At 41.1% G+C, this 144,179-nt stretch overlaps 1 protein-coding gene across 1 annotated transcript; it reads right to left on the bottom strand.

Annotated features, from left to right (window-relative positions):
* Positions 1 to 41,610: 41,610 nt before the first annotated feature.
* Positions 41,611 to 128,353, bottom strand: ASB4 (ankyrin repeat and SOCS box containing 4). Its single transcript, XM_055420459.2, has 5 exons — positions 128,103 to 128,353; positions 116,785 to 117,084; positions 69,928 to 70,418; positions 47,757 to 47,870; positions 41,611 to 46,564 (listed from the first exon to the last, which is right to left on the bottom strand). The coding sequence occupies exons 1-5, from the start codon at positions 128,287 to 128,289 to the stop codon at positions 46,376 to 46,378; spliced, it is 1,281 nt and encodes a 426-aa protein (XP_055276434.1). The 5' UTR covers positions 128,290 to 128,353; the 3' UTR covers positions 41,611 to 46,375.
* Between the last annotated feature and the right edge of the window lie 15,826 nt (positions 128,354 to 144,179).

Raw genomic sequence — 144,179 nt, 5'->3', positions numbered from 1 at the left:
AATCAATTCCACTAAAACTATACCTTTTAATATGTTTCTAGCCCCCAAAATGTACTTTGATATTTGGTAGAATTACCCTTAACTCAGTCTTTTTTTTAAATTCACTTTTAAGAACAACAAAATATGTTTGAAATTATAAATTTGTGACCTAAAAGTGAATTAAAAATTTGAATACAAAAATGAAAATTTTATACCATGTTCTTAGGCTATTGTTGTTATTTATTTGAGTCCCAGTTTTCTCCTCTACCTGTATGAAATAATAATGAATTCTAGTTGCTTAAGGAAGACACTTCTAATTCTAGAGTTTTGAGTCTATTCTTGTAACCAGAAAAAACACTTTTTGCTGCTTCTTTAATTGCATTTATATGAGATGATGGATATTCAGTCAATTTATCATGGTAATTATTTCATGATCTGAATAGATAAAATCATTATGTTGTACACCTTAAACATATACAGTTCAGTACAGTTCAGTTCAGTTCAGTTCAGTCGCTCAGTTGTGTCCGACTCTACGCGACCCCATGAATCACAGCACACGAGGCCTCCCTGTCCATCACCAACTCCCGGAGTTCACTCAAACTCATGTCCACAGAGTCGGTGATGCCATCCAGCCATCTCATTCTCCATCGTCCCCTTCTCCTCCCGCCCCCAACCTTTCCCAGCATCAGAGTCTTTTCCAGTGAGTCAACTCGTCGCATGAGGTGGCCAAAGTATTGCAGTTTCAGCTTTAGCATCAGTCCTTCCAATGAACACCCAGGATTGATCAATTATATATCAATAAAACTGGAAGGGAAAGAACTCTCACATAAGTGAATGAATGAATAATAAAGTTTAAAAGATACATTAATAGTGATGAATTTTATTCTTAATTTTTATCTTAGAATATAATTGATTTACAACATTATGTTAGTTTTCAGTGTACAGCAAAGTAAGTCAATTATATATATACATATAGCTATTTTTTTCAGATTCTTTTCCATATAGGTTGTTACAGAATATTGAGAATTCCCTGTGGTACACAATAGGTCCTTGTTGATTATCTATTTTATAAGCAAAGAGTTGGACACGACTGAGGGACTTCACTTTTACTTTCATGCATCGGAGAAGGAAATGGCAACCCACTCCAGTGTTCTTGCCTGGAGAATCCCAGGGACAGAGGAGCCTGGTGGGCTGCCGTCTATGAGGTCACACAGGGTTGGACTCGACTGAAGCAATTTAGCAGCAGCAGCAGTATGCATATGCTAATCCCAAACTCCTAATATCCCCATCCCTTTCCTTTTTGGTAACAATAAGCTTGTTTTCTAAATCTGTGGGTCTGTTTCTGTTTTATAAATAAGTTCATTTGTATCATTTAAAAAATTCCACATATAAATGATTTACTTCACTTAATAAGATAATCTCTAGGTCCATGAGTGAATGAAGTTTTTGAATCTACCTTTTCTAATAATTCTTTACTGAACAGCCTGCCTCCAATTTCTCTTCAGTTCAAAATAGGCTTCTCATAATACTACTGTCAAGCTCAGAATCTTTTGCTACCTTCAAGTGCCTAAGAATCAGATATCTATAATTTTCTATAATCCAACCTATATAACCAATCTTACAGTTTATATATTGTTAATGAACTGTTTAGTATATTGTCTTCTAAATATGAAACAAACATTTTCCTTTTGATCACTGTAAATGCCCTTCTTTTTTCTCTGCCTTTTCTCTAAATACTACTCAACCTTCTAGACCCAACTCATACCCCTCTTCATGGACTGAGCATCACAGTCCAAAGTGCCTTCTCTCCCAACTTACTCCCTTAAGCTCTCACATGGGCAGGACCATTTCAGTATTTATTATTTCATTCCTAAATGTTATAGAGAGGTATAAAATTCAGGAACCCAATTAGATTGTGTTTTCCCTGCAATCCAGGACCATGTATAACACACACCTGTATAAAAGCCATGATGTGAAGCCTGTCTCCTGTATTGTAGATATCAAAAATATTTCTTGATTAATATATTTTTGATGTGTTGGGAAGACAGAGAAAATCAATGAAACAATTCCTGATTGAGCAGATTATTCTACTGATCTAGAACCAAAGCCACCCATCTTAATATCAAGGGCCCTCAGCATTTCTTCTCAACCTGAGAAGGATCCATGTTTATTTCCAGATGGATCATGGCTGTAATATATACATACAAACTAACTTAAACGTTTTATTTCAGGCTTAAAACTAGGTCTGTTTCCCCAGGGAGCTTAGAGTCCTATTACAGAGTTACAGAGACACAAAACATGGGAACGTGAATCATGACCAGAGATTTTACTAACAGTTCAAGTCAATAAGAGAGGAGACACCATAATTCCCAACATACATAGCCAGGAATATTCATTAATTACTATAGAAATTTAAAGAAGGAAAGATGATTTCAGGCTAAAGTGACTAGGTGCAAAGAGGACACTCTTAGGGGGAGGAAGTGGGAAGAAGGGACTTCCCTGATGGCTCAGACGGTAAAGAATCTGCCTGCAATGCAGGAGGCCAAGGTTCAATCCCTGGGTCTGGAAGATCTGCTCAAGGAGGAAATGGCAACCCAATCCAGTCTTCTTGCCTGGAGAATTCCATGGATAGAGAAGCCTGGCAGGCTATAGTCCATGGGATTGCAAAGAGTCAGATATGACTGAATGACACTGAATAACACACACATTGAGAAGACCATGAAAAAAAAAAAATCCAGGGAGAAGATAGGAAATGTATTGATATATTGGTGCTCAAGTGAATATAGTTTGAATGTCTAGATGTGGTACCTGGGGCATCAAGGAACCATTTACCAGGACAGTAAAATGATCAAAACAGTGCTGTTGACTGAAATCTTAAGATCATACATCTCACTGTCAGTTTATTTACAAAATAACAATGCAGTTATACATGAAATCTAGAAAAATGGTATTGATGAACCTATTTGCAGGGCTGGAACAGAGATGCAGACATAGAGAATGGGCTTGTGGACACAGCATGGAAAGGAAAGGGAGGGGGGAATTGAGACGGTAGCATTGGCATATATACACTGCTGCTACTGCTAAATCACTTCAGTCGTGTCTGACTCTGTGTGACCCCATAGACGGAAGCCCACCAGGCTCCCCTGTCCCTGGGATTCTCCAGGCAAGAACACTGGAGTGGGTTGCCATTTCCTTCTCCAGTGTGTGAAAGTGAAAAGTGAAAGCGAAGTCACTCAGTTGTGTCTGACCCTTAGCGACCCCACGGACTGCAGCCTACCAGGCTCCTCCATCCATGGGATTTTCTAGGCAAGAGTACTGGAGTGGCTTGCCATTGCCTTCTCCGATATATACACTACAGTGCGTCAAACAGGTAGCTCCTGGGAATCATCTGTACAGTACATGGAGCTCAGCTCTGTGCTCTGTGAGGAACTAGGATGGGTGGGAGGGAGGGGGACTCAAGAGGAAGGGGATACATGTATACTTACAGCTGATTCCTTTCAAGGAGCAGCATTTTTTAATTTCATGGCTGCAGTCACCGTCTGCAGTGACTTTGGAGCCCCCCAAAATAAAATCTGACACTGTTTCCACTGTTTCCCCATCTATTTGCCATGAAGTGATGGGACTGGATGCCACGATCTTAGTTTTCTGAATGTTGAGCTTTAAGCCATCTTTTTCACTCTCCTCTTTCACTTTCATCAAGAGGTTTTTTAGTTCCTCTTCACTTTCTGACATAAGGGTGGTGTCATCTGCATATCTGAGGTTATTGAGATTTCTCTCGGCAGTCTTGATTCCAGCTTGTGCCTCTTCCAGCCCAGCGTTCCTCATGATGTACTCTGCATATAAGTTAAATAAGCAGGGTGACAATATACAGCCTTGACGTACTCCTTTTCCTATTTGGAACCAGTCTGTTGTTCCATGTCCAGTTCTAACTGTTGCTTCCTGACCTGCATATAGGTTTCTCAAGAGGCAGGTCAGGTGGTCTGGGATTCCCATCTCTTTCAGAATTTTCCAGTTTATTGTGATCCACACGGTCAAAGGCTTTGACATAGTCAATAAAGCAGAAGTAGACGTTTTTCTGGAACTCTCTTGCTTATTTGATGATCCAGCGGATGTTGGCAATTTGATCTCTGGTTCCTCTGCCTTTTCTAAAACCAGCTTGAACATCCTTGGAAGGAAAGTTATGACCAACCTAGATAGCATATTAAAAAGCAGAGACATTACTTTGCCAACAAAGGGCCATCTAGTCAAGGCTATGGTTTTTCCAATGGTCATGAATGGATGTGAGAGTTGGACTGTGAAGAAAGCTGAGCACTGAAGAATTGATACTTTTGAACTGCAGTGCTGGAAAAGCTTCTTGCGAGTCCCTTGGACTGCAAGGAGATCAAATCAGTCCATCCTAAAGGAGATCAGTCCTGGGTGTTCATTGGAAGGACTGATGCTGAGGCTGAAACTGCAATACTTTGGCCACCTCATGCGAAGAGTTGACTCATTGTATGAGTCAACAACCTGCAGCCTGGCATGCTGCAGGTCCATAGGGTTGCAAATAGTCAGACACAAGTGAGCGACTGAACTGAACTGAACTGAACATGCTGCCATGCACTGCTGCTGCTGCTGCTAGGTCACTTCAGTCGTGTCTGACTCTGTGTGACCCCACAGACGGAAGCCCACCAGGCACCCCCTTCCCTGGTATTCTCCAGGCAAGAACAATGGAGTGGGTTGCCATTTCCTTCTCCAATGTGTGAAAGTGAAAAGTGAAAGTGAAGTCGCTCAGTCATGTCTGACTCATAGCGACCCCATGGACTGCAGCCTACCAGGCTCCGCCATCCATGGGATTTTCTAGGCAAGAGTACTGGAGTGGCTTGCCATTGCCTTCTCCAGCCATGCACTGGGAATACTGTAATACATCACGGTAATCCCTATGCTCAAGGATATTATAGTCTATTTGTGAACACAGAAATTAGGCTTGTAAATATTGATGTGTTTTAATATTTTTATTGTCTATATTATCCTGAGAGTTAGATTCAAGATTTCTGGGGCAGGACAAATTATACATATTTATAGTAAAAACTGGGCTTCCCTAATGGCTCAGTGGCAAATAATCTGCCTGCCACTGCAGGAGATGCAGGCTGAAGATCTCTTGGAGATGGAAATAACAACCCACTCCTGTATTCTTGCCTGGGAAATCCCCATGGACCGAGGGGCCTGGTGGGCTACGACCATGGGTCGCAAAGAGTCAGACACAACTTAGCAACTAAAAACACAGTAAAAACTGTATCAGCTACCCTGGCCACAGCCTCTCTCCCTTCTAAGGTGATTCAGTGAGAGCCAGCTGTCACCTCATACTAACTGGGATCTGTACTATAGATGAAGAACCCAAGGAATGTTGAGTTTATTGAGAAGAGGCATAGCTGTCCCCGCCATCCTCCCTTTGTGAGACAGTGAGAAAAATTTTTTCTCCCTAATGTACACAAACTCTCCTTCAGGCAAGAATAGGAAGGATCCTGGGTTCTTACCTTCGGAAGGTAAATAGATACCTCTGAGGAAGATATGACAAGTTTCGTCCCAGCAAAGCGCACTAACAATTCCTGGGAAATGAAAATAGGGTCTGGATGATAAAGTCTGACCTTTTTTTTTCTTTCCTCTGTGCTTCATCCACTTTCACTTACTCATGTGGGGCTGGGGGCAGAGGTCTCCCCCCTGAGACTGTGCACAGCTCCACAACTGCAGATGGCAGCAGCTGGCTGCGTGCAGAGACCATGCACCTGGCCCGCTATCTGGAGCCACAACCAACCTGCCAGAACTCCATACCCTCCCCTCTGTTGTGAACCCTATAGAGTAGCCCCACTCCTGACCTGTCCAGGAGAGTATGTGCTCGAGAGTGAGAGCTGGCCCCTCTCCATTCTTTGATCAAACAACAAAGCTTTCCTTTGCTTCTGAATAGAATTCAGTCTCATTCTGTTGACTCGAATGATACCAGGCAGCAGGACCCATTGTTGGGGAAGTTTCTCGGGAGTGGATTCAGTGTAAGTGTCTTATTCCAGAACAACTCCTGGAATGTCTCCAGACCCAGCTTTGATCAGATGCCTTTTTCAGAATCAACTTCTGTAAATATGGAGTTGAAATGTTCTAAGCGTCCAAGGTTCAATCACGTGCCTATCTATGGGGCTAGAGGAAGAGGGGTGTGGTGATAATTATTCCAATTTAAGTCATAGATCGGCTTCCCTAATGGCTCAGACAGTAAAAAATCTGCCTGTAATGCAGAAGACCCAGCTTCTATCTCTGGGTTGGGAAGATGCCCTGAAGAAGGGAATGGTTACCCACTCCAGTATTCTTGCCTGGAGAATTCCATGGACAGAGGACCCTAGCAGGTTATAGTCCATGGGGTCAAAAAGAGTTGGACATAGCTGAGCAACTAACACTTCCACTTTTCAAGCCATATAGACTGGGAAAGATAACACAAAATGGGTAGAGATGTTTCCCCAAAGGAAAGGATGGCAGAAACAAAAGGCATATGTCCACCATAGCAAGAAAGGATGAGTCAGAGCACTGGTGGCAAAACTTTTACTAGCTAGGGGGACAAATGTGTCCTCTATTACAAGAGGAAACCATGTGAGTTGTGGATAGGTCATGTTTTGGTTGCTAAAGTGGGCCAGGTAGCAAATATTTTAGGCTTTGTGCACTACATACGGTCTCTTTCATATATTTTTCTTGGCTTTTTAAACAAATATTCAGACATGAAATTTTTTTCTTAACACCTTGAACAGGCTGTAGTTTTCTGATTCCCATGCAGGTAGGGAAAACAGGGAGAGTTACATTCATCTATGGTAGTGAGTTCATCCCATAGGTAAAATAAAAATAAAGAGGCAATGAAAGCTTGGGGTGTTTGTGAATAAATGACTGAAATCTAGTCCTCTAGATGCTGAAGTCACAAGTAATGCATTATTTATAGATAAATTCGATGAACGCATATCTGTCTTAGGAGACCTTCAGAAGAAGTGATTTGGAAAAAGTCCAGTCTGTATGAATGTAATGAAGTAAAGAAATGTCCAGTGTGCAGGACTGAGTTCCAGAAGACATAACAAGAGTTTGGAAAAGAAGTGATATTGTCAAAGGAGGTGAGTTCTACAAAGGTGAGCACACAAGAGATAATAAATTGAGGGTGTTGCCTCAAAGGATGACAAAGAACAATAGAGATTTGAAGAACTGCTATTTTAGTTTTGATTATTCCATGAGACTGAGTCTCACAGAATTCAGACTTGGAGACAGGGGAAGTAGATACAACATTGGGGAGGGCCATTTCTACTCTTTTTGACCCACAGAGATGGTGATGGCAATGGTGGCTGCCAGTGGCCTAGTTGCCTTTGCCTACCCAAGAGAAGAGGGTTGGTGGGTATTTTGGCAGGTAAGACTCTCATATATGGGTTCTTTGCATCGGGTCACAGCTGTAGCTCTCTATAGAGAGGTAAAAAGAGAGCTGTTGAAATTGGATATATGCTCCATCATTGTTCAGGACTGTGAAAGATGCAAAGGAAGCTTAAAAATTATAGCAGCTTGTATGTTCACAACAAAAATTAGAAAGCACTCTGTAGTAGCATTTAACCAAGCACCAGACAGCATCAATCTAAATCAGAAGCAAGTATAAGAAAATGGATGTCCAAATGTAAATAATTATTATCCAAAATCATTGAATAAAGAAAATATCCTTTTTCAACAACACAAGAGATGACTTTACACATGGACATCACCAAATGGTCAATACAGAAATCAAATTGATTATATTCTTTATAGCCAAAGATGGAGAAGCTGTACACAGTCAGCAAAAACAAGACCTGGAGCTGACTGTAGCTCAGGTCATCAGCTTCTCATAGAAAAATTCAGGCTTGAACTAAAGAAAGCAGGTAAAACCACTAGGCCTGCCAGGTACAACTTAAATCAAATCCCCTATTAATATGCAGTGGAGGTAATGAATAGAGTCAAGGGATTAGAACTTGTAAATAGTGTGCCTGAAGAACTATGGATGGAGGTCCATAATATTATACAGGAGACAGTGAACAAAACCATCCCAAAGAAAAAGAAAAGGAAGAAGGCAAAGTGGTTATTTGAGGAGCCCTTACAAATAGCCAAAGAAAGAAGAGAAGCAAAAAGCAAGGGAGAAAGGGAAAGGTATAACCAACTAAATGCAGATTTCCAAAGAACAGCACAGAGAGATAGGCCTTCTTCGATGAACAAAATGAAAAGAAAACAACAGAAGGGGAAGGACTAGTGATCTCTTCAGGAAAATTGGAGAGATCAAGGGAACATTTTGCCCAAAGATGGGCACAATAAAGGACAGAAACAGTAGAGACCTAGCAGATGCTGAAGAGATCAAGAAGAGGTGGAAAGAATACATGGAAGAGCTGCGCAAAAAAGATCTTAATGAACTGGATTACTATGATGGTGTGGTCAGCCACGCAGAGCCAGACATTCTGGAGAGCAAGGTCAAGGGAGCCTTAGGAAGCACTGCTGTTAATAAAGCTAGTGTATGAGATGGAATTCCAGTAGAACTATTCAAAACACTAAAGGATGATGCCATCAAGGTGTTGCATTCAATATGTTAGCAAATCTGGAAGACCTAGCAGTGGTCACAGGACTGGAAAACGTCAATCCTCATCTCAATTCCCAAGAGGGGTAGTACTAAAGAATGTGCTAACCATCAGAAAATTGCACTCATCTGCCATGCTAGTAAGGTCATGCTTAAAATCTGGCATGCTAGGCTTCAGCATTGTGCGAACCAAGAAATTCCAAATGTCCAAGCTGGGGTTAGAAAAGGAATAGGAACCAGAGATCAAATTGCTGGATCAAAGAGAAAGCTAGGGAATTCCAGAGAAACATCTATTGCTATTTCATCGACGATGTCAAAGCCTTTGACTGTGTGGATCATAATAAATTGTGGAAAGCTCTTAAAGGGATGTAAATACCACACCATCTTACCTGTCTCTTAAGAAACATGTACTGTCAAGAAGCAACAATTAGAACCCTGTATGGAACAACTGACTGGTTTGAGATTGAGAAAGGTGGACGACTGGGCTATCTGCTGTCACTCTGTTTGCTTAATCTATACGCTGAGCAAATCATGAGAAATGCCATGGTTGGATGAGTTTCAAGCTGGAATCAAGACAGGCAGGAGAAACATCAACAACCTCAGATGTGCAGATGATACCATTCTAATAGCAGAAAGCAAAGAGGAACTAAAGAGCCTCTTGATGAGGGTGAAGAAGAGTGAAAAAGCTGGCCTAAAACTCAAAATTTTAAAAACTAAGATCACTGTATCTGACCCCATTACTTCATGGCAAATAGAAAGGGAAAAGGTGGAAGTAGTGACAGATTTCCTCTCCTTCGGCTCTAAAATCTTTGAGGATGGTGACTGCAGCCAAGAAATCAGAAGGCGGTTGCTTTTTGGCAGGAAAGCTATGATAAACCTAAACAGAAGAGGTTGAAAAGAAGATGCATTACTCTGCCGACAAAGGTCTGTACAGTCAAGGCTGTGGGCTTCCCTGTGGTCACAATAGGTTGTGAGAGCTGGATAGTAAAGAAGGAGGAGCACTGAAGAATTGATGCCTACGAACTGTGGTGTTGGAGAAGACTCCTGAAAATTACTTGGACAGTGAGGAGTTCAAACCAGTCAATCTTAAGGGAAATCAATCCTGAATACTTGTCAGAAGGACTGATGCTGAAGCTGAAACTCCAGTATTTTGGTCATCTGATGCAAACAGCTGACACCGGAAAAGTCCCTGATGCTGGGAAAGACTGAGGGCAGAAGGAGAAGAGGGTATCAGAGGATGAGATGGCCGGATGGCATCACAGAAGTAACGGACATGAACTTGGGCAAACTTTGGGAGATGGTGACGGATAGCGAGGCCTGGCGTGCTGAAGTCCATGGGGTTACAAAGAGCTGGACACAACTGGGTGACTGAACAAGAACAACAATGCAGATAAAGGTCATAAGAGGCGCTTCCTCGAAGGAAATGGAGCTTTTAAAGAAACGTAGGCTCCAGCGAGGAGAGAAAGATACAAGCAGACAGCAGAAAAGAGGAAAAGTGTAAGCAAAAGTCTAAGGACCAGAATATACATGGAGCACAGGCGGGTTGTGTGTACCTTGTTTATAAACCCATATGTGTTGGAGTTGACAGAGGGAGAGAAAGGCCATAAAACAAAGGTGATAAACTGCACGGTGGGGTAAAACGAAATAAAGATGGGTATACATTATCAAAGATCTTGAAAAGTATAAGACATGATCTGAAAAATAGTAGGGAGCCATAATCAATTTGACCAAGGAACTGAATGATCAAAGTAGCATTTTATAAAATTTTGCGCTGCCTTTGCTTACAGGATAATCTGGAGAGGAGACAGGCAGTTTTACAGCCCTGTAAAAGTGCCTTTGAAAGTCACAACATTTTTAAGTCTTTGTAGAGCTAAATTGAAGAACTCCCAACAAAACATTTTCTTTCTTTCCTCTCAAAGGAATGCTGACATGGCAAGAAAAACCGTTTTACCATGTGTTCGTACTTTCTTTTTACAAGGAGTATTAAAGAATTGCTATACTCTTTTAATCTGAGGAGCTCAGCCTACAGAAACTTTAACTTCTATCTAGAAATTTTATTGTGGGAAGCTTTCAGCTCAACCTGCATACTAGATACTTTTCTTGATGACTTAATAATTCATCTCCAGTTTGGTGATTTTTATCTTAACATGGAGAAATTGATGAGAGCTCCCTCCCATAAGAATTCAAATAACTAAAAGTTGAAAGGTAAAATCTTTTAAGATTAGAGGAACAATGGTTATTTAGTGAAGACTAGAGAATAATTTAAAACTTTCCCCCTCGGTGGACATAGTTTTATCATATTACATAGCTTTTCATCTCTTACTAAGGATAATGCAAGAATAAACACATTTATTTTGAAATATGGTTTCAAGAGGAGCCCAGGAAGAATTTTTTATACAGTGGAGCAGATATTAAGGAATGTTATAGACTTTCCTAGAAGAGTTTTGCTAAGGTTGTGAAGGTCCAATCTGAGTTTAGGCAAGACCCAAACATGTTAAAGGCAGAGATGGCAGAGGTCTCGGGAATTGGGATCAAAGAAATATTAAAATAAAATACCTTTTGACTTTTACATTTAAAAGAGAAACAAATTTCAGGGAATGAATGGCAGTCTAAGAAGGTGGACATTATAAAAACATGTTCTGCAGGGTTAAATCCGGGTGTAATAAGCCAGTTAATGAGTATGGAACCTCCATAAAGAAAGATGCGATTATGAAATTTTGAGTATAGGATGTTTTCCTTCGCTCAGATTTGTTTTCTAGCTCAGTTCCCACCCATATTAAAACTTTTATTAGAACTATATTTTTATTCCTAAATAAATTAGAAATATATTTTTAAAAGATAATTGTTAAAAAAAAATACTACAAGTGCTTTGACTTTAACTTTTTTTAAGCACTGGGTTCCATGTTGCACTGCTCTGGAACTCCTCTATCAGAACAGTGAAGGTCCTCCCCTACTCTATGAGTTTCCAGGGTCAGCTATAAGAAAAGACAACAATCTGGGTGGCTTAAGCAATAAAAATTGATTGTCTCACAGATCTGAAGGCTGGAAGTTCAAAATCAAGGTGTCAGAAAAGTTGGTTCTTTCTGAGGAACATGAGCGGAAATCTGTTCCATGCCTCAGTCCTAGCTTCTCGTAGCCTTGGGGGTTTCTTGGCTTATAGATGGCATGATCGCTGTATCTTCATATTATCTTCCTTCTGTCTCTATGTTCACATTTCCCCTTTGTATAAGGATACAGTCATATTGGATTAGAACCCACCCTAATTACTTTATATTAACCTGATCATCAACAAAGACCTTATTTCCAAGTAAGGGGGAATTCACAAATGCTAGGGTTAGAACATCAACATCTTTTATGGGAGCACTATTCAATCCATAACACCCACCAGCACTGACCTCACCATTCACTCTAATGCAACTTTGGCACCAAGAGAGTGCCAGTGCTTCTGAGGTGGAGCAAATCTAAGTGTAGGAGAAGTGTAAGGTGCAGCAGAAACAGAGGAGTTGCTGACAACAAACTCAAATTTTTTAAAGCATTCAGTTCAGTTCAGTTCAGTTCAGTCGCTCAGTCATGTCCAACTCTTTGCGACCCCATGAATCACAGCACGCCAGGCCTCCCTGTCCATCACCAGCTCCCGGAGTTCACCCAAACTCATGTCCACAGAGTTAGTGATGCCATCCAGCCATCTCATTCTCTGTCGTCCTCGTCTCCTCCTGCCCCCAATCCTTCCCAGAATCAGACTCTTTTCCAGTGAGTCAACTCGTCGCAAGAGGTGGCCAAAATATTGGAGTTTCAGCTTTAGCACCATTTTGTGTCTATCTAGGGACTATCAAAGCTTACCAGTTTGAAAATTCTGTAGCAAATTTTACCTAAAATCTACCAGACATAAAAGACATGGAATGCTAATCTGGTACTTTTCTCAAAATGTTCCTATTTTCCTAACAGGACCTAGATGTGACTTTTTACATCCTGTATTTAAAACATGATATGAGGAAATAGGTCTTGAGTTACCATTAACAGTTTGTTTACCTTAGAAAAGAGGGCTATAGCTTTAAAAGAAAATCTTCCTAAAGTTTTACTTTTTTCTTTCATCGCCCAAAGAAAATCACTATGTTCATAAAAACACGCTAATGGAAAGATACTGTAATTAAGCCTAAGTTTCAGGAAACAACGAATAACAAGGAAAACATCTGACTCTCTGGAAAGCTTTATACAACCTCATACATTTACATAAAAATAATCTCCAGAACTTAACCAATTTTCTTTTCCTTGAGTTTTTTCCTTTTCTTTTGCTAGAAAAGAAAGCACTGGGAGTTGACACTCACATTGTAAATAGTAGAGCCAAAGTTTCTGTAAAGCAAGGCTGCAATTTCTCACAGCTAAAAGGGGTAGAGGCCAATAGCAGAATCTAGCTCTTCTAATCCCCTGTGTTGCCTCCCTACATAGTGCCATAAGCCATAGAGGGCAAAACCATTTGCCCTTACAGTGTAATTCTCTGACTATAGCGCCTGCATGAGTGCTAAGTTGTTTCTGTCATATACGACTCTGTGTGACCCCACGGACTGTAGTCCACCAGGCTCCTTTGTCCATGGGATTCTCCAGGAAAGAAATCTGGACTGGGTTGGCCTGCCCTCCCCCAGGGGATCTTCCTGATTCAGGGATCTAACCCACATCTCCTATGTCTCTAGAATTGGTAGGTGGGTTCTTTACCACTAGAACCACCTGGGAAGCCCAGTAACTATAGTAAGCCCTCCTTATCTGTACCAGTTAGGAATATTTTCAATAGCAAATAACAACAAAAGAGACTAACCACATCTTAAGCAGATGGGGCTTGGAGGCAGGAGTAGGTTTTGTTTTGTTTTTCCCTAACCCACACCCTGAAATTGAGTCCAGGACATGAATGTTGATTCAATCTTGTCAAGAGGAATTAGGCTCTTTCTACTCTTCCTCTCTACCATTCTCAGTTCAGTTCAGTTCAGTTCAGTCGCTCAGTCGTGTCCGACTCTTTGCAACCCCATGAATCACAGCACGCCAGGCCTCCCTGTCCATAACCAACTCCCGGAGTTCACTCAAACTCATGTCCATCAAGTCGGTGATGCCATCCAGCCATCTCATTCTCTGTCGTCCCCTTCTCCTCCCACCACCAATCCCTCCCAGCATCAGAGTCTTTTCCAGTGAGTCAACTCGTCACATGAGGTGACCAAAGTATTGGAGTTTCAGCTTTAGCATCAGTCCTTCCAATGAACACCCAGGATTGATCTTCTTTAGAATGGACTGGTTGGATCTCCTTGCAGGCCAAGGGACTCTCAAGAGTCTTCTTCAGCACCACAGTTCAAAAGCATCAATTCTTTGGCGATCAGCTTTCTTCACAGTCCGACTCTCATATCCATACATGACCACTGGAAAAACCATAGGCTTGTCTAGATGGACGTTTGTTGGCAAAGTAATGTCTCTGCTTTTTGTGATTCATGGGGTCGCAAAGAGTCGGTCACGACTGAGCAACCGAACTGAACTGAACTGAAGGCTGGTCATAACTTTCCTTCCAAGGAGTAAGAGTCTTTTAATTTCATGGCTGCAACCAGCATCCGCAGTGATTTTGGAGCCCCCCAAAATAAAGTCTGACACTGTTTCCACTGTTTTCCCATCGATTTCCCATGAAGTGATGGGACCAGATGGCATGATCTTTGTTTTCTGAATGTAGAGCTTCAAGCCAAACTTTTCACTCTCCTCTTTCACTTTCATCAAGGATTTTTAGTTCCTCTTCACTTTCTGTCATAAGGGTGGTGTCATCTGCATATCTGAGATTATTGATATTTCTCCCAGCAATCTTGATTCCTGCCTCTGCCTCTTCAAGCCCAGCGTTCCTCATGATGTACTCTGCATAGAAGTTAAATAAGCAGGGTGACAATATACACCCTTGACGTACTCCTTTTCCTATTTGGAACCAGTCTGTTGCTCCATGTCCAGTTTTAACTGTTGCTTCCTGACCTGCATACAGGTTTCTCAAGAGGCAGGTCAGGTGGTCTGGGATTCCCATCTCTTTCAGAAATTTCCACAGTGTATTGTGATCCACACAGTCAAAGGCTTTGGCATAGTCAATGAATCAGAAATAGATGTTTTTCTGGAACTCTCTTGCTTTCTCCATGATCCAGCGGATGTTGGCAATTTGATCTCTGGTGCCTCTGCCTTTTCTAAAACCTGCTTGAACATCTGGGAGTTCACGTTTCACATACTTCTGAAGCCTGGCTTGGAGAATTTTAAGCATGACTTTACTAGTGTGTGAGTTGAGTGCAATTGTGTGGTAGTTTGAGCATTCTTTGGCATTGCCTTTCTTTGGGATTGGAATGAAGACTGACCTTCTCCAGTCCTGTGGTCACTGCTGAGTTTTCCAAATTTGCTGGCATATTGAGTGCAGCACTTTCACAGCATCAACTTTCAGGATTTGAAATAGCTCAACTGGAATTCCATCACCTCCACTAGCTTTGTTCGTAGTGATGCTTTCTAAGGCCCACTTAACTTCACATTCCAAGAGATCTGGCTCTAGATGAGTGATCACGCCATCGTGGTTATCTTGGTCGTGAAGATCTTTTTTGTACAGTTCTTCTGTGTATTCTTGCCACCTATTCTGCCATATCTTCTGCTTCTGTTAGGTCCATACCATTTCTGTCCTTTATAGAGCCTATCTGTGCATGAAATGTTCCCTTGGTATCTCTAATTTTCTTGAAGAGATCTCTTGTTTTTCCTATTCTGTTGTTTTCCTCTATTTCTTTGCATTGATCACTGAGGAAGGCTTTCTTATCTCTCCTAGCTATTCTTTGGAACTCTGCATTCAGATGCTTATATCTTTCCTTTTCTCCTCGCTTCTCTTCTTTTCACAGCTATTTGTAAGGCCTCCTCAGATAGCCATTTTGCTTTTTTGCATTTCTTTTCCATGGGGATGGTCTTGGTCCCTGTCTCCTGTACAATGTCACGAACCTCTGTCCAGAGTTCATCAGGCACTCTATCTATCAGATCTAGTCCCTTAAATCTATTTCTCACTTCCACTGCATAATCATAAGGGATTTGATTTAGGTCAGACCTGAATGGTCTAGTGGTTTTCCCTCCTTTCTTTAATTTCAGTCTGAATTTGGCAATATGGAGTTCATGATCTGAGCCACAGTCAGCTCCTGGTCTTGTTTTTGCTAACTGTATACAGCTTCTCCATCTTTGGCTGCGAAGAATATAATCAATCTGATTTCGGTGTTGACCATCTGGTGATGTCCATGTGTAGAGTCTTCTCTTGTGTTGTTGGAAGAGGGTGTTTGCTATGACCAGTGTGTTCTCTTGGCAAAACTCTATTAGCCTTTGCCCTGCTTCATTCCGTGCTCCAAGGCCAAATTTGCCTGTTACTCCAGGTGTTTCTTGACTTCCTACTTTTGCATTCCAGTCCCCTTTAATGAAAGGACATCTTTTTTTGGGTGTTAGTTCTAAAAGGTCTTGTAGGTCTTCATAGAACCGTTCAACTTCGGTTTCTTCATCATTACTGGTTGGGGCATAGGCTTGGATTACTTTAATATTGAATGGTTTGCCTTGGAAACAAACAGAAATCATTCTGTCGTTTTTGAGATTGCATCCAAATACGGCATTTTGGACCATGATGGCTACTCCATTTCTTCTAAGGGATTCCTGCCCACAGTAGTAGATATAATGGTCATCTGAGTTAAAATCACCCATTCCAGTCCATTTTAGTTCACTGATTCCTAGAATGTCTACGTTCATTCTTGCCATCTCCTGTTTGACCACTTCCAATTTGCCTTGATTCATGGACCTAACATTCCAGGTTCCTATGCAATATTGCTCTTTACAGCATCAGACCTTTACAACGCAGACGTGAGACGCTGGCTCCAGCACAACCAACCATGCGCAGATGCATGGCCGAGAAGAGCTACCCCACGCCCGAAGTCAGGGCCGGCCGCTGAGAGGAGCCACCCCAAGTCCAAGAGGTGGTGGCTGCGTGGGCGCAGGAGGGCCGAGAGGAGCTACTCCACGTTCAAGGTCAGGAGGAGCGGCCTTGAGGAGATACCCCTTTTCCAAGGTAAGGTGCAATGGCTGTGCTTTGCTGGAGCAGCTGTGAAGGATATCCCACGACCAATTAAGAGAAACCCAAATAAGACGGTAGGTATTACAAGGGGGCATTAGAGGGCAGACACACGGAAATCATAATCACAGAAAACTAGTTGATCTGATCACATGGACCACAGCCTTGTCTAACTCAATGAAACTAAGCCATGCCATGTGGGGCCACCCAAGTCGGGTGGGTCATGGTGGAGATGTCTGACAGAATGTGGTCCACTGGAGAAGGGAATGGCAAACCACTTCAGTATACTTGCCTTGAGAACCCCATGAACAGCATCAAAAGGCGAAATGATAGGATACTGAAGGAGGAATTCCCCAGGTCGGTAGGTGCCCAGTATGCTACTGGAGATCAGTGGAGAAATAACTCTAGAAAGAATGAAGGGATGGAGCCAAAGCAAAACCAATACCCAGTTGTGGATGTGATTGGTGATAGAAGCAAGGTCCGGTGCTGTAAAGAGCAATATTGCATAGGAACCATTCTCAGCAAGTCTTATTTTTATCACATCATGGTTTCAAGATGACACTCACAGCACTAGGCATCTTGTCTTTTAGGTTAAAAGAAGCAATTACAGGGTCCAGCAAGCTACCTTTTCACCTTTGTTGTTTTTATTCGGGAATAAGGCTTTCCCATAAGCTTCCAACTTCTCCCTTTTTGGTCAGGTCTCAGTCACTTTAGTTATAAAAAATGATGGGAAATTCAGAATATGGTAAAGGGACACAAGACCATCATGATTTGCTTAGATTTGGGCTAAAAATATCATGACACTGAAGCAAATCATGGTTCTATAAGCAAGAAGGAACAGAGACAATGCCTCTGGGTCTGCCACAACAAACTTGAGGGCATTTGGTAAGACTTTTGGGAATCTTTAAATGATAATCCATCATTGGAAACTGAAAGAACAACAAAAAAATGATAAAAACAATTAGCTACAAGAATAAGTTAAAAAAAAAAAAAGGACTGTTTCTCACTTTAAGAAGCTCAAGAAATACCAGTGAATAAAACAGAGGTCCTTGTGATAACAAAAGTTGACTAAATTAATAATCCACATACAATAGCAATGACAGGGACACAAATAAAATATTTGCTGATCGTTAATGGACATTTATGGTTTCCCTAGTAGCTCAGACAGTAAAGAATCTGCCTGCAGTGCAGGAGACCAGGGTTTGCTCCCTGGGTCAGGAAGATCCCCTGGAGTAGGAAACGGCAACCCACTCCAGTATTCTTGCCTGGAGAGTCCCATGGAAAGAGGAGCCTGGCGGGCTATAGTTTATGGGGTCATAAAGAGTCAGACACAGTGGAGCGACTTTCACTTCACTTCACTTCAATGGACATTTGCCATTTGAGACATTGGACATATTTAAATGCTAAATGGAATAATTTCAACAACTGGCCTTATGAACAATTCTGCAATATCAAAAATGGGGCTTTGAAAACTCTAATGTGCTTACAAATCACATGGGAATATTGTTAAAATGTAGATTCTAATTCAGTAGGCCTGGAAGGGGCCAGAGACTGAATTTCTAACAATTCCCAGATGATGTTAATGGTTCTGGCCCATGGGCCATACTTTGATTGGTAAGGATCTAGAAAACAATGCCTATCTTTTAAATTACTTCAGCATGATATGATAATTTTAATTTGGTGGCTGTTGTTGTGCAGTCACTCAATTGTGTCAGTTGAGATTTTTGCAAATTATCATTCTTGCTTTGAATGAGAAAGTTTTTGTGAGGAAAACATTTTCTGGAATGTTATTAAAAACCATTTTGAATAATTAGTTACATACATCACTTTTGCTTCTTGTACATTGCTTCAGTCTCAAACAAGTACTAGTCTCAAATGCTTTTTCCTCTCAATATTATTGGGAAAAAACATTTTCTTTGACCACATGGCATGCAGAATCTTAGTTCCCCAGCCAGGGATTGAATTCACGCCCCCTGGCAGGCTAGAGTCCATGGGGCTGCAAAGAGTCGAACACGACTGAAGCAATTTAGCATGCATGCAAATAGCTAATACCCATGAAGAAACACAGAACCTTGGTCATCATCACACATTAGAAGAACCTTAACAAAATGTGCAACAACTTCTCCCTAATTTTATCTGGAAGGTGTGCTGAAGGTAACAGACCCAGAAGCATTAAATAATTGACCTACATCTAAAGGGCTTTTGGCTATAATCTTAAAGTCAGGCTTATCAAAATGTTCACAGGACAAAGAGGGCATCTGAGTCCATTTCTAAGGCTATGCAGAAGAACTATACGAAAAAGATCTTCGTGACCCAGATAATCACGATGTTATGATCACTCACCTAGAGCCAGACATCCTGGAACGCAAAGTCAAGTGGACCTTAGGAAGCATCACTACTAACAAAGCTAGTGGAGGTGATAGAATTCCAGTTGAGCTATTTTAAATAAATCCTAAAAGATGATGCTGTGAAAGTGCTGCACTCAATATGCCAGCAAATTTGGAAAACTCAGCAGTGGCCACAGGACTGGAAAAGCTCAGTTTTCATTCCAGTCCCAAAGAAAGAATGCTCAAACTACTGTACGATTGCATTCATCTCACATTCTAGCAAAGTAATGCTCAAAATTCTCCAAGCCAGGCTTCAGCAATACATGAACCATGAACTTCCAAATGTTCAAGCTGGATTTAGAAAAGGCAGAGGAACCAGAGATCAGATTGCCAACATCCACTGGATCATCAAAAAAGCAAGAGACTTCCAAAAAATAATCTACTTCTACTTTATTGACTATGCCAAAGCCTTTGACTGTGTGGATCACAACAAACTGTGGAAAATTCTGAAAGAGATGGGAATACCAGACCACCTGACCTGCCTCCTGAGAAATCTGTGTGAGGTCAGGAAGCAACAGTTAGAACTGGTCATGGAACAACAGATTGGTTCCAAATAGGAAAAGGAGTACGTCAAGGCTGTATATTGTCACCCTGCTTATTTAACTTATATGCAGAGTACATCATGAGAAACACTGGGCTGGAAGAAGTACAAGCTGGAATCAAGACTGCCAGGAGAAATATCAATAACCTCAGATATGCAGATGACACCACCCTTATGGCAGAAAATGAAGAAGAATTAAAGAGCCTCTTGATGAAAGTGAAAGAAGAGAGTGAAAAAGTTGACTTAAAGCTCAACATTCAGAAAACTAAGATCATGGCATCTGGTCCCATCACTTCATGGCAAATAGATGGGGAAGCAATGGAAACAGTGACAGACTTTTATTTTGGGAGGCTTCAAAATCACTGCAGATGGAGACTGCAGCCATGAAATTAAAAGACACTTGCTCCTTGGAAGAAAAGTTATGACCAAACTAGACAGCATATTAAAAAGCAGAAACATTACTTTGTAACAAAGGTCTGTCTAGTCAAAGCTGTGGTTTATCCAGTAGTCATGTATGGATATGAGATTTGGACTATAAAGAAAGCTAAGCACTGAAGAACTGATGCTTTTGAACTGTGGTGTTGCAGAAGACTCTTGAGAGGACCTTGGACATCAAGGAGATCCAACCAGTCCATCCTAAAGGAAATCAGTCCTGAATATTCATTGGAAGGACTGATGCTGAGGCTGAAACTCCAATACTTTGGCCACCTGATGTGAAGAACTGAATCATTGGGAAAGACCTCTGATGCTGGGAAAGATTGAAGGCAGGGGGAGAAGGGGCAACAGAGGATGAGATGGTTGGATGGCATCACCGACTCAATGGACATGAGTTTGAGTAAACTCCAGGAGTTGGTGATGGACAGGGAGGCCTGGTGTGCTACAGTCCATGGGGTCACAAAGAGTAGGACACGACTGAGTGACTGAACTGAACTGAATTCTAAAAGGCATTTGGGTTTATAATAAAAATGGTTTGGGAACTTCTTGGTAGTCCAGTGGGTAAGAGAGGAAGAACTTCTCCGACAAACCTTTAAAAAATATTATGAGTGTATCAACCTTCATTTCCTTAGATTAGTACCCCCTTTAAGTGATTTAAGCAAAAAAGGTTTTAATAGTGCATTAAAATGCTTATAATTTAAATTAGAGAGAAACAGTCTCAGTTTGAGCATCCAGGAGAAATTTCCAAAGCTACACCACACAATCGAGCCAGCTGGAAGTCTTAGGCAGGGCCATGATAGGAAGTCTGATCCTGGCTCCTGTCTATGCACTCAGTCCCTGCTACAAGTACATCATAAATACTTTTGTTCCCATCCTCTTCAGTTCTGAATTCAAGTGCTTCATGAGTGCATCTTTTTGATGCAACCTGAATCATCTCCAGAACTCCAGCTGCATCAGAATCTGAAAAGTGTTACTTTTACCTTTCCAGCCTCTGAAGTTTAGGAAGGAAGTTGAAACTACTGAGTAGTTAAAACCATACTATCAATCATAGTAGGCAAAACAAAGTGGGCAAATTTCAAACTCAGATCAACTTATAAATCCTAACTTCCTGAAATGTCACCCAAAGAATGCCATAAATCACCCATTAGCCTGGGACCTATTTCCCTACACATGCTTATTTTTTCACCATCCATTTTCATCCCTGTACCAGACCAACCTCCTAAGTCTCCTCACATCCACAAGGCCTGGAGCTACACATGGACTGTAGCCCACCAGGCTGCTCTGTCCATGGGATTCTCCAGGCAAGAACACTGGAGTGGGTTGCCATGCCCTCCTCCAGGGAATCTTCCCGACCCAGGGATCAAACCTGAGTCTCCTGAGTCTCCTGCATTACTGGCAAACTCTTTATCAGTGGGCCACCGCAAAAGCCCCCCACAAAGCGTCATCTGTCCCCAACTCCAGTGCTGCTTGATCTGACTCCTGGTTAAGAGTAGGCCAGAATGGCTGACTGGCTCATGCCACTGCAAAGGTTATAAAACCTTGAGGACTCATCATTTAACCCTGGTTATCTCAGCCTCACTGCAAATCCTGGAGAGAAAAACCCAGACTCTGATATAGCCTCCATCACTCCAATCATGGCAGAAACCACAACAGCATCAGTGACTGCATCTAATCCCACCAGCTGTCTGGTGGGAAGACAGGAAAGTTAACACTCTGGCAAACCAGAGCTGAGAAATAGGAGGCCTCAGAAAGGAGTCCGTAATAGACTGTTCACCCTCCTCTCCTCCTTTTCTGAGATGCTGTGAATTCATGATGCAACACACTCTCTGGAGGTGTTCTGCATAACTGAGCAACCATTTGAATGTTCTATAACTAAATCTCCCTGCCATTATTTTTTAATTTATTTTTAGCCTTCCTTTCTGTCTCACTCTTGCTTCTCTGGGATTGCATTCCAAACGAAAGCGAACGCTCATAAGATTAACTTCATACCCTGTCTCAGGATCCCAAGCTACGATAACACCTCCGTATATACCAGTCCCTCAGTGTAGAAAGGCATTTTCTTTCTGCCGACAACATTCAAGTTTTCAAAACCCGGCTCAAAATATTCCCCTTTAAAGAAACCCATACTTCACTAATCACTTTGTTACTTTTTAACCCAACCTCATTTATTCTTAATTTTTTCCTAAATACTTTCTGATTATATAAATTTGTATGTTTCTTCACTCGTGCACGCCCACTGCGGTCCCAGGGAAAAAATAAGATGGCAACTAGGTGCTAAAATAAGGTGTAACCTCTCTCTTGCGCTTCATCTAGTTTCACATGCACAGGTCTCAAACTTGGCGCTTTGGACCCAGAGATCCTGGTGAGAAGCGGCCTCGGGGACACCTCAGTACCTGCGTGGCTCAGGTGCAGACCGCTGTGCAAGACCCTGATACTCAAGTTGGCAGCAGCGGGCCTGCGCAGAGATGCCGCTCCAGGCGCTGCGTCTGGATCCGAGCCGCACACCTGTGCCCACTGCTGGAGAACTGTCCCCGCCCCCGCCGGCTGGCTCCCTGCAACGCAGCCCCGCCCACTGCGCCCTGTCCGGGCCGGCGTGCGTTCCCGAGGCGAGCTGCGCCTCTCGGTTCTTTGATCAGAGTATAGCTTTCATCTGTTCCTGATACGAACTGGGGCTTGTTCTGTTGGCCCCAGTGACACAGAGCAGGAGGACTTCTGTTGGAGACTGCCTTGGGAGGATCAATAACAATATTAGGTCTGATTTTCTCCCTTCCTCAAGCTGTTAGAAGCCTGGACTGTCACTTTTTAAAGATATATTTTCTCGGCCACACTTAATACAGGGGCTTTGCAGCAAACTGTGCCCAGTGTAAACGCGGTGGAGGAGAGGTGTCTGGACACCCTCTGACCCTTCCCTGCCTGCATCAGCATTTCTCCCAAGCCCACTTGGTCTTCCCGAGGCAGCCCCAGGCTTTCTAGAGCCGATCTACCGCCCCTCCCTCCTGGGTCTGACCCTCTAATCATAATTCTCTTCCTCCTGCCTGCAGTTCTCTATCCACTGCTCAGCTTTGAAAAACAGCAGACTTGGTTTGCATCCCTCTCGTTAACGACTAGAGTGAGGACACCTGGTTGTGTTCAGGCGCCCAGTCGTGTTTGACTCTCATTCCTGAAGTTTGCCCAAGTTCATGTCCATTGCATTGGACTTGCAATGGACGTCTTAGGTGTATTCATGTATTTAAATAGACCCTGTAAACATCTGCCTTAAATCGATGTGGACTTACTCTAAAATGGAATTTAGACACTTAGCTTAATGAAGGAAAATTTTCTGAGCAAGATGATTGAAATTAGTGACCGCAATGTTGGATTGCAATATTTTAGAACTCCAGTATATCATGCTACTGATCGTCAAGTATCAAAGAACCAATCTTTTTGTTGGTGTGACACCGTTATTTTTATATTTTAAAAATCTGAAATCTGAATTATTTATGTCTTGAGAAGTACCTAAAGAGTTAAACCCAGCATTTAAAAGGAGGCTTTATGATCTCTCAAGGCATTTGGACTTGTAAGTGAAAAAGAGTATAACTTTTAGCACAGATTTTCCCAGATCAAATTCTCTCTAGGTCTACTTCTTGAAAGAGGTATTTTTTAGAATTTATTTTTAGCATTAATATGAATATATAAAGAAGGAGAGCTTCCCTAAAAGAGAATTATAAAGAACAAAGAATTGTCTTACCCTCAAGATATCTACACTTCGAATGGGGCCAGGTTGATAGCAAAAACAATCAGTGTTCAGTGATGGAAACTCCTTATCTGTTTGATTGATTTGTTTTGTTTGTTTGAACAAAGGCTGTTTGTTTCATAGCAGAAACTAAGAACCAGGGATCTTGCAAATCGACTGCTGGGCCTTAGAAAGAAAAACTACAGCTCACTGTTAATAAAAATATTGAAGTCTTTAATAAAAGTAAAAAGTTTTAAAAGATTAGCACACAGAAATAAGATTGTATGTGTGTGCTATGTCACTTCAGTCATATTTGACTACGACCCTATGGACTGTAGCCTTCCAGGCTCCTCTGTCCATGGGATTCTCCAGGCAAGAATACTGGAGTGGATTGCCATGCCCTCCTCCAGGGGATCTTTCCAACCTAGGAATCGAACCAGAATCTCTTATGTCTCCTGCATTAGCAGGGCAGTTCTTTACCCCTACCACTACCTGAGAAGTCCAGGAAATAAGATTACTTGTATGTAAAGGATGTTGAGAAAGAAGTTTGGATTTAGTTTATATTTATCTCTTAACTATTTCTCCAGCTAGTATAAAATATGAAAAAGCTTTTCTAGTGGCTAGAAAAATTTGCCCCCAAATTTGGCTCAGCATCAAAGATGATACCATTGATACACATGGTTCTTAAGATCAGACCTGCAAAAAAGTCAAATAACTCATTGTTAATTTTCAGGACTTATTTTCTTCAATTTGTATAATATTAGTTTATTTAGTATAAGTATTTTTATTGTTTCTCTTGCTATTAATTCAAATTAGAATGATAATGTATGTTTAATATTTAATTTTTGAAATCTAATTCGTTATATGTTATACATTTTATAGGTGAAATCTACCAAATATTTAGTTTTAATGATTTTTGAAAATTTTGCTGAATTCTGAACATTGTTTTTGAGTAAGCAACAGATATTAATACCAGGATATCAATATATTATGAAATAAATATGAAAATACCAGTATGTCATTCTACTTCAATAGTGTCACTATGATATTCTGTGGTTTCTCTTAATAATGGCACTTAAGTACCAGCTCTAGTCGACTGTGCAAGTGAATATTTAGTGATTTTTCCTGATACTCCCCTTCCCAATGCCTCTCTCTCTGAAAAACTCATTATTTCTTCTTCCCAGGGATGTCTTCTGAACCAGCAACTGCAGAAAGGGGGAAACAGCTACTTCTTGAGCCTCAGCTGTGTTCCTAGCACTGTGTTCCATGCTTTACATAATCATCTCACTTAATCATCATGATGATTCAGTGTGGTCCTTGTCTCAACCCCCATTTTATAGCTGAGGAAATGGGTGCCAAGGAGGATTGTTAGCACATGAACTGTAACATTGCTGGAGTCTTCAGGCTCCTCTGTGCCTAGTAAGCCCAGTGTCCTCTTCTTTCTGCTTCACTACATCAGGACTTTTGATTTCCTCATTGTGTGCTAAGTCTGCAGAAATTGCTTTATTGCACAAGATACTTCATTTTCAAGAACTTGAAGTATCTTTCTAATAATAGTATTTTATCTTCACTAAGTTTGGAGGTGTGAATAGATGACCTTTATGATCCTCTCATTCCCTGAGACGGTCTATGAAATATAAAGGCAAATGCCTAAAATAGCAAAAGGAATGTGGTGAACCAATTCAGAAAACATCCTGAGAAGAACTTCATGAGGAAAGCAGAAGACATCATGAACATATTTCTCTTAAAGCAAAAATACAAACTGAGCATCTTACTTGCTCTTTGATATTGAAACACATAGACATTTTCTGAGTATTTATTCTCTTTAGGTGACTAGGAGTAATGATATCTTTCATTTGTGAAGCAGTGACTGCTTGCTAAGCACTTCACATTTGTCAGCAGTTTATTGAATACTGTGAACTCAGCAGGGTTCAAACTTCATAGGGCTTTATTTTTTTTCAATCACTGCTTTAAAACATGCTCCATTGGATCCACCTTTCCCAAGATTTTATGGCATCTCCAGCAGATGCCACTTTTCTGATCTTTTCAGATTATAAAAGACATATCCTAGAACTTTCCACTTCCATTTTCATCCAATTCAAATGTCCATCTCCGCGCTAGATCCAGGGACAACGCTGAGGCATGCCTGTGGGCAAGGAGAGGGGGCATCTCTTCCTGATCCCCGCCCCCTGTTCCTCACCCCCCCCACACCCCCATCTTCTGAGTCCTTTGCTGTGTTGAAGGCTGGGAGGCAGCATTCTCAAAGGGAAAAGAAACGTTTTTTTTAATACTTCAGTTCAGTTCAGTTGCTCAGTCGTGTCCGACTCTCCGCGACCCCATGAATCACAGCACGCCAGGCCTCCCTGTCCATCACCAACTCCCGGAGTTCACTCAAACTCATGTCCACAGAGTTGGTAATGCCATCCAGCCATCTCATTCTCTGTCGTCCCCTTCTCCTCCCGCCCCCAACCTTTCCTAGCATCAGAGTCTTTTCCAGTGAGTCAACTCGTCACATGAGGTGGCCAAAGTATTGCAGTTTTAGCTTTAGCATCAGTCCTTCCAATGAATACTGGGTGCCATGGTGAGTTCTGCCTTCCCCCAGGGCAGCCAACCAAATGCTGCACCTCTTGAGGGACACCTGATGACCCTTAGGAAGACCCTTTGGCAGCTCATCACTGAGAGGCCACCTCTCATGGGAAAATCAGCTCCAGGAGAACTTTTCCAATCTCTCTCAACTCCTGTCCCTGTATAATCCACCCTACAAACTTTTACTGTTGGTGTTTCTTCTCCTAGTCACACTTCAGGGTGTGGTTCCATCACAATAACTCAAGTTTTCCATGGTATCCACTTGACCTACAGAAGATTCGTGTGTCTTTTTCCTGCCAGATAATGAAAATGTGCCCTATTCCCCTACTGCCCATTTTCTTTACCCTGAGTTTTCCCCATAAACCTCTTTCCTATTGCTCAAATAGGCACAAAGTGCAGTTGAGCAAATCCATTCATTTCATAAATAGGTATCCAACTGAAAAATGAGATTCCAGGCTCAACTTCTTGTGGGCAACCCCCCTCCCCAGTATCTACAAATCATTCTCTTGAGGCACCCCATTGGCTTATTTTAGAAGGACCACCCTCCAAGGGAGGAAGGAAAAGACATGGAATTCTTTCGAAAGCTGAAGATTAACAATTCAATAGTTCTCTCAAGATGAGTGACTTGAGAGTGATACCGAGGGCAGCAGAATGGATTTGCCTCTTAGTAAATCCCAGTCATCTCTGTCCTCTAACTATCATCCATTTGTCCCCAACTTTGGAGCCAAGTTGCCAGTTAGAGACAAAAAGTCCCTCTTAGTATCTTATCATACATACAGTGCTATGTGTGAACTCCACACAGTTCTGAAAGATAGCTATTGTTATGCCTTAGGAGAGTGAAGCCCCCCAAATAATCAGTGTTACGTTGTAAAGGCAAGGAAATTTCCATCACCTCCCACCATGCTTGGCACATGTGTGTGTGCTCAGTTGCTTCAGTGGTGTCTGACTCTTTGTGACCCTATGGGCTGAAGACTGCCAGGTTCCTCTGTCCGTGGGCTTCTCCAGGCAAGAATACCAAAGTGGGTAGCCATGCCCTCCTCCAGGGGATCTTCCCCACCCAGGGACTGAACCTGCGTCTCCTGCGTCTTCTGCATTGCAGGCAGATTCTTTACCACTGAGCCACCACCGCTGGGGAAGCCCACTTGGCACATAATAGGGTTCAATGACTACTTACTGAATAAATAATTTGAAAAGCCAAGGTCACACTTAGGAAGTAGAGAAATAGCATTCAAAGTCAGTTCTTTTTGACCATCAATACCTCCCTAAATAAAGTGTCATCCTTCCACCAACCTTGATGAGAACCACAGCTCAGTGTCATAACAGCTCCTTCAGTCTGACTCAGATGTATCTTTCAGTGAATTACCTCATTTCTCTCCCCATATTGGAATCTAGCCCCAGGAGGGTCCTATGCACACACACGTGAAACCAATTAGCAGGTCCTAAGCACAGAATTCCAAAGCCTTTGACTGTGTGGATCACAATAAACTGTGGAACATTCTGAAAGAGATGGGAATCCCAGACCACCTGACCTGCCTCTTGAGAAACCTGTATGCAGGTCAGGAAGCAACAGTCAGAACTGGACATGGAACAACGGACTGGTTCCAAATAGGAAAAGGTGTACGTCAAGGTTGTATATTGTCACCTTGCTTATTTAACTTCTATGCAGAGTACATCATGAGGAACGCTGGGCTGGAAGAAGCACAAGCTGGAATCAAGATTGCCGGGAGAAATATCAATAACCTCAGATATGCAGATGACACCACCCTTATGGCAGAAAGTGAAGAGGAACTCAAAGGCCTCTTGATGAAAGTGAAAGAGGAGAGTGAAAAGGTTGGCTTGAAGCTCTACATTCAGAAAACAAAGATCATGGCATCTGGTCCCATCACTTCATGGGAAATAGATGGGAAAACAGTGGAAACAGTGTCAGACTTTGTTTTTTTGGGCTCCAAAATCACTGCAGATGCTGATTGCAGCCATGAAATTAAAAGACGCTTGCTCCTTGGAAGGAAAGTTATGACCAACCTTGATAGTATATTAAAAAGCAGAGACATTACTTTGCCAACCAAGGTCCGTCTAGTCAAGGCAATGGTTTTTCCCGTGGTCATGTATGGATGTGAGAGTTGGACTGTGAAGAAAGCTGATCGCCGAAGAATCGATGCTTTTGAACTGTGGTGTTGGAGAAGACTCTTGAGAGTCCCTTATACTGCAAGGAGATCCAACCAGTCCATTCTAAAGGAGATCAATCCTGGATGTTCATTGGAGGGACTGATGCTAAAGCTGAAACTCCAATACTTTGGCCACCTCATGCGACGAGTTGACTCACTGGAAAAGACTCTGATGCTGGGAAAGGTTGGGGGCGGGAGGAGAAGGGGACGACGGAGAATGAGATGGCTGGATGGCATCACCGACTCTCTGGACATGAGTTTGAGTGTACTCCGGGAGTTGGTGATGGACAGGGAGGCCTGGCGTGCTGTGATTCATGGGGTCGCGGAGAGTCGGACACGACTGAGCGACTGAACTGAACTGAACTGAACTGAAGCACAGAATGAACTTAGCCTGCCTGGGCTTGGCTTTCTATATTTTGCAGTTGCATATGGTTGGTGCAATCACTCCATGGCAGGATCTTTAACTCTCACACAGATCATTCTCTCCTGAGCTTTTCTATTTTAAGTTGCTTAATAAGCAATAAGGGTCTGTGTGACATTTATCACCTCTTAATTACTGTAGGTTCTCAACTTCAGTGCTAGAAAGGCTGATGAGTTCCTTATGGATCTTCAAACTCAAAAAGTAGAGTATGAGTGAATGAGTGGATGGATGGATGGATGGATGGGTGGGCGGGTGTGTGGATTGGGTAAATGCCAACATTTCAGGTAGTTGGTGCCATGCAGTTTTATCTTGATTAACCAGAATTCCATAGACCAAAAAGCAGTTGAATTTTTGAAACTTAGAGAACTCTGCAAGCAGATTTTAAACAAGAAGCTATACCCTTTACAAATACAGGGAATATATTAAAAAACTCACTTTAAAATATTTATTTTAAAATGGACACTTGCCTCTTCTAGGCACTTCATAGAGGAAAAAAGTTTTAAATATTTGACTATAGAGCTGAACCAAATGGAGACACTGAGAATTTAGGAAGACTCTGGGGAAGAGTACCTCTGAGAGAAGATAAATGTTTTTTCAACACTTTGTCTGCACTGGTTGAATTTCAAGTAACCTTTGTGTTCCTTGCCAGAACTACACAGCAGAGGGCTAGTGTGGGAGTGCAGTCTGCACCTGTTATGAAATGGAAAAGACGGTGGTTATTCTCCTCTGATGTTGCCTCTAAGGTTCATGGCCTGAGGCTAAGAGAAGCAAAACAAATGAAACAACAAGGAATATATTTGCATTTGGCTTTGAATAGCACGGCTACAGTGACCCAGAGATATGTACTGGTCTCTAGTAATTATTTAAAAACTACCCAAGGGGTTGAGAAGTGCAGAGAAACAGTCTGTAGGCTAGGTCTGGAAGGCTTGAGGAGCAGGGAGGGGGTGGTGGCCACCCAGCACCACACAGGGTCCCCTTCTGAGCGGGAGAAAGGCCTTGGTGTCTATTCTTGGCATTGAGCTAACTCTCTCATAAGTTTCTGGCAACCACCCAGAAAGAACAGTGTGTTCCTGCTGAGTGTATACAGGGCTTCAAAAACATGTTTGTGTGTGCAGCCCAGTAGGCACAGCCTGGCTTAGTCACTCCCTGTCAACCACTGCCTCTCTGGACTGTCAAGAGGAAGACTTCGGCTCAGACCTGCTGTGCAAGTCCTGGTGTTTCTGACATGCCCAAATATTCAGTGCAGAGATCAATTTTTAGGGAAACTAAATGAGCCTTGTAGCCCATGACCCAATAAATATTCTGTTGCCAGGAGCAAATATAAACTGACCTTCAGCTAACCTCCCATTAAGGTCACAAAGGCCTCCTTTACATACGTGCACCTGTTTTTCCAGGGTTAGATCTTCTGGCTTGGCATGATTACTTACCCTGTGGGAGCTAAGATAAGGCCAATTAAGCTCTATCCCTGGGCACTGCCAGCTTGAAGGGACTGACTCACTCCTTGCTCCTCAGATGGCCTTTTCAGGAGAGTGAAATCTGAGCAGAAGGAGAAATGAGTCAGCCTGACTTAACAGACACTTGAGGGGGTGTTTGAGGTTTCCAGTAAATAGAAAAGGGGTGCTCAGAATGGCTTTGAGCTGCTGGACCCTGTGGGCAGGTAACTCGGGTCCACATGTCTCAGACTCTAACAGCAAACAGCAGCCAAAATATTGTGGAATATCTTAGGGACAAAATATTGCAGATTATAAGACTTCATCATTATAGGCCTCTCGTTGTAGATAAGGCAGGTCCATAAAAAATGGGGGCCATGATAGAACTTTCTGGAATCAAACTGTTAGACTTTGTCCATCGTCAAATATATTCAGCACTTTCTCTAACCACTTCTAACACACCTTTCCTAGAATGGTCTTGCAGTTTACTGAACACACAGGCACAGGCTTACCACACTTTCCTCTCCGGTCCCCTGCCCCCATCTCTGTCAATAACTTTCTCCTAAGTGTTATAACTCTGTTGAACTTCTCTATCCTGCTGTTTCACTAACCCCTAAAATTCAACTTGTCCAGAATTATTCTTGTCATAAGAAACAGTAGAATATTATGGTTTAGAAGCACAACAAAACACCTGGGCATTGGTATGGGACCAACCAAGCCTGAATCCTGCCTGTACCTCTTAATTGGCTATGTGACCTTGGGTAATTGCATAACATCTCTGTGCTAGAGTTTCATTGTCTAAAATAAATATAATAGTACTTTCATAGTACAATCATAGGATTGTAGTGAGAATTAAATGAGTTCAGTATCAGTTCAGTCGTTCAGTTGTGTCTGATGCTTTGCGAGCCCATGGACTGCAGCATGCCAGGTTTCTCTGTCCATCACCTCCCAGAGTTTGCACAAACTCATATCCATTGAGTCAGTGATGCCATCCAACCATCTCATCCTCTGTCGTCCCCTTCTCCTCCTGCCCTCAATCTTTCCCAGCATCAGGGTCTTTTGTAATGAGTCAGTTCTTCACATCAAGTGGCCAAAGTATTGGAGTTTCAGCTTCAGCATCAGTCCTTCCAATGAATATTCAGGACTACTTTCCTTTAGGATGGACTGGTTGGATCTCTTTACAGTCCAAGGGACTCTCAAGAGTATTCTCCAATACCACAGTTCAAAAGCATCAATTCTTCGGCACACAGCTTTCTTTATAGTCCAACTCTCACATCCATACATGACTACTGGAAAAACCATAGCTTTGACTAGATGGACCTTTGTGTTGGCAAAGTAATGTCTCTGCTTTTTAATAGGCTGCCTGGGTTTGTCATAGCTCTTCTTCCAAGGAGCAAGCGTCTTTTAATTTCATGACTGCAGTCACCATCTTCAGTGGTTTTGGGGCCCCAAATCATTGTGTTTAAATGAGTTAAACACAAGTAAAATGATTAGCACCATTGTATTTGCAATAATAGATGTGCCATAAGTAACAGACAAGAGAAAAATGAAGTAACACATTTAACAGTGAATCCTATATTTAAATGACCAAGCTATTAATAACAAAAAATAAAAAAGTGAAATTACAGAACCCAAAGTTGAGTAGCGTTTTTGACAGTTAGTAACCAGGTAAACTGGGTTAAGTCACATAATCTTTCTGATCTCCAATTCCTCACAAAAAATAGGGATGGTATTAGTAGCTGACAAATGTTGACTGCTGCCTATGTATCAGGCATTACTGAAGCATTTTAGAAGCATTATAAATAACTGGACAAAGATTTAATAATCACTGCAGAATAATCACTGATAATAGAGGATATAACATTCTTCCATTCATTCATTCAATAGTTGTGTAACTCCCACTAAATGCTACCAGTTGAGACTCAAAAGGAACAAATCGCAAAATATTTGAACAGGCAGTCCACCAAAGAAGATAAACAAACACCCATAGGCACAAGAGAAGCTGTTTAACATGATTAGCTCTCAGAGAAATGCAAATTAAAAACTACAAATACGTATCAGTGCACACCCATTGAAACAGCTAAAATTAAAAAGGCTGACACCACTAAATGTTGATAAGAATGTGCAGCAACTAGAACTCTCATGTATTGCTGATGGGAGTGAAAAAATGTCCATAACTTTGGAAAACCGTTTGGCACTTTCTTATGAAGTTAAATATATGCCCACTGACTGACCTTTTGATTCCACTCCTAGATATTTACCCAAGGGAAATGGAAACATGTCCACAAAAAGACTTCAGCAAGAATGTTTATAGCAAGTTTGTCCATTGTGTTAGTCAAGGTTCCCCAGAGACACAGAACCACTAGGCTGTGTATATATATTCAGAGAGAGAAAGATTTATTTATTTGAAAGAATTGGCTTATGTGATTGTAGAAACTCTCATCTGAAATCTTCAGGGCAAGCTGGAAGCCTATATAAGAGTTCGTGCTTTAATTCTGAATCTGAAGGCCGTCTGGAAGCAGAAATCCTTCCTCTGAGGACCTCAGTCTTTTTCTTATAAGGTCTTAAGCTGACTGTATTATGGAGGACAATCTGCTTTCATAATATGGAGTATAATGAGTCTGAGTACACTCTAAGCCTGTTGATCACTTCTAAAAATATACCTTCACAGTTGCATCTAGATTGCTTTTTGACCAAACATCTGGGTATCACAGTCTAACCAAGTTGACACATAAAATTAACCATCATCCATTATTACCTCAGACCGGAAATAACCCAAATCTCTATCAAGAGGAGAATGGATAAACATATTGTGGTGTGTGTGTGTTTTAAGTCGCTTCAGTCATGTCCGACTCCGTGCGACCCCATAGACTGTACCTTGCCAGGCTTCTCTATCCATGGGATTCCCCAGGCAAGAACGCTAGAGTGGGTTGCCATACCCTGCTCCAGGGGATCTTCCTGACACAGGGATTGAACCCAGGTCTCTTCGGTCTCCTGCACTGGCAGGTGGGTTCTTTACCTCTAGTGCCACCTGGGAAGCCCAAACATATTGTGGTATTTTCATACAATGGAACAACTACTAGGCAATAAAGGGGTACAAACTACTGATATGCGGGAAAATCTGGATGAATCTCCAAAATACTATGTTGAGAGAAAGAAGTTAGACATTGAGGAGTACATACTATATAATTCTATTTCTATGAAATTCAAGAACAGGTAAATCTAGCATCTGGTAATAGAAATAACACGATGTTGCCTATGGGAGGTGAGGATTTACTAGGAAGAGGCAGAAAGGAACATTCCTGGATAATATGTGTTCTCTATCTTTATTAGAGTATTGATTACACAGCTATATATGTTTATAAAAATTCACCCAATTATCTAAAGGTTGTGCATATTGATGTATATAAATCTTACCTTAGTCTTTTGAAAAACAGAAGTTCTTTCCTTTAAGAAGGTTATAGCCTAGTTGGGGAGACAGTAGACAGACCGATGATGCAACACGATATGATGAGTGAGGCCCTTAACCTGCCTCTTATGTGCAATTAACCTAATTTGCTCATTAAGATTTTTTAAAGCGTTGGTGGGGAGTGTGCATTAGCATTTCTTAAAATGACCCCATGAGGTCTGGGACTTTGACTATCGTTATTTACCTCTGAATCCCCAGCACCTGCTACAGGGACCAGCTCAACAAACACTTGAAAAAATTCTGTACTTATACACACACACAGAGAGAAAACAAACAAAAAACGAAGACAAAAAATCTGTGCCAGTAATTATCACCTTCTTTCTATCTCTTCCAGCTTTTTATTTACATAATATATGACCATGAGTCTGTGAGAATCTTGAAAATAGAACCCAGAGATGACAAAAGTTTAACCTTGCCTGTCAACTGTGAGCACTGGCAGTGGCAGTCTACACATTGTGTTGAGGAGGATTCAGTGGCTGAGTCTGTGTTCAGCAGGATAGAGTATCTCAACTGGTTAGAACTGCCTGCTGCAGATGGGAAAAGGGACATGCCACCCATTTGCCATCTCAAGAGAGCTCAAATTTAAGCACCAGGTAGAGTGAAAAAGCTGGCTTAAAACTCAACATTCGGAAAACTAAGATCATGGCATCTGGTCCCATCACTTCATGGCAAATAGATGGGGAAACAATGGAAACAGTGACAGACTTTATTTTTTTGGGCTCCAAAATCACTGCAGATGATCACTGCAGCCATGAAATTAAAAGACACTTGCTCCTTGGAAGAAAAGTTATGACCAACCTATACAGCATATTAAAACACAGAGACATTACTTTACCAACAAATGTCTGTCTAGTCAAAGCTTTGGTTTTTCCAGTAGTCATGTATGGATGTGAGAGTTGGAGTATAAAGAAAGCTGAGCAATTTAGAATCGATGCTTTTGAATTGTGGTGTTGGAGAAGACTCTTGAGAGTCCCTTGGACTGCAAGGAGATCCAACAAGTCCATCCTAAAGGAGATCAGTCCTGAATACTCATTGGAAGAACTGATGCTGAAACTGAAACTCCAATACTTTGGCCACCTGATGCAAAGAACTGACTCATTAGAAACGACCCTGATGCTGGGAAAGATTGAAGGCGGGAGGAGAAGGAGACAACAGAGGACGAGGTGGTTGGATGGAATCACCAACTCAGTGGATATGAGTCTGAGCAAACTCCAGGAGCTGGTGATGGACAGGGAGGCCTGGTGCACTACAGTCCATGGGGTCGCAAAGAGTCAGACAAGACTGAGCAAATGAACTGAACTGAATATCTAAATAAGAAAGGTAAACTATACATATAGAGGCAGAACATGTTCAATGAGTTAGTCAGCCCTGTCCCAAGGCAGAAAAGAAAATGTAAGGATTATTGAAGACCATCTCAAATATCAACACATTGCGAGAGGACCTATAGATTTCTTTGGATGTGTCCTGTGTTTAGACATGGGCAGATTTCCTCCTGTGAACTGCAACACATACTGATGGCATATTCCTGAACAGATGTATCCACACATTCTACTCACCTGTTTGCTAGTATGTGTCTGTGTCTAAATGTTTCTAACATGCGTGGGGTCTACAAGTCACTTTGTTGTTGCTGTTTACTTGCTAAATCGTGCCTGACTCTTTGGACCCCATGGACTGTAACCTGCCAGGCTCCTCTCTCCATGGGATTTCCCAGGCAAGAATACTGGAGTGGGTTGCCATGTCCTTCTCCAGGGGATCTTCCTGACCCAGGGATCGAACCTGTGCATCCTGTATTGGCATGTGGATTCTTTACCACTAAGCCACCAGGGAAGTCCCACAAGTCATTTATAAACTTACAGAGTTCAGCTGGAAAAGACAAGCAGGATGGGACTATAATAATAATAATCACCACTTCATAAACGTTAACTATGTGCCTGGCGTTGTACTAAACACGCTCATTTTTATTTACCTTCCCATCAACTCCACAATGAGGCGATTACTGCCCCTACTTGCAAAGAGAGAAAATGTCTTAGAGGGAGTGGGTGGCAGAGAGGAATTCTAACCCAGGGTGGCTGACTTGCTTTGTTTATCCGTGTGGCCAGCTAGCTGCTAGATGATCTCGGGAAGCGACTCTTCTGCTCTTTCCGAAAGGAACTACCTCAAGACTTCACTAAAGAGTTGTCTGATGGTGCAGCAATATGTGGGTTTCCTGGGTGGTGCGAGTGGTAAAGAACTTTCCTGCCAATGCAGGAGAGGTAAGAGATGCGTGTCTGAGCTCCTGCCAATGCAGGAGACATAAGAGATTGGCAGAACTTGCCTGCCAACGCAGGAGACATAAGAGGTTGGGAAGATCCCCTGGAGGAGGGCATGGCAACCCACTCCAGTATTCTTGCCTGGAGAATCCCATGGACAGACGAGTCTGGCGGGCTGTGGTCCATAGGGTCACAAAGAGTCAGACACAACTGAAGCAACTTAGCAAGCACACACACAGCAGTAAGTGGGATGCTAAGAAACGAGACTGGGTGACCAGGCCTCTTCTCCGGCGCTGCCAAGGCAGACAGACCTGAATCACGCCGGTCTCATCTTGGAAACTTTTCTCATTACCTCTTTGGTAGTTTTTGCTTCAAGCTTGACCCTTATCTCTAACCTGTAATCTACTGCTAAGAAGAAAACAAATTCCTCCATAATTGTGGCTTTCAGACTGGGAACAAGGAATCAAAGAATTAGAAAGAAGCACAAAATGTCCCAGTTTCTGCATAACTTAAGTGTCACCTTCATGCATCCCGAAGCAAAGCTGCAGGAGACACTGGTCTCACCAATGACTGACGGTCACTAGGAATTCATCAGCATTGCCTCTGCATAGCCCACACTGAGCTCCTGGCCAAGCAGAGGCAACAAGGACACTAAAAAATGAGGATGAGAGACAAGAAGGGAAGGGAAACGGAGAGAGGGAGGGCGAGGGGGAAGCAGGGCAGAAAACAGAAGTCAAACGGACGGGGCCACTAATGAGACTGTCCATTTCCACGCCACACGGAGAGAAACTCACTGCAAGTCTCGTTTTCCTCTGGATGATGTGAAACAGGATAGAAAACTGTGGTTTTAAGACCTCTTATTCCCAGATCAAAGGGCAAAGCAGGTTTCTTTGAAACCGTAACCAGATTAATGAAACTTGCTGTGGATCTTTTTGTCTTCTTTGAGCTTTCCAGTTTGGTTTTCTTCAGAGATGCTTTTTAATTTTTTTAATTTTAACTTTTTAAATTGAAGTATGAGAAGGAAATGGCAACCCACTCCAGTGTTCTTGCCTGGAGAATCCCAGGGACGGTGGAGCCTGGTGGGCTGCCATCTATGGGGTCGCACAGAGTCGGACACGACTGAAGCGACTTAGCAGCAGCAGCAGCACCATAGTTGATTTACAATGTTGTGTTAGTTTCTGGTGTACAACAAAGTGATTCAGTTTTCAGATTTTTTTTTCCATTACAGTTTATTATAAGATACTGAAGATAGTTTCCCATGCTATACAGTAGGACATTGTTGTTTATATATTCTATATGTGTGTCTGCTAATTCCAAACTCCTAATTTATCCCTCCCCCTCCTTCCACTTTGGTAATAAGCTTGTCTTCTGCATCTGTAAGTCTATTTCTATTTTGTGACTATGTTCATTTGTAACGTATTTTTAAGATTCCACATGTGAGTGGTATCATATAGTATTTGCCTTTTTCTGTCTGACTGACTTCACTTGGTAATGGTAATGTCTAGGTCCATCCATTGTTGCTGAAAATGGCATTACTTCATTCTTTTATGGCTGAGTACTATTCCATTGTATATGTATAGCACGTCTTCTTTGTCCATTCATCTGTTGAGGAGCACGTAGGCTGCTTCCAGTCCTGGCTATTGTATATAGTGCTGCTCTGAACATTGGGGTTGCACGTATCCTTTTGAAATAAGAGTTTTCTCTGGGTATGTGTTCAGGAGCAGGATTGCTGGATCATATGATAACTCTATCTTTCCTTTTTTAAGGAACATCCATCCTGTTCTCCATCGTGGCTGTACCAGTTTACATTCCAAGCAACAGTATAGGAAGTTTCCCTTCTCTACACACCCTCTCCGGCATTTATTATTTGCAGACTTTTTGATGATGGCCATTCTGACTGGTGTGAAGTGACACCTCGTCATAGTTTTTATTTGCATTTCTTTAATAATTGGTGATGTTCAGCATCTTTTTATGTGCCTGTTGGTCATCTGTATATCTTCCTTGGGGAAATGTCTATTTAGGTCTTTTGCCCATTTTTTGACTGGGCATTTAAAAAAAAAAAATATATATATATATATATATAGAGAGAGAGAGAGCCGTTTACACTATCTGTATATTTTGGAAACTAAGCCCTTGTAGGTTGCATCATTTGTAAATATTTTCTCCCAGTTCATAGGTTGTCTTTTTGTTTTATTTATGGTTTCCTTTCCTGTGCAAAAGCTTATAAGTTTGATTAGGTCCCATTTGTTTATTTTTGCTTGTATTTCTTTTGCTTTGTGAGCCTGACCGAAGAAAACATTGCTGTGGTCTATGTCAGATAATGTTTGCCTAATGTTCTCTCCTAGGATTTTTATGGTGTCATATCTCATCTGTAAGTCTTCAGGTCATCCTGAGTTTCTCTTTAGAACTGAGACCTGATGGTAGCTCCAAAGCTCTGATTCACAGTAGGGAGAACACTCGCCTACACTGCCTCCTTCAGGTCAAACTGCCAACAGCAGAGAACCATTAAAAAAGTCGGCTTGGAACAGTTTGCTTCAGAGACTTGGTAGCACCAGAAAAAAATTGTTGCAGTTAAAATGCAATTAAAAAAAGAAAAAGCCCATGGTCCATGCCACGCATGTCTTAGAAGCTCTACATGTTCTCAGGTATACTCTACATAATGCCTCCCACCCAGTAGACTCATGCACCATCTGAGTGTTGATTAGGGTTCAGCTGAACACCAGACACTTGGGATGCTTTACATGCATCATTTCACGTAGTTCCCAGATCAGGTAGTTAATAACTAGTTTATCAAATAAAGAAATTGACCCATGGGCTAAGAAACTAGCCCAAGTTCACACAGTTATTAAGTAGCACAGTCAAGATTAAAACTCAACGACTGGATTCCAAAATTCAGATTTTTCCTCCCATGTCACCCTGTTTTGCTAATGCATGGGAACAAAGCTTTGCAGTTTCTTTGTATGCATCTTTATCATAGAATCAGACAAAGTTACTTAGAAACAATTCAGTGCTACCTGAGCTCTCCCTGATGGATCACCTTACAAAGAGGCCTTTTGTTGTTCCTTTGACTTCAGCAGTACTGGGAGATCTGGGGTTCCTGAAGGACTGTAATTATGTCAATGCTTCTGTAAACAATTTATCAGTTCAACACTGCTGTGGCAAGAGTTACAAGCAGTGCTCAAACTCCAAATTTTGTGTCTGTTCCTTTATCCTCTTTTGCACTAGAAGAAAATTTTCCCTTTTAAAAAAGGTTTCCCAATTTAAAAAAATTCTTTAGCTTTTTGATATTTAAAAAAATGCAAGGCTATCATTCTTTTCTGCTCCAGTAAAGTATTCCATTTGATTGGAGTGTTTTACGTGGGAGGAAAAGAGTTTATTAATCTCATATTTTATATTTTTTTCCACATCTAAATCTTCAGAATCGTAAACTTTTTTGGCATGGAAGAAGAGTTGAAGGTAATGGTAAAGGCAGTTATATTTATTAAGCATCATGAAGATGCTCTGAAAATCATAAAATATATGTTATGTAGTTGTATCATAATTATTATTACTGTTAAAGCCATAGGGGTGGAAAAGAGTAATTATGATAATAATAATATTCCATTGATTTCCCACAGTGCTTCCACATGGTTAAAGATATCTCGTGATTTGATCCCACCCAGCCCTGCCAACCTCATTCTCCACTCTCTACAAAAAATGTTCATCTTTTACTTGCACCAAGCTTGTCTAATTGATAGTAAATGCTTACTGTATGTTAGTTCTAACCCTTCACCGAGGCTACTCACCATAAACTCCAGCCCTTCCACTGTCCTATTCTGACTCAAATTATTACCCAACCCTCCCTTTCTTCAGGTCACAGATCAAGACCACTGGCCTGACCACTGGTCCCCAGTGACCCCTCTCTGCCCTCAACACTGACGGCACGTATCGTCTGGCCCACCAGCTGGGATCTCACTGACTATCACAGTCTTAAGCATGGTTTATGCATTTGCCAAAATCCCAACAAGAAATGAACTGCACACTCAAGGGTGACTGAATAGTAGCTTAGGAGAAGGGCTCATCATAGGAACTGTGGCCTTGAGGAAGGAATTCACCCAACATCAAGAGAAGGCCCAGCAGAGAAGGAGCCAGGAAGTGCCCCCATCTCCATCGCCTCCGGCTCTTCAGTCTCCTGGTGGTTTTTCCATTGCGTGAAACCACCGAGAAGACAGGGGAAAGGAGACTGGCTGATGCAGCCCCTTAAAGTCATCCTGCCAGACCCTGAACAGGGGAAAGAGAGAATTTGTGTTCTGAAAGGCAGCTGAGTTTGTCTTGCTTCCTAAATTAAATTGATTATAATCTCCATTAATTCCCACCTCTTCTCAATCAGAGACTTTCAGGTTCCCTGAAATCCAATATGGGGCAGTGAGTAAACATCTTCCCTTGTGACTCTGGGCAATGACTGGGCACTTGGAGCTTGAGAAGACCTCTGGTACTTAACTTCTACTTCAAAGCCACCCAAAACACCACGTGACGATAGTTCTGCTTTGTCAAATCTTCCGCACTTGATTAAGCACTAAGAGCGAATCCACTGGTGTCTTTAAGAAGTAAAAGGTAGCATCATTATTTTATTTCCTTGGCTGGATTAACATATATTTGCATAGTTGTTATACAATATCATTGAGGCATACCTCTGAGAAAATCAATTACTAAATAAGAAATTTCAGCACACCTAATTAACTTAGTGTCGCTAAAATTAAAAAAGAAGGAAAGAAAAAGAAAAAAAAAGAAAATAATCAACTGCTTCTTGGAGGTTGTTTTTTCATATTTCAAACACTGCTTCTCATTGGTGACAAGTGTAACCAAATATAGGAGGAAGGCAATTTGCCACTGAAATACAGGTTTTGAAAATCATTTCTAATCAACCATTTTATGGCAGGTTGACAGAAAAACAGCTCCATTAGATAGCATCTAACTTTTAAAAACCCACTGTATACCTTTTATTCTTCAGTTCAGTTCAGTTCAGTCGCTCAGTCGTGTCCGACTCTCCGCAACCCCATGAATCACAGCACGCCAGGCCTCCCTGTCCATCACCAACTCCCGGAGTTCACTCAAACTCATGTCCATCGAGTTGGTGATGCCATCCAGCCACCTCATTCCCTGTCGTCCCCTTCTCCTCCCGCCCCCAATCCCTCCTAGCATCAGACTCTTTTCCAGTGAGTCAACTCATCGCATGAGGTGGCCAAAGTATTGGAGTTTCAGCTTTAGCATCAGTCCTTCCAATGAACACCCAGGATTGATCTCCTTTAGAATGGACTGGTTGGATCTCCTTGCAGTCCAAGGGACTCTCAAGAGTCTTCTCCAACTCCACAGTTCAAAAGCATCAATTCTTCGGCGATCAGCTTTCTTCATAGACCAACTCTCACATCCATACATGACCACGGGAAAAACCATAACCTTGACTAGACGGACACTGGTTAGCAAAGTAATGTCTCTGCTTTTTAATATGCTCAAAAACAAAAAGACCAAAAAAAAAGAAAAGAAAACTTTGAGCTACTGAAAGTGAACCTTGCAGGAATTTGGTATCAACACTCCCTTCTTCTGTCCATATTTTACACAGAACCATACATGTATTAGCACTGAATAAACCCTTGAAAGTGAAAGAGTAATTAAATTAAATCCTCCAGCCCTTCCTGTGCATTCACTCTGACGTGCAGGAACCCTCACTGCTGGGAATCTGAATTGACAATCTATGTTCTTCCTGCTACCAGGATAATTTCTTCCTCTTCCCTCAGTGAAGATGGAAACAGCTGATTGACACTCTTTATCCACGTGATAAAGTGATTCCGCAGCCTTCAGGAAATGGTAAAAGGAGTTACTGCATCCTTGATAAACCCACTTAAAAAAAGGGCAAAATTTCACAAATTAATCAGTATGCCTGTTTGCTAATCCTCCACATCAGTGTTATTTCCATCTCTGGCCCCCAACTCAAAAAACCCCAAGAAGGTCAGGGACCTGGTTTGTCTGGTCATCCGTTGATTCCCAGCGGCCAGCAAAATGCCTGGTACATAGAAGACGCTCAACAAGTAGTTCCAAAAGTGAACAAATCTAGCAAATGTCACCTTCAGCTGCAGCTTCACTCTATGAAAATGTTACTCAGTGGTAGATAGCGCTCCCTAAATAATAATGAATATGACAGTAAAAAGGACAACAATAATATTAAAATCCTTGCTGAATGTCATACTCTGTTCCATGTTCTTTAATGTACTAAAGATTTAACCTTCTGGTGGGTTCTAGACACACCATTCCCATATGTGGCACCTGGGCATAGTGACTGTTTTAAACTGACAGAGTTAAAGAAAACGGCAAAAATAGGAAGATCACTCTGACCATCCCTGCCCCTTCTTCCCTGAAATAGGTCATAAAACCCTCCTGCAGGAGGTGTTCTCCCTAAATCTGGAGGAAAGGAGCACCGTTATCTTCTAAGACAAAGGGACATCAAGAAGACTCATGACAATGCAATACTACTCAGCCATAAAAAGGGAATGAAACTGGGTCATTTGCAGAGACCTGGATGGACCTAGAGACAGTCATACAGAGGGAAGTAAGTCAGAAAGACAACACCAGATGTCGTACATGAATGTATATAGAAACATGGAACATGTAAGGCAAAAAGAGAGACACGGGTGTAGAGAACAAATACACAGATACCAAGGGGGGAAAGTGGTGGTGGGAGAAATTGGGAGACTGGGATTGTCACACACACACTATTGATGCCATGCATAAAATAGGTAACTAAAGAAAAGCTGTCGTATAGCTCAGAGAGCTCTACTTAATGCACTGTAGGGACCCGAATGGGGAGCAAGTCCAAAAGGGAGGGGACATGTGTATACGTATGGCTGGTTCACTCTGCCGTACAGTGGAAACTAACTCAACACAGTAAAGCAACAATTAATTAAAAAAGAAGAATCCTAAAGAATGGTTAGGATTCCCAGGCTTCCCCTAGTTTACCACACTGACCTCATATTCCTTAATCTATCATATTTCTACACAACTACCCACTTATCATCAAACCTAGCATGAAGACACTCAAGGTTGTTTCTTCAGGGTCTTCATTTCCTTAGAAAGGCTTCCATGTCATGTGAAGCATATTAAGTAAATTTATGTGCTTTTCTCCTGTTAGTCTGTCTTTGTTAGTTTAATTTTCAGACCCAGTCAGGGACCCTAAGAGGGTCAAGTAAAACTTTTCCTTCCCTGCACTTCAAAGTGATCATATAAAACTTTTATGAGGTAGGTACCACTACCATTTGCAACTTTACAAATGAGGAAACTGAGGCATGGAGCAAGCATGTCATTTCCCCCAGATGACAGGTCAAATTAGGTTGAGAGTCAGGATAAAAACTTAGATAGACAGGCAACAGAGCCAAAACTCCTAACACTTCACTGTAGCGCCTCTGTTCATACCCCAAAGAAAATGACAATGCATTCCTTCCATCTACTGGATCTGGTGTCTGTGTTTCAAAAAAAATAAATCATTGGATTGTTCTAAAAAGTTTTGAAAGTGTGTAGTTGAAAACAATCAGCTGAGTAACAAAAATATAAGGCTCAGCTGTTTTTTTTTCCAACATTGATAAGCCACTGCAAATGGTTTGTTACTTTTTTCATCCTTAAACAGTTGGCTTTTGACTGCTGTATTTTTTATTGGAAACCACTGGGTTCTGGATGGAAGGACAAAGTGACAGTGTAACACTAGGTGATTTAAAAACAGAACTTGTGTGTCTAGCTTCTAAGAAGGGAGAAAACAGAAAGGGTGGTCTTCCCTCATCTCAAAGATTCTTTTTCACATGCGACTATTTACTATCTATATTCTTCCTCATCAAGTGACTATTTTCAGAAAGTTAACAAAGCTATCATGAGGATATAATTTCCTCTGTTGCTCCTGCTCATGGTTGCTTGAATGGTGAGAATGAAAAGAAATTAGAAATCCAAGAGGACAGAGAGGGTGACAGATAGAAGACTATGATTCAGCACAGTTTCTTTTTATTGTTAAAACACTTTTTGGTCTCAAAGCAATTGCCTGTGTTTTATTTGTGTTTACGCTTTACTTTCTTTAGAAACTATTATTTATTTACAGGCATATCTTCTCATTCTCTTTTTTTTCTCAATGTGGAAGAAAGCAATGAATCACGTAGAGTTCTTTAGTTTAACTGCTGAGAAGTCAGTTAGGAAAAAGTCTTATCAACAGATAACTCACAAAGACGAAAGGAAAGGGAAGAGCTTTATTTAAGTCCTCTAAATGAAGGTTCAAAGATGAGGAGAAACAACTTTAAATCTACAGATAAACCATCCAAAACAAGTTGTTCTGTATCAGACACTAGATTAACACAGATCGTCTAAGCACGGCAGGCAGCCTGAGAAACGTTATTTCCCCATGCAAGGGACATCCTCTCTCCTTTCGTGTCCTCAGCCTCAGCATTATCGCCCAAGTCAGCATCACAAGTGTTTCTCCAGAATACTCCTGAAACTGGGGGGGAGGGGCGGGCAACAACTCCACCTGGCATTCTAGAATGTGTTCTACACCACTTGCCGCAAGTAAACTGTTTTGTTTGTCTGTTTTAAGGATCATGTTTTATGACTAGTTCACACATACACAGTATTCTATTCCATAATACAGATCTCATTTTCGTACAAAATAGTCCTCCAAAAATATCTGAGTAGAACCAATGCTTTAGAAAGCATTGCATCCACATTATTTTTCCTACACAGCACCAGGAGGATGCAGATCCCAAGACGCAAAGCACAGTCTAGGTGGCAGGCTAGTGGAATATTTGATTTCATCTCTACTCAAAACTCAAGCCTCTAAACTTCACCAAGATGGAGAAACATACACATGTACATACATCCCACCCCCAGAAAAAAATCCTGCTCACAACTGGCAAATCGATTTGTGCTTAATTACTTCTGATCTAAACTCTAAAACGTAATGCTGGAAGTCTCTGAGCATATCAAAATGTATCTTGCTATTTGTGACTAGCAAGAACAAATACGTGAAGTGAAAAGGGGCCTCAAACCATGAAGTCCAAAGGTTAACCATCTACATGTCTCTTTCTGCAAACCATTAACAAACCTGATTAACGCACTAGCCTTTCCAAGTTTCTCAAACGTCTACTATTTTCAAAGTGTTTCTACGTGCTTCCTGCACCCAGCCATCACCAGCAAAATTCTCCTTATCTTCTAGCTAAAATGCTCTGAAATGTCAGTCTCTTACAGGAAAAGACTGAAGTAACCAACCTAAGTCCTTTTATACATTTCCTTGCACACATTTTCTAAAACTTCTTTGTCACATACATGGGAGCCATCGAGGGTGCAACATTTTCCCCAAGGAACCTGGGACAGTACAATGCAGCAAATGATACTAAAATAAAAATATCTAGGTGTGCCAGGAAACTGCAAGTGAGTCCTTCTACATGCACACTCACAGCAGCCAGAGATCCCCTCCACTTCACACTATCCCTTCATTCTTTATCATCAGGCTTCAAAGACAACCCCACTTCATATCAGAAACATGACTTTGAAAGGCAAGCACTGAGAATGAACCTGCATCTGTGCTCTTGCCCCTGCTACCTGCCACTGCACTTCCCAGCTTACATGTCTGGATCTCCTGCTAAATGAGGACGTCCTGGAGGGCTGGAGTCCTTGCCTGGGACTCACCTTTGCATCTCCGCCCCTGATCTCAGTGAGAGTGCGTTAACGTGTCTATTCTGATTTTCAAGTGGATAGATCTTTGTTTTTCACTTCTCATTTGCTTCTAAGATCTCCTTGTTTTGACTATGCTCACGCTTTCTTCACTGAAAGCAAGTTGAGGAGCTCAGTATGGGGAAAGGGGTTGGCAAAACTAGCAACTGTAATTTCTGCTAAGTGGGAGAGGGTGGAGGACACAAAGATGAAGAGGCCTATCACAAAGCCTTGCATGTTGGCAACTGAATGGTAATGTAAACTCATTACTGTTAAAGGAGAGAAAATGAGATTGGTTGTAAGAAAACCTGGGTCCCCTCTCAAATGAGATAACATATGAAAATTTTTTACAAAATTATAGCAGGTACCAAGTAAGTGCACTCTACACATTATTATTGTGACGTCAGTACCTTCTGAATATGCTCTTATTTTTGAGAATACCTTCACTTTACCTCTTGTGTATTTCCCCTCACCATGATACCCTAGGATTAATGACACAGTGTTTGCAAAGTGTTTTTACATCCCTGAAGTGTTATAATCAACCCAAGTACCATTTTATTTATGCAAACTGTGTCTACCCAGCGAGTCCACTTAAAGATCTAGGATTGGGAACTTCTGCCTCATAAGGCTTAATAAATGATTCCCTCTGGCTCTAAAAGCAAGTACTTTTTCAATGACAATGGGAGGGAAAGCAAAGGAATTACTCTGTGACATCTGCTGTGTAACGTTCTCCGAATGGCGCATCTTGATAAATGCATGAGCGTCCTTGGAGAGTTACTGCACACAGTGAAGAGAGAGTGGTAAAAATCCCAGTATCTCTGAAAAGGAAGGCAGGACACGTTAAAGTCAGAAAAGCCTCACAGCTCACATCAACAGAAATCAACAGTGATGTGTTTAGTCCCTGCTGCTGCTGCTGCTGCTCCCTACTTTATACCTAATGGCGGCTTTCCACAGTCTCTGATGGTGAGGCAAAATTAAACATGAATAATAAAGCTAAGACAGGTTAAGCAACTTTTCAAAGCTAAGGCAGCTAGTAAGTAGCAGAATAACATTGCATCTAAGCCACTGGCCTCTAAGCCCAATGAGCTCTGCACTCTGTGCCCAACACCTCTCCCATGTTGGGGACAGCTGTGGTGGCTAAAACCAAGAAGAGAAGGCTAGTGAAATAGCTGGATCACAAAGGCAGCAAAGTCCACGTGTGGCATGAGGACTCAGCTTTGCAGAGCTTTCTGCATGAGTCTTCACAAAGTTTTCTTTTTTTAATCTTATGTTGTGCACATTTTTACCACCATTTTATCCATCTATCTATCTCTTTATTTATTGATGGCTGTGTTGGGTCTTCTTTGTGACGTGTGGGTTTTCTCTGGTCACGGCTCAATAGCTTTGGCTTGATGGCTCTGGAACTGGGGCTCAGTTGTTGTGGGGCACAGGCTTAGTTGTCCGCAGCATGTAGGATCCTAGGGATCCATCCTAGACCAGGGATGGAACCCATGTCTCTTGCATTGGCAGATGGACTTTTAACCACTGGACTACCAGGGAAGTCCCACAGTTTTTAATATTGTTACCTGCTTACTAAAGACTTTAGGATATTTGAAAGTGAATGAAAATAATCTACACAAAGCAATTTATTAAAGTCAGTGACATAATCTATACAAAACAGTTTAATCTTTTGGTAAAAATGCTATATGAGCAATCCCAAATGTTGTTGTTGTTGCTATTAAATTCATCTAAATTGATGGGGAAGAAAGTAAAACTGTCAACTTTATATAATTGTTCAGCTTGTCCCTTGATGGAGAAATTCCCAAGATGCCCCCAAGTGTTACATACCTATTTATTTATCTATTCTCACACCTGCATTTTATAACCCTTTGTCTCATACTGGAGTGGCCTTCTCAAATTCTGAAAAGCATTCTCAAAACCCATTGTTTTAAAATTAGAATTTCCTGTCCTTCCATTGAGCTCTGGAAGTCCTGTGGAGTGGAAACCAGAGGAAGTGAAAGGATGCTTTACCTCCAAGTCATCATCGGGGATGGCTCTTTTCCACTTCACGTTCCACTTGATGTGTTCATAGGCGTTAACAACAACTTCAATTGCTTTGGGATATGAATGGCAGGCCTGTATCACCTACAGAGACACCGTAGAGTTTGATTTGTTCAGTGCACATATATGATTCATCCATTCCACTCACAGAGATATCAAGACTTCATGGACCTATAAGCCTCCTTTTAGCCCTGAAATGTTCTAAGTCTGAAACTTTTTGAGTATTTGGACATACTGCCAGCTCCCTTGGTAGATGGGAGGATTAAAAACATAAGACTAATTTCCTTCATCATTCAGGAGAAAGTAAAAAAGAGGTTGCTAACAAAGATGATGGAAGTCTGATGAAATGCATGCCCTGCCCATAACTGAAGCAATTTTGAGAGAGGCTGATCTCAAAATACACTTCCAACGGTCTGGGAAACTCTTCTAGTTCTATAGAAAGTTTTCTTAGCAAAAAGCTGAATATTCATAAACCAAGAACTTAAGCCTACAGGTGACTGCTGCTGCTGCTGCTAAGTCACTTCAGTCATGTTCAACTCTGTGCAACCCCATAGACGGCAGCCCACCAGGCTCTGCCGTCCCTGGGATTCTCCAGGCAAGAACACTGGAGTGGGTTGCCATTTCCTTCTCCAATGCAAGAAAGTGAAAAGTGAAAGTGAAGTTGCTCAGTCGTGTCCGACTCTGCGACCCCGTGGACAGCAGCCTACCAGGCAACTCCATCCATGGGATTTTCCAGGCAAGAGTACTGGAGTGGGGTGCCATCGCCTTCTCCCCTACTGGTGACTAAGAGGTAACAAAAACTATAGAATAGCATGAACGTTGATCAAAGGCATCTTCGGGAAGTCATATACCAAACTACACTCACTGCACTCACTTCATCAGCAGTAAAAGAAAGGCTGCATGAAGATGAGCTGTTTCATGAGCATGCTCTGTTCAACAGTTCATGGGGCAACCACCGCCACCATCAACAAAAAAACAGAGTCCAGGGAGCCAGTGTTTCCATCAGGAGACAGGAAGAGTTAGCTTTAGGTTTCAGACTAAACTGAATATGTAACCAACCTCTGATGTCACCGTGAAATCTGGACACATCTGACCAATCAATCATACAGCCTTTATTAAGTGACAATGGAGGGATATAGGAAACATATCCCCAGAGTAAAATATAGTGGTTTCTGGTGAAAGGCTTAGTATAATGAGAAGCAAAAACACACAAATGAAACAAGCAAAGATCAATGTGTGGGTTCACATATGTAAGTGTTAGGTTTGAAGAACAGGAATTATAGAAACTCCAAGAAGGAGAGCTGTGTGATTTGGGCTAACCAAGAAAGATTTCTTGGAGGAGATGAGTGCAACTGTAGAACTTAAATGGTAGAAAGGGGTGTATGCGTGTGTACGCAGTCATGCCTGTCTGCATGCCCTTAGAGACCTGTCTACATGTGTAGCATCAGCAAACATAACAGCTGTGTTGAAACAGAATCGCTCCAAAGGGTATAAAGAAAACACCACTTTATTATTTCCCCTTGTCCTGCCCACACTAACTCACTGCCTGGAACCTTTCTCCATTTCTCACATGACACCCTGGGCAGGACTCGCACCTGTTTCTACTTAACTTTTTCTAGACAGGAGAAAAATGTCATTTCAGTAATAAAAATGTTGATTTTACTTTAATAACTGAAACTCTAAATTTTTTTCAGAAGTTTCTCCTCTCCCATAGCCTAGGCTTATTTCAAGCTTCAGTTGGAAAGGGGGTCCTTGTGGATGTGGGATAATAGGAAATACATACTTGATCTTTGCTTCTGGTTCCTAAAACACAGAGCTCCTTAAATGGGGCTCCTTTACATCATTCAATTAAGCTAATGAAGTGACTCTTAATGGGGGCTCCTAGAGAGAATTTAAGATTTCTTAAATTCTGAAAGAGATAGGAATACCAGAACACCTGATCTGCCTTTTGAGAAATCTGTATGCAGATCAGGAAGCAACAGTTAGAACTGGACATGGAACAACTGACTGGTTCCAAATAGGAAAAGGAGTACGTCAAGGCTGTATATTGTCACCCTGCTTATTTAATTTATATGCAGAGTACATCATGAGAAACACTGGCTGGAAGAAGCACAAGCTGGAATCAAGACTGCCAGGAGAAATATCAATAACCTCAGACATGCAGATGACACCACCCTTATAGCGGAAAGCAAAGACGAACTAAATAGCCTCTTGATTAAAGTGAAAGAGGAGAGTGAAAAAGTTGGCTTAAAACTCAACATTCAGAAGACTAAGATCATGGCATCTGGTCCCATGACTTCATGGCAATGGGGAAACAACGGAAACAGTGATAGGCTTTATTTTGGGGGGCTCCAAAATCACTACAGATGGTGACTGCAGCCATGAAATTAAAAGACACTTGCTCCTTGGAAGAAAACTTATGCCCAAACTAGACAGCATATTAAAAAGCAGAGAGCTTTGAGATGTAGACTGGTTACTGGAAAGACCAATCCTTGATTAGAGGCTTGGAACTTTTACACAGCTTGCTTTCTACCACCAGGTAAAGACAGAGGGGCTGGAGATTGAGTTCAACCACCAGTGGCCAGTGATTTCATCAGTCATGCCTAATGAAACTCCCTAAACGATGGCATTCAGGCAGCTTCTAGGTGGGTGAGCACATCAAAGTGCTTGGAGGGTGATGTGTTCCAAAAGGGCATGAAAGCTCTGTGCACCCTCCCATGCCTTGCCGGATGTATCACCTCTAATTGTCTATTCCTGAGTTTTACCCTTTATGATAAACCAGTATGCCTACCATTAGAAAGTAGGCATGGCTCTGCACTTAAATAACTTTTTGAAGGAAATTTTCTTTCTAATTTCCTGGCCCTTCTGAACAAAGTCACAAAACTGGTTTTTCCTGCCTCCTTTACAAGTCCTTCTTAGGTGGGGTAGCTTTGCATTTTCAATGTGAGGTGGTAAGTACCCAATGTCTTGGGACTTCAAACAAAACTAAGATGGAAGGATGATTATTTTAATACCCAGTTGTGTGTGTGTGTTTACCAAGGTCACCTGACTAAAGGACCCATTTCAGGAAGATAAAGTTAAGAGCAGGTAAGATGGAGCCAGCTGACAGTATAACTAGAAGGTCAGCTTGAAGAGCTTGGACTGACCTAACAGGCATTAGGAAGCTACATATTTACATCTAGCTATGTAATCTAGAAAATTACATATTCCTAGAAAAGGAAATGGAAACCCCCTCCATTTTTTTTGCCTGGAGAATCCCATGGACAAAGGAGCCAGGCAGGCTACAGTCCTTGGGGTTGCAAAAGAGTCACACATGACTTAGTGGCTAAAACAAGCAACAACAAAAAACATACTCTTAATAAGAAAGGGTTATATTCAATCAATTCACCCTATCAGTTCAGTTCACTTCAGTCGCTCAGTCGTGTCCAACTCTTTGCGACCCCATGAATCACAGCACGCCAGGCCTCCCTGTCCATCACCAACTCCCGGAGTTCTCTCAGACTCACAGGGAAGCCTTTATTGAGTACTGGGTTAAGCACTGTGACAGTAATTCTGTTTATATCCTGCTTTTGTCTTCAAGGAGCGTACAGCCTAGTTGAAGAGAAAAAGACATAGATATTTTAAAGAGTTCAAGAGCAATGCATGTCAGCAAATGATAAAAGACTAGCTTATTAGTTAGAAGATCATCAGTGTCTCTTAAGCACCATGACCACAAAGGGAAAAACAAGGATATCAAGGGATGGGAGTGCACCAAACGGCCTGTCAGCCGGCTTCCCTGTTAGTCAGGACAAGGAAGGGTAACTGAGGCTGCGAGAAAGAATAAGCAGGCTTTAATGAATAATCAGATACAGACAGTATAGAATGCAGCTTTGAAGCCTGAGATCAAGTACAAGGAGGGTACCACCCATGGAAATGAGAAAACAGGAAGGGCATTCTAATCTGAGGATGGTCAGACAATGAACAGAAGGTATTTCCTATGTTACGTCCTAAGGTTGGTTTGAAATCTGCATGAATAGATACCCTAATGAGAAGGTCGAGATGGAGGAGGAGATTTGTGAATCACCAAAGAATGTGCTGGTTAGGCTCAGTTACATTCTGCTGCTGCTGCTGCTAAGTCGAGTCAGTCGTGTCCGACTCTGTGCAGCCCACCAGGCTCCCCCGTCCCTGGGATTTTCCAGGCAAGAGTACTGGAGTGGGGTGCCATTGCCTTCTCCCACTTACACTCTAAATGGATATAAACAGAAAAGGTAGAGGACTGTGGCCTGAAGCTTGATGAATCCTAATAGGCAGGAGAGAGGATGTAGGAAAAAAATTACAGCTACCATTTTTGAGAACTTACATGTGCCATGGCCTGTGTTAAATATATGCTGAATTTTCCAACAACCCTATGAAGTTAGCCCTATAATTATCTCTGCATGACAGACTTAAAATCAAAGGCAGAAAGAGTATAAACTCAAGCGCATTTAGCTAGTAAATGACAGAGATAGGATTCAAACTCAGGTCTGTGCGACTCCAGAAGTCAAAACTAAGTTGAATAAAAGTGGTGAGAGTGGCCATCCATGTCTTGTTCCTAATCTTAGAGGAAATGCTTTCAGCTTTTCACCATTGAACATGATGTTAGCTGTGGGTCTGTCATATGTGGCCTTTATTATATTGTGGCATATTCCCTCTATGCCTTCTTTCTGGAGCGCTTTTCTCAAAATTAATATTGAAATTTTATCAAAAGCTTTTTCTGCTTCACATGGTATGGTCTTAGGAAGCATGGCCTCACCTGAGGACTATGTCAGTCCCCACAAATAGACTAACCAGAAGGACCTCTACCAAGTAGAGGTTTAAGTCAGTTGTGTGCTAGAAAATGTTCAACAGGCATTTTGTTAAAAAAAAAAAAGTGTACACATATCTATATGTATATAAGTTTATGTTTTGCTAATATAAAGAATGTGAAGCCCACAATTTACAAATAATAAAATACCCAATATGATTTATTTTCTATTCCATAAGGCCAACTGGTGCTCTCAAAATCCTTTAACTTTTTTTATATCAATTTCGTATAGACGTAAGTTGTATTCAGAGCGAGTCTGTGTCTGCAACTGAGGAGTGCATGTAGTTCCTATGTTTACATCGGTTGATATTTTTATTACATTAAGTAGCAATTGCTTCACAAATGGGAAACAATGAAGACACATATTGGAAAGTCACTCATTCATCAATGACATAAGGACTTTTACGTGGAAGCATTTAATAGTTTTTTGAATACTGGAAGCAGATTTTCTCAATTTTTGCACTATTTACAATGTAAGAGCTACAGACGCCACACACTGCAAATTTTTAAGTTTAATCTTCATTAGTAACATTCTCTTCATTAATTTTGGAAATTTAGACATCAACAAAGAAATAAGTCAAGGTCTGAATGATAACACTTGCTGGTTTCTGTGGTGTAAATACTTGTATGATGACCTATGTAAAGTGACCAACATGAGGTCTCTGAATATATGGTAGGGAAGAGGTGTACAGTAGCATCATTATATGTTTTCATCAAACAGCTCCAATATATGCAAATAATATCAGGAGCACAGATATGCAGAGTAAAATGATCAGGAGGTATTAATACTACATTTTGAGTTTTTGTTTTTAATATGCTTTATTAGTTGTAGGTTGGTATGACTTGATTTTTAATAATGGTTGCATTTAACAACCAACTCACAAAACTCCTGGTAATTTACTAATCAGTTTTCACAAGCTACAGAAAGCCAGTTCTAGCACACAATTCCTTTCAACTGTCCCTGTATTTAAGAACTGCAGTCATAAACCAGTGCAGACTAAATGCGTATACCGAAGCTCCAAACCAGCTAAGGCATCAGAATCATCCTGCCCAGTGGTGAGGTCCAAATGTGCACAACACAAATACTAGTTTAATGAGAAGATCCATTCACATACATATTCTGGGTACAGTGCACCAAGTTGAGCTGCTGACAATATTTCAGCCAGGTCTACATAAAGGAAGAATAATCCTATATCATCAGCCCCTAAGGGTTGGAGTCAGACATCCATTGCTATGGGACCTCTGAAGAGTCAGCATTTCTGAGTCTATGAAAAATGTAATTAGAAGGCTTTCTCTATGGGTACATGGCTGTCAAGGTGAGGAGGTAATTCTTCCAGGACCTCGGTCTTGGGAAATTGAGGCAGACGTGGCCACTCTTTTTTCTGTAGTTGGGAAGAGAATGGCAGATATGCAGCTCTATGTAAAAGAGACAGACGAAACCTGAGGCTGACTGACTGCTCTGAACACTAGTTTATAAGCTACCAAAACAGTATCAGAGACCGTGAGGGTTGCAAAGGACCCTAGGGGTTATCTAACACCCTTAACTTGAAGATAAGGAAATTGAAGCCCAGAGAGGCACACAAAGGGAAAGCAAGGTTTTAGGCCTTCATCTGAGTTTAGTGCCCTTTCAAATGCAGTCTGATAACCTTATTTTAATCCGTAAGTAATGACCAGTGAAATGAATGGTTTAAGGACACAAATCCTATTGCACAGACATTTGGAACAAGAAATATTCTTTATTATAATCATTACAGTAACTATAGGCTGGATTTTGTTGAAATTTCAAAATAATTCCCTTTTTAATGCAAAGATATTAATAATAATAATGAAAATAGCATCAGTCAAGACTTCTATATACATCCTTCTCTAAAGACTCCCAGATACGTCCTTTCTGGAAGAATATACCATGGTGAAAAGTATGCAGGTAATCAGATGAGTAATCCAAAATGAAGATTTAAATTTGAGTTACCAGGACTAAGAAGCCAGCTGAAATCAATCCAAGGCCCAAGTCAAAAATATACTGTACAGAAATTCCAAAAACAAAGAGCTTGGGGAAGTCAGAAAGCTTGTAGTTCAGATGTCCATTCAGAACACTGACTTCTACGCTGCTTGAATTCCCAGGCTACACTCACTCTTCATGGAAACCACACTGGTTATGCTTAAAGACACAATGCTCACATACCCAGTACAGGTAATCTGGCTTTAGGAATTCCTTACCTCCCGCTTCATGCCAACACATTGAACACAAAGGAGGTGTGGCTAAAAGTTAATTCTCCTCTTGTAACACATTCTTTATTTCTCACCTGGGGTTTCCTGATTTAACAAATAATAATAATAATGTCAGGTGTTTTTAGGATAAATATGGCCTCAGTAATGCATGGGACATATTCATACTAAAAGTCACTTTTTACTGATGAATTTCAAATTTAATTGAGCACCCTATATTTTGTCCGGCAACCCTATTCCCAGCCTCTATTCAGAAACAGTTCAAACTAAGCTATGTATGCTGTGCTAAGTCACTTCAGTCATGTCCGACTCTTCGTGATCCTGCCAGGCTCCTCAGTCCATCGGACTCTCCAGGCAAGAGTACTGGAGTGGGTTGCTACGCCCCCCTCCAGGGGATCTTCCCAACCCAGGGATTCTAGGCCTTTTCTGTCTCCTGCACTGGAGGGTGGGTTCTTTACCACTAGCGCCACTTGTATACAGGAATACAACTCATTCATAGTTCAGGAGCCTAACTTTATACATTTGGTGCTTCAGTTTTCACCTGGCATACTCCCATATATCACACGGAGATAACTTACCTATCATTAGGATAAAACATTTCAGTTCAGTTCAGTCGCTCAGTCGTGTCCAACTCTTTGTGACCCCATGAATCACAGCACGCCAGGCCTCCCTGTCCATCACCAACTCCCAGAGTTCACAAAACCTCATGTCCATCGAGTTGGTGATGCCATCCAGCCATCTCATTCCCTGTCGTCCCCGTCTCCTCCCACCCCCAATCCCTCCCAGCATCAGAGTCTTTTCCAGTGAGTCAACTCGTCGCATGAGGTGGCCAAAGTATTGGAGTTTCAGCTTTAGCATCAGTCCTTCCAATGAACACCCAGGATTGATCTCCTTTAGAATGGACTGGTTGGATCTCCTTGCAGTCCAAGGGACTCTCAAGAGTCTTCTCCAGCACCACAGTTCAAAAGCATCAATTCTTCGGCGATCAGCTTTCTTCACAGTCCAACTCTCACATCCATACATGACCACGGGAAAAACCATAGCCTTGACTAGACGGACATTGGTTGGCAAAGTAATGTCTCTGCTTTTTAATATGCTATCTAGGTTGGTCATAACTTTCCTTCCAAGGATTGAGCATCTTTTAATTATCTGGCTGCAATCAGCATCTGCAGTGATTTTGGAGCCCCCAAAAATGAAGTCTGACACTGTTTCCACTGTTTCCCCATCTATTTCCCATGAAGTGATGGGACCAGATGCCATGATCTTCGTTTTCTGAATGTTGAGCTTCAAGCCAACCTTTTCACTCTCTTCTTTCACTTTCATCAAAAGGCTTTTTAGTTCCTCTTCACTTTCTGCCATAAGGGTGGTGTCATCTGCATATCTGAGGTTATTGAGATTTCTCCTGACAATCTTGATTCCAGCTTGTGCTTCTTCCAGCCCAGCGTTCCTCATGATGTACTCTGCATAGAAGTTAAATAAGCAGGGTGACAATATACAACCTTGACGTACTCCTTTTCCTATTTGGAACCAGTCTGTTGTTCCATGTCCAGTTCTAACTGTTGCTTCCTGACCTGCATACAGGTTTCTCAAGAGGCAGGTCAAGTGGTCTGGGATTCCTATCTCTTTCAGAATGTTCCACAGTTTATTGTGATCCACACAGTCAAAGGCTTTGGCATAGTCAACGAAGCAGAAATAGACGTTTTTCTGGAACTCTCTTGCTTTCTCCATGATCCAGTGGATGTTGGCAATTTGATCTCTGGTGCCTCTGCCTTTTCTAAACCTGCTTGAACATCTGGAAGTTCACGGTTCACATATTGCTGAAGCCTGGCTTGGAGAATTTTGAGCACAAGGTCAGGAGGGGCGGCCTTGAGGAGATACCCCTCGTCCAAGGTAAGGTACAGCGGCTGCACTTTGCTGGAGCAGCTGTGAAGAGATTTTCCATGACCAAGGTAAGAGAAACCCAAATAAGACGGTAGGTATTGCGAGGCAGCATCAGAGGGCAGACACATTGAAATCATAATCACAGAAAACTAGTTGATCTGATCATATGGACCACAGCCCTGTCTAACTCAATGAAACTAAGCCATGCCGTGTGGGGCCACCCAAGACGGACGGGTCATGGTGAAGAGGTCTGACAGAATGTGGTCCACTGAAGAAGGGAATGGCAAACCACTTCAGTATACTTGCCTTGAGAACCCCATGAACAGTATCAAAAGGCAAAATGATAGGATACTGAAGGAGGAATTCCCCAGGTCGGTAGGTGCCCAGTATGCTACTGGAGATCAGTGGAGAAATAACTCCAGAAAGAATGAAGGGATGGAGCCAAAGCAAAACCAATACCCAGTAGTGGATGTGACTGGTGATAGAAACAAGGTCCCATGCTGTAAAGAGCAATTTGCATAGGAACCTGGAATGTTAGGTCCATGAATCAAGGCAAATTGGAAGTGGTCAAACAGGAGATGACAAGAGTGAACATAGACATTCTAGGAATCAGTGAACTAAAATGGACTGGAATGGGTGAATTTAACTCAGATGACCATTATATCTACTACTGTGGGCAGGAATCCCTTAGAAGAAATGGGGTAGCCATCATGGTCAACAAAAGAGTCCGAAATGCAGTACTTGGATGCAATCTCAAAAACGACAGAATGATTTCTGTTTGTTTCCAAGGCAAACCATTCAATATTACAGTAATCCAAGTCTATGCCTCAACCAGTAATGCTGAAGAAGCCGAAGTTGAACGGTTCTATGAAGACCTACAAGACCTTTTAGAACTAACACCCAAAAAAAGATGTCCTTTTCATTAAAGGGGACTGGAATGCAAAAGTAGGAAGTCAAGAAACACCTGGAGTAACAGGCAAATTTGGCCTTGGAGCACGGAATGAAGCAGGGCAAGGGCTAATAGAGTTTTGCCAAGAGAATGCACTGGTCATAGCATACACCCTCCTTCAACAACACAAGAGAAGACTCTACACATGGACATCACCAGCTGGTCAACACCGAAATCAGATTGATTATATTCTTTGTAGCCAAAGATGGAGAAGCTGTATACAGTTAGAAAAAACAAGACCAGGAGCTGACTGTGGCTCAGATCATGAACTCCTTATTGCCAAATTCAGACTTAAATTGAAGAAAGTAGGGAAAACCACTAGACCATTCAGATATGACCTAAATCAAATCCCTTATGATTATACAGTGGAAGTAAGAAATAGATTTAAAGGACTAGATCTGATCGATAGAGTGCCTGATGAACTCTGGACGGAGGTTCGTGACATTGTACAGGAGACAGGGACCAAGACCATCCCCATGGAAAAGAAATGCAAAACCCAAAATGGCTGTCTGAGGAGCCCTTACAAATAGCTGTGAAAAGAAGAGAAGTGAGGAGAAAAGGAAAGATATAAGCATCTGAATGCAGAGTTCCAAAGAATAGCAAGGAGAGATAAGAAAGCCTTCCTCAGTGATCAATGCAAAGAAATAGAGGAAAACAACAGAACAGGAAAAACAAGAGATCTTTTCAAGAAAATTAAAGACATCAAGGGAACATTTCATGCAAAGATGGGCTCGATAAAGGAGAGAAATGGTATGGACCTAACAGAAGCAGAAGATATTAAGAAGAGGTGGCAAGAATACAGGAAGAACTGTACAAAAAAGATCTTCACGATGAAGATAATCACGATGGCGTGATCACTCAACTGGAGCCAGAAATCTTGGAATGTGAAGTCAAATGGGCCTTAGAGAGCATCACTACGAACAAAGCTGGTGGAGGTGATAGAATTCCAGTTGAGCTATTTCAAATCCTGAAAGATGATGCTGTGAAAGTGCTGCACTCAATATGCCAGCAAATTTGGAAAACTCAGCAGTGGCCACAGGACTGGAAGAGGTCAGTCTTCATTCCAATCCCAAAGAAAGGCAATGCCAAAGAATGCTCAAACTACTGCACAATTGCACTCAACTCACACGCTAGTAAAGTCATGCTCAAAACATTTCAAGTAGTCCTTAAACATCAGTCTTGAGACAAAGTCTAAAGCTCCCACTGCCTGCCACATTGGGTTTTGCTTACACTGACCAGTAAGTTTTCTGCTGACAGAAGATGGTTCTCACAGCAGGAAAGGCTCGTAGCCTGACAGCCTCCCAACTCTGTGAGCTGACACATCCAGCTTCTTTCAGAACCAAGACAGCTGGACACGCCTTCTTTAAGCCTCAGTAATCATTTCACAGGCAGCAACAAAAAAGAGATGCTTGAAAAACCAAACTCTAAATCATCACTCTACGGTGACTCCCAGGAGCCTTGGTCACCAAATGGGGAGGGACAGCTGTGGACCCAGAAGGCAGAAGCTTCCGCTTTCTCTTTGCAAACCTGGGGGACTTCACCTTTTGCATATCTCCGGGGTCTCTAGTCTCCCTTCTTAGAAGAAGAGTTGGACAAAAGGTGGAAACTGGAGAGACCTTAAGACCCTTCCCCTCATCATCTGACCCCTAAAAGCATAAATCAGAAAATAGATTCAAGATATAAATCTCCCTGCCACCCTTCCAATAAAAGTGCCACCTGTAAGCCACTTCAGCAGAGAAATTCTAAAGCTATGTCTACCCTTTTATATTAATATCTTTGTGTGCAGAAAGGTACTTGATGATCGAAGAGACTGCTTATATCCTGGGCTTCATATGCAGAACAGTTCATTGGCAGAAATCTTCTTTACCTCCCCCAAACTTTTTCATACTTTTTCCTTCCCCAGAAAATGTCTTTCTTGCCCTACAAAAAAACCCAGTCTTGGCTCCCTGGGGTATCACTTCCTTCTGAATTATGCTGAAGGAAAAAAAAAAAAAATCAAATGTCCTTTTGTACCCTGGAAAGCAATTGCAGATTCTATAATTCTTTTTTTTCCCCTTATGTAATTTATACATAAATTACATAAGGGTGGCTTTCAGTGAAATACACCCTCTACAAATTTGTTTTGTATTTGGAAGACAGCATCTTCAGCTCTGACCTTGTTCCTTGTAAGTAAGGAAACCGAATTCCCCATCCACAAGAGAACAAATCACTTTATCTTCTGGATAAATGAGTCAGTCATACTTGTCGTAAAGATGACTTTCTCTTTGGAAACTTGGGCTGTGGAGTAGTTGTTCTAAATCACTTTGAAGCAGCTGCATAGTAAATTGAATAGTTTTTCTTTAGTTTTCCTTTGGAAAGGGGCCAGTTCTCTTATTTGGTCTATTGGGTAGCAACAAAAATGTTTAAAATACCAACCATCTACCAGTAGCCAACTGAATCCTTAAATCTCTTTAGCATATGGCCAAACTAGAGGAACTCAGAGGAGCAAAGCAGAACTGAATAGGGTGGCAATCACAGAGTGTGTTCCCTGGAACATGTAAAGGTATATCATTCTACAGGCGAGTGAAGCTGCTAAAGTAAGGGTGGTGGGAAAGACTCCTGCAATGGACCAAGAGTACATTTGGGAGGAAAAGGAAATTGAGTACCTACTAGCCTCAGTGATTTACATACCTGACTCACTGTTCAGACATTCCTGGAAAGCTGATATTTTTAATCTTTGTTTTCTCTTGGATCTGAATGATTTAGAGACTTCAAAATCACACGGCCAAATGAGAACTTATACCCACAGTTACTAAGCCCCTCTTCCTACTTCCCTAGGTGTTATCTCTCAGAAAACTGCCTTTGCGAACAGGACTTAAGATCTTCTTCACATTTGGAACATTTCTTATAGGAGAACAGAAACTCCATTTAAAGACCTGTCCCCTCTAGTCTGGCACTTTTTTAAAAAGCATTAACTTCAGTTTCAATACAGTTTGTCATCTTAATTGTCCTACCAGCCTCAAGAAGTTACATGTCAAGGTGAGGGATGTTCTACTATCCAGAGCCATAGGCAGATCCGGATAACTACCAATCCTTTCTGCACCACAACCCGAGGGGGGAATTCCAGAGGGCAACATCTCAATTTCAGGGCCTTTAGTATAGTCACATTTCCTTCCTCCACGGGTAACATTCTGATAGGATTTCCTTCTAAAATTGAAATGCTTGTGATCTCCAATCCCAGAAGGAAGTACTTTCATTCTCTTACACCAGAGGTCTAGCCAAGAAAGTTTGGCAGTAACTGAAAGAAATCTTTAGGAATCAGGCAGAATGCCTTTTTTTTTTTTTGAAGCAGCAATTGTTTGAGGTTGGAAATTTTAAAGACCTTTCCTCATTGGTGAAGACCACTTTGACTCCCTGGTGGCTCAGAGGGTAAATAAAGCATCTGCTTGCATTGCGGGAGACCTGGGTTTGATCCCTGGGTTGGGAAGATCCCCTGGAGAAGGAAATGGCAACCCACTCCAGTACTCTTGCCTGGAAAATCCCATGGACGGAGAAGCCTGGTAGGCTACAGTCCATGGGGTCGCAAAGAGTCAGACACGACTGAGCGACTTAACTCACTCACTTCACTCACTTTGACTCTAAAATTGAAGAGAAAAACACGATGACCCCTTGGGTACATCTTTGGAAGGGGAGGAGGGTGTGTTTTTAGCTTGACCACTGCTGCTTTCCAGACCAGCAGCCCCACAGGAAACCTTTCAGAAGCCACTGCCCTCCATCTGTGAGCCAAGAGGAAGCAATCCTATGGGACCAGATTCTCCCTCCACCATCTGGAGTCACCTGTGGCTCTGCCCCACCAGCACCACACTGCTGGGGGGATGGGAAGCAGTAATTCAACCCCTAATGTGATTCCTACCAGGAAATGAGACAAGGATCTTTTACTTACTTTTGATGCTTCCGAACTTTGGTGCTTGAGAGTCTCTTAGACAGTTAGGAGATCAAACCCGTTAGTCCTAAAGGAAATCAAACTTGAATATTCATTGGAAGGACTGATGTTAAAGCTGAACCTTCAATACTTTGGCCACCTGACATGAAGAGCTGACTCATTGGAAAAGACTCTGATGCTGGGCAAGATCGAAGGCCAGAAGAGAAGGGGGAGGCAGAGGATGAGATGGTTGGATGGCATCATCGGACTCAGTGGACACAAGTCTTAGCAAACTCGGGGAGATGGTGAAGGTCAGGGAAGCTGGGTGTGCTGCAGTTCATGGGGTCACAGCGAGTTGGACATGACTTAGCAACTGAACAACTTACTTTTGCAGAGACCTGTTTTATCCACAGTCAACCAGCAGGGGTTTCAGAATAAAACTCAAGTCTCTAGGCATTCTCATACATTATCTCTCCTGGGAAACCCCTGTGGGTAAACCCGGCAAGGGGAAACTGATTCTACTGCTCAACAGATAAGTAATGGTAACAGCAGTTACAGTTACTATTTATTTAATGGTTGCCTGGCAACCCACTCCAGTATTCTTAGAATCCTATGGACAGAGGAGCCTGATGGGCTACAGTCCATGGGGTTGCAAGAGCTGGACATGACTGAAGCAACTTAGCACACACACATGACGAGAAATGATAAACACTTTTTAAATATTACCATGTTTCATTCTTAAAACAACCTTAGGAGAAGGATATAATTATTCATGGATAAAGTGGCAAGGTATGTCTCTCTGGCACCTCCATGCCCTCAGTCTCTCTCCATCCTCTTCTCTGGAAGAAAGGTGGCCTTAGAGCATAAATGTACACAAAAATACGCTTTATGAAATGAGTCATATTAGAAAGAGACTGATTTTTTTTTTTTTTTTGTCTTCTAGAAGTCCTACTTCGGAGAAGGCAATGGCAAGCCACTCCAGTACTATTGCCTAGAAAATCCCATGGATGGAGGAGCCTGGTGGGCTGCAGTCCGTGGGGTCGCTAAGGGTCGGACACGACTGAGCGACTTCACTTTCACTTTTCACTTTCCACTTTCACACATTGGAGAAGGAAATGGCAACCCACTCCAGTGTTCTTGCCTGGAGAATCCCAGGGACGGGGGAGCCTGGTGGGCTTCCGTCTATGGGGTCACACAGAGTCGGACACGACTGAAGTGACTTAGCAGCAGTAGCAGTAGCAGCAGAAGTCCCACTATGTAGAGTGAGATGTGGGTGGAGATTGAAAAAATGGAGGTAGTCTAAGGGAAAGATAATTATAGATGCCGGATGAAGGTTGGCGTGAGGAATTGGGGGAGGGACCTTGCAAGAACTGAAATTGACTCCAGAAAAATATACAAATATGTTTGGCACCATCTTCTGGGTTCTGAGCATATTTGTGATGTACTACATTGGAAGGACTGATGCTGAAGCTGAAACTCCAATACTTTGGCCACCTTATGCGATGAGTTGACTCACTGGAAAAAACTCTGATGCTGGGAGGGATTGGGGTGGGAGGACACGGGGACGACAGAGAATGAGATGGCTGGATGGCATCACTGACTCAATGGACATGAGTTTGAGTGAACTCCGGGAGTTGGTGGTGGAGAGGGAGGCCTGGTGTGCTGTGATTCAAGGGGTCGCAAACAGTAAGACAAGACTGAGCAACTAAACTGAACTGATGAGTCATGCTCAAAATTCTCCAAGCCAGGCTTCAGCAGTATGTGAACTGTGAACTTCCAGATGTTCAAGCAGGTTTTAGAAAAGGCAGAGGCACCAGAGATCAAATTGCCAACATCCGCTGGATCATGGAGAAAGCAAGAGAGTTCCAGAAAAACATCTATTTCTGCTTCATTGACTATGCCAAAGCCTTTGACTGTGTGGATCACAATAAACTGTGGAAAATTCTGAAAGACATGGGAATCCCAGACCACCTGACCTGCCTCTTGAGAAACCTGTATGCAGGTCAGGAAGCAACAGTTAGAACTGGACATGGAACAACAGACTGGTTCCAAAGTGGCAAAGGAGTACGTCAAGGTTGTATATTGTCACCCTGCTTATTTAACTTCTATGCAGAGTACATCATGAGGAACGCTGGGCTGGAAGAAGCACAAGCTGGAATCAAGATTGCTGGGAGAAATATCAATAACCTCAGATATGCAGATGACACCACCCTTATGGCAGAAAGTGAAGAGGAACTAAAAAGCCTCTTGATTAAAGTGAAAGAGGAGAGTGAAAAGTCTGGCTTGAAGCTCAACATTCAGAAAACGAAGATCATGGCATCTGGTCCCATCACTTCACGGGAAATAGATGGGGAAACAGTGGAAACAGTGTCAGACTTTATTTTTGGGGGCTCCAAAATCACTGCAGATGCTGATTGCAGCCAGGAAATGGAAGGAAAGTTATGACCAACCTGGATGGCATATTGAAAAGCAGAGACATTACTTTGCCAACCAAGGTCCGTCTAGTCAAGGCTATGGTTTTTCCTGTGGTCATGTATGGATGTGAGAGTTGGACTGTGAAGAAAGCTGATCGCCGAAGAATTGATGCTTTTGAACTGTGGTGCTGGAGAAGACTCTTGAGAGTCCCTTGGACTGCAAGGAGATCCAAAGTCCATTCTAAAGGAGATCAATCCTGGGTGTTCATTGGAAGGACTGATGCTAAAGCTGAAACTGCAATACTTTGGCCACCTCATGCGAAGAGTTGACTCACTGGAAAAGAGTCTGATGCTGGGAGGGATTAGGGGTGGGAGGAGACGGGGACGACAAAGAATGAGATGGCTGGATGGCCTCACCAACTCGATGGACATGAGTTTGAGTGAACTCTGGGAGTTGGTGATGGACAGGGAGGCCTGGCGCAAAGAATCGGACACAACTGAGCGACTGAAATGAACTGAACTGAACTGCTGAGTAAGGTTCATTACTTTCTAGTGAAGGAATCAGTCTGCCTATTATTGCCAAGGCATAAAGCATATCCATTTCACAGAGGGGGAAATTGAGGCTCAAGAAGTAAGATATTCATTCAAAATCACACTCTTAGGTGAGTGGCAGTCACAAAATCATCTGACGCCCCTCCCCCCAAATCCTATGCTGCTTTATTCCTGATATGCATAGCATGGCAAAGTCTAGAATGAATTTCACTAGCTATGAGTGACAAAGCAGAGGTAAAAATTTTAAATAGGAACCCTTTCATATGTGGAGAAGGCAATGGGAACCCACTCCAGTACTCTTGCCTGGAAAAACCCATGGATGGAGGAGTCTGGTGGGCTGCAGTCCATGGGGTCACTAGGAGTTGGACGCAACTGAGCGACTTCACTTTCACTTTTCACTTTCATGCTTTAGAGAAGGAAATGGCAACCCACTCCAGTATTCTTGCCTGGAGAATCCCAGGGACGGGGGAGCCTGGTGGGCTGCCGTCTATGGGGTCACACAGAGTCGGACACAACTGAAGTGATGCAGCAGCAGCAGCAGCACAGCAACTTTGAAATGTAGTTTAAAATGCTGAGTAGGGTTAGATTGTTAATACCTACTGTTTTAGCCAGATCTAGATACCAGTGTGTATGATCCAGATAATGGGTACAAACTAAGAAGTAGATATTCATAGCTAAAAATTATGGATCTCTGTATTTTAAATAAAAGTTGTTTATTTTATATTGTACTATATTTTATTTACAGTGTTGTGTTTGTTTTAGGTGTATAGTAAAGTGATACAGTCATATATATATATATATATATATATATATATATATGACTTAACAAAAGCAGTTCCCATCTTTTGATGGGGTGCTCATGGTTTATAACATAAATGGCATTACTTTGAGAGAGGGATAACTTAGGTATGGCACTGGGTTTTTTTTCTTTTTGCAGCCTGAGGCAGTTGTAAAATAACTTAATGTAGCTTTTTACAACTGTATATTCTATAGTATTTTTTCATTTGGTGAAATTTTAACTGTTAATGTTTTTGGCATTGTGCTTTGTAACATTTATTAAATAAAAATTTAAAAAATTAAATAAATAAAATAAAAGTTGTTCAATTTATCATAGAATACTTTATTTCTAAGATGCTTGCATCAAAACTTATCATAAAAAAAGTGTTTTTTCATTCCAAAGCCCATTGGTCAATGAGGAAATTGCAAGGAGGGTGAGAATTAACAACTGAGGCCAACCAGGTGCCTTCAACAGTAGATTTTATGAATATTTTTCCAGGCCATTTAGGCAGCAGTCTTTCCTCAAATTTTATAAAGAAAACGTAAGGGTTAAGCATTATTCTAATTTTTTATATTTTCAGACATACCTTGACCAAGATCCAGAAGCAAAAATAAGAAATAGCTAAAAACTTGGGAGAAATACAAACTTTGACCTGGGAAAAGGGAAGCCTTAGGTACAAACTGTTCAGTCGCTAAGTCGTGTCTGACTCTTTGCAACCCCAGAGACACCAAGCACACCAGGCTTCCCTGTCCTTCACTATCTCTCAGAGTGTGCCCAAGTTCATGTCCACTGAGTCGGTGATGCCATCCAACCATCTCATCCTCTGCCGTCCCCTTCTCCTCCTGCCATCAGTCTTCCCCAGCATCAGGCACTTTTCCAATGAGTCAGCTCTCACATCAGGTGGCCAAAGGATTGGAGCTTCAGCTTTAGGATCAGCCCTTCCAGTGAATATTCAGGGTTGATTTCGCAAAGATGTAACAATTTACTAGGATACATATGAGTTATTCCAGGTCAGGAATAAGTAGAGGATTAGTTCAGATGATTTACCAAAAAAAAAAAAAAATGGAAGGGATGCTGGAGTAGGGGCAGGGGTCCAAAAATCCATGAGATACCCAAGGGAGGGAATGCTGTAGAATCTGCCTTCATGGAGATTTGCAAACACAATAAGAGCACTAGTTCTCCCTAAGGTCTTGAGAATTAAATATAATGACCTCTTTAGGTCTCTTCTTGTGTTGTGATCCTTCAGGTTTAACTACACTTCCTGGGTAATATCAGAAAACACAGTGGAAACTGCTAAATCTAAGGGCTTAGGCTCAGGAGTCAGACAGACCTCATTCTGAATCAAACACAAGACTGTTAACCTTTAACAGGCTTGAGCCAGCCAGCAACCCTATTATATTTCCCAAGTCCCTTTGCTCCCCATGATAATCAGCTCACACCATCACCTCTGCCTTAAGCCTTCAAACCTCGTCTCCATCCACTTCTCATTCTTCATTGAGAAAACAGAAGCAGTTTTAATAGAACTTGTACAAACTCTTATTAACATATCTACCGACATCCCCACATCTGGGTACACAGGCCCTGCTTTCCCTTCTACTATGATGGATGAACTGTCTGCGCTAAGAACACCACCTCCATTTGGGCCCTAGACCCCATCTTCCGTCTCCAAATCAAGATGATGCTCAAGTAACTGCCTGCAAGAAGTTTTTCTCCCTTTCCTAGAACACTCCCATCAGTCAACAAACATATCAGCCATCATTCCCTTCCAGCTGCACGTCCATTTTAAGAAAATGCCTCCAGTTCTTCACTTGTTTCACTTCCATTTATCCCTTTTTCCTTTGAATCCACTTTGATTAACCTTTTCTCACCAATGTCCCACCAAAATAACTCTTGTGGAGGTCCCCAGTAAAACTAGACTAGTTGTCTAGTCCAGTGGCAACTTCTTAGCCCTCATCTTATTTGAAATGCCACCTATATTCAACCAGTACGTGCATGCTAAGTTCCTTCAGTTACGTCCAACTCTTTATGACCCCATGGACTGCAGCCGGCCAGGCTCCTCTGTCCACTGGTTTCTTCAGGCAAGAATACTGGAGTGGGTTCCCACACCTTCTTCCAGGGGATCTTCCTGACCCAGCGATAGAGCCGAGGTCTCTGATGTCTCACGCATTGGCAGGTGGGTTCTTTACCACTAGCACCACCTGGGAAGCCCATCAGCACAGCCTACAAGGCCATATAAATGGTCTGCAAACCACCCTCTCATATGCCTCTCCGACTTCTTCTCCTTTCTCACCCAACTTCAGGCACTCTGGCTTCCTCAAACATGCTTAGTCCTCTCCTACCTCAGAATCTTTGCACCTTTTTTATGCCTAGAATGCTCCCCTCCCACCCCTGCCCACCCCCAGGGATTCACATGACTTGCTTCTTCACATTCTCATTTTCTCTAATCAGCCTTTGTAAAAAAGCACGAACGTAACCCGAAGAAGCCCCGCAGTCTCTTATTTTATTGACCTTACTTTACTTCTCTGCATAGCACCTAACATATCAGAGTGTATTTATTTCATTTGTTGTTCTGTTTTCTTCCTACTTCCCACTAGACAGTAACTCCCATGAAGGCCCTTGTTTGATTCATGGCTCTGTCTCCATCTCCTAGAACAGTTCCTGGCACATAACAGGTACTCAGTGAATTCTGTTAAATAAATGAATGTATCTGATTCACTCTGCTATACAGCAGAAACTAACACATTATAAACCAACTATTCTCCAATAAAAAATAATTTTTAAAAGAAAATACACAGTTCAGTAAAAAAATTAATGAGCTTGACCACTTACTCTGTGTGAGTTTAGAAAAGTATCTGAATTCCATCACCTTTTAAATAAGGATAATATCAATGCCTACCTCAGAGGTTATTTTAAAAATAAAATTAAATAATCTGTATAAAGCCTATCTAGAACTCAACAAACAATATTATTGTAACTATTTATTATCGTATTTCTAACCAACATAATCTTTTGGAAAGTGAAAGTCAAAGTTGCTCAGTCGTGTTCAACTCTTTGCGACCCCATGGACTGTACAGTCCATGGAATTCTCCAGGCCAGAATACTGGAATGGGTAGACTTTCCCTTCCCCAGAGGATCTTCCCAACCCAGGGATAGAACCCAGGTCTCCCGCATTGCAGGCAGATTGCTTTACCAGCTGAGCCACAACCTCTTGGAATTCTCTATAAAAGTTTGATAAAGTTCCAGGACATTATGAGAATTGCATACAATTTTAAAGAAAAAAAAGTCCTCCATTGAAACACCAACAACCAAAAGAAAATTCCTTACTGAGATCTCAGGAATCATCAAACTCATCACATCTACGCTGGGATGTTCTGTGGGTTGTCTATATGGAATATGCTGAGTGCACCTCCCCTAAATTCTTTGGTGGAACTTTTCTTCCAACTAACCTTCACACTGAAGGACTTCAGACATTTTACCGAGGTAGGAGGTAGAAGCTGGCTGTGAATTTAGTAAAACTTCTGTCAGCTAGCTTTCTGTGACCCTGCATTCGTGAGCACATGAAACTCCTCTGCTGCCTGTTAATTCTTTTAGATGAGTGAGATCCTAGGTACGTTATCATTCGATTTATTTTAGGTGAAAGGCATTTTGGTTTCCAAATCAATTACCATCATCAACTTAATGCTAAACTCTCTCCCATGCGCTATAGAACCCTTCATTCCTCTACTTTGTCATTTACCATGGAATATTAAAGTTACCTCTTTATGTGTTGTCTCTCCAGCTAGATCCTAAGCTAAGTGAGAGTAGTGACCGTGTATTAGTCTTGCCAATATTGTTAATATTTGGTCCCTGATAGCCCATTAGAGATTATCAACAAATACTATTTAAAATAAAGGTTGTATAGTATATTATAAAATTAAACACTAGCATCAGGTGAACTAAGGTTGAATACCTACAGCGCCACTGTGCGAGATCAGACAAATTGCTTAACTGCTCTGTGCCCGAGGTTCCTCCTTTATTGAATAGGTATAATAATATAATCTACCTTATCAGATTATTATAGAATTAAATGAATTAAATTAAGAAATGTAAGATGATTTATAAGTGTGCTTAATAAATATAATTTATCTATAATAAATATTAACTATTAGTTCTTAATGAATGTTAGTTTTTATTAAACTAGAAAACTGAGCCGCCCTTTCATGTATTCAAACCAATTCCAAAACAGGCTCCACCATCTAGAGAGCAGACATTCTGCTGAAGAGACCGTGTGCACGGGTGACGCCATTCACCGCTTCTGCAGATTTAGAGAAGTCCGCAGTTCTCTCCCATTCAGTCCCCCAGGAAGCCACTACCAGTTCACTGGTGTTCACACAAGCCATGGAGAATTACCTGTTATTCTTGCTCTCTTTCTCTGCTCTCAGCCCAGATTTCAAACAAACGTGGACTAGGCTGAGATAGCTAGGGGTATACACACAAATGGAAGGTCAGAGTGAAGGTCAGAGGCATTTAGCCAGGCCTCCAACAGGCTTGAGTGACCTGGAGATTTCAGACTGAGCCACCCTCTGAGTCCCCATTACCCTGCTGCCCATCCGCCCAGTTCTCTACGTGGCAGCCTCACCTTATGGAACTGTGGAGGGTATATTCGAGCAGCCCCATGGTTCAGCAGCAGCTGGTAGCAGATCTCAGGCTGGGCGGCGGGTCGCACGGAGGTGACCTTCAGCACGTACTGGATGGCAGCGCAGCCATTGATGTCCATGAGATTGGCTTCCGCGCCAGCTTCCAGCATCATGTGCATGAGCACGTGGTCGCAGTTCCAGGCTGCCTTGTGCAGCGGAGATTTAAAGTCGTCATCCCGGGCGTTGACCTCTGCCTTGTAGTCCAGCAGCATACGGCAGATGAGGTGGTGATCCCGGCTGTACTCCTGCTCTTTGAAGCGGAGGGCCCAGTAGGTTGCAATGGCCAGAGGGGTCTCCATGTGGGCATTCACACTGTCCACGATGGCCCCGTGCTCCACGTAGAAGGCCACCAGCTCGGGGAGGCCAAAGTGGGCAGCCGTGTGCAAGGGCGTCTCCTCATCCTGATTGTTGGTCTTCATGTTCACGTTCGCCCCTAGAAAGGGAGGTTGAAGCAGACAATTATTTAAACATATTTTACCATTAAACAGGCCTTTTTGCGCTGCTTCCGACTACCCATTTTTCTCAGTTCCATTTCTGGACCCCATGGGAGCCACTGCTTTGAAACGACAGTGCCACCTTCTGGGCAAGCAGTGAATATACGGGGTGATGGAGAGTGGGCCTAACAAGGAAGCACTGGGGCTGGGCGCCGCAGCATTGTTAGTTGAGTTCTAGTTCCTGCTCCTAGGTGGATTGGGAAACACAAAGTGATTCTGATAACCAAATAGCTTTTATCAATAAAATAGCAAGTATTAAAAAAAAAATAAAGGTTATATCACAGTCTTTGAGGCTTATATGTTATATGTGTGGCTTTAAAAGACATCAATTTCTTGATGAGATTTCTTAAATATCATGTCATTTTTTTTTTCTTCCCAAGCAGCCAAACCTAAAAACTTGGTACAAGGGAACTTTAGTGGTATAGAAATTCAGTCTTCTGACTGAACACAAGCAATATCAAGCCACTGAATTCTATGAGGCTCCTTTGGAACACAACTGGAGCAAAAATAAATACTCTGACTGGACTAAAGGTCACATTTTGAAAGGAAAATAACAGAAGCTGGGAAAATAAAACACTCATGAAAAAAAAAAACAAAGATTGTATGTAATATGTGCAATTTATCATCTACAATGGCTATTTAGAAATGCAAATTATGAGTGCTTGGAAATCTCCTTTGAAATTACTTAATCCAACCACTTATTTAACAGACCAAGAAAATGAGTAAATTTTATTTTTTCTGATAGGAAAGTTGAGTACTGGAGTGATCAATCTGAGAAACTGAAATTTTCCTTCTCATCCTAGTTTAATTGGGGTAAGCTAAATGACCCCAGTGGAGAAGGAAATTGTAACCCACTCCAGTATTCTTGCCTGGAGAATCCCATGGATGGAGAAGCCTGGTAGGCTACAGTCCACGGGGTCACAAAGAGTCGGACACGACTGAGCTACTGAACAGAACAGAAATGACCCCAGACGGTATACTCTATAATCAATTTTACTGGAAATGTTTATAGTTACTTCAAGGATAAATCTGGGAAGACTTTTATCATTATTATTGTTAAGGTAGCCACTAATATTTATTAAGCACTTGCCATGTACAGCATTCTAAGCTAAATGCTTTTCATATTCCTTATGGAATCTTCTTAGCAACTCTTTACAAGAGGTGCATTTTTATCCCAATTTTACAGATGAAGAAATTTGTACTTAGTCTAATAACTATACCAGGCTAAGAAACGATAGAACAGAAGTTTGAAAGCGGACAGCCTGCTTCATAATCTCTCACCACTGTGTCATTCTACCTCATCAATTTCTTTAAAATTTTTTGTATGCTTTGCTGTCTTTGGATATTTGAAAACTTGAAAATAACAGAGAAATCATGCTGCATTTTGTTAATTTTAAAAATCTGTTCTCCTTGTGTTGTTCTTTATGCCGTTTTTCATGGCTTCCTCTGATCACATGGAACACATTTAACAAAAGGGATACTCCTACCAGCTTGCTTGCTGTCTAATACAAAATCCACCCCCTAGTGAGGTTTCTGAGAGCACATTGTTCTGTAAACTCTGAGACTGTCTAGGCTCCTAACTTTAGACGCAGAATTATAAGCAAAGATTGTCCCTCATGAAGATCTGCCATCCGTGTTCATCAGGATTCTGCCCTGGAGCAGCTCTGGGTCAGATCTCCCTTCAGGTCAGCCCTTCTGTGCTCTGGAGTGAAATGAAATGAATGTCTTCCCAGAAGCCAGTGCAGGGTCTCTTCAGACACTGGAGAATTTCCAGTAAGAAAGGGAATCAGAGGGTCAGGGTGAAATTTACAGGTCAACTTGGAACAAACCACATCCTTTATTTTTTAATGAATTTGAACATTTACAATGGATCCTTGACCTCTTGCTACAACTAGATATACTGCATGGTTTGTTTTCCTGATTAGGAGAGCCTTATTTTTATATTTGAATTGTGTCTTTGAGTGAACTTTTCCAGGAACTACATATAAAGTAGAATGATTTGACTACTTCTATTTTAAATTTTGTGATTTATTCAAGAAATTAGAGACCATAAACATAAATTCTTGGGAATGTAAAATATATATATACATCTTTAATGTGAAAATGTGTATTGGTTTCCTAGAGCTGCCACATCAAATGCCACAAACTAGGTGGCTACAAACAACAGAAATTTGTTCACGAATCTAGAGATCAGAAGTGAAATTCAAGTGTTGGCAAAGGTGGCTATTTCTGAGACAGTGTAAAGGGGGATGCTGTCCCGTGCCTCCCTCTGAGCTTCTGGTGATGGCTAGCAATCCTTGGTGTGCCTTGGCTCGGGGATGTATCCTCCAGGGGCCGCTGCCATATTCACGTGGTCCTCCCTGTGCCTTCCCAAGGCTGTCTTCTTGCAGAGACACCAGCCGTACTGCAACGAGGGCCCACGCTGCTTCACTCCTCTTAATGAATTACCCCTGCAACAACCCCGTATCCAAACAAGGTTACACACTGCCCTACCAGAGATTAGGACTTCAGCATTTCTTCTTTTTAGGGGGCCAAACAGGGGATACATTCCCACGCATAATATAGAACATGCACTGTGTGTTTGTGTGTACGCTGACTCTTTGTGGCTCGTGGACTGTAGCCCACCAGGCTCCTCTATCCGTGGGACTTTCCGGGCAAGAATACTGGAATGGGTTGCCATGTCCTTCTCCAGGGGATCTTCCTGACCCAGGGATCAAACCCACGCCCTTACGTCTCCAGCATTGGCAGGCAGATTCCTTACCACAGCACCACCTGGGAAGCCCACAACATAACATAATATATAATGTGTATTGTGTCTGTGTGTGTGTTCAGTTGCTCATTCACGTCCGACTCTTCAACCCCATGAACTCTAACCTGCTAGGCTTCTCTGTCCATGGGATTCACCAGGCAAGACTATTAGAGGGGGTTGCCATGCCCTTCTCCGGGGCATCCCCCCGATGTCATTAGATGTTTTTAAATAGTATTGTACCAGTCTTACTCCCATAAGCCATGTGTGAAGGTTCTCACCAACATTTGAGATTTTCAATCTATTTAATTTTAGCCAGTATGGGAGTGCATAGTGATACCTCATTGTGTTCACTGTTATGTTTCCCTAATTAACAATTAGTTTAGATATATTTCAACATATCTAATATATCTAATACAGTCTTTTCATGTAGGGACACAGTCTGTTTCTTGAAGTTTTCTTTATATTTCTGTAAACTATAGCCCCACAAAATTTGTAGCAATTTTCATTTTAGGGAAGAATAGTAAGTTATTTCTGGGGTAAAGTAACTTCTAATAAGAGAAAGACCATCATGAACTTTCTAATTTATGCAAGATAGACTCCAGAGCTAGTCTGAAATGGTAGCAAATGAGACAATTTTTAATTTGCATTGCTTTATAAAGAACCAGGGCTTTTTAGACTTCCTCGGTAGGCAAGAAGAACGATCTGTGTGCGCTGAGAATTGGATGAAGAGGGGACACAGGGTAAGGGTGGCGCAGAGAGAGAGGACACTGGCCACAGGGATGGCACTCTGATGGCCCTGAAGCCAGGAGAACGGGGACACAGTCCCCCAGGAGGAGCACAGTGCCAGTCACAATTAAATGTTTTCTGTTCTCTCCTTTCATGACCCTTCAACAGACAATCAATTACATGATTCCTAGTTATGAGACCTCACATTTCCTTTTCTCCAAGTAAAATTAAACTACATCCAAGTACCCATTTGTTGACTCGGCCGATCACCCGTGATCCATCATCAAGTGGCTCCCTCTGCTGGGCTCTGCTACTTTCTACAGGCCATGAGTTGGCCCTCAGAAGCATGCTTTCCAAAGAACACACCTTCCCCGCCAAGTTGTACCACCTCCGTGGGAGTAGGGGCCGGCCTCCGTTACGGCAGAAACTGTCACTGCTTCATCTTCCCAGACTCAACGAAACCACACCTTTACTCCATCCCTAAGCCAGTGCCTGCCTCCCTCCTTGTCCTGATGGACTTGATTTCTTGCCGAGTTTTTTTTTTTAACACACGTGTGTAAGTGGGGAGATGGAAGTTGAGGCCAGACCAGTGCTTCGCAACCCTCTGAGACGTGTCTTTTCTATTCCACAATGAAATTCATAAATACATCATCCACTTTCATACATAATCTTTTAAAAATAAATCTAGTACCTAGCTAACATGTAAAGGCAAAATAAAAGTAGTTTCTGATAATCATAACTATATAGTTATGATTATTAAAAATAATATAAATTATAATGATATAGTATAAATTTTAATAAGTTATTGACTATCCTAGATGACCTCATGAAATGTTTATTTGTTTGAATCCATGTGTAGACTCCCAGCAACTATATTGTTGAATTGACACAGGGGTTTGTACCGTAACTCAAATATCACCCATGTCATTGCCATAATGAATGGTGTTCCAAATGAGAAAATAAATCTTGGTTTAGTTTTGTCTTGATTTGCTGCATAGCTCTATTCCTGGAAATTTCCATGTTTATTTACAGTTCAAAAGTATTTTGTGTTTATATGTGTAAAATGGAGTTAGGTTAGAAATCTACAGTGTTACTACACCTAAATATCTATTTTTACATCAGTGCTAAATCTAAGTTTTTTAAAAAAAATGAAAGAACTTAAAAATATAGAAAATCTCAGAAACTGTAATAGATACCTATATACCTCTATCCATATTTGACAGATACTAATCTTTGCTATATTTGCTTTGGTTTTCTTTTTTTTAAGAAACAATTTTATAGGAAAAAAAACAAACAACAGCCCTTTTCTCCTTTCTTCCCTCCCTTTCTTTCACTGCAGAAGTAACTACTATTCTAAAGTTGACTTTTGTCATTCCTTTGTAAATTTTTGTTCTTTTATTATTTGTGTGTGTGTGTGTGTACACGCACGCATGTGCTCAGTCATGTCTGACCCTTTGCAACCCCATGGACTGCAGCCCACCAGGCTCCGCTATACATGGGATTTCCCAGGCAAGAATACTGGAGTGGATTGCCATTTCCTTCTCTAGGGAATCTTCCTGGATCAGGGATCGAACCCTTGTCTCCTGTATTGGCAGGTGAATTCTTTCCCACTGAGCCACCTGGAAAGCCTGTTACTCACATACGTATCCATAAACAACATACACACTTTTATTTTGTTTTCCTAAAAACCATATAAGTGGTACTTACTTTTGCAACCTCTTGTCAGCCATGTTATGTTTTTGAGCAGAGAGCTGATTTTTTTTTTTTTTCGTTTCAACTGCTGAACAGATTTATATTGTGTAATTAAACTACAGTTTAGCCATTTCTCTACTAAAGACAGTAGAGTTGTTTTAGCTTTTTATAATAACAAATATCTTTTAAATCATGCAGGAATTTCCTTACAGAGAGACACTGAATTGGTAGTAATAGCATATGAACATTTTCAACCATATTATACTCATCAGTGTCATATCAATTTATATGTCCATCAGTAGGGTTTTAAAGTTCAGCATCATTTCCAACACTTGATACCATCACACTGTTTTATGTTTGCCAATTAGACAGTATGAAATGGTATTTTGATTTAATTTGCATTCCCCTTGTTAGCAGTAGTGTTTTCTCATGTCTACAGGCAAGAAGATTTTCACTTATATGAATTGCCTATTCATAGTCTCTGCCCATTTTTCATTGAGTTGCTTATGTTTTTCTTGTTTATTTTTAAGGATATAAACAAGATCACTGTGGAGAATATGATAAAAACTTTACTGAAGGCAAAGGACTTAAATGTAAAGTACTGCTATGTTCATTAATAGATTCAATAATGTAAAAGATGGCAATTCTCTCTGAATTAACCTATAAATTCAATGTAATTCAAACATTTTGTAAAAAATTTTTCAAAAACTAATGAACAAATCAATTTCATAAACAAAAAAAGAAGAAGAAGGAAAGAAGAGATGATGAAAGGAGTGTACTTATCTTACCAGGTATTCAAGCAAACTGTAATTAACACCACTTCAGTTCAGTTCAGTCGTTCAGTCGTGTCTGACTCTTTGCAACCCCATGAACTGCAGCACACCAGGCCTCCCTGTCCATTACCAACTCCTGGAGCCTGCCCAAACCCATGTCCATCGAGTCAGTGATGCCATCCAACCATCTCATCCTCTGTCGTCCCCTTCTCCTCCTGCCCTCAATCTTTCCCAGCATAAGGGTCTTTTCAAATGAGTCAGCTCTTCACATCAGGTGGCTAAAGTATCGGAGTTTCAGCTTCAACATGAGTCCTTCCAATGAACACCCAGGACTGATCTCCTTTAAGATGGACTGGTTGGATCTCCTTGCAGTCCAAGGGACTCTAAAGAGTATTCTCCAATACCATAGTTCAAAAGCATCAGTTCTTCAGTGCTCAGCTTTCTTTATAGTCCAACTCTCACATCCATACATGACCACCAGAAAAACCATAGCCTTGACTAGATGGACCTTTGTTGGCAAAGTAATGTCTCTGCTTTTTAATATACTGTCTAGGTTGGTCATAACTTTCCTTCCAAGGAGTAAGCATCTTTTAATTTTATGGCTGTAATAATCATCTTCAGTGATTTTGGAGCCCAGAAAAATAGTCAGCCACTGTTTCCACTGTTTCCCCATCTATTTCCCATGAAGTGATGGGACTGGATGCCATGATCTCAGTTTTCTGAATGTTGAGCTTCAAGCCAACCTTTTCACTCTCCTCTTTCATTTCATCAAGTGGCTCTTTAGTTCTTCTTCACTTCCTGCCATAAGGGTGGTGTCATCTGCATATCTGAGGTTATTGATATTTCTTTCAGCAATCTTGATTCCAGCTTGTGCTTCCTCCAGCCCAGCGTTTCTCATGATGTACTCTGCATACAAGTTAAATAAGCAAGGTGACAATATACAGCCTTGATGTACTCCTTTTCCTATTTGGAACCAGTCTGTTGTTCCATGTCCAGTTCTAACTGTTGCTTCTTGACCTGCATACAGGTTTCTCAAGAGGCAGGTCAGGTGGTCTGGTATTCCCATCTCTTTCAGAATTTTCCACAGTTTGTTGTGATCCACACAGTCAAAGGCTTTGGCATAGTCAATGAAGCATAAATAGATGTTTTTCTGGAACTCTCTTGCTTTTTCCATGATCCAGCGGATGTTGGCAATTTGCTCTCTGTTTCCTCTGCCTTTTCTAAAAGCAGCTTGAACATCTAGAATTTCACGGTTCACATATTGCTGAAGCCTGGATTAGAGAATTTTAAGCATCACTTTACTAGCGTGTGAGATGAATGCAATTGTGCAGTAGTTTGAGCATTCTTTGGCATTGCCTTTCTTGGGATTGGAATGAAAACTGACCTTTTCCAGTCCTGTGGCCACTGATGAGTTGTCCAGATTTGCTGGCATATTGAGTGCAGCATTTTTACAGCATCATCTTTCAGGATTTGAAATAGCTCAACTGGAATTCCATCACCTCCACTAGCTTTGTTCTTAGAGATGCTTCCTGAGGCCCACTTGACCTCATATTCCAGGATGTCTGGCTCTAGGTGAGTGATCACACCATTGTGATTATCTGGGTTGTGAAGATCTTTTTTGTACAGTTCTTCTGTGTATTCTTGCCAGCTCTTCTTAATATCTTCTGCTTCTGTTAGGTCCCTACCATTTATGGGAATGTAAATTGGTACAGACACTATAGAAAACAGTATGGAGTTTCCTCAAAAAAGCAAAAATAAAACTACCATATGATCCAGTAATCCCACCCCTGAGTATATATCCAAAGAAAATGAAAACACTAATTTGAAAAGATACGTGCATTCCAATGTTCATAGCAGCACTGTTTACAATAGCCAATTTATGGAAGCAACCTAAGTGTCCAACAACGAAAGAAAGGAAAAAGGACATGGGGTGACTGTGCGTGTGTGTGTATATTTATATGTTATCACTTATGTGTGGGATCTAATGAACAAATCAACAAATAAAATAAAACAGAAACAGATTCATGGATACAGAGAACAAACTAGTGGTGACCAGTGGGAAGAGAGAAGCGGGTAGAGGCAAGGGAGCAGAGGGTAGGAAATCAAGAGGCACAAACTATGCTGTGATGTATAAAATGAGTAAGCTACAAAGATATGCTGTACAGCACAGGGATTATGGACAATATTTTTAACAGCTATAGAGTGCAACCTTTAAAAATTGTGAATCTCTATGCTGTACACCTGAAATGTACACAATATTGAAAATCAACTAAACTTCAATTTTTAAAATAGAGTATGAGAAAGAACGTACAGCCTAGAAACAAACCTACTTATAGAAAGCATCTGGAATGACAGATGGGGCAGTGCAGTCAGGAGAGAAATAATGGAATATCTAATAAACGTATTGGGACCAAAGACTAACAATGCTGTGGAAGCACAAATTAGATCTTGTGTCTGTGTGTGTGTATGTTTGTGTATGTACGTTTTAAATTTCAGGTAAATAAAACTCAAGCAAATAGCTGAATAGTAAACTTATAAAACAAGAGCGCAGGAGTTGGTATTGGAGGGGAATGGACAGTCATCCACTTTCAGTCATTGTATGTACATTGTCTCTACTCTCTTAGCTTATTAACTCTCGATGGAGACAGTTTTATTCAAGTCTTCTATTAGATGCAAACCTCTTATTACAGTTAAAACAATAGGGTTCAGTCTTGAATCTTACTCTTCTCTGACTTTCCCTCCACCAGTTTATCTTGTTTTCTTCCTAGAAACCCGAATTTGTACAGTGTTGACCGTCTGCACTTTGTTCAGACCTTCAGCCGGCTGCAAGAGGTAGAGACAAGGTGAACACTGCTAGTTCTATGTTTCGTTTCTGCTCTCTGTGCGTAACTTCCTTAAGCACCCCACATTGGAGAGCCAACCACCCTCTGTCAAGGGAACACTCTCGAATTCTGAATTATCCCTCGACTTAGGGCTGCACCTTATTATTTGATAAAATACTGTGGCGTAAATGTCACTGGGAAGGGGTTTGTCTCATTTCTACATTTAACTTTTCTCTTTTCCTTATCTTCAGTCCAGCCTCTTTCATTTTCCTTTAGGTCAGCAAGAGCAAAACCGAGAAATCCTACCATGCTTTCAGAATTCTCTGGGGTTCCGACTTCCCCTTCAGCTACTACACCTTTGGTCCCAACAGTGAACACTGCGTCCATATTCTTTGAGATGCTTTCTTTGCTAACAAGGATCAAGTGTTCATCTCAAGATTCATCCATTCATTCACGCAGCCTGTTCTGTGTCAGGAACAGAGACAGGCTAGCATGAGAAAGGATCAAGACCCCTGCTATCAGGTAACTTCCATACTAGTTGAGAGAAAAAAGAGCACAGGAGTAAGTAAATGACAAGACAATTTCAGACAGTGACAAACAGGTTGTAACGATACAGGTCACATGTAACGTAACTACGAGGACTGGCTTCCTTTCTTCTTTCCTGCATTTTTTTATTGGCTTACAATATTATTTAGTTTCTGGTGCGCTGCACAGTGACTCAATGGTTGCATGGATTACACCCCATACAGAGTCACTATAAAACGTTGACTATACTCCGTGCACTATACATTGCGTCTCTGTGACATTTATTTTGTAGCTGCTGGTTTGTATGACCGCCTCTAAATCCCCTTCACACACTCTGCCCCTTCCCCTCTCCTCTCCCTCTTTAACCGCTAGCTTGCTCTCTGTATCTGAGTCTCTTTCTCCTTTGTTATATCTGTTGTTTAGATTCCACGTGTAAGTGAAAAGTACGGTATTTGTCTTTTCTGTCTGACTTATTTCACTAAGCCTCTCTCTCATACACACACATACACACACACCACGACACTAATCTGCCATAAAAAAGAATGAAATTTCCATTTGTGACAACATGGAGGGTATTATGCTCAATGAAACAAACAGTTTACTTTTTATTTATTCCCTGTGTACTTGTACAATTTTCATTGTTGATGTCTTATTAAAGATATATCTAGGCACAGGTTTTAATTTTCATTTATTTTTACTAGGAACCAAATTTACTTATTTCATCTTCACATAAATAACTGGATTTTATACAAGAAATTTTTTCTACTACCCTGTTTTTAAGTTTTGGTCATATGCAAAAAGGAAACATTTTTATATGTATTGAAAGCTATAAATATATATATATTATTTTTTGCTCAAAATGTTCATCACCCACTAACAAGTTATAGTCAATGATAAAAAAAAAAAGTAATCCCTTCATGGTTTTTTAAACTCCAATCCCAAATGCATGAGTGAAAAAGTGGTAAGTTACTCATGGCATTCTTCTTAATATCACCTTTAAATATTATACTTTTCTTAGAAAAAGTGTGGGAAAACAAAGTGAACACTAATTAGTCTCACTGGTTATAGAGGCCTGCAGTATACATGAGAACAGATGGAAATGTGGAGAAAACATTCTTATGGGTTGTAGTAGTAAGGATTTGAGAAGGAATTTTCTTCAGTTTATTAACTGCAGGTAGAAATTTAGAATAGTTTTTTCTGAGACACCTTCTTCCTCATTAGCTTGAAATTCACCTGCCTCAGTTTAAAACCATGCTGGGTTTTGCATAGGCTTTTATGCAGTAAAAGACAGCATATTTGTTCAGTGTTCTTTTATGAAAATATTAATAATGTCTGCTATTTTTCAAGCACTCACTAGGATTTTTACATATATTGTCTTGCTTATGATTAATAGTTAGCATTCTTTAGAAACACCTATTATTCAAAGATTAGATTTTTTCATATTCAGGGCTTTTCACTTTCGGCAAGTTCTGCAATTGTTTCTCAAGTCTGCTTCTTTGTCAAGGATGCAATTTTGTGCAGTGTCAAGTTTGTTATTAACTGTCACCAAAGCACATTTTCAGCAGCCTGCTTTGTTCTAGTTTCAATTTTGCCCTTTCAATCTATAGTCTATGGCAAATTCGTTTTCCTGTATCTTTCATAGTCTTATCTTAAATGAAATCTTAAATGAAACACCATTTCTCCTAAAGCCCCATTTCTGAATACTTACCTTCTCCCAGGTCTGGAGTTGAGAACCGCCTTCTTCTAGATCAACACTGGGGCTTCTGAACCATTACTCTCTCAGCCTTGTGGACAATCCCTCGTCAGCTAAGGCTTATGTCACCCGGTGGGGTTACTCTTTATACTCTCACCTACCATTTCACAAGCTCCCAGTCACACTCCCATTTTCACCAGACACAGGCATCAGGCTCAGTCTTTATTTTATCTGTCCTGACATCACCCTGCAATATCTTTGCAGATGACTGTCCAACATGACAGCACTCACAGTTCCTATATCTTCTGGAGCAAATTGTGTTAATATCACCGTTACCAAATATCTTATTGGTCCCGCCTGCTGTGGCTTCTGCCTGCAATGCGGAAGACCTGGGTTTGATCCCTAGTGTCGGGAAGATCCCCTGGAGAAGGGAATGACTACATACTCCAGTATTCTGGCCTGGAGAATTCCATGGACAGAAGAGCCTGGCCGGCTACAGTCCATGGGCTCGCAAAGAGTCAGACACGACTGAGAGACTTTCACTTTCTTAACAACACTCAAATTTCAGTGGCTGAATGTGACAGAAGTTTGCTTATCACTCTCACAGTGTCCACTGCAGTTACAGAATTTCAGGAATCCAAGCTACCTTGGTCTTCTGGCGTCCCCATCTCCATCTGAGGTTCCTCCAAAGCCACAACAACATGGGGAGAGAAGGACTTTAAACATCCTCCGTGGGCTTTATATTGCCTGAACCTGGAAGAGACTCATTTCTTCTATCCACATGACACTAGTCAAAAGGCTCGTGTGATCCTGCTGAACTAAGAGGACTAGACAAGAAAGTGTGGTGTTCCACAAGCCTGGAGGCAGAGATATAGATGAGCAGTAGTTACTTCTTCCCTTGCTGAATCGAGTTTCTGTGAGTTACAGTTAGACAAACCATGGTTCTGGCTGATTTGAGACCTACCTTTATCTCCTCTCCCTTTCATGTTGGGAAAGAGAGGTCACGACTTCAAGACAAGACAAGTACCTCCATCTCTGCAACTGATCGTCCTCCCTGAAGTCAAGTGTTGCTCCACAGATAGTATCTCTTCACTGTATATCCAACATCTCTCTCTCTCTGTCAGCTTTTTGTCCCAATCCTTTTCTTTCCTTTTCTCCAATTTCCTTTGATCTCTTCTTAGTCAAACTTCTTGAAAGTGTGGTCTCTGCTTCCTTACCACCTATGATTCCCTTGGTCCATCACAAATTGCCTTCTGTCCCCACCACTACACTGGAACTGCTCTGACAAATGTTGCCAGTGGCTTCCAATTGGTCATTCCCTATGTGATTTTGAATCTCCATCTTACTGCACTTCTCTGCTGCATCCAGCAGAGCTGACAATCCACTTCTACAATTCTACTTTTTCAGCTTCCCTGGGATGCCTTCTCCTCCCTTTCTGGCTATTCCTTCATTAGTTTTCTATGATTTCTCTTCTTCTCAACCCCTAAATTGTATTGTTTCACCTGGGTATCATTTGGTTTCTTACTGTATGTAACTTCCTTGAATAGTCATAACTACTCTTTTCACTTTACCTATGAACAGATGACTCTCAAAATTATATGAACTATAATATATCTGATAAGGCAGTTGTATCTAGAATATATAACTATTATATCTAAATAATAAAAAGAGAGATAAGCCAATTTTAAAATGAGCATAGTATATAAATAGTTATCTCTACAAAGAAGACATATAAATGGTCAATAATCACATGAAAAGCTGCTCAGTGTCATTAGTCATCAGGGAAATGTAAATCAAAACTACAGTTTGATACCACTTTATGCCCACCAGAATGGCTATCATCAAAAAGCCAGTATAAGGGGAAGGGACAATATTGGAGTAGGGGATTAAGAGGTACAAACTATCAGGTATAAAGTAAGGTACAATGATATAATGTGCAATATGGGAAGTATAGTCAATATTTTTTAAAATGGTTTTTTGTTGTGGTAAAAGTTACTGATACAACGCATACTGTTTTAACCATATTTAACTGTGCCGCTCAGGGGCACTACGTACACTCACATCATTGTGCATCTCGCACCATCATCGGCCTCCTGAATTTTTCACCTTCCTAAACTAAAACTCTGTCTGCATTAAACACTAAGTTCCCATTCTTCCTCCCCATCCCACCACCCCCTCCAACCCTGGGCATCTCCAGGGTAGCTTCTGACTCTATGAATTTCATGTGAGTGGAATCAAACAGCATTTGTCTGCACCAAGTGTATACTGGAGTGAATTTTTAAGACTAACTTATGTCCTACAAAGATTGTACCTTCCTTTTTTTCCTCCAGTGCTATATAGTAGGCTCTCATTAGTTATCTATTTTATACATAGTAGTGAGAGAGACAATTCCTAGGTAGGTTGATAAGATGTCTGGGGTCCCCAAGAAGGAGAGAGGGGTCTGGGGCTCTTGAGGAGGAGATAGGGATCTGGAGTTCTCAAGGAGGAGAAAAGGACAAACCTTTTCTTTAAGCCCAGAGCTGAAACAAAACACTCAGTTTAAACTCTATACGAAGGATTATATAACAACAATGTATCACAACAAAACAATTCATCTTAAACTCTGTACTAAGGATTATATAACAACAATGTATCCTGCTTGAGGACATGTTTCTCCTTCCTGAGAACATTCTGACTAATTCTGTCATCTTAAAAGGTATATTATGGGAGTGGGTCTGGTAAGATCTTTCTGTTGGTTCTAATCCCCTTATTTTAAGACTTGTGGGAGTGGGTCTGGTGAGATCTTTCTGTTGTTAGTTCTAATCTTGTTAATTTAAGATGTTTGTTGAGGGAATGGGTCTGGTAAAAGTATATAAGGCCTTGATAAGACTAGCGAGTGGGGGCACGTTCAGTCCCCCTTCTGAGGTCTATGTGAGAAGCTTTCTCTGTCCCCTTTTATACTTCAGTAAAACTTGGCGACACAAAAGCTCTTGAGTGATCAGGACTAGTCCCTGGTCCGGAAGCCAAATCTTCTTTGGAGATCACGAATCTGACCTGGTTCACCGTAAGCTATCAGTAGCGTGTCTATGTCAATCCCAATCTCCCAATTTAGCCCTGCCTCTCCCCTCTTTGGTGTCCACATTTGTTTTCTACGTCCATGTCTCTATTTCAGCTCTGCAAATAGGTTCATCGGTAAAATGTTTTAGATTCCACGTATATGCATCAATGTACGGCATTTGTTTTTCTCTTTCTGACTTACTTCACTCTGTATGGACACTCTCTAGGTCCATCCACATGGGTGGACCATCCATTAGCCATTCTGCAAATGGCACAATTTTGTTCCTTTTTTGGCTGAGTAATATGCCATTGTATGTATGCACCACATCTTTTTTTTTAATCAATTCATCTGTTGATGGACCTTTAGGTTGCCTCTATATACTGCCTATTGTAAATGGTGCTGAAATGAACAATGGAGCGCACATATCTTTTCAAATTATGGTATTCTTCAGGCAGGTATGTGCCGAGGAGTGGGGTTGCTGGGTCATATCGTAGTTCTATTTTCAGCTGTTTAAGGAAACTTCATACTATTTTCCATAGTGGCTATATCAATTTTCATTCCCACCAACAGTGTAGGAGGGTTCCCTTTTTTCCACGCCTTCTCCAGTATTTACTGTTTGTAGATTTTTTTGACAATGGCCATTCTGACTGGTGTAAGGTAGTACCTCATTGTAGTTTTGATTTACATTTCTTTAATAATTAGTGATGCTAAGCATTTTTTCATGTGTCTCTTGGTCACCTGTATGTCTTCTTTGGAGAAATATCTATTTAGGTCTTCTGCTCATCTTCTGATTGTGGCTTTTTTTTTTTTTTTTGGTATTGAGTTTCATGAACTTTTTGCATATTTTGGAGATTAATCCCTTGTCAGTTGCTTCATTTGCAAATATTTTCTCCCATTCTGAGGGTGGTCTTTTTCATTTGTTTATGGTTTCCTTTGCTGTACAAAAGCTTTTAAGTTTAATTAGATCCCATTAATTTTTTTAAATTTTCATTACTCTAAGAGGTGAGCCAAAAAAGATCTTGCTATGATCTATGTTAAAGAGTGTTCTGCCTATGTTTTCCTTGAAGAGTTTTGTACTGTCTGGCCTTACACTGAGGTCTTTAAACTATTTTAAATTTATTTTTGTGTATGGTGTTAAGGGAATGTTCTAATTTCATTCTTTCACAGTTAGCTGTCCAATTTTCTCAGCACCACTTATTGATAATTTTATAATATTTTATAACAATAAATGGAGTATAACCTTTATAAACTGCGAATCACTATGTTGTACACCTGTAACATATAATACTGTATATCAACTATATTTCAGTGAAATAAGCAAAAGGATAGTACCAATTGTTAGGAAATAGAAAAATGAGATGTCTCATACATTGACGGTAGGAATGTAAAATGGTGCAGCCACTTTGGAACACAGTATGGCAATTCCCCAAAAAGTTAAAACACAGAGTTATCTTATGACCCTGCAATTCCATTCCTGGGCATTTACTCAATAGAAATGAAAACATATGTCTATACAAACATTTACATGGAACTATTCATAGCAGCATTATTCATAACAGCCAAAACATAAAACAATCCACACATGCAGCAACTGGTAAATGTATGAACAAAATGTGGCCTATCAATACAATGGAATATCATTCAGCAATAAAGAGGAACAAAGCACTAACACATTGTTTCATTTCATCATTTCAAAACTGAAAACACTATGCTCAGTGGAAAAAACCAGATACAGAAGACCACACATTGTATGACTCCATGTATATGAAAAGTCTAGAACAGGCAAGTTCATAGAAACGGAAAGTAAATTAGTGCTTGCCTAGGATTGAGGTGGTGGGGAGTGGCGGTTGAAGGAAAAGAGGGAATAATGCTAAGGATACAGTTCTCTTGTTGGGTGATAAAATGTTCTAAAATTGGTTGTGGTGGTGGTTGCATAATTTTGTGAAAATACTAAAAGTCACTGAATTACACACTATAAAATGGATGAACTGTATATAAGTGAATTATATCACAATAAAGCTGCTAAAAAAATAAATGACCAGTCTTAGGACTTCCCTGGTTGTCCAGCAGCTAAGACTCTGGGCTCCCAATGCAGATGGCCTGGGTTTGATTCCTGGTCAAGAAACTGGATCCCACATGCTGTGACTAAGAGTTTGCATGCCTAAACTAAGACCCAGTGCAGCCAAAGAAATACATAAATATATATAAAAACCAGTCTTGAGCTAACCCCTGAGTTTCAGATCCAAATACACAACTGCATTCTGAACAAAAACAGCTGGAGGGTCATTCAGCACTAAAATTTAACATGTCCCAAACTCATTTCCTTCTTATCCTGTTATTCATATAAGCTATATTTCAATAAACAGCAATGCTTTGGCCCCAGCGAATCAAACTGAAAGTTAGCAATTCACACTCCGTTCTCCCTCCTTTCTCATCCCCTTGACTATTAATTCCAACCCTGTGGCCACTGCCTGGTTTGTGTATCTGCACCTGCCCCACTGTGCTCAGATCCACCCTCCTTAATGCATAAAATGCATATCTGACCGTATTGCTCTGTCTCATAAAATCCCTTTTCTTTTTTTTCTGGCTTTCCCTTTCCTGTACGATACAGTCTAAGCTTGTCATCATACAAGATAAAGCCATCCACAGTCCAGCTTCTACCTCTCCAGGCTTCTTTCCTGCTGTCTTTTGTCTCACGCTTTGCTTTAATTACTGAGCATCCTGCAGTTCTGTGCAAACACCTATGTGCCTTTGCTTATGTTGTTTCCTTGACCTGAAATGACTTGAATTTCTTCTTTGACTGATTAACTTTACTCCTCATTAAAGGTTCAGCACTATGTCTACAAAAAAAAAACCTTCCCTTACTCCTGGCTGTGCTGGTTGTCCCTCCTCTGTAAAATATTTATCTAGAGTGCTAAGGAACAACAAGTTTGGGTTCCTCACTTTAAGACCCTTGAGAGCAGATGCTCTTTTTATTCGCTTTTGTGTTCCTAGTTCTTGATACATTCATTAATTCAACAAATATTCATTGAGACTCTACTATGTACCAGTTTCTGTTCGAGGCTCTGGGAAGACCACAGTAAATAAGACAGGTAATTTCCCTAACTTCATGGACTCCACATGCAAGTGAAGCAGACAGACAAAAAGTAACACATATCTATATATGTGGTAAAATTATAGGTAATGGTATATTATGAAGAAAAATAAAGCTGGGTAAAGTGATGCAGAATGATGAGGGAAGAAAATGAAGTTTTTCACTTAATGGCTCTGGTGGTACCTGACTTTTGTGTAGCAAGTAAACCACCTGAAGATCATGAAGAAAAACTTTCCTGGCAAAGGGAAGGCAACAAGGAAAAGGCTCCAACATAGGTAAGAACAACCATGACGTGTTCAGAACACACAAAGACAAGCATCCAAAGAGGTGTATTGGGATTGACATACATATACCTCTATGTCCTTCCCAGGGGGTGCAAGTGGTAAAGAACCTGCCTGCCAGTGCAGGAGACATAAGAGATGTGGATTCGATCCCTGGGTCAGGAAGATCCCCTGGAGGAGGTATGGCAACCCATTCCAGTACTCTTGCCTGGAGAATCCCATGAACAGAAGAGCCTGGCAGGATACAGTCTATAGGGTTGCAGAGTCGGACACGACTGAAGCAACTTAGCACGCACGCATGGACAAAATAGATAACTAAGGAAAACCTACTGTATAGCACAGGAACTTTACACAATGCTCAGTGGTGACCTAAAGGGGAAGAAAATCCAAAAAAGAAGGGATATATGTCAACGCATAGCTGATTTACTTTGCCATACAGCAGAAACTAGAACAACATTGAAAAGCAACTATACTCCAATAAAAATTAATTAAAAAATAAAATAGTGGATGAATCAGAGGAAAAAAACAGAGATGAGCAACAAAGGGCGCGGTTGGAACTAGCATTGGTGAGGCAGGCAGGGATCAGATGAGGTCAGGCACAGAAGGCCACAGGGAAGACTCTAAATTATATTCTAAATATGGGAGGAAGCACTGGAGAGTGAAAAGCTCTGATTCCTCTCTTGTAAAGATTACTCAGACTGCCTGTGTGGAGGGCAGACTGCAAAAAAGGAACGTGCAAAAGCAAGAAAACGATTTGAAGTCTGCTGTTGTAGCCAACAAGAAATCACACAGCTTTGGTTACGGTGGTCCCAGTGCAGGTGGTTTGAAGTGGTCAGACCAGAGAAACATCAACAGGTCTTGTGGGGTGGGAGGTGTGAGGGAAAGTCAGGAAACACAGATCCCTCCTAACGCTTTTGGCTTGAGCAACTGACAGAACACGACTGCCATTTATAAAAATGGCAAGCTTTCAGATGGACTAAGACCCAGGGAAGTCTGGACACGGTCAGCTTGAGGTGCTGATCCAACATCCAGTGGAGGTGGGTTATACACAGTAGAACAGGTGAGCTGATTTTCAGAGGAGAGAGTCAGGCTGGGAGATATAAGCCTGGGAGGGAGCACCACTGGATAACATTCAAAGTCATGACACTAGATAAGATCACCAGGGTGAGTTTAGATGAGAAAAGTGTGTCTAACTGAACCCTGGGCCCCCACCCGCCCCCAGCTTTTAAACATGAGAAAGAGAAACAAATCCAGGAAAACAGGACTGAAGAAAGGCCAGTGAGGGAGTAGAAAAACAGCCTGACTTTATAAACAGCCATTAAACCAAGTCATTTAAGACTCAATCTGTTCCAAAAGAAGTTGCTTCTTTTTTAACAGCTACCTGTTTTTTCTTAAAAACAAACTGAAAACAGGAAGCAAATATCATGAACTATTTCCTTCTGTCTCCTGAAGCAAATCTTTTTCATATCAAAGCTTATCTGCTGATGCATCCGATTATTGCTTCTCATCCCTTGGGATATAGACTTCTCATAGAGCCTATGTTTATTTATTCTTCTGTTTATTTTTAATTTACTCAGCCGTAAGGAAAAGATATCTTCCTAGATGTGAGCAATTCACATGTAGGCACTGAGTTCAGTCACCTTAAGCCTTTTTTTATCCTTTTTATTACAGAAAAAAAAAAAGAAAGAAAACTGATTAAAATTTAGCAAAGTAACCATAGATAAGATTGAATAACTCAGACTTTGGAAAATGTACTATTATCATACTACTTTGCTCTAATCTTATGCTTATGATATCAGACCATATCTTATGACTGAATAGTGTTTTTCACTAAAAAACTGCATGCTACTATTGTCATTTAACTGTTTAGTTCAGTCACTCAGTCATGTCCTACTCTTTGCGACCACATGGACTGCAACATGCCAGGCCTCCCTGTCCATCACCAACTCCCAGAGTTCACTCAAACTCATGTCCATTGAGTTGGTGATGCCATCCAATCATCTCACCCTCTGTCGTCCCCTTCTGCTCCTGCCCTCAATCTTTCCCAGTATCAGGGTCTTTTCAATGAGTCAGCTCTTCACATCAGGTGGCTAAAGTATTGGAGTTTCAGCTCCAGCATCAGTCCTTTCAATGAACATTCAGGACTGATCTCCTTTAGGGTGGGCTGGTTGGATCTCCTTGCAGTCCAAGGGACTCTAAAGAGTCTTCTCCAACACCCCAGTTCAAAAGTATCAGTTCTTCTGCACTCAGCTTTCTTTATAGTCCAACTCTCACATCCATAAAACACTACTGGAAAAACCATAGCCTTGACGAGACAGACTTTCGTTGGCAAAGTAATGTCTCTGCTTTTTAATATGATGTCTAGGTTGGTCATAACTTTCCTTCCAAGGAGTAAGTGTCTTTTTATTTCATGGCTGCTGTCACCATCAGCAATGATTTTGGAGCCCCCAAAATAAACCCAGACACTGTTTCCAATGTTTCTCCATCTATTTGCCATGAAGTGATGGGACCAGATGCCATGATCTTAGTTTTCTGAATGTTGAGATTTAAGCCAACTTTTTCACTCTCCTCTTTCACTTTCATCAAGAGGCTCTTTAGTTCCTCTTCACTTTCTGACATAAGAGTGGTGTCATCTGTATATCTGAGGTTATTGATATTTCTCCTGGCAATCTTGATTCCAGCTTGTGCTTCATCCAGCCCAGCATTCCTCATGATGTACTCTGCATATAAGTTAAATAAGCAGGGTGTCAATATACAGCCTTGACGTACCCTTTTTCCTATTTGGAACCAGTCTGTTGTTCCATGTCCAGTTCTAACTGTTGCTTCCTGATTTGCATACAGATTTCTCAAGAGGCAGGTCAGGTGGTCTGGTATTCCCATCTCTTTCAGAATTTTCTACAGTTTGCTGTGATCCACAGAGTCAAAGGCTTTGGCATAGTCAATAAAGCAGAAATAGATATTTTTCTGAAACTCTCTTGCTTTTTCAATGATCCCGTGGATGTTGGTAATTTGATCTCTGGTTTTTTTGCCTTTTCTAAAACCAGCTTGAACATCTGAAAGTTCATGGTTCATGTACTGCTAAAGCCTGGCTTGGAGAATTTTAAGCATTTCTTTGATAGCGTGTATTTCATGCAAAGATGGGCACAATAAATGACAAAAATGGTATGGACCTAACATAAGCAGAAGTTATCAAGAAGAGGTGTCAAGAATACACAGAAGAACTACACAAAAAAGATCTTCATGACCCAGATAATCATGATGATGTGATCATTCACCTAGAGCCAGACATCCTGGAATGCGAAGTCAAGTGGGGCTTAGGAAGCATCATTACAAACAAGGCTAGTGGAGGTGATGAAATTCCAGTTGAACTATTTCAAATCCTAAAAGATAATGCTGTAAAAGTGCTTCACTCAATACATCAGAAAATTTTGAAAACTCAGCAGTGGCCATGGGACTGGAAAAGGTCAGTTTTCATTCCAATCCCAAGGAAAGGCCATGCCAAAAATTTTCAAACTACCGCACAATTGCACTTATCTCACACACTAGCAAAGTAATGCTCAAAAATTCTCAAGCCAGGCTTCAAGAGTACATGAACTGTGAATGTCTGGATGTTCAAGGTGGATTTAGAAAAGGCAGAAGAATCAGAGATCAAATTGCCAACAACCACTGTATCATCGAAAAAGCAAGAGAGTTCCAAAAACATCTATTTCTGCTTTATTGACTATGCCAAAGCCTTTGACTGTGTGGATCACAGCAAACTGTGGAAAATTCTGAAATAGATGGGAACACCAGACCACCTGACCTGCCTCTTGAGAAACCTGTATGTAGGTCAGGAAGCAACAGTTAGAACTGGACATGGAACAATTGACTGGTTCCAAATAGGGAAAAGGAGTACATCAAGGTTGTATATTGTCACCCTGCTTATTTAACTTATATGCAGAGTACATCATGAGGAACGCTGGGCTAGAAGAAGCACAAGCTGGAATCAAGACTGCTGGGAGAAATATCAATAACCTCAGATATGCAGATGACACCACCCTTATGGCACAAAGTGAAGAGGAACTAAAGAGGTTCTTGATGAAAGTGAAAGAGGAGAGTGAAAAGGTTCGCTTAAAACTCAACATTCATAAAACTAAGATTACGGTTTCTGGTCCCATCACTTCTTGGGAATTAAATGGGGAAACAGTGGAAACAGTGACAGACTTTATTTTGGGGGGCTCCAAAATCACTGCAGATGGTGACAGCAGCCATGAAATTAAAAGACACTTACTCCTTGGAAGAAAAGTTATGACCAACCTAGACAGCATATTAAAAAGTAGAGACAGTACTTTGCCAACAAAATTCTCCTTAGTCAAAGCTATGGTTTTTCCATTAGACATGTATGGATGTGAGAGTTGGACTGTGAAGAATGCTGAGTGCAGAAGAATTGATGCTTTTGAACTGTGGTGTTGGAGAAGACTCTTGAGAGTCTCTTGGACAGCAAGGAGATGCAACCAGTCCATCCTAAAGGAAATCAGTCCTGAATATTCATTGGAAGGACTGATGCTGGAGCTGAAACTCCAATACTTTAGCCACCTGATGTGAAGAACTGACTCATTTGAAAAGACCCTGATGCTGGGGAAAATTGAAGGCAGGAGGATAAGGGGACGACGGAAGGTGAGATGGTTGGATGGCATCACCAACTCAACGGACATGAGTCTGAGTGAACTCCAGGAGTTGGTGATGGAGAGAGAGGCCTAGCATGCTGCAGTCCATGGGGTTGTTAAGAGTCAGACATGACTGAGCGACTGAATTGAACTGAATTGGGGAGATTGGTGAGGAAATTATTGCCCCCATTTCCCTTTGCATTTATCCCTTTATCTCTGATTAGGATTCTTAGAGGCCACTTCCCCTTCAAACTTTAAATGGAGCTAAAGCTGAGGGCTTCAATCTTTCTGTTTCTTGTGGGAAAACAGTTGCAGAATTATCTCTTCCTGAGTTGTCAGGGAAACGTTCCTTCCCTGTGGGCCAGTGTGTTTTTCATAGCCTCCCAGTTGGACTTCTTGTTACTGTCTTCACACTTGAGAGCTCTGTAAGACAGGTAGTGACTAATCAACTGAGAATACAAGATATTCTCTAATTCCTGACATATTGCATGCTGTGAGTTGGTATTCTCAGTGGATACAGACTGATGAAGAAATTAAAGGGGGAAGGATACCATGAAGCCAAATACTGAACATTAGAGTCAACTTCTCTCCCTAACCTTTAAGAGGGGTGGTACCTATACTATTCTGTTTAAGAGAGAGTATGTGACAGCTCATCAAAAATGTATATCCCAATCCATTCCCTCTGACTATGTAATTAGTAGAAATTTCATTCATTTTTTTAGTTTATACTTTGTTGATATATTTAGTTTATACAGCTGCAGCTAAAAGTTTTTTTTTTCACCTTTAAACATATTGTTGTAGATAGTTAATGATAAGCAGAGATTAGGTATATTTGCTCAAAAGAGCCCTGCTGTGTAGAAGAAGGCATAATGTTGGTGAGGCAGTAGTTCCAGTCATCAATCAGGACACACAGGGTGAGGAAAAAGAAACAAAGCTGGGAGGGTTGGGAGGCCTGGATTAAAGAGAGATGCAAGGAACTGGAGTGACTACCTCACTGAAGAACTGGGAAGGTGTAACTGAGGGAGTGGCGGCTGAAAAGGCAGGACGTGAAAATAATGGAGCAATGGAAGGAGCCAGGATGCCACCATAGGAATGGGTGGCTGGACTGGAGTGAGATGAAGGTGTTTAGCACTGAGGAGGTCCAGGAGCCGAGGCTGAGTTTGGATCGGCAATCAATGTCAGGACTGAAATCCATCCCTGTTGATGGAACTCGGAAAATGGACAAAAACTGAGACAAATGATCAGGTTCTCAGTAGGAAGTGACTAGCATTATAGTTGATGGCAACGCTTAATGGGTAGCAGGTGAATGAATCAGTTCCTTATTGCTGCAGTAACAAATTACCACAAATTTAGTAGCCCCAAACAACACAAATGTATTTTCTCATGGCTCCGTAGGTCAGAAGTCTAACACAGGTCTTAGTGGGTATGACAGTTAATTTTATGTGACGGCTTAATTGGGCCACAGTGCTCAGACATTTGATCAAAGATTATTCCGCATGTTTCTGTGAAGGTGTTTTTTCAGACGAGATTAACATTTAAGTCAGTAGACACAGGAGATGTGGATTTGATCCTTGGATGGGAAGATCCCCCTGAGGAAGAAATAGCAACCCACGGCAGTATTCTTGCCTGGAGAATTCCATGGACAGAGGAGCCTGGAGGGCTACAGTCCTTGGGGTCGCAAAGAGTTGGACATGGTTGGGTGGCTAAGCACAGTCACACAGAGTAGACTCTGAGTAAAGCTGGTTACTCTTCTCAATGTGGGTGGGCCTCGTCCAGTCAGTTGAAGGTTTACAAGAAAGGACTACGGGCCCTTGAAGAAGGAGGAATTCTGCTCCAGACCGCCTTGATCTCAAACTTCAATTTTCCTTGTACTTCTGCAATCTCATCAGTCAATTCCTTAAAACAAATCTCTCCTAACCCCCTCCCCGCCCAACACTGGTTCAGTTTATTTGGAAAACTCTAATATAAGCCTGCGAAGATCAGGAGTCAGTGTGATGGTCTTTAGGAAAATCTGTCTTCTTGGATTTTCCAACTTTTAGAGAATGTCCACACTCCTTGAGTCATAACTTCTCCCTCCATCTTCAAAGCCAGCAATGATGTATTTAATCTTTTTCACATAAAATCTTTCTAAACTTCCTACCATAGTTAGGTTTCCTCTGATCACAGCCAGAAAAGAAATTCCAATTCTAAGGAGATGAGGCAACTCAGATAGTCCAATATCATTTTCCCATCGCAAGGTTTTTAGTTCAGTCACATTTGCAAAATCCCTCTTGCCATGTAAATTTACGTGGATTAGCCTGTGGACAACTGTGGAGGGTCATTATCTGCCTACTATAGTGAGATAGGATTTGCCCTCAGAAGGGAAGCCGGAGGGGAGATTGATGTACACAGGGCTAAGTCAGTGCCTGACGTACCAAGTATGAGCTCCCCTTCTAGCTACAAATCCCAATCTCGCTCTTCTAAGCCAGTATTTCCCAAAACTTGTTCTGGGGCATTTTTATTAGAAATGAAAGCTCTTAGTTCAACAAATTAGTAATTCTGTGCCCCTTGGTATAGTCATAATTTATATAAGCATATGAAGGATTCTGAAAAGTCCTATGGTAAGGAAAACTGTCTAATTTAACATATATCTTCCCAAACTTATTGGGCCCAGAATCACCTTGGATTATTATCAATCTCCCCATTTAGTAAATGAGGGCTGAGATTTAAAGAGGTTAAAATCTGGCCCTCTCTCGGGCAGGGAGTGAATGGGAAGGAGGTCAGAATTCAAATGCAGGCAATCTTACTCTGGGAGACGAAGAAGGACAGGGAAGCCTGGTGGGCTGCAGTCTAGGGGGTTGCAAAGAGTCAGACACAACTTAGTGACTGAACAAATCTTCCTCCAGAACCTACATTCTTATGCACTATATTTGACTTCATCTTTATATATCATGTTGTATTTGAATTCCCTGGCTTGCATACCACCCCTGGTCTAATGGTCTGTGGCGTGGAAGGATCCAGTGTTACTGAACTTAACAACTTAAGCCTTCCCTTCACTAGGGGCTGTGAACAAGGCCATTCCAGGAGGAGCTGAGGAAGCAGCTGGTTTACTGACTGACATGTCCAGCCTACAGTGGAGACAGATTCACAACAGGGTAGCAGGGCTGTCCCCAGATTAGGTCCTATTCTTGGCAGGATTCTGAGTAGCAAAGGAGAGGTAGCCCCACCTAGTGGAATAAACAGGTTCTCTGCATTGAGGTCATCCTGCATTTAAAACCAGGTCTTAACCATTAAGCAACTCATCTAAAGCACAGTGTTGTTTAATCTGTAAATGAAAAGAATAGTATTACTCTCACAAGATAGTTGTGAGGGTTAATTGAGAATATGGATAAAATGACAGGCATGCAAGAGAAATACAGACATGCCATATCCAGTTATTATTAAGTCCACGCCGACCTTTCCCTGGGGCTCTTATTCAATCTATTCCTCCTGCCCCAACCCAGGTTAATTCAACTCTGTTTGCAAGAAGTGCATTTACTTTCTGCCTTTCCCACTTGGTTCTTTGCTTGGCATGGTCCTCTTAATTGAAGAGAGTTTCAGAGGGCTGCTGGTACTTCTAAGGCACAGGGAAACAAAGGAAAAAGATGCTCTAGGGGCCTCCCCACAAGTATTCAGCCATCGGTGGCTCTGTGGGGGTTGGCTAATACCTCTTGTGATTGCCAGGAGATGTTTTATCTCAGAAAAGAGGGGTCCACTCTTGCTCCCTTCCCATTAGCTTTCTAATTAGTAGGAACGTCTTCAGGAAGCTAATTTATGCTTGATTCTTAGCCTCCAATTCTGCTGCTTTTGCTATTTTCTGTTTGGAGGTTTTCTTGGTTAGCTTTAATGGAAAATTGAGAGGAAGCACCAGGGTCTTGTTTGATTTAACAGTTTCACCTCCAGATCTGGCCCCAGGAGTCTCCTATTAAAACTGTTTAGATTATCCTCCATAAATTATTACTTATGGAGATTACAAAAAAAAGACTTATATTCCTGTTTATAAAGCTGATATCTTTTGCTAAATGGTGTTTAAACTGTTCAGAAGATAATAAGATCCAGCCTCCTCTAAGTGAGAAACAAATTAGATAAGTGCTGATAGGGAAAAATAAATAAATAAAGCAGGGGAAGCCCAAGGAAATGTCATTCTTCAATTTCTGATTCCTGATGCTTCTAGTTACAAAACAAAGATAAAATATCCAGACTGAAAACTTACAACTCAGGTCACATATGGCTTCCCCCTCGCCCCCCACATACAGCCTTTGATAGGAGAGTTTAAAGTAGAGAGAGCCAATTGAAGAAGGAAAACTCTAACACTAATGGGAGAGGGGGCCAGAATTAACACTTTCCCTCTGAAGAAACATTTGGGAATAGTCTGGGGCAATCACCCACATTTCAGAAAATAGACACAGGATAGTCATATAGTTGAACCCAAAGCAATTAGTATTTGAATTAAAAGAAAGTGCTAACAGCTAAGTTCAGTAACAGGGATATCTAACTTGGGCCCAGTTGTTTCCATTTATTTTAAACCTTGCTGTATTAGAAGCAGAAATTAGAAATTGATCAAAGCATTGTTTTCATTAAAAGACTTTAATTTTAAGGAAAATGATTTAATGGATTTTTAATATATCTTTGTCCATCACTTATCTATACCTTTGCTGGAGCCAAGCCAGAGGAAAACCCACATGCAGGCATGACACTGAGAAGAAAAAAATCAGCTTCTGTGTTGAGGCTCTGCTTTGCAATTCCAAACCTTCTTTTTTTAATTTACTTTTTAGCATATATATATAAACATATGTATGTACATGTACCTTCCATGGACTTGCAAATGGCAAAGTGGGATGAACGGATGAATGATTACTTTGAGGGGGCAGGAGGTGGGGGACGCGTTTTGGAAGAAACTTTCTTCACCACTTTTAATTAAACATGTTTAATATACCCAACTACCTTCTAATTTTTTTTTCCAACAAGGGCCTTTCAAATCATCTTATGATGCTGAAGGGTTTTTTTAGTTAATGGAATTCTAATACAGCATTTAAACTTCTCTTTTATATAGGCAGTATCACCTTAGCGCACACCTTTCTTCTGACTTTTTAAATAGCCAAAAGTCCCAGAAGAATCAGCAGTACACAACTTTCAGCAAGGCACTGTAGGACCACTATGGAGCCAAATCAGATAGTTAGGCCTGGTTATATTCTATCAGTTGTGTTAACTGGGGCCTTGCTTAACTGCTCTGAGTTTCCAGTTCCTCATCTATAAAACGAAGAAAATAATATGAATAATAAGAACAAGCTCACACGGTGGTCTCACATGAGACATTTTAAAGTACCTGACATTCCACATCACAGACACTTAATATATGTTTTTTTCTTTCCATTTTCCCCTTCATATGCATATATACCTGCAACATCAATTTCCTTTTTACGTAAAGCTGATGCTGTTAACTTTATTAGGCTAGATTTTCCATTAAGCATTTATCCTTATTCATTAGCTAGGAGGACTGACGCACAAAGATATTAAATTATTTACTCGAGTTTAATGAATGAAATTGAAAACCTTTTTCCCCTGCTTAACATGAATGTGCCCTTTTCAGTATGCAGAGCTTTGTTGCATTTATTCAGAACCTATCGCTAAGTGCTTAGTTTGGAACACAGGATTAATGAGCCCAGAGACGTGGTGTTGGTCACCATGGCAACCAAAGGAGCTTTGCCTGGTTCCAAGCTGAAAGAAGGCATGTGGGATGCTTAACTCTGGCCTGCAGTATATAGCTGGGTGTTTTTTCATGTATCTGACTCCCCACTGCTGCTTCCAATTATTCCCTAATACTTTTGAAAAAAAACAAAAATAAGAAGGAACACCACTGCTTCTTTGGGGCTCTACTTTTTCATCGATACCACCTACCTTCCTTTCTGAATACATTTATCTCCCCATCGATCTCTGAAGATTTCAGCACCTGACTCACACGGCCCCTCCACACAGATTCTGGGTGGCCTTAACAGTCACTCAGATGACCGCTTAATGCCCTGCCTCTGTTTCTGGATCTCATTCCTGTGACTTTCTCCTGCTTTCTGATGTGGTGACTCCTACCGATAGTCGTACCTGGATTGAGTCATTACCTGAAATTTTTCATTCTCCAGGGATTCCCAGTTGGTTCAGTGGTATAGAATCTGCCTTCCAATGCAGGAGATGCAGGAGACTCAGAAGACACGTGTTCGATCCCTGGGTCGGGACGATCCCATGGAATAAGAAATGGCAACCCACTACGGTGTTCTTGTCTGAAAAATTCCATGGACAGAGGAACCTGGTGGGTTAGTCCATGGGGTTGCAAAGAGTCAAACACGACTGAGCATGCACACAAATAATCACAAATTCCCCAATCCAGTTCTCTGATCATAACAGCCTATCTTAGCATCTTAGTTTCACTGGAACCCCTCTCTGCGGTCTCTTTGTCCATTAGACATTCCTTACACGCTCCCCCTCCCCTTCCTGTCCAGCTCAGCTCCATTCTCCATCATTTTAATCACTCTTTTGCCAAAACCTTAAATACCTCCTACTCCTCATAGAGTCTGCCTGGTGTTACGAATGAACTTAATCCTGAGTGAACCCAGTTATCTACACTCTCAGCACCTGCAGCCAAGCAGCTGAGAGGTATGTGGCAAAAATCACACCGGACAGACGCAGTGCCACCTGTACAAGACTGGCATACCTAAAGATCAAACATAAATGCTCAGCTGGGCCCTGGAGACTGCCCAGCAAGTCAGTATTCCTCTCCTCAGTTTCTTCCCCCACTCTCCGTAATAATCACTTCAAACCTTCTTAAGTTCCTCAGTCTTTCAACCCTTTCCCCTCTGTCTTCACTATCTCCTCACTTCGTTTTTCACATAAAGATACCTTTCAGAGGAAACTTCCAAGAAGCCTGACTACCCCATGTCAGCTTCCATTCTCTCTCTTTTCTCGCCTCCAACTACAACAGAAGAGGTGTTCTTCTCTTTACAGTCATATGCCTCTGCCTGCTTATCAGTCTCATTTCCCATGCTTACTGGATTCTCACACCATAAAGCATCCCTCCTCTCTCCTTGGTCCTCAGCGTCTGATTCACTCGTGAACTCTGTCGTCAGCTTTTTAGATGCTCCACTTTCTACCATCTAGAAGAGAACATTTCTCAGCACCACCTTCTTCTTTCTCTGCTGTCTTGCCTCCTCCTCACGAGCTCTCTTTAAAAGTTTTGTTCGCACTCAGGCTCCTTTTATTACCAATCCCCACCATTCTAACGTCTGCATCCATACGTCACTCAACTGCTTGCTCCAATGTCCAAGCCCTTGCATGTCACTGAAGCCAAAGGAACTTTTAAACTCTCAACTTACTAGATTTCTCAGTGGCACTTGACAATTCTGACTTTTCCCTTCATCCCAACTTGCTCTCTTCATTCGGGAAAACAAGCAGTGAGTGCAACAGACCACAAACTCAGAGTCATTTTGACAGTAATGGTCATGGAATTGCTCTGGTTCAGTCACACTGTCCTCCCTTCCTAGTTCTAGTATTTGTTCTTTATTGATCATTCAATGGAAGGACTGATGTTCATTGGAGGGTCTGATGTTGAAGCTGAAACTCCAATACTTTGGCCACCTGATGGGAAGAGCTGACTCACTGGAAAAGACCCTGATGCTGGGAAAGATTGAGGGCAGGAGGAGAAGGGGACGACAGAGAATGAGATGGCTGGATGGCACCACTGACTCAAAGGACATCGGTATGGGTGGACTCCGGGAGTTGGTGATAGACAGGGAGGCCTCGTGTGCTGTGATTCATGGGGTCGGACATGACTGAGTGACTGAACTGAACTGATCATTCAATAAACATTCAATAATCAATATGTATTATGCATAGACGGTGCTGAACAAAACTCTATTCATATGAAACTCAGAGTTTAGTAAGGGGTGTAACACTAATAAAAGGACTAGGCAAATAAAATATAGGTGCCACAAAGGAAAACAACAACGTACTATGAGAACACAGAATAACATAGGGGTCTTAGCTTAAGGGAATCCAAGAAGAACGATCTTTAGAACTGATGTCTGAACTAAAGCCTTAAGTGGCGTAGAAGTTAGCCCAGCCAGGTAAACCATTCTAGAATATATGTACACCACATTTGCAATTTGTACACCAAGCTCTTTTCCCCACCTGGACACCTGGAATACTGGCAATCAGGCCTTAGTCCTCCAGGAAGAAGCTAGAAATTTCTGTGGAGAGTCTGACCAGCTTAAGAAAACAGATTTAAAGATACTGTGTCACCAATCCGTAAAATTAAAGGTCCCATTAGATCACCTATAGTGAAGCCAATAGTCAGCTAACCCCAATCATACATACAGATTCCAAATCAGTGTTTAGTTATTCAACTTTAAATAGTAAATTTACCAGACAGCCAAAGTTTATAAAATATCTAAGGAAATCATTTATGATGGTAGATAGAGACAATATGAAATTAAGAAAAATAAACAAGAGTAAATCTCCTAGAAAGTAGCTGCTGCTGCTGCTGCTGCTAAGTTGCTTCAGTTGTGTCCGATGCTGTGCAACCCCACAGACGGCAGCTGACCAGGCTCCGCCGTCCCTGGGATTCTCCAGGCAAGAACACTGGAGTGGGTTGCCATTTCCTTCTCCAATGTGTGAAAGTGAAAAGTGAAAGTGAAGTTGCTCAGTCGTGTCCAACTAGTAGCGACACACGGACTGCAGCCCACCAGGCTCCTCTGTCCATGCGATTTTCTAGGCAAGAGTACTGGAGTGGTTTGCCATTGCCTTCTCCGCCTAGAACGTAGAGAATTATTATAAAGAAGAAATGTAAAACAGGAGAAACAAATGACAATTAGAAAAATGGTCCAGAAAGTACAATGTCCATATAATAGCAATTCAAGGAAGAGCACATACAGGAAACAGAAGAAAAGAATTCAGGTAGGAAATAATTATGGAAGATTTCTCAGAACTGAGAGACAAGCACATTTTGGGGTTGGAAGAACCCAGGCAACGGGTGAAAATCACTCATCAAAGCACATCATCATGAAACTTCAGAAAATGAATAAACCAAAAGAAAATCTTAAGGCTCTCAGAAAAGGAAGATCAGTTCAGTTCAGTCCCTCAGTCGTGTCTGACTCTTTGCAATTCCATGGACTGCAGCACACCAGGCTTACCTGTCCATCACCAACTCTCAGGCTTGCTCAAATTCATGTACATCAAATCGGTGATGCCATCCAACCATCTCATCCTCTGTCGTCCCCTTCTTCTCCTGCCTTCAATCTTTCCCAGCATCAGGGTCTTTACAAATGAGTCAGCTCTTCACATCGGGTGACCAAAGTATTGGAGTTTCAGCTTCAACATCAGTCCTTCCAACGAATATTCTGTACTGATCTCCTTTAGGATGGACTGGTTGGATCTCCTTGCTGTCCAAGAGACTCTCAAGAGTCTTCTCCAGCACCACAGTTGAAAAGCATCAATGTTTTGGCACTCAGACTTCTTTATAGTCCAACTGTCACATCCATACATGACTACTGGAAAAACCATAGCTTTGACTAGACTGACCTTTGTTGTCAAAGTCATGTCTCTGCTTTTTAATATGCTGTCTAGGTTGGTCATAACTTTCCTTCCAAGGAGCAATCGTCTTTTACTTTCATGGCTGCAATCACCATCTGCAGTGATACTGGAGCCCCCCAAAATAAAGTCTGTCACTGTTTCTCCAATATTTGCCATGAAATGATGGGACCAGATGCCATAACCACAGTTTTCTAAATGTTGAGTTTTAAGCCAACTTTTTCACTCTCCTCTTTCACTTTCATCAAGAGGCTATTCAGTGATTCTTCACTTTCTGCCATAAGGGTGGTGTCATCTGCGTATCTGAGGATATTGATATTTCTCCCTACCATCTTGATTCCATCTTGTGCTTCTTCCAGCCCAGTGTTTCTCATGATGTACTCTGCATATAAGTAGGGTGACAATATACAGCTCTGATGTACTCCTTTTCCATATTTGGAACCAGTCTGTTGTTCCATGTCCAGTTCTAAATGTTGCTTCTTGACCTGCACACAGGTTTCTCAAGAGGCAGGTCAGGTGGTCTGGTATTTCCATCTCTTTCAGAATTTTCCACAGTTTGTCGTGATCCACACAGTCAAAGGCTTTGGCATAGTCAATAAAGCAGAAATAGATGTTTTTTCTGGAACCCTCTTGCTTTTTCCATGATCCAGTGGATGTTGGCAATTTGATCTCTGGTTCTTCTGATTTTTCTAAATCCAGCTTGAACATCTGGAAGTTCATGGTTCACGTACTATTGAAGCCTGGCTTGGAGAATTTTGAGCATTACTTCCCTAGTGTGTGAGATGAGTGCAATTGTGTGGTAGTTTGAACATTCTTTGGTATTACCTTTCCTTGGGATTGGAATGAAAACTGATCTTTTCCAGTTCTGTGGCCACTGCTGAGTTTTCCAAATTTGCTGACATATTGAGTGCAGCACTCTTACAGCATCATCTTTTAAGATTTGAAATGGCTCAACTGGAATTCCATCACCTCCACTATCTTTGTTCAGAATGATGGTTCCTAAGGTCCTTATTGCCAAATTCAGAGTTAAATCGAAGAAAGTGGGAAAACCACTAGACCATTCAGGTATGACCTAAATCAAATCCCTTACAATTATACAGTGGAAGTGAGAAATAGATTTAAGGGACTAGATCTGATAGACAGAGTTCCTGATGAACTCTGGACGGAGGTTCATGACATTGTACAGGAGACAGGGAGCAAGACCATCCCCAAGAAAAAGAAATGCAAAAAATCAAAATGGCTGTCTGAGGAGGCCTTACAAAAAACTGACAAGAAGAGAAGCAGAAAGCAAATGAGAAAAGGAAAGATACACCCATTTGAATGCAGAGTTCCAAAGAATAGCAAGGAGAGATAAGAAGGCCTTCCTCAGTGATTAGTGCAAAGAAATAGAGGATAACAATAGAATGGGAAAGACTAAATCTCTTCAAGAAAATTAGAGATATCAAAGGAACATTTCATGCAAAGATGCGCACAATAAATGACAGAAATGGTAGGGACCTAACAGAAGCAGAAAATATTAAGAAGAGGTGGCAAGAATACACAGAAGAACTATACAAAAGAGATCTTCACGACCCATATAATCACGATGGTGTGATCACTCACCTAGAGCCAGACATCTTGGAATGCGAAGTCAAGTAGGGCTCAGGAAGCATCACTACAAACAAAGCTAGTGGAGGCGATGGAATTCCAGTTGAGCTATTTCAAATCCTGAAAGATGATGCTGTGAAAGTGCTGCACTCAATAAGCCAGCAAATTTGGAAAGCTCAGCAGTGGCCACAGGACTGGAAAAGGTCAGTTTTCATTCCAATCCCAAGAAAGGCAATGCCAAAGAATGCTCAAACTGTCACACAATTGCGCTCATCTCACATGCTAGCAAAGTAATGCTAAAAATTCTCCGAGCCAGGCTTCAGCAATACATGAACCATGAACTTCCAGATGTTCAAGCTGGATTTAGAAAAGGCAGAGGAACCAGCGATCAAATTGCCAACATCTGCTGGATCATTGAAAAAGCAAGAGAGTTCCAGAAAAACATCTATTTCTGCTTTATCAATTATGCCAAAGCCTTTGACTGTGTGGATCACAATAAATTGTAAAAACTTCTGAAAGAGATGGGAATACCAGACCACCTGACCTTCCTCTTGAGAAATCTGTATGCAGGTTAGAAAGCAACACTTAGAACTGGACATGGAACAACAGACTGGTTCCAAATAGGAAAAGGAGTACGTCAAAGCTGTATGTTGTCACCCTGCTTATTTAATTTATATGCAGAGTACATCATGAGAAATGCTGGCTGGATGAGGCACAAGCTGGATTCAAGATTGCCGGGAGAAATATCAATAACCTCAGATATGCGGATGACACCACCCTTATGGCAGAAAGTGAAGAAGAACTAAAGAGCCTCTTGATGAACGTGAAAGAGGAGAGTAAAAAGTTGGCTTAAAGCTCAACATGCAGTAAACTAAGAACATGGCATCCAGTCCCATCACTTCATGGCAAATAGATGGGGAAACAGTGGAAACAGTAGCTGACTTTATTTTTTGTGGCTCCAAAATCACTGCAGATGGTGACTGCTGCCATGAAATTAAAAGACGTTTACTCCTTGGAAGAAAAATTATGACCAACTTAGACAGCATATTAAAAAGCAGAGACATTACTTTGCCAACAAAGGTCCGTCTAGTCAAAGCTATGGTTTTTCCAGTAGTCATGTGTGAATGTGAGAGTTGGACTATAAAGAAAGCTGAACACTGAAGAATTAATGCTTTTGAACTGTGGTGCTGGAGAAGACTTTTGAGAGTCCCTTGGACTGCAAGGAGATCCTACCAGTCCATCCTAAAGGAGAGCAGTCCTGAGTGTTCCTTGGAAGGATTGATGTTGAAGCTGAAACTCTAGTACTTTGGCCACCTGCTGTGAAGAGCTGATTCATTTGTAAAGACCCTGATGCTGGGAAAGATTGAAGGCAGGAGAAGAAGGTAATGACAGAGGATGAGATGGTTGCATAGCATCACGGACTCAATGGGCATGAGTTTGGGTAAACTCCAGGAGTTGGTGATGGACAGGGAGCCCTGGCATGCTGCAGTCCATGGGGTCGCAAAGAGTCAGACATGACTGAGTGACTGAATTGAACTGAACTGCTGTGAAGGCCCACTTGACTTCACACTCAAGATGTCTGGCTCTAGTCCAGTGATCACAGCATCATGGCTATCTGGGTCATGAAGATCTTTTTTGTATAGATCTGTGTATATGTGTTTTCTTGCCACCTCTTCTTAATATCTTCTGCTTATGTTAAGTCCATACTGTTTCTATCCTTCATTGTGCCCATCTTTGCATGAAATATTCCCTTGTTATCTTTAATTTTCTTGAAGATATCTCTAGTCTTTCCCATTCTATTGTTTTCCTCTATTTCTTTGCATTGATCACTGAGGAAGGCTTTCTTATCTCTCCTTGCTATTCTTTGGAACTCTGCATTCAGAAGCTTATATCTTTCCTTTTCTCCTTTGCCTTTAGCTTCTCTTCTTTTTTCAGCTATTTATTTGTAAAGCCTCCTCAGATGACCATTTTGCCTTTTTGCATTTCTTTTTCTTGGGGATATTCTCCTGTACAATGTCACAAACCTCTGTACATAGTTCTTCAGGCACTCTATCAGATCTAACCCCTTGAGTCTATTTGTCACTTCAACTGTATAATCCTAAGGGCTTTGATTTAGCTCATACCTGAATGGTTGGTGGTTTTCCCTACTTTCTTCAATTTAAGTCTGAATTTTGCAAAGAAACTATGAGGAAATAAAATGGCAATGCAGAAATGCCTTCATCATTTTAAAGGAAAATGATTATCAATATAGAATTCTGTGCCAAGTCAGGGTGGAAGAAATGCATGAGCAGTTTCTTGCACCTTTTCTCAGAAACCTACTAACAGAGGTACTCAACCCAAACAGGCAACAAACCATGACCTAGAAAGATCCAAAATCCAGGAAACAGGAAATCCAACACAGTGAGAGGCAAAGGGACTCTCCAGGACATTGAAGAATGGAGATTCCCTGATGGCAGTCATTGGAGCAGATCTGTTGTCTCCAGAAGGAACTTATTTTTACAAAAAAATAAAACTGATGAAACACCTGTTGAATTTAAATATTTTCAGAAAAGATTAAAGCTATTGGCAAAAGGTTTGGGGGTTAAAATAGTGATGATTAATAGGAAAAAAAGGAGCAAATGCAGAAAATAATACACAAATCCAGGGCAAAATGCTGTAAAGAGAAGAAATGGCTATCCTAGTTTACTACAAGCCTCATAGTTATAATGCAATTATATTAAAAGAATGGAGACTAAAAAATGTAGGTGTATGGGAAGGGCAGTGAGGAAAAGGAGCCAGATCCTCAACTTCCATCATGATAAATCAATAGACTATCAGAAACCTGCTTTATGTTGCTTCTGACTCTTTTCAATTTTATGCATAAATAAATGGTATTTATTTAGCAATATGGAGATAAATATCAAACTAATCAGCTGAAAGAAGTGAAAGTGGTTGCCTCTGAGGAGGGAGTAATCAAGAAACATATTTTTCACAATAAATGTGGTACCCTCTTAATGTCTTTTAATCAATTTTTATGTTTGTTCCACCTTCTGTTGAATATATTTCCTAGATCCCTTAAATTTCTTGTGATTTTATAAATACATCTTTTCTTATAATTTCTCACTGCTTGATTCTAGTGTACAGAAATGTGATTGATTTTTGTAAATTGATCTCAAATGCAGTACCCTTTCTGAACTCAATTATGAATTCTATTTGATCTTAAATTTTCTTTTTTTTTAAATATAGACAAACATATTGTATGAAACAATGGCTGTTTTACTTCCTTGCTTTCCAGTCTTCTTAGATCTTATTTTCTTTTCTCTTTGTGTCAGCTAGGACCTCCAGGACACAGGTGTGAGATGTGAGAGCAGTAAATTTATTTCACTCCTGATTCTAAAGAGGAGGCTTCTAAAATTTGCTTCTACATAGCCCACAAACTTTACAAAGCCCTGTTTAAGTCAATGCCTTCCCGAGTGTGCCATGATTTTACACGGGACCTTCTTTACTGGGCTGGAATGCCTGCTGCTTGACTGGGTGTGAGAGGTAGTCGGCAAACAAATTTCAAGTTCACTCATTCAGAGCAGAAGGACTGAAGACAATGCTTCCAGAAAGACAGCAACCAGAAGATGTGGCTTTTTAAAGCCATTCTCTACTAGCTGAGGAAAAAAGTCTCTGGGTAGACAGAGGTCAAGAATTTGATTGCCCACTATTTACTGTTACTGTTGAAAGTGAAAGGGAAAAGTGTTAGTCATTCAATCATGTCCAACTCTTTGAGACCCGATGGACTGTAGCCCGCCAGGCTCCTCTGTCCATGGGATTCTCTAGGCAAGAATACTGGAATGGGCTGCCATTCCCTTCTACAGGAAATCTTCCAGACCCAGGGATCAAACCCGGGACTCCTACATTGCAGGCAGATTCTTTACCATCTAAGCTACAAGGGAAGCCCTGTTACTACTACCTTCTATATTTGGCAGGGGGTTTTGGCATATTTTTTACAATGATGAATCAATTTTTATAGTGACGTAAAGGTTCCTTTAAAATTAAACTTAATAATAATGTCAGTTTAAAGAAAATATTAAATTCATGTTGTGCAGGTGGTACTAACCATGCAGCAGATGGGACAAAAATCCCCAAGGTTGTTTGCAAGTGACTAGGAGGGTCAGATTTCTGCTCCTACAATGTATAACCTGAGAGATGGAAAGACAGAGGTGGTGGACTAATGAGCGAGGTGTGTGTCAAGCAGGCATATCTATTTCTTGACTAAAGTGAGGTCCAATGACATCTTGTCACCCCGTGTTCACATCACTGAACAGGGAGTTTCCTCATGTGCGGGTAACGTGTCACTGTCACACCAGCTAGCAGGGGACAGTCCTTTAAAAGGCATGGTCTGCTTTACATGGCCCTCATGCTGCATTCTGCTGGGAAACATTTGAATTTTTATGGCTTTCCTGCAGTAACAAATTTTCCTCCAACTGTCAGGATTTGCTTCATGCAGAGAAAAGCAAGTAGCTTTCATTTTCCTCTTACGAAAGGAAATAGGTAGAAATAATATGCTTCTATTCAGCCAGCTAAACCTGACCTGACTCTCTTTATTCGTAGGAAAAGGCAGGATTCACAGAAAGGACATATTCACTGAGGTAAATAAGCCCTCTCAACTGATGAACACTATTATACTAATACCAAAGGAAACAAAGGCCAGAAGATGGGGGGCATTAAGTAGGAAGGCAAACAGAAAAATAGCAGACAAAATCCAGCTTGAGAACAAAGCCAGCTCTGCAACATTGAAAAAATCGGGGAAAATCCTTTAAGAGAAAATTGCATGCAATTTTTTGGCCTCAATTAGCCTTTTCCACAAAGAGCACTTCTCCACAAAGAGCCCATTAAATAGCAAATGAAATTACATGGGTTTTCAGTTGCCATGGCATTGGTTTTCCTCTAATGGACTTCTCTGGTCCCAAGTTTAATGTTAGCCTGACTTATTTTCCTGTCTGTCTGCTGCCTCAATTCCCTCTTTCCAGCTACAGAGTGATGGATGTGACTTTTCAAAGTGCCTATACCACATAGTCTGGGAGAGAGAAAATTCATCCCTCCTCTATGTCTCTAGAGACTGAAAGGCTAAAACTGACCAATAGCAGCATTTCATTAGCCGTGAACATAGCAGTTTATATTTACTAGATGGGCGTGGTTTCCCTCCGTGCACTCAGGGCTCCTGGAGTCCTTCCCAGATGAGTCAGAGACCATTTATTGAGAACTTCCCATGTGCCAAGCACTGTCCAAGAGACTGAAGACATTAAAATGCAGAAGAAAGGCTGCAAGATGCTGAAGGTTTTCTAGAATTTCCAGACTAGAAGATCTACCTCCCAGCACTTTTCTTCTCCTTTTCTCTGTTTCTCCATTCATAAAATGGGTGAAATGTTCCTCAGTTACCTGACTTACAGTTTTATTTTGTTCTGATATATTTTCCAGGTACCACCTTTAAAACATATTTATCATGGGAATTTGAATCTGAGAGACAAAACAATTTTTCTGAAGCTGCTTGCTGCTGCTGCTGCTAAGTTGCTTCAGTCGTGTCCGACTCTGTGCGACCCCATAGACGGCAGCCAACCAGGCTCCCCCGTCCCTGGGATTCTCCAGGCAAGAACACTGGAGTGGGTTGCCATTTCCTTCTCCAATGTGTGAAAGTGAAAAGTGAAAGTAAAGTCGCTCAGTCATGTCCAACTTAGCTACAGCTAAATATTAGTCATGCTACCAAGTTTGACTCATAATTTGGATATTGTTTTCTGATATGCATAATCACTTCTAATTTTTAGAAAAATAAGTTTATGCAGTTCATACTGTCCTATGAACTTATTTTTAAAAATCTTTCTATGTTAATAAACATTCTTTTACAACATCATTTTTAAATGTCTTTATCATATGGAAGTAACACAGCTTAACAAGGAGATCAAACCAGTCAATCCTGAATGAAATCAGTCCTGAATATTCATTGGAAGGACTGATGCTGAAGCTGAAACTCCAATAGTTTGGCCACCTGCTGCAAAGAACTGACTCATTGAAATAGAACCTGATGCTGGGAAAGATTGAGGCAGGAGGAGAAGGGGACGACAGAGGACGAAATAATTGGATGGCATCACTGACTCCATGGACATGAGTTTGAGCAAGCTCCAAGAGTTGGTGATGGAGAGGGAAGCCTGGCGTGCTACAGTCCATGGGGTCACAAAGAGTCGGACATGACTGAGCGACTGAACTGAATTTTTTCTATTACATATGCAAGTATTTTTAAGTTTTTCAGTAATATAAATGACTACCTGAGGGCAAAAAAAAAAAACAATTAGGCAAGTTTTTTGAGACATTAAGTATCTTAAAAAAATGTCAATATATGTCTTTTAAAATTGTGGCATATTTTAAACGTATTCTTTAACCAATCATGGCTTTCATTGAAAAAAAAATGCAATAATGTACACTGTAACTACACTATTTTGAAGGCTCTTATAGAATTAGGAGAAAAGCTCAATTTCTAGTGTACTACAGATCATGTGACTGAGAACAATTCTGTGACATGGTGTCTTTTTTCTCATCAGTTATCTCTTTGACTCAACGTATAATTTTGTTTGGAGATATACCCAGAGTCTGAATCTGAGTCCCTACATCAATGATAACAATGAGTCAAAAGGTGCTGAATTAGTCCCTAATCCTAGAGGCAGAATTTCTCAGTTAGAAAAAGCTGTGAGTTTGTGATATTCCCCTCAATCACACACGTTTTCACTCCACTTAGCCTGTGTAAGTGGAGAAGGCGATGGCACCCTACTCCAGTACTCTTGCCTGGAAAACCCCATGGAATGAGGAGCCTGGTGGGCTGTGGTCCATGGGGTCACGAAGAGTCGGACACGACTGAGCGACTTCACTTTCACTTTCACTTTCATGCGTTGGAGAAGGAAATGGCAACCCACTCCAGCGTTCTTGCCTGGAGAATCCCAGAGACGGGGGAGCCTGGTGGGCTGCCGTCTATGGGGTCACACAGAGTCGGACACGACTGATGCGACTCAGCAGCAGCAGCAGCCTGTGTAAGAGCACTGCCCCACGCGCTTGTCAGCACATGGATCACCATCTTGGTATCTTTGTTAACATAATAAATAAAGCAAAAGCATCTAATTCTGATCTTAATTGGCGTTTTACTGATTACTAATACAGACGGTCATTGTCTCACCTTTATTTGTGGTTCACACGCCTGTCTTTTTCTGAAATGCCTATTCCTGTTCTTGGTCCCTTTGGTTTTCTTTTTTCTCTTGGTTGCTATCCTCCTAATTTTTATTTTTTAAAGTTTCTTTATATATTCAGGGTATGAGTCCTTTGTCACATTGTCCCAAATGTTTTCCTCAGTTGTAAGGCTGCCTTTTAATTTTGTAATCTATTTGCCACACAGATGTTGAACGTTTTTGTGTTTTCTAATTTACCTTTCTTTTTGTGGCTCAGCCCTTGATGCAGTGATGGTAAAGAGTGAGCTATCTTTGATGGACCTCCTTCTGCTCTTTCTCCAAGATTGTCATCAGTCTAATTCTTTGTCTCAGCCCAGAGGAAACCAGGCTCAGTCTCCCCCTACCTGTCTAGTTAGGTCTCCTTCTGTCCACAAGGATAAAGGACATGTAGGATAGCTGTGTCAATATCTCAGAAGAGAGACAGTGTTGACAGCTTGCTATTAGTCTGTAGCTGATGAAAACACAGCAATATAAAAGGTCCATAATTAAACATATATAAATATATTTCTTAACTTTTTTCCAAAATTTGTGAAAATAGCTTAAAAGTTTAAATTAATTAAAATATAGATAAAAATAAAAACTAAATCTAAAAATAAATGTATAAGTAACTACGAAAACTGGGGATGGCCCCATGCTCCAACAGATGCCTGTCCTTCTCTGAGCATCTCTGCATTAGGCCCTTCCTCCCAGGGCAGGCAAGAAGAAGAATAAACCAGGTTGATTTTTTGTCCTTTTAATTCTCACAGGTTGAGAAGATCATAACATCTTCAAGCATGTTCTTCCATTCTTTCCTCATGAGCTTTCCATATCTTCCCCCTCTCAATACATTTCCAATCTTTCTACTCTCACTTTGGCTGATGACTTTGCATCAGAAAGGGACCCCCTCATCTTACAACAACCATATCTGCAAGGGCCCTGGCATTAAAGCCATATTTTACTTCGGCTTGCCCACTGAAAATGAGGATGTGTCCTACGGTCTCTGGATTTCACCCATCTCAGTTTCTCTAAGATTTAGACCTTTCAGTTATGCTGTCTCATGCATCTTCAACTGTTGCTTTCTATAAATCATTTCCAGCGTATAAATATTTCCTTTTATCTTCAACTGTAGATAATGGTCTAGTATGATACACCCCAATCCCCTTCAGCAATCATGCTACTCCCGTGCTCACATTTGCGGCCAGAATTAAGAATTGTCAGCATACGCCATATCTAGTTTCTAACCTCCCATTCATACCTTCTGATCTGGCTTCTGCACCTACCATTTCACCAAAACTATTTTTGTCAGTAATAACTCTCTTAATCCAACGAACACCTAATTAAACCTCTCAGTAGCTATCAGTACAGCAGACCATTCTTCCATTCCCGAACCTGCCTGTTTCTTAGTTTCTTTGATGCCAAAAATGCTCTTGGGTTTTCTCCAATTTCATTTGCGAGTATGGAACATGTTTTAATACACTCTTAGAAATAAAAAATAGAGGGAGAGGAAAGTGGTTATCACAAGGAAAAGAAATCAAAGGTAGAATCATTTCACTCTCTTCTATTGCCTCCTCTTCATCCTGCTAACATCTAAACATAAGAATTTGTCAGAGCTTGGTCCTGAGTTCTCTTTCATCTTTCCACGCCATTTCTCCAGGTGAGTTCACTGATTTTCTTGGTTTCAAATACAATCTATAGGCTGCTGCTACTGCTGCTGCTAAGTCACTTCAGTCGTGTCCGACTCTGTGCAACCCCACAGACGGCAGCCCACCAGGCTCCGCCGTCCCCGGGATTCTGGTTCCTAATCCTAATGCTTTAGTCCAGAGTTCTTTTCTGAAATCTATACTTTTATATTAAGTACATCCTTGACTTATTTGCTTTGTTGTCTCAAAGAGGTCTGAAACCTTTCATGTTTAAAACTAACCTAGAAGGACTCAGTCTATGTGTTTTTTAGACTAGATATAAAGCAAACAAGTCAGAGGAGGATTAGCAAAAAAGTAGATATATAGATCAATGGACCATACATATTTGGCCAATTGACTTCTGAGAAAAATATCAAAACAATTCAATGGTGAAAGAATAGTCTTTTCCACAAATGATGTTGAAACAACTGACCATCCATACACACACACATACACAATGAGTTTTAACCTATACTTCCCACCATATGCAAAAAAAAAAACTCAAAATTAATCAAAGACATAAAAGCAAAACCTAAAACTGTAAAAATTCTAGAAGAAAACACAGCAGAAAATCTGTTACTTGTGTTAATCAAACATTTCTTAGCTAGAACACAGAAAACACAAACCATAAGACGTAAACACTGAATTTATCAAAATTTTAAAAGTTCTGCTCTTTTAAAAACACCATTAGAAAATGAAAAGCCAAAGAGTGAATTAAAATATTTGCAAAACACATATTTATAAAGGGCTAGTATCCAAAATAAATAAAGAACCCCGACACATTATGGAAGACAGTATGGAGATTCCTTAAAAAACTAGGAATAAAACCACCATATGACCCAGCAATCCCACTCCTAGGCATATACCCTGAAGAACCAAAATTGAAAAAGACACGTGTATCCGATTGTTCATTGTAGCACTATTTACAATAGCTAGAACATGGAAGCAACCTAGGCGTCCTTTCAACAGATGAATGGATAAAGAAGTTGTGGTATATATACACAATGGAATATTGCTCAGCTATAAAAAGGAAAGCATTTGACTCAGTTCTAAAGAGGTGGATGAACACAGAGCCTATTATACAGAGTGAAGTAAGTCAGAAAGAGAAAGAATAATGTCGTATTCTAACACATATATACAGAATCTAGAAAAATGGTACTGAAGAATATATTTACAGGGCAGCAGTGGAGAAACAGACATAGAGGATAGACTTACGCACGTGGGGAGAAGGGAGGAGAGGGTGCGATGTATGGAGAGAGTACCATGGAAGCTTACATCACCACATGTAAAATAGACAGCCAACGGGAATTTGCTGTATGACTCAGGAAACTCAAACAGGGGCTCTGTATCAACCTAGAGGGGTGGGGTGGGGAGGGAGATGGGAGGGAGGTTCAAAAGGGAGGGGATCAATGTATACCCAGGGTTGATTCATGTTGAGGTTTGACAGAAAACAACAATATTCTGTAAAGAAAAATATCCTTCAATTAAAAAAATTAATTAATTAAAAAACAAACTAACAACAGCAAAAAGAACTCCCATAGATCAATAATAAGAAAACAGGCGATAAAAAAAAAAGAACTGAGCAGATATTTCACCAAAGTGAATACTTAGCTAGCAGATAAATATACAAAAACATATGCAATGTGTTTGGTCAGTGTGTGTGTGTGTGTGTGCGTGTGTGTGTGTGTGGTGTCTGAGTTTTTGTAACCAACATATGCAATGTGTTTGGTCAGTGTGTGTGTGTGTGTGTGTGTGTGTGTGTGTGGTATCTGAGTTTTTGTAACCCCATGTGTTTGGTCAGTGTGTGTGTGTGTGTGTGTGTGTGTGTGTGTGTGTGTTGTGTCTGAGCTTTTGTAACCCCATGGACTGTAGCCTTCCAGGCTCCTCTGTCCATGGGATTTCCCAAGCAAGAACACTAGAGTGGGTTGTCTTTTCCTCCTCCAGGGGATCTTCCTGACCCCGGGATCAAACACACGTCTCTTATGTCTCCTGCATTGGCAGAAGGATTCTTCACTACTGCGCTACCTGGGAAGCCCCTTTGGTCATTAAGGGAATTCAAATTAAAATCATGAGATGCTATTATATACTTATTAGAATGGCTAAAACAGTTTTGAAAAATCTGACATGATGAAGTTCTGACAAGGATGTAGAGTAACAGGAACTCTTATACACTGCTGGTAGGAATGTAAAATGGTTCAAGTGCCTTGGAAAACAGTTTAGCAGTTTCTTATAAACTTACCATAACAACCCACCATCCCGCTCCTAGGGGTTTACCCAAGTGAAATGAAACATGTCCACACGAGAATGTGGATGCAAATGTTTATAGCAGTTTTTTTTTTTCTAAATTACCAAAAACTAGAAGCAATCCAAATGCCCCTCTTCTGAGGAGTGAATAAACTATACACTCTATGCAAGGAATACTGTAATAAAAAGGTCTGATTTGCTGGTGAGTGCAATCACATTGATGAATCTCAAAAGGATATGCTAAACTGGAAAAATCAGACTCAAAAGGTTACATATTGTATAATTTAATTAATATGACATTCTGAAAGGATGAAGTTAAAGGGACAGAAAACAGATCAATAGTTTCCAGAAGTGGGGGGTAGAGTGAGGAAATTAACTACCAAGGGCATCAGGGAATTTTCTGAGATAACTGTGGTGAATGGCTTCACAACTATCTATTTCGCAAAAACAGTGAACTTACAGCTTATAAATTATTACCTCCGTAAACTTGACTTAAAAAATGATATAACGGGACTTCCCCGGTGGTTTAGTGGTTAAGAATTTGCCTGCCAATGCAGGAGACACGGGTTCAATCACTGGTCTAAGAAGATGCCACATGCCTCTGGGCAACTAAGCCACAAATAGCAACTACTGAGCCCGAGGGCTGCAGCTAGTGAAGCCTGTGGCCTGAGAGCCCATGCTCCGCACCAGGAGAAGCTAGTGCGAGGTTCAGGCACCACAACCAGGCAAGAGCCTGCATGCAGCAGTGAAGACCCAGAGCTGCCAAACACAAATAAATAGCTAAATCCTAGAAAATCTGCTTTGTTTTGTTTTTTAAAAAAAAGATATAACAATATTCCCATATAATACATTTCTTCCTCAAGTTTCCCCATCTTAAAAATGGCATCACTATCCACCCATTTTCTAAAGCCAGAAACCTGGCAAAGGTTCTTGAAATTTCCTTTTCTGTCACCACCCCCCGACCAGCAACCTACATCTAGTCCATGTCCAAATCCCATCACTTCTGCTTCTCAAACATATTGCAGGTCCATTTTCTGCTCTATGCTCCTCAGTGCAAATCATCATCCCCTCTCACCTGAGCTTCCTTGCTAGTCTCCTTGCTTCCATTCTTGGTCTTCTCCAACCCAACTTCTGAATAAGTCCAGACGACTTTAAAAGTCAGTTAATCTATGTCATTGCCATGCTTTAAACTTTTCAGTGGCTCCCTTTCTGAACCCCACACACGGCCCCCAGCAGGCCATATATAATCTAATACCATGTCATGCTAGCACTCCCCTCTACCCTCAGGCCTCTCCCGCCCCGCCACACACTCATGATACTCTGGCCATACTGGCCTTCTTCCTTTGAGGAATATTCCAAGGTTTTTGCTCCCCTAACAACTCTGCACTTGCTATTTCCTGTACCTAAACTTTTCTTCTTTGTTCTTGTTTTTAAAGGTCAATTCCTTCTCATTATAAAGTTTCAGCTTACATATTGAACTAGAGAAGTCTTTATACATTTTATACCAGCTTATTCCTGGCATTCTCTTTCACACCACCTTGTTTCGCCCTTTCCCAATTTATAATTATGTACTTATGAATTTATCTTCTCAATATTCACTTCCCACACTAGAACATAAGCTCCAGGAGAGCAGAAACTGTTTTCTCTTTTTACTTACATATTAGCACATTACCTGACATCACAGGAGCTAATAAATATTTGTTAAATAAGTGTGTAGATTAACAAGACTCCTACAGTTAAAACAGTAGTAAGATTTCAGTGTGATCATCACTGAAGCACCTGGGCAAACACAACCATCCATCTCTCTATGTATTTTTAGGGCACCCAGATTAGGCTTTATGCATAGAGATATTTACTATTAATTACATTGCCTGATGTAGGTAAGGATCCCCAATTTCCAAAACCATGATCACGCAAGTAGATGACAAAGTCAGCCACCCAGATAGGCTTACCTCTCCAAACCAGTTGCTTGGCACAGAGGATGGAGCTTGGAGTTGTACAGAAGTGTAAAGCTGTGTGTCCACTTAAGGAGTAGCAATTGAGCTTTGCTCCACGATCACAGAGGATCTTAACACAATCCAAGTTGGCCATTTCACAAGCCACGTGAAGAGGGGTTTTCCCATTGGGTCTACAGTTGATCGTAGCATTGTGGTCCAGGAGCACCAGAAGACATTCCACGTGACCAAACAAGACAGAGAGATGCAGGCCCGTGGCCCAAGAAGACTTTAATTTGTAACTAGGCAACCAATAACCTGAAAAAGAAAGGGAAAGAAAGCTTAGCCTCGGATTAGCCTAGGATATCGCCCTGCTTAGTGGGGACTTTTCCACATTTACAAAACTGGGGGAATGATTTGGAACTTGTAACTAGCAGCTGCTGGATCTGCTAATGTTTAGCTTAGTAGCCTCTTTGGGTTATTTAAACAGGACTGGGGCTCTCGAGTTCTCACTGCTTTACTATTCCCTATTATCTTGTTCCTTTGTTTACTTTACCTTCCTGCCTGTCCAAAGTATTTCTGTTTGAGACTTCATTTATGTGATTGCATTTTATCTTACATGGGATGCTTATTAAAGAATTTTTTAAAACTCCCAATCATTATCTTGAGCGATTTCAAAGCTGTTACAATCTTGTAATTTTCATTCCATCACAGTGCTCGTCCCTCTAGTTGCTGCTGCTGTCAAGCTAAGGTGTGAATGTATTTGATGTCTTTAGAATATTTGTCACACCAAGATTTTATTTGCCTATCAGTTTATACAACACCTCTTTTCAAAGAAGAATTAAAGAATTTACAGCAGCTTACAAATTTTAGACAATACAAGATTTTTTAAAAGTGATCTACAAAATAAGAGCAATGGGAAAAATAAGGTAGGGAAGTACAAAGAGGTCCTGGGTCAGATAGGTGCCCAAAATAAATATAAACTGTGTTAACTGTGTTCCATATGCTAGAACCACACTGTAAATTTTCCTCTGAACTTCCCAGCAGCCAAGCACAAGCTACATACACAAATTAATTGGTCAGGAGAGCCATAGTTGTTTCTAGAACTGAGATCTTAAACTTTTCCCATTAGTTATTGGAAATCACCCACCCCGCCCCACCCCAACTCCTCTCTCTCACCTCTTCCTTCTCTTTTTCTTTCCTTTTTCCCTCTTACCTCTGACTTCTAAACACTGAGCTAGTCCTTTATTCCAAGTGTCCAAAAATTGCCACCTTGACAAGCTATAACAAAAATAACTGTGTGTGTCTATTTTTTTTGAATTTATTTATTTAAATCGGAGGATAATACTTTACAGTATTGTAACGGTTTTGGCCATAGATCAACATACACTGGCCATAGGCATACAGAGTGTTCTCTCCCTCCTAAACATCCCCCACTTCCCTCCCCACCCCATCCCTGCAGGTTGTCACAGAGCACCGGCTTCCTGCATCACACATCACAATCCCTCTAGCCATCTATTTCACACATGGTAATGTACATGTTTCAGTCCTGTTCTCTTAAATCATCCTACCCTCTTCTTCCTCTACTGAGTCCAAAAGTCTGTTCTTTGTGTCTGTGTCTCTTTGGCTGCCCTTTACATAGGATCATTGGTACCAGTTTTCTAGATTTCATATATGTGAGTTAATGTACAATATTTGTCTTTCTCCTTCTGACTTACATCATTCTGTGTAATAGGCTCTAGGCTCATCAGAGATAACTTTATAAACATTTTTTTTGTCATTGTCATTACCCAGAGCCGTGGCATCAAGCTCACTATGAGTGGGGAATGAAAAACAGGTACAGAAAGATGAAATATTTCATGCAAGTTGAAGATGTAGACACAACCTGACAACTCAGAAGAAACTCTAGGGCTGAAACAACAGAATACATTTTAACTCTGGTAAATCAGAAGTTTGCTTTTAGGTTGTAAAAATATTCCACTATACAAGTACAAGGTAGGAAGATTATGATTTAATGGTAATTCATTTGAGGAAAAACCTAGGGATTTGAGTTGACAATAATCTCAAAATGAGCCAACAGTGAGATGAAGCTGCCCCAAAAGCAGGTACAATCTTTAACTACATTAATAAAAGTGTAGCACCCAGAACAAAAGAAGTAAAAGTTGTATTCTTCACTGATAGATGAGGTCAGAATAAATCTAAATTATTGCGAGTACTTCTGGGCAACAAAAATGAGCATTTGAAAGGCACTCAAAAAATGATGACCACATTAAAGGTGAGCCTGGTGATCAGGTATAAAAATTCTCTCATTTAAGTGGAAAGTGCTACCTATGTGCCTCTCCTGGGTATTTATCCTGTAAGTACATTCATTCTGTGCGAAATGCCATATAAGGGCCACTGTATTACACAACTCCCAGCAATACTACTTGCACTGAACTCTCTATGAAGAGTACAAAGTTCCCGGGAGTTATGAATCTTGGCAACCTGACCCAGGACAACAACATGCAGTGCACTACAGCACTGTTCCTAATGGTTAGTGATAGGAAACCTCTCAGTCTTCATCAGTAGGACACTGTTTAAATAAAGCGTGTGCATTCACACTGGAACACTCCACAGCCATCATAAAGAAGGGGGAGTCCTGTGTATACTGATACGGGAAAATCTCAAGGTACATTATCAAGTGAGACAGCAGGGAGCTGAAGAGTATGCATAAATGCCAATATGGAAGAAAATATTTATAAACACCCAACACAAGGAACTGGCTGTACTGGTGGCCTCCAAGAACTGGGGGCTGGGGACAATAACATAGATTTACTTGTCCTTGAATGCTCCCTTTGAGCTTTTAAATTTAGTCCCTTGTGTGTGTACTACTATTTATAAAAATAAAATTAAAATAAACTAGGTGCCCCTGTCGAGGGCGGAAAATAATTTAAAGAGGTCATGTACAATGCTGATTAATCCGGAGGGAATGAATACTCTCAGCTCAAAGTCCATTTCTCCACAGCCTTCCCTCCAACCTAGACAGACAGACACATACACATACACACACTCACACACACTCCCTCTCACACACATTTTAATCTCTTCATCTCTTTCGCAATTCTAGGATCATTTCACTTTCTCTTTCTCCAACTCTTCCCTTATCCAAAGCTGTCCTTTAAAAAGAAATCCAAAGTTAATTTACACTAAGGTCTAATAGACTGAGGACTGTTTAAAGTCTGACCTTCTTAGGATTATCTGAATTTATGTAGGAATCTGTATTCATACAAAAGAATTAAGTTCTAAGATACTAATTCCAGATTTCAGACACTGAAAAGGGAAGGTATTTGGTGATATGGAATTTCCCTGGCAGAGGCAAATAGTGTCACAGACAGTCTGGGCTGGGAAGGATCAACCCTGTGCCTATGTTTGTGTGTGTGTAAACAGACATGCACATATAGATATGCAGATATGTATATACAATACATTTGCATGTATTCACATATCAGTTCAGTCAGTTCAGTCGCTCAGTCATGTCCGACTCTTTGCGACCCCATGAATCACAGCACGCCAGGCCTCCCTGTCCATCACCAACTCCCAGAGTTCACCCAAACTCATGTCCATCGAGTCGGTGATGCCATCCAGCCATCTCATCCTCTGTCGTCCCCTTCTCCTCCCGCCCCCAATCCTTCCCAGCATCAGAGTCTTTTCCAGTGAGTCAACTCTTCTCATGAGGTGGCCGAAGTATTGGAGCGTCAGCTTTAGCATCAGTCCTTCCAATGAACACCCAGGATTGATTTCCCCCAGAATGGACTGGTTGGATCTCACATTTCCATTTAATTGTGGATGCTGAATCCATGCTCCAAGCATAGTTATTAAGCTATAATAGTATGCAACCTGCTTTTGATAAGGAATGAATCCCATAACACCAATATCTTGTCATCTTTTTTATATGATTTTTTTTGCCCATGACATGATTTAATTTTTCCCATTTTTTGGGTTCCCTGTGTCATACAGCAAATTCCCTTTGGAATTTGGTGAAGGACAGGGAAGGCTGGTGTGCTGCACGCAGTCCACAGGGTCACAAAGAGTCAGACACAACTGAGCAACCGAACAACAGCAAGTCTATTTTACATATGGTAATCTATACGTTTCAATGTTACTCTCTCAATTCGCCTAGTCATCTTAATACTCAAATTTCCTCTACAAGCAATTTGCGAAGGACAGCCTCTTCTAACTCTCTTGCAAAGAAGCTGGTTCCGGATCTGAAAACAAGAGTGTGCTTTGCCTGCCAATTAGCAGCAAAGATTAGGCAGCTCTACGCAGCAACTGATTGGAAACTCATGTCTGCTTCTGCAATGGGAAGAAAAATGATCTCAGAAAGGAAGCAGCAGAGAGCTGATTAAGAAAACACCATTTTGATGTAAAATCAAAGAAACACAGAATGTTAGCGCTGGAGGGAAGGTTATCCAGTCCAAGTCTTTCATTTTCCAGATGAGAAAACTGCCACTTTTTCAGCCTGCTAGAGCTGTAAGACGTCTGCTTCAGTCCAAGCTAATGGACTCAGGGTATCTGCAATGCAGGGTTTCCATCTGTCTTTGTCTCTGTGGAATCAGACTAGGTGTAGTGCCAACCCAGCTTCACAAATCATGAGGAAAGAAAGAATATTCTGAATTCATCTGTAGTATGTCACACTTTGATATGGAAATACATTTGCTTGTTGATTTTTTTTCTTCCCCCTAAATTCCCAATAGCACCTAGAGAATCTGTCCTGCCTGTTTATTACATGAATCAGTCACCCTTGGCCTCTCAGTACATCTGTGTCTCTCATAATCATCCTCTTTAGCCAGTAAATTGGGCTCAGAGAGGACCAGGTCTTGGAATTCAGCCGACTCCCTGAATCGAAATGCACCTACCACTCACCTCTCTTAGAAAGGAACCTGGGCGTTAAGAATGTTCCTGTAGGTGGGTGACAGCAAGATGCCTGAGCTGGTGCCCCAAGGGAGCTGAGTGGAGAGATTAGGAAGAAGACAGACTGTCAGATACAGACCAGGGTCCCTCGCAGTGTGTCTTGAAGCTGCACTGCAGAACTTTGGTGGGGGGAGGGGGTAGTGGGGAGGAGCTTCTGGATACTTCACGCCCTGGCAAAGCAGGAAAGCCCACTACAGAGAAAGCAGCAGCCCACAGCAAAGAGGCCACCCACATACAATCAGCACTTTCAGTGAGGCTGCGGCCACGGGTCACTGTGTACCAAGTGTAGCAACCAGCAGGAGTGTCCCTTCCCTCATACCCACCCTCATTGAGGACCAAACAGGAGGCGATGCCATCATCAAAAACCGCAGTGATGCAGCACTTATTAACACCCTCGTGTCAGTGCTGGTATGTCAAGAGATCAAAATCTCTCCTCCAAAATGTAACCCCCAATGGTCACAGCATGACGGAAATACAGTTAACTAACAGGGCAGAGTCGCTTTCACACTCTCTCTTCTTTCCACAGCAGAATTGTCCTAGGGCTTCAGAACTCAGAATGTGATTCACTCTCAGCACTTGTCTTTCAAAGGGCCCCCTCTGCTCATCTCTGCAGAGGCCAGGCTGCCCTCTGACTGTATGCTCAGACTGCACACAGGATGAGGTGTTGGGGGGGTGGGGAGGAAAACCCAGGAACAAAGCCCTTGATAAGGCCAGAGGTAAGGAAGGTACTGCCCCTCTGAATGTAAACCACTCGGTTCTCACCCCAGGTCTGCAGTCTGTGTGCAGTGATACCCTCTGCTTTGCTTTGCCTGAGCAAGGAGCTTAACTGAGAAGAAAAGTGATGAAAATTCAGATTCTTTCTCCAAGGCAAAAATCCCAAGTGCCATGCCCACTTGGATTCACAGCATCTAGAGTTACTTTTTTACCTTCCCCAGACCAAGACACATAATCTGCTTATATAATTTCCCCTTCATAACATTGTAGATAATCAGCATGCAGATTAAGAGGGCGTCTTGACAAAGCTTCCCCTTTGACAGATGAGGATAAATATCTTGCAGATATTAAGTAGCATGAAGTGCCCATGTTTGTATAATTACTCTTCCCAAATCTCAAACCAGTCAATCCTAAGAGAAATCAACCCTGAATATTCATTGGAAGGACTGATGCTAAAGTTGAAGCTCCAATACTTGGGCCACCTGATGCGAAGAGCTGATTCACTGGAAAAGACCCTGGTGCTGGAAAAGATTGAGGGCAGGAGAAGAGGGCAAGAGAGGATGAGATGGTTGGATGGTATTACTGACTCGACAGACATGAGTATGAACAAACTCCAGGGGATGGTGAAGGACAGGGAAGCCTGGTGTGCCACAGTCCATGCGGTTGCAATGAGTCAGACATGACTTAGCATCTGAACAGCAACAACAAATCTCTAAGTAGCCATCAATGATCTGAAAGCTACATGCAGTCCACCTCCAAACTGATATCACTTTTAGGCAAAAATTCTAAAGGAATGGAGTTATGCTCCTACAAAAATATGCAGACCAATTCTTGTGTGTGTTTGTGTGTGTATTTAATTTAAATCAGAAACCAGAGTCATTCAGTAGACAATCTGTTGGCTCAGGAAAGAGGGTAAGGAGTGAAATACTTGGGCCATCTTTTGAAAGAGGGAGTTGGTTCTGCTCCAGTGTCTGGGAGGATGTACACATTTCTGGTAAAACTTCAGCTAAGCCCTAGATCTGCCACAGTTTTCAGCTATAATGTTATCTGAGTCCAAAGAACCCCACATATGAGAAGCCTCTGTTATTACAGCCAAAGGTTACACACGCTGCTCATGGCTGGATTAGCAGACATTTGCTCTGCTCTGTCCATGTATTTACACAGTCCTGAAGGATTATAGACTGGAGCACAATTCTTGGCTATTTTTTAATAGCTAATATTTTCAGGATAAATCTCAGAGATCCCCCAGGAGAGGAAAAAAAAAGTAAGCTTGCAATGTAAAATTTAAAAGAAAAATGTTTGAACATCAAGGAAAGGAAAAGAACCCTAGGATGACAATAAGAAAGCAGGAGAGTGAATTTCTGGCAGGCAGGAAAATTAGGTGATAAGAAGATTACTTATTAACAGAGTGAAAATAAGAGCTTTCAAGACATTTGGAAGGCTCTTGCTACTTAGTAGATAGATTACCTGCCAGAAAGTTTTCCAGTGAAATCAGTCACTGGCTATTTTAATTAAAAACATGACTATCAACCAAAGAACCTGTGGCTGTGGGCCATAAATGAAGTACTTAAAGTGCATTACACTGATTAATAAAAGGATTCTGATTAACCTTGCTGACTAGGGAACTTCATACCAAAGAGATAAGTATGATATTCCTCTTGTGACATTAATGAGCCAAGGCTCATACACCTGAAGGAGAATCAAAACATGCAGTGAGAAAAATCTCTGGAAACAGCTTTGTGGATATTCACGTTTCCAGTATGGAGATCACCTACTGAGAATAACTCTGAGTTTTCTTAGAGGCCCGTTTTCACTGTGAATGTTGTGTGCTTCACTCATAATAAAGTATATGACTGACATCTCCTAACTATTCAACTCTTCATTGTATTTGGGAGTTAAGACTTGTTCATTATTTAACTTTACTTCACATCATTCCCATTTTAAAGTGGTCAGCTGGTAGATGTCATTTCACTTACTTGTTTTCATTTTAAGACTCACATATCTGTCATTCTCCAGGAGATACTGAAAATGCCAACCAGAATGTTTGCTTTACAAAACGTTAGACACATATTTTTAATTGATAAAACCTAATTTTATCTGAAGACTTGCTTATGAAGTTCAAAGTACTTGAAAAAATAGAACGAGATGTCTCCAAGAATCATTACTGGGCTCCCCTGGTGGCTCAGTGCTAAAGAATTTGCTTGCTAATGCAGGAGACATAGGTTCCATCCCTGGTCTGGGAAGATCCCACATGCTGCAGAACAACTAAGCCCATGCACCACAGTTACTGCGTCTGTGCACTAGAGCCCCCGGGACACAAGTACCGAAGCGCACAAGCCCTAGAGCCCACGCTCCACAACAAGAGAAGCCACGGCAACGAGAAGCCCACACGCTGCAACTAGAGTAGCCCCTGCTTGCTGCGACTAGAGAAAGGCCTGCGCAGCAACGAGCACCTAGCACAGCCAGAAATAAACAAACACAATCTTTTTTAAAAGAATCATTATTAGGGGCTGGGGCAAGGCAGGGCCCGCCATCTGGACCTAGAAGCTAGCTTCTAAAACTGTCCTCAGTCTCACAGGTGAGAGAAGCTGCTCAATGAGACAGGGCAGCAGAAATGAATTTCCAGACACTTTTTTCTACTTTCCTCACCAAGTCCGTATTTTACATTTGCTTCGGAGGTCAACTTTTGATTACTGGTATACCATTTAGATTGTGGATCTGGAGTTGCATGCAATGTTAAGATTCCAAGTTGATTTCTTCACCAACAGATTTTTGAGTTGCCTTTACAAAAAATGTAAACTGACTTTCATACTGGCTTAAACATACCATAATTTAGGTGAAAATGTGGTCACTTTTAAAAATCTTATGTAAAGTGCTACAATATATCCTAAAAGAAACAAAAATTATTGGGGATTAATTGTACCACTGTTGATCTTCCACAGGACAATCAAACATTGAGTATAGATTCCATTACTAATTACACAAACCAAATTTAAAGGACGCATATTATGTTCTAGATTTTATACACTGTCATGCCAATTAAGCCAAAAATAACTAAAAGCTGTGGAAAAGGAAATGGTAACCCACTCCAGTATTCTTGCCTGGAGAATCCCAAGGATGATGACACCATTGGAAGCAAGAGAAACAGCAAGCTTCTCTGTAAACTGCCGCTAAAACTTCCTTTCTCACCACCTCAGAACCTTTGCCTGACAGGGGAGCCTGGCAGGCTACAGTCCGTGGGGTCACAAAGAATCTGACACGACTGAGTGACTGAGCAACTAAAACCTGAAGACTGCCACACTTTAAAAGTGAGCAGGGAACATTCTATTTCTTCATCCGGGTGATGGCTGCAGATGTTTGTTCATTTTGTGAAAATTAATCAAGTGCACAGTTACAATTTGCGCACTTTTCTGTTGCAGAACTTTTCAAAAGTGCTTTAAAAAATAAAAAACTAATGCATAACAATTCAACAGCATTCAACATCCAAGAATTCTGCTGTGATTTAATAAAGTGTCACAAAGTTTAATCCAGTCACATACCAGTCAAGGCCACACAGAAAAGGGTCTCATTCATCAGAATTATTCAGAAAGGAACTAATTCTAACTAACTAAATAACAAACGACCAGTGTAGCCTGCTCAGCACTACACTAGTCCTTGGGAATTCCTCTGTGATTTAGAAATTGATATAGCCACTTAGGTCTACTTTGCTTGGCTAGAAACTAGGATTCTATGCTTCACTTCCATTAGTGACTAAAAGCAAAGGTTTGATAATTAGACTGGAAGCCAAGTGAAAATATCTGAAGAAACTTTGAAGAAAATGGGATTAAGATTGAAGAGACAGAGTCTTATACCCGTATTCATATTAAACAGAGAGTAAGTGTATTTCTTTCTATAGGTACATGTGGACATGCACACGTGTGCACACTCATGATTTCCTGCATAAACTCTGAGGATATGACCACAAATTCTATCATTTCTTGCATTCACCCGGCATGCATAGGAATGGAACGGCTCTGTTTTTTTCCCCAAAACCAGAGAGTGTAACTTGCCTTCTCTCTAATTGAAAGCCCCATCCCCACAGTCCTATGAAAACACCCATTAGATTGAATGAAAATTTAGCTCTATGAAAACCATAGAGAGTCGGCTCATATTGACAGAAAGATTTTAAAGTGCATTTTTTTCTCGTTCAAGGATGATGACACCGTTGGAAGCAAGAGAAACAGCATCTTTCTCTGTAAACTGCCACTAAAACTCCCTTTCCCACCACCTCAGAACCTTTGCATGATCACAATTTGGCATGCTCAGGAGATGAGGAAAGGCAGTCTTCACAACTCAGGGTCACACAAATTACCCGCTGGCTTGGATGTAAGTTATTTTACTCTAGGCTTAAATATAAGTTTTAAAAAATACCTTAAAATGTATTTGGCATTCAGAAAGTCTTTCACTAAACAAATACATAAGGTGAAAGTAATCTAATCATACAGTATACACTTTTTCTTCTTGACAGAGCTTCTATCAACCACTTTTGAAAACACAGACCCCTTCCTTATTTTCCAGTCAAAATAGCAATGCCAATTTATAATAAAATCCTCATGTAAAATTTATAAACACTAACTTGCTTCAGCTATTCCATGCTTCCTTCAGAACTGACAGTGTATTAATATAGAAGTATATACCATTAGTATTCATTTCTGAAAATCGATCATGCTGATGATTTATATACAAATAGAAAATATTTTAAACATAAAAAACGAATTGCTCGCTCTCTCTCAATGCTGCACACAAGAACTTATCCTCTATTTTGTTTAAACAGAAGTGATGTTGAACATGGTGTTTGTTTGCAGTCTGCTCACCAGATGGCCTCGCTACTCAGATTCCCCCATTAACTAGCTGATTTGGGAAATCAGAGTCTGCTCACTTCTAATTTATTTCTGAGTTATTAAGCATGGGTTCCAGAAAATCCCTTGATAAAAGAAATTTGGTTCTAATTTTTCTTATCCTTAGTTCTTCATGAGGTAGGTACTCTGTAATAAGTAAATCCAAAATTTAAGCTATCAATAAAGTCACGGGAAAATAGTTAACTTTTTGGCTTTTCTGGTTTTAGATTTTCTACTTGAACTGAAAACTCATTAAAATGACAAGGATCATAAAGGTGCATCAAGGTGTAGCCTTACCCATTTATTAACCCTCCAAATAGGGGCGAAAATCCTTTTTCCTTCAAGTGCAAATAGAGATGATATATCTTTAAGGGCCCTGTTAACACAAAGTTAGTAGCCTACTCCCAAGCCAGTCATAGTGGCTGGATTAGATTTCAGCAATCTATTTAGCCATAATCTAGAGAAGCTTTATGCACTTACAGGAAGAAGAAAAGCTAGAAATAGAAGAAAACTGCGTTACTAAATATTTTTATCCAAGATTCAAATTCTAGGCACAGGGAAATAGAAAGAAAAGAGAAGGAAAGTAAAGAAAACAATGTATTCATATATATATATATATCAGCTCATGATTTGGTCCAGTTTAAATAGAAAGAAATGATTACATTAGAAATATCTTTTAAACATATATTTAAAGAAACAATAAGAGCTACTAGTTTACCTTGGGTGACTAATGGTGCACATTAAAAAAAAAATCCATTTTCTATCGATTTTACAATTACACCTATAATTTTTTACCTTGTTTATAAGACGCCAAAACCATATTCTCATCTTCAACTTCAAACACTGTGTCCACATCTATCTGTCTTTGGATTAAAATGGCCTTCAATTTTCCGAAGTCATTTGACTTTAGAGCCTCAAGGAAATTTCTCTTAACTAACTTGGCAGCTGCAGATTTCGTGATAGGGGCAGCCGTGCCGTCCATCCTTCCTGTCTCTCTGGAAGCTTTGTTGTGCTTTATCAGGCAAGCAGCACCAAGCAAACAGGCACATGCTAGAGAGCCCACAAACTGTCAGCTAATTTTATCCCAAAGTTATGCTGATCCGTTCTATTTATATAGGGATCATTTCAAACTTCAAAATATCCTTCTTGGCTGTCACTACACTCTCAGGTCTTTTAAACTGGTTCTATACTAATACATTGAATAACATGTCGTGTCAATATGAAGGAAAATCCTGGCAATATATTTCAGAGACTGAAATGTCATCATTATTTCTTATACAATCAGAGTAATAGTGTAAGATTTAAAAGCTCTTAATGCTTTTTTCCCCCTTTGTAAAAACATCTGGTGCCCAACTGGAGATTCAGTGTCTCGCTCTGATTAACCAATAGCCACAAATGAAAATTTATTACAGTTGCTGATACATGTGCTTCTGAAAACCTATAATAATTTTGCAATATGAGCCTGTAAAATCAAGCACGGTCATATACATTTGAAAACAAACAGAAGATTATCAGTGCCAGAGGCTTCAAAAATACCAACATCATGCAAGAAAGCTGTGTAGGGTAATGGTGGTAGGGGACTATTTTAGGTAAAAAGAGACTAAAGAGACAAAACCGCTAAATGCAATGAGTGAGTAAACTTTATTTAATCTTGTATTTTAAAAGATCAGTTAGAAAAGATTATCTCGGTATGGTCGTGGGACTATATGGACTAGATGTTACTTGATAATAGAGTTATTGTTAATTTTTTAAGGTGTGGTAGAAGTATTGTGGCTATGTAGAAGAATATTCTTATTCTTAAGGGGCAAACTGTCATGGTGTCTAAAGATTCTTTTCAAATAATTCAGAAGTAAAAAATTAAATGCACATATATTTATATACACACACATATATACGTGCATAGATACACAACTGAGCAAGTGAATGAGTGTGTAAATAGAGACAGAAAAAGCAAAAGTGGCAGAAAATTAAGAGTTGGCAAATCTAATGAGGGACTTAAGATGTTTTGTTTTTACTATTATATAATAAAATTATATATTTCAGATATTGTTATATTAGTTCAACTTTTATATGAGTTTGAAAATTTTCCAAACATAAAGTAAGAGAGAAAAACACTCAATTTTTAAATGTATGCATCACTACAAATTAGAAAAATTATGATAGTGTTAATCTGAATACAAAGAAATCACATTTGATATATTGTCTGTGGGAGTCAGAACTGGTGTAAACTTTCTGTAGTATAATTAGTAACATAAACTTTAAAAAATTAAAAAACGATAATAGTATTCATTTCTTAGAATTTATGTAAGTATGTAAATACAGATGCAAATCATGACATAATATTTTTACTTATTTCACTGAGGTACAACATGAACCTAAGAAAGTAGAGTGACAAGTGATGAGCGCGTTGAAGTTTTCAAAGCGAACACACCCCCGGAACCAACCCTCAGGTTCAACCACAAAATAGTTCAGGTACACCTGAAAGCCCCTTTATGTCACCTTCCACTCACCTGACCCCCAACAACAACCATTATCTTGACTTCCGGTACTGTAGATCAGCTTTGTTTTTTAACATTTAAAATTTCTGTTAATATTCTTAATTTTAAATCTTCAAGGAGATAAAATTTCAAGCTTTACATTTGTAAAGTATTTGTCCTGAAAAAGCAGATGGATAAATTAATAAAAATGTATATATGATGATTATATTGTTAATAATAGTAAAAAATACAGAAGCAATATAAGTGACCAACAGTAAAAACTTTGATAAACAAATTATGGCATATCCATATAATGGAATATTTTTAGGTCATTATGACTAGATAGACAGATACTTATTTTAAAATATCTATGAGATAACAATTTATAAAATATTAAATGTAGTATATATATCTTTAAAAAATCTATATTTATATAATGTATTAATATATATTTGTATATACTTACATAATTTGTATATATTTATATTATGTATACTAAATGCACACATGGAAAGAAAAATCTGTATGCATGCATCATTTTCCAAATATCATTGGCTTTTATCTCCTAGTGCTAAAATTACACCTGTTTCTTCTTTATCTCTTTATTTTCTGAAGTCATCTACAATGAGCATAACTTGCATTTGTGATAAAATGTATTCTGTACTGAACATATTAATAACAATAACTTGGCAATTCAGAATAACCACAGAATTTTAGATTCCATAAAGTAGGGAACAAAGTCATTCTTCTGCCCTGAGTGCTCAGCATGAATGAATAAATGAATAAAGAGTTATTCACTGATTGTTTACAATGTCCTTAGCACTATGCTTGGTTGCAAACAATAAACTATACCTTTTATGTCCACAGAGGTGACTCAAGTAGAATTACAGGAATTCTTGATTGATATGTGTTGCTGTTGTTTAGTCGCTCAGTCATGTCGACCTCTGCAACCCCATGGGCCGCAGCACGCCATGGTTCTCTGTCCTTAGCTGTCTCCTGGAGCTCCCTCAAACCCATGAGTCTGTGATGCCATCCAACCATCTTGTCTTCTATCATCCTCTTCTCCTCCTACCTTCAATCTTTCCCAGAATAAGAGTCTTTCCCAATGAGTCAGTTCTTCACATCAGATGGTCAAAGTATTGGAGTTTCAGCTTCAGCATCAGTCCTTCCAATGAATATTCAGGACTGATTTCCTTTAGGATGGACTGATTGGATCTCCTTGCTGTCCAAGGGACTCTCAAGAGTCTTCTACAACACGACAGTTCAAAAGCATCAATTCTTTGGCACTCAGCTTTCTTTATAGTCCAATTCTCACATCCGTACATGACTACTGGAAAAATCATAGGTCTGACCTTTGTTGGCAAAGTAACGTCTCTGCTTTTTAATATGCCATCTAGGTTTGTCATAGCTTTTCTTCCAAGGAACAAGCATCTTTTAATTTCATGGCTGCAGTCACCATCTGCAGCAATTTTAGAACCCAAGAAAATAAAGTCTTTCACTGTTTCCATTGTTTCCCCATCTATTTGCCATGAAATGATCTGACTGGATCTTCACTTTTTGAATGTTGAGTTTTAAGCCAGTTTTTTTCACTCTCCTCTTTTAGCTTCATCAAAAGTCTCTTTAGTTCCTCTTTACCTCCTGCCATAAGGGTGATGTTATCTCCATATCTGAGGTTATTGATATTTCTCCTGGCAATCTTGATTCCGATTTGTTTCATCTAGCCCAGCAATTCGGATGATGTACTCTGCCTATTAGTTCAATAAGCAGGGTGATAACACACAGCCTTGATGTACTCCTTTCCCAATTTCGAACCAGTCTGTTGTTCCATGTCTGGTTCTAACTGCTGCTTTCTGACTTGCATACAGATTTCTCAGAAGGTAGGTCAGGTGGTCTGGTATTCCCATCTCTTTAAGAATTTTCCATAGTTTGTTGTGATCCACACAGTCAAATGCTTTGGCATAGTCAATGAAGCAGGTGTTTTCTGGAATTCTCTTGCTTTTTCTAGATCCAGTAGATGCTGGCAATTTGATCTCTGGTTCCTCTGCCTTTTCTAAGTCCAGCTTGAACATCTGGAAGTTCTTGGTTCACATACTGTTGATGCCTCGCTTGGGGAACTTTGAGTATTACCTTGCTAGCGTGTGAGATGAGTGCAATTGTGTGGTAGTTTGAACATTCTTTGGCATTGCCTTTCTTTGGTATTGGAATGAAAACTGAGCTTTTCCAGTCCTGTGGCCACTGCTGGGTTTTCCAAATTTGCTGACATATTGAGTCAGCACCTTAACAGCATCAACTTTTAGGATTTGAAAAAGCTCAACTGGAATTCCATCACCTTCACTAGCTTTGTTTGCAGTGATGCTTCCTAAGCCCCACTTGACTTCACACTCTAGGATGTCTGACTCTGGTCCAGTGATCACACCCTCGTGATTATCTGGGTCATTTAAGATCTCTTTTGTGTAGTTCTTCTGTGTATTCTTTCAACCTCTTCTTAATATCTTCTTCTGTTAGGCCCATACCATTTCTGTCCTTTATTGAGCCCATCTTTGCATGAAGTGTTCTCTTGGTATCTCTAATTTTCTTGAAGAGATCTTTAGGCTTTCCTATTCTATTGTTTTCCTCTGTTTCTTTGCACTGATCACTGAGGAAGGCTTTCTTATCTCTCCTTGCTATTCTTTGGAACTCTGCATTCAAATGGGTATATCTTTCCTTTTCTCCTTTGCATTTCGCAGCTATTTTTTTTTTTTCTCAGTTATTTGTAAGGCCTCCTCAGACAGCCATTTTGCCTTTTTGCATTTCTTTTTCTTGGGGATGGTTTTGATCACCATCTCCTGCACAATGTTATGAACCTCCATCCATAGTTCTTCAGGCACTCTATCATATCTAATCCCTTGAATCTATTTTTCACTTTCATTGTATAAAGGATTTGATTTAAGTCATACCTTAATGGCCCAGTGGTTTTCTCTACTTTCTTCAATTTAAGTCTAAATTTTGCAATAAGGAGGTCATGATCTGAGCCACAGTCAGCTCCCAGTCTTGTTTTTGCTGACTGTATAGAGCTTCTCCGTCTTTTGCTGCAAAGAATATAATCAGTCTGATTTCGGTATTGACCATCTGGTGATGTCCATGTGCAGGGTCCTCTCTTGTTTTTCTGGAAGAGGGTGTTTGCTATGAGCAGTGTGTTCTCTTGACAAAGCTCTGTTAGCCTTTGCCCTGTTTCATTCTGTACTCCAAGGCCAAATTTGCCTGTTACTCCAGGTGTTTCTTGACTTCCTACTTTTGCATTTCAGTACCCAATGATGAAAAAGACATCTTTTTTGGGTGTTAGTTCTAGAAGGTCATATAGGTCTTCATAGAACTGTTCAACTTCAGCTTCTTCAGCATTAGTGGTTGGGGCATCGACTTGGATTACTGTGATATTGAATGGCTTGCCTTGGAAACAAACAGAGATCATTCTGTTGTTTTTAAGACTGCACCCAAGTACTGCATTTTGGACTCTTTTGTTGACTATGAGGGCTACTCCAATTCTTCAAAGGGATTCTTGCCCACAGCAGTAGATATAATGGTCATCTGATTGATATGCTTTATCCCTTTTTGACAAACTAAGAGAAAAAAAAAAGCATGCCCAGTAGATAAAACAGAGACATAGAGTTTTACATATCCTCCAATAAGGAGGATAATTAGTGCTGGATATTCCCTGGTGGCTCAGACAGTAAAGAATCCATCTGCAATGTTGGAAACCTGGGTTCGACCCCTAGGTTGGTAGGATCCCTTGGAGGAGGGCATAGCAACCCACTCCAGTATTCTTGCCTGGAGAATCCCCACAGACAGAGAAGCCTGGCGGGTTACAGACCATGTGGTCGCAAAGAATCTGACACAACTGAGCGACTAAGCACAGCACAGCACATATATACGTATGGCTGAGTCCCTTTGCTATCCATCTGAGACTACCACAGCATTGTTAACTGGCTATACCCCAGTGTAAAATAAAAAGTTTTTTTTAAAAAAGATAATAAAAATTCACACTACCTAAGATTAAGACTGAATTTCACAATCAGAAGAGGCAGGAGATTCTTTTTAATTCATCTTGAAAAATGAATGCAAAAATAATAGGAAACCTTTTTTCTTCTAATATTTAACAACATTTATATTGACAGCAACCTGTGCAATTCATGAAACCACAAAATTCAATGTTCACTATTTCACTAATTTTTCTAATTCAATTTCATAAACACATGAAGCAATATCTTTTACCTTTTGAGAGACTTCTGTCAAACTAATATATAAAGAATCATATTTATAAACATGTTAAAGAGCCTTTAGAAGTTTTGCCAAGTGCTTTTCTTCATCCTTTGATATTCCAATGACATTTAAAGTCAATGCCTGGAGTTCCCTCTGAAACACCTATCAAATCCTCATGCTTTCAAACTTTTCTTATTCAATTGTCAACAGGAATAACAGACGGTTTTGTTCATGATTTGGACAGTTTTCCAATGATTTAACCAACCTCATGAAATCTTAGCTCTATGCAAAATTTGCAGTTTCACTTTGTGACAGACATCAGATAATCCAAGTGAGATCAAGTCTCAAAAGTCTCATATTTGAGTTTGCTTCCTTGTGACCCAAGGGACTAAGATAATGGATGATCATTAATCATCCATTTAATAAGCTCCATAATTCTTAATAAAGATTTAAATATAACCTTAAGATTACACATTTTACTGTTTTTTGCTTTCAAGGATGAAAAAGTAACTTGAGAGGGAGGGAGGCAAGTGTCAATGAATATTGAGAAGAAAGTGCTAGATAATACACAATTAAATCTCTTATCATGCTTCACAAAGCAATTCATCATTATTGGAAAGTTAAGGGTTTCCTTGGTTGCTCGGTGGTAAAGAAACTGCCTGCTAATAACAGGAGACATGGGTTCGATCCTTGATCTGGGAAGATCTGAATGCCATGGAGCAACTAAGCCCAAGCACCAGAGCTATTGAAACTGTGCTATAAGCTGGTGAATCACAACTACTGAAGCCCACACACCCTGGAGCCCATGCGCCACAAGAGAAGCCACTGCAACAAGAAGCCCGAGCACTGCAACTCGAGGGCAGCCCTGCTCGCCGCAACTAGAGAAAAGTCTGCACAGTAACGCAGACCCAGCAAGGCCAAAAATAAATACATACATATTTTTTAAACTTTGCTGGAAAAAAAAAATTAAAGTCAGAGGCTTCTTTGTTATCTTGAGTCAAAAACCACCTATACATAATTTCTTCCCATTAGGTCTAACTATGAACATGCAACCATACATTTGTTCCTGACTCTTTCTAATATTTGAAAATCGCATTTTCTCTCGTTAATCACTTTTTCCTCAAGAAGTGTCAGCTGTTCCTTATTTGGGGGTGATTTTCAGAATTCTCTGGCCCTGCCTGTTTTCTTCCAGATTTTCTCTAGTTGATTGATAAATGTCCCTCTTAAATTTTGGTGCCTAACATGGAATGTAATATTCCTAGAGGGAGCTGAAAATGAGGGAATCTGATGGATGACACCAGGGACACTCTGCTTTTGTGGAAATTGTACTTGGATTCTTAGAGGGCACTTTGCAAGCCTGGTTTGTGTTACAGTTGTAATTTCTTCAACAAATACCTACTCAGAACCTACCATAAGCCAGACACTTTGAGCACTGCAATGAACAAAATAAAATCCACACCTATGTGGAATTAGGCTGATGGATTCAACTAGTAATGGAAGTCTCCAGATCTTTCCAATCTCCTGTATACTAGAAAATGTCACAGAGTTGTAATTCACTGAATTTCATACAGAAATAGTAGTTTATTTACACCCGATTAATTGATCTGGTCCCCCTTACAGGTTTCCAACTAACTTAGTGGCAAAGGGAAGGACAACTTAATTTTAGTCCAAACTGGTATGCTTGGTCTGATCCAAATATTTGGCAGTTTCTTTAGGTAAATCCTCAGTCTCTTTGGATAAATTTCTCTATCTTTGAGAATTCTGAATTTCCCTCTAAAATGGTTATTTTTAATATGATTTTCCCTCTGAAAATATGAGATATTATAGGAGCAATACTAATTCAAAATACTAATATTTAGCACCCAGTATCAATTAGAAGAGTCTTTGGCCATAAACAACCAGTATGATTAGACCCGTGTATATCAGGTGAATATCAGTTAGGGGTAGGAAGAGAGTTTATATGACCTCATAAGGGGAGAGGGGAGTCCTCGACGAACTCATCCTCCTCAGAGACCCCCATCCATTTCCATCTCCACAGCAGAGTGACTGCTCTAAATTGGTCTCGTCTGGGTCTATCAGGTTCCTGGCTTCTACCACTGCAGCACGTGATCCAGGTCATTTACCTTCAGTCTTTGACCTGAGGCAACCCAGCCCTGGGCTTCCCTGGGGGCTCAGAGGGTTAAAGCGTCTGCCTGCAATGTGGGAGACCCGGGTTCAATGCCTTGGTTGGGAAGATTCCCCGGAGAAAGCAATGGCAACCCACTCCGGTACTCTTGCCTGGAAAATCCCATGGCCAGAGGAGCCTGGTAGGTACAGTCCATGGGGTCACAAAGAGTCGGACACGACTGAGCGACTTCACTTTTACTTTCACTTTCAACCCAGCGCCGGGGCCTACGGGCTCTACAGTAGGGTTAATGGCAACTCCAAGAGGACTTCCACCAAGGGGCGTCTTCCAGGTGCCTCTGCCAGTGCCCCCCCATCCAATGGGCAAGCCACTGCTGACCCATGCCTCCACAGGAGACCCTCGAACACTAGCCGGTAGGTCGGTTCTTCTGTGAGGTCACTGCTCCTTTCCTCTGGGTCTTGGTACATGCAAGATTTTGTTCCACCAATCCTGTCATTAAATATCGCTGGCCTTCAAGATCAGATTCCCTGGGGATTCCCAGTCCCTCTGCCACATCCCTAGGCCAGGAAGCCTGACATGGGGTTTAGAACTGTCACAACAGTGGGAGAACTTCTTTGGTATCATTCTCCAGTTTGTGGGTCACCCGCCCAGCGGGTATGGGGATTTGATTTTATTGTGATTGCAACCCTCCTATCAAGATTGCATTTTGTTGCATGCAGCTTTTCTTTGTCTTTGTATATGAGGTCTCTTTTTTTGTGGGTTCCAGCATCCTCCTGTCTACGTTTGAGATTTTGGAAGACATGAGCACACATCCTTCTACTCTGTCATCTTCCATTTGCCTCCAATCTTGACATCTTCAAACACCACAACCTCTGGCCATGTTCATCCAATGTATACTCTGAAACTTTGTGTCCTCTCTCCAAGCACACTGCCACCCTCTCGCACTTCATACAGAGACCACGAAGAACCGGCAGCTTTCTATGGTCACCTTCTTGCCACCTTTTTGGGGCCAGAATGGATATGGACCTAAGTCCATGAGAGCTGGAGTTCTCCAAGGGGTCTATGCTCTCCCTGAGGCTGGGCCACTGAGCTCAGTGTCCTCAGACCCCTTCAGGCAGATCTCCTTTCCAAGCCTTCTCCCCTCTCCATGGCTCCACTAACATTCAACCCCGAAAGAAGTATGTGAATAGGGATGAGAAGGTGGCATCTAACCCCCGAGTCCACCTATATCTCCTCTCCAAATCCCTCAAGACTTCCAGCCTTCCTGACTAAAAGGGTCCAGTTTGAGACTTCTTGCTGCTGCTGCTGCTAAGTCACTTCAGTCGTGTCCGACTCTGTGTGACCCCATAGATGGCAGCCCACCAGGCTCCCCCATCCCTGCGGTTCTCCAGGCAAGAACACTGGAGTGGGTTGCCATTTCTTTCTCCAATGTGTGAAAGTGAAAAGTGAAAGTGAAGTCACTTAGTCGTGTCCAACCCTTAGCGACCCCACGGACTGCAGCCTACCAGGCTCCTCCATCCATGGGATTTTCTAGGCAAGAGTACTGGAGTGGCTTGTTGCTGCTGCTACTGCTGCTAAGTCACTTCAGTCGTGTCCGACTCTGTGCGACCCCATAGACGGCAGCCCACCAGGCTCCCCCGTCCCTGGGGTTCTCCAGGCAAGAACACTGGAGTGGGCTGCCATTTCCTTCCTCTTTATCTCCCTAGGTCAGCAAGCTTGTTGACTCCCCTCCTTAGGTGGAAGAGTTGTCATCTTTGCCTTGTGGAAGAAATTTTGGATCCTTAACCCTTTGAATATAGTCCTTGATAGGCTAAAGAAGAAGATACTGTGATTTAGGGGGAAAAAAACTTCATTTTCTTAAAGCCTGATTTTCATAACCATTGCTTTTCTAAAAGTCAGGATTGAGACTTTAACCTGATCAAAGGCCAATATGTCGTAGGGAATTCTCACACTTTCTTTTCTTGGGTTGACAGATGTTAAGACTTGGCCCTGAAGGCTACAAAGTACACCACTTAAGAATGAAAATTAAAAGCATTGATTTAATATTTGGAAACAAATATATAATTCTGACCTAAAGAAAGGACTTTACTTTTTCCCAGAGAAACAATTTCAGTCCCATCGTATAGCTATAAAAATAAATAAATGTAAACTCTGCAGAATATTGAGAAAACAAAGCAAATTTTCATGAAGAAGTGTACAAAATTGAGAAAGTCATCTGGATTATTGTGCTAAAAAAATCAATTATTGACCAATTTATCTGAGCAGCAGAGGATAAAACTAAGCAATTATTATTTGTACTCACAAAACAAATAGCAGCTTAATTAAAATGCCCATCAAGGTCATTCTAATATACAGGAAATAATGTGACCAATGCTAATAAAACACATTTCTGAAATTTCCACATTATCCAGACCACTGCTTCAAACCACCATCTTTCTAGGCCTCATTAGTGTTCACTACATGCTCAGGACAGTGTCCTCTGTTCTTGGAGCAAAATGAAGAACCTTCTAACAAGGTGATGACATTGTGGCGAGTGACTTGGAAGACGCTCTTGTACTCTCTGGGGACTGAGGGTGAGGCGGCAGACACAGAAGCCCAGCTGCTTGTTTTCTAAATGTCTCTGCACAACACAGCCTGACCACTTGGAGTACCTTCTCCGAAACACAAATAGCCCCTTGGGCCCTGAAGGCAGTGAGACATGAACGTGATGCTACTAAGCCAGCGGAAAGCTGCCACAGTGAGGAACTCAGAAGCTGAGGCTTCTGCAATACACCTGCAGAAGCCAAAGTTTCTGTGAAAATAGAACCCCGTGGGTCTCCCTGACTTTTCTAGGCAGATAAATTAGGATGTCCTTGACATCAGCTCACAGAAACTGTTGATAAGGTGGTTTGACATGCTTTTCTTCTTAGCTGCTTTCCTTCAGACTACCATGTAGTATCTTACTGATTATGTGTCATCTTGTTTTGTTTGCACCATTTTCTCTGTTGGCTCGGATAGTAAAACTCCATCTGCAGTGCAGGAGACCCAGGTTCGATCCCTGGATCAGGAAGATCCCCTGGAGAAGGGAATGGCTACCCACTCCAGTATTCTTGTCTGGAGAATCCCATGGACAGAAGAGCCTGATAGGCTATACGGCCCATGGGGTTACAAAGAGTTTTGTTTGCTGTTGTGTCATATATGTTAGTGTTCAGTTCAGTTCAGTCGCTCAGTCATGTCCGACTCTTTGCGACCCCATGAATCACGGCACGCCAGGCTTCCCTGTCCATCACCAACTCCTGGAATTCACTCAAACTCATGTCCATCGAGTCGGTGATACCATCCAGCCATCTCACTCTCTGTCATCCCCTTCTCCTCCCACCCTCAATCTTTCCCAGCATTAGTCTTTTCCAGTGAGTCAACTCTTCGCATGAGGTGGCCAAAGTATTGGAGTTTCAGCTTTAGCATCAGTCCTTCCAATGAACACCCAGGATTGATCTCCTTTAGAATGAACTGGTTGGATCTCCTTGCAGTCCAAGGGACTCTCAAGAGTCTTCTCCAACACCACAGTTCAAAAGCATCAATTCTTCAGCGATCAGCTTTCTTCACAGTCCAACTCCAAAATCGCTGTGGATGCTGATTGCAGCCATGAAATTAAAAGACACTTACTCCTTGGAAGGAAAGTTATGACCAACCTAGACAGCATATTAAAAAGCAGAGACATTACTTTGCCAACAAAGGTCCATCTAGTCAAGGCTATGGTTTTTTCCAGTGGTCATGTTAGTGTTAATGTCTTGTATAAAGATTCCTTTGAATACAGGTAACGCCCACACCTGGAACTGACAGATAATATAAAAGATGGACTGGTTTACAGAATGGACAATTCCAGTTGTGGCACAGGTTTCAGGAGAGCTCTGATCAGGGATTCATAAACTCAACAGGGCACTTTCTGGTACTGTTGATAGTGTAATTATAATTAGCATTATTATTTCTTATTTAAAGATTAGGAAAACTAAGAATTCAAGGACTGTGAGTGAATCATACAAGGCCAAAAGACAAGTAAGTGACAGATCCAAGATGTGAACCTATATCTTGAGACTCCAAACCAATGTTGCTGTTGGAGCAAAGGCTTTTTATACTGTTTTGTTTAGGCTAATAAAAGGCATTGTATTGTGATCATCAAGTAACCTATTGGAAAAAAAAACAAATTTACCCCTTTATTCAAATAAATATTTATTAGGAACTTACTATGGGCCAGACTGAAGAAGGGAATGGCACCCCCCTCCAGTATTCTTTCCTGGAAAATTTCATGGACAGAGGAGCCTGGCAGACTACAGTCCATGGGGTCGCATCGAGTCACATACAACTGAGCAACTCACACACACACACACACACACACACAGAGGCCAGGAACTATATCAGTCATCTTTTGCCGCTGACAAATAGTCCCAAAATGCATTACCTTAAAGCAATAATAATCACATATTATCTCTCATGGTTTCTGTGGGTCAGGAATTCAGACAAGACACTACAGGGAAGGGAAAGGCTGTCTCTACTACATGATATTTGAGGCCTCTGCTGAAAGACTCAAAGGCTAAATGTTAAAAGGTTCCCTTTTAAAATGGTTTGGTCACTTGGCTAACAAGTTGGTGCTGGTAACTTGGTTTCTGGACTGCTTGGACATCCTCATGACAGTCAGCTGGCTTTCCCCAGAATGAAAAATTCATGAGAAAAAGTTGGCAGCTGCAATGCCTTTCATTACTTGACTTAGGAACTCACATACCACTACTTCCACCACATCCTCTTGGCTACAGTGAGCTTCCCTGATTCAATGTGAAATGAGGGTAAAAGAAGGCCCAGGGTACTTACATGGTGGGCTAGTGGTTAGAATTCCAGCTACCACTTACGTGGCCCAGGTTCAATCCCTGGTCAGGGAAGATCTCACAAGCTGCATGGTGCACCAAAAAAATGTTAAAAGAAAGAAAAAGAAAGACATGAATATCAGAAAAAGAGAGTCATGGTGGTTCACCTTAGCTACCGCTGGTGCTCTCCTTGAGCACTGTAAATACACGAAGAAAACCCCACCTTTATGGAGCTTCTATACTACTACAGGGATCATGGAGAGATCAGAGAATTTGAAAAACAGGCAGAAGAAAACACAGTTTGTCAGGTGGTAATACATGCCACGTGATTGTGTGCTCAGTCGCTCAGTCATGTCTGACTCTTTGCAACCCCATGGACTGTAGCCTGCCAGGCTCCTCTGTCCATGGGATTTCCCAGACAAGAAGCTGGAGTGGGTTGCCACTTTTTTCTCCAGAGGATCTTTCCCACCCAGGGATCAGACCTGCATTTCTCACATTGGCAGGCGGATTCTTTACCATTGAGTCACCTGGGAAGCCCAAAATAGAAATCAATAAACTAGGTAAAGTCTATGATCCCAAGCAGCCCTGTTAAGTCACTCACATACAGACCAGAAAAAAAGTTATGTTCCTCAGAATGAGTAAATGAAAAAAAAGCATCCTCCACTTCCACGCTAGTCCTGAGAAGGGGTTAGGGCCCTGGAAAGCATTGCGGTTTCAATACACAATCAGAGAAGTACTCACTTCCCCTGAGCAAAAACTTGAAGGAAGAGTGAGAGCAAAACATGTTGATATCTAGGGGAAGAGCCTTCTAGGTCATGGGAGCAGGAGATTCTAATGCCCCAAGATAACGAAAGGAGGTGACCCGACAAGGCCTTCCTCATTCAGATCCCTCTGTTGTTCAGTCGCTAAGTCATGTCCAACTCTTTGTGACACCAGGGAGTACAGCCAGGCTTCCTTGTCCTTCACTGTCTCCCAGATTTCGCTCAGATTCCTCTACCGATCCTCAGATTTTTTTTTTCAAATTTTCTATATACTTTACTTTCTACTATAGAGGGAATAAATAACCAGTCTATGAATCTATGTCTGAAACTTCTCCTCCTGATTTTTCACTTTGGAAAGTGGGTTTGATGAGTGTTAGCATGCTATCAACGGTTAAGGCAATGGCAAGCCACTCCGGTACTCTTGCCTAGAAAATCCCATGGATGGAGGAGCCTGGTAGGCTGCAGTCCATGGGTCACTCAGTCGGACACGACTAAGCGACCTCACTTTCACTTTTCACTTTCATGCATTGGAGAAGGAAATGGCAACCCAATCCAGTGTTCTTGCCTGGAGAATCCCAGGGACGGGGGACCCTGGTGGGCTGCCGTCTATGGGGTCGCACAGAGTCGGACACGACTGAAGCGACTTAGCAGCAGCAGCAGCATGCTATCAAAGTACAGACAAGTGAAACCCAAGTAGAGGTCATTCAACTCATGATATATATTCTACCCTAAATGTTTGTTTTTAAACTGGTTGGAAGTCATAAAATATTTCCCTATTGGAATAGAGTATAACAGCAGGGAGATCTCATTCCTCAAAAGCCCAAATGTAACTGAACTAAAGAACTATTAATAGAAGCTCAATAAAACTTAACAGTGGAAATGATGGTTATCTATTTATTTCATTTCTTATACTTCTTGAACCCAAGTCCAATTCTAAGTTAAGCCTCAGTTCAGTTCAGTTCAGTTGCTCAGTCGTGTCTGACTCTTTGCGACCCCATGAATCACAGCACGCCAGGCCTCCCTGTCCATCAGTAACTCCCGGAGTTCACTCAAACTCATGTCCATCGAGTCGGTGATGCCATCCAGCAATCTCATTCTCTGTCGTCCCCTTCTCCTCTTGCCCCCAATCCCTTCCAGCATCAGACTCTTTTCCAGTGAGTCAACTCATCGCATGAGGTGGCCAAAGTATTGGAGTTTCAGTTTCAGCATCAGTCCTTCCAATGAACACCCAGGTTCGATCACCTTTAGAATGGACTGGTTGGATCTCCTTGCAGTCCAAGGGACTCTCAAGAGTCTTCTCCAGCACCACAGTTCAAAAGCATCAATTCTTCCGCGATCAGCTTTCTTCACAGTCCAACTCTCACATCCATACATGACCACGGGAAAAACCATAGTCTTGACTAGATGGACCTTGGTTGGCAAAGTAATGTCTCTGCTTTTTAATATACTGTCTAGGTTGGTCATAACTTTCCTTCCAAGGAGTAAGCGTCTTTTAATTTCATGGCTGCAATCAGCATCCGCAGTGATTTTGGAGCCCCCAAAAATAAAGTCTGACATTGTTTCCACTGTTTTCCCATCTATTTCCCACGAAGTGATGGGACCAGATGCCATGATCTTAGTTTTCTGAATGTTGAGCTTCAAGCCAACCTTTTCTAGAATAGCATTTTTGTATTTCTGAGTGTCTGGCCTGACAGTAAGTTCCCAAAAATGGCTTATCATTGATGATATTGTAGTTTTATATTTTCCATAAGTAAGCAAAAAAGTACACATTTTATTTGTGGATATTCAATACTGAAGGTAGCGCTAGTGGTAAAGAATCTGCCTGCCAGTGCAAGAGACACAGGAGACACAGGTTTGATCCCTGGGTTGGGAAGATCCCCTAGAGAAGGAAATGGCAACCCACTCCAGGATTCTCGCCTGGAGAATCTCATGGCTACAGTCCATGGGGTCACAAAGAGTCAGACACGACTGAGCAACTAAGCAAACAAGCATTCAATATGAAGTGGAGCAAACACTAAAGCTTTTCAAACCAGACTGGGGTTTCAAGTCTCTATTCTCCAAGATCCCTGTGCCACCCCTGATGTTGGAACACGGCAGTGGGTTTACAACAGAGACCTAGCAATCTAGTGCCATTACAGCTCTGCTTTTATAATGATGCAGATCAAGCCTGTGTACTAAGCATATTATTTCATAAGGACAATTCCCATGGTGGTAATACTCAAAGCAAACATATAAACGTGCTCTGTACATTGGAAAGCATTCCAGAAGCATCACAGGATTCCTGTTGCTGCTGCTCTTCATGTCAGTGTGAGCTAACAGAACATCACAACTCTCCTGAGAAAGAAAACTCTCCTGAGTAACTCCTGGTGTGTTACTGCAAAAGAGCACTGGACTGGGGAACCTAGTTGTGTTCCTAGCTCTGGTGATCATTAGCT

Source organism: Moschus berezovskii, chromosome 3 (assembly GCF_049115385.1).
Source record: "Moschus berezovskii isolate FMDL1 chromosome 3, NW_MosBer_1.0, whole genome shotgun sequence".
Classification (NCBI taxonomy): domain Eukaryota; kingdom Metazoa; phylum Chordata; class Mammalia; order Artiodactyla; family Moschidae; genus Moschus; species Moschus berezovskii.
This window is presented reverse-complemented; position numbering and strand designations above follow the sequence as displayed.

Bases quoted from the DNA above. Each gene is read 5' to 3' on its own strand.
- ASB4 (XM_055420459.2), bottom strand. From the start codon at position 128,289: ATGGACGGCACGGCTGCCCCTATCACGAAATCTGCAGCTGCCAAGTTA. The intron at 70,419-116,784 runs GTAAGCCTATCT...CTCCCTTTCTAG, and splicing joins CAAGCAACTGGTTTGGAGAG to GGGCGAACGTGAACATGAAG. The intron at 47,871-69,927 runs GTGAGGCTGCCA...GTGTCTCTGTAG, and splicing joins ACCCTCCACAGTTCCATAAG to GTGATACAGGCCTGCCATTC.